Consider the following 144,179-nt stretch of genomic DNA (forward strand, 5'->3'; position numbering starts at 1 on the left):
GTTCATCTTTCTAATCGTAACGAAATCTAAATTCTTTATTCCGCAGTCTAAAATAATTTCAATTTATCATTCACAATTATTCACCCATATAAGATTCCACAAGCACACACCAAACTTAGTGTTTTCATGTCATACTAAATCCCCCTTTAGGCCTTTAGTTTGATTTTGATAGATTTAATATTACTGTGTTCGCATTCCATGGATTTGAGGTTGAGCTCACATCCATTTTAAGTGGGTATATGCAGTTTATTCTAGATAGACCTAAATAAGTTTCATATTAATTTATCCATATAAGATAAAAAAAATCAACTGATTTTTATTGAATTTCATGGCAATTTAATTAAAAATAGATGATCTTTGATTAAGTGAGCAATGTACATTTAAAATTGGCCTAATCACTCAGAAATCCACTATTTTTTCAAAAAAAATCCGTTTATTGTCACATCTTTTAAAATATTCAATTTAGCCTATATTTTAATTATCACTTTCAATTGTAGCCATTTGTCCAAATTCAAATAGAAAAAATTCAAATATGTTGTTTATATTACTTTAGATTATTTAAATTTATATTTTTATCATGTAAAAATTTCATATTAAAAATTTAAAGATGTAACATCGTCTTTTATCAAAATATTATTAAATTTGAAATAAGAGAAGTCACGTGCTCTATCAAAGGTAATAATTATTTTATTATTTAATTAATATATATATGTATTTTAAATTTAGAAATTATCATGTACGCCTTAAATTATGATTAAATAAATAATTGTACTCTCATATTCTATTTTGATGCACTTCAATCATTAAAATTGTAAATTTAACGGATTTTTAAACTAACTTTATTTCAAGAGAAAATTAGAATAAATACTCTCTTTTTAAAAATAATTTGATTCCTACCTCACTAAAGAAAAGATAAAAAAAATACCTCATTATTTTAATGCTTTTATTTTTTTACTATAAAGCATGTTTATATTATAATTATATCTACTTTTTTTTTAAGTTTTTACTCTAAATATATATTTTGTACTCTTATCATATTATATGACAACTGTCATTTTTTATATTTCCCTTTTTTTCCTTTCTCTCTCCTCTCTCCTCCTCTTCTTCTTCTTCTTATTCTTCTTCTTCTTCTTCTTCTTTTTTATTATTCGTCAATTTTTTTCTTCTTCTTTATTTCTTCTTTTCTTCTCCATTTTTTTTCTTCTTTGCCGTTCTTTCATCGCTCCACCGTCGCTTCACTGTTCTTTCATTTTTTATTTTAGCGAACTTTTCTTTAATTCATGATGATTATTGCGATTTTTTTAACATTCAGATCTAAATCGTTACTCTTTAATTTATTTTTCAATTTTAGATCTATTATATGAAAAACGAAGTTATGATGGAAAAAATGATTTTCTGCACAAAAAACAATTTTCTGCAAAAAAAAAAACAGCATCTGATTATCATATGATTATCATAACACTACAGAAAAAAATAATTTTTTTTATAAAAAATAGCCTCTGATTATCATATGAGTATCATTGTATTATCATGTTATTATCATAACACTTTAGAAAAAAAAATCTACAAAAAAAAATTGATTATCATGTTGTTATCGCTGTATTATCATCTCGTTATCATAATATTATTATATGATAACGAGATGATAATGTTTTATAGCACCTAAATGATAATGTTATGACAACGACATGATAATCTGTGATAATGGTATGATAAAACAGTTTCTGATTATCATGTCAATAATACTACATTATCATGTCGTTATCATAACACTCTAGTGTGATAATGTTATGATAATGAAGTATGATAAGGTTATTATAACGTACATAAAAATAATTATAGAAGGATTTCATGATAACAGAATGATAATGTTATGATAACTAAATCAGTTTCTGATTATCATGTCATATCACTATAATAATGTATCATAAAATAGTGTCTGATTATCATGTCAATATCACTACATTATCATGTCATTATATAACACTGCAGTATGATAACTAGATGATAATGAAGTATGATAATTGAATGATAACGTACATGAAAATATAATTACAAAATAATTCATAACCAGTGATAACCAGATGATAATAAAATAATAAAATTATATTAATAGTATGGTAATATGATACCTACATGTAAAAAAAATTACAGAAAAAATATGATAACGAGATGATAATGTGAAGATAATAGTATGATAATATGATACCTGTATGAAAAAATTACAAAAAAATTATGATAACGAGATGATAATGTGAAAATAATAGTATGATAATATTTTGTGATAATAAAATTATAATACGATACATGCATGAAAAAAAATTACAAAAAAATTATAATAACGTGATGATATCTACATAATTATATCAATGATATTGTTATAATAAGGTCATGATAATACCACGATAGTTTTTTTTAAAATGTTATAATAGAGAGAATGTTAAAAATATAAAAAAAAATAAGATATAATTATTAAATAAAAAAATTAAATATTTTTTATACTAAATATATTCAAATATTTTATAGAAATAATATTATTTTGTATAAAAAGATTATGTTAATATTATTATAAAAATAAAATATTATTTTAAAAAGTTAAAGAGATAAAAGATGACATCAAATACATATAAAAAAGAAAGAAAGAAAGAAAGAAAAAGAGAAGGTGCAGGTCATGTTTTATATGATTGGAGTAAAATCATTAACTTATTATAGATAAGGAGCGTAAAAACATAAAATAAAAAAATCATGGAGTATTTATTTTTATTGATTTTTCTGTGTTGAGGTAGAAATTCAAATTATTTTCTTTTTTTAGGTAAATTCATAAATCTCTCTTATTTCAATCTTTATTTGAAGAAGTATTCAAGTAAGCCCAATAAAAAATTAAATATGAGTATACAGATCCTTGTTATTGTCCATCAACTACTAAAAATGGACTAAATGTAGCTTGCTTATTAAGTGTTTTTTTTTTTTTTTATCTATGGTTCTTGGATTGAAATCTAGTTTTCTCATATATAAGAGAATAGAATGGATTAGGTCTCATTACCGAAAGGAAAATAAAAGACGATCGAACCTTTCCAAATATAATATCAATTTCAACAAAATGCAATGAGCTTGTTTTTAGAACATCTATTTCAGTTGTATTCTTGAGTGAAAAATACTAGATCTTTTAGTTAGGCATTCTAATTATTTTTAAAATATAAGGAACAAGTTCAACCAAATTAAGTTTGTTAATGTTTCTTAAGATATATCATCATCTTTTATCAATAATTTATATCAATTTTGAAATTAATAGAAGTTGTGTGCTCTATTAAATAAATTCCTTAAGAATTTTAAACACATACAATTATATGTATATATAACGTAATTCTAATTAATATTTTCAATTCGGCTTATTTAGCTTGACTCTGTATTTATTGTCAATTATGACTATTTTAAAAAACAATTTTAAATTTTACCGCATGTTAGCTATCACAACTAAATTAACATATTTAAGTTACAAAATGCTCATATTTCAATCCATTCGTTTATTGATTTTTGTTCAAAACTAAAAAAATTAAAATTATTTCATTATTTAGACCAATATTTGTTTTTTTTATGTTAGGCGTAATGTTTAAAAACAAATTAATATTTTTTTTCAAATGTGGTCAATTCTAACTAATTTAAAAAAAATTCTAATTTTAATTATTTTTCAAACTTAGTTTTCAACATTGTCATTTATCTTATTTAATATTCATTCAAAAAAGTCAATCTTTTTTAATGTCTGATACAGGTCGATCTTAAAGGGTCGCCCGTACTGTTTTTCCTGCACAAGTAACAAATATAAGCTCAAAGGACCTCAGGCTTGCTCAGCCTGAAAGCCACTCCGATGCTTAAGTCAGAGAGGGTTTTTTGGTAGGTAAATGAGTGTAAGAGTATTTAAGTCTGATTTGTGCTTACCCTTCTCAGCATTCGGTGGCTTCCTTTTATAATGAGTTTAAGGCGGTTGTTATCTGGGAAATCGTGGGTTTGTCCCACGATTATTGATAATGGTGAAGGCACGTTCCCGATTATCCCGGGTAGTGGGTGTCAGGGAACGGAGTGGATGAGGTCGTCTAAATGGCAGACCTGGATAAGTCCGCCCGAGACAGACATGGGCAATACTCGTACTGTCGCTGGGCGATGGGAGGTTTGGAGACCCGTTGGGCGAGCATAGCATTCATTAGGCGATGCTTGGAGCTCTGATATTATTAGGGCGGTATCAGATGTCCCCCCCCTGTAATCTTGCTAAGTCAAAGACTTGAAGCGCCAAATTTCAAAATTCGAATTTCCGAAATTTTCGAAATGATTTGAATTCCAAACGTTTCCTTCAACGGTTACGAATTTGAAGCGTTTTCTGACTATAAAAGAACGCGACTTTTGGTTTTTCATTGATTATTTCGAGGAGTTTCCTGCTGTCAGGCATTCGAGTGTCTAACTTGGCGTATAAAAGAGGTACTTATTCTTTAATTTAAAATCTTTTACTCTTGATTTTTCTTTCTGATTCTCTACTTCTGTTGATTTATTTCTCCAGCCAGGCTTTCTTCGAGTTACATAGCACCAGACTTTCTCTTTTGATCAGTAAGTGGCTTAGCTATTTTTGTTTGTCTTCTTGTTTCCTTCTTCTTGTTTGCTTTCAGATAGTATATTTTTAGGATGTCTACATTAAGGGTTTCTGTGTCTTCCCCTTCTTCTTCCTCTTCTTCTGAGAGTTCTGCCAGTGACCCAACTTACCCTGTTCCTCTTGCTACCCTCGTTGAGTTGTCATCTGACGAGGAAGGGTTGTCTCAGAAGGTGATCCCTGACAGTGAGGAGGGTGTTGATGACAGAGAGCCAGAGGGCGAGGCTCCCCTTGAGGATGCTGGTGAAGATGAGGCCGGAGATGGTGGACTGGGTGATGACGAAGGAGATGAGGAGGATTTTGTTTTTAAGAGACGTAAAGGGTCTTCTGGGACATCTTCTAGTAAGAAAAAACCCTTGTCTGAGTGGACCATCAGTCTGGGTCAAGAAGCCCTTGTATGGATTAGGGCGAGGTACGAAATTCCTTCCTTCATTGGCCTTCGGATTCCATCTGAAGGTTCGGCTGTTAGCCAGGTTTTACAGGATGATGAACAGTTGCTTTTTGTTGAAGATTTTGAGGCGGGTTTAAGGCTACCACTCGATCTCTTCACCCAAGAAGTGTTCGATAATTTTAAGATCCCCTTAGGTCAACTCCATCCTAACGCCCACCGCCACTTGACAGGAGTTTTTATTCGTGGACTCCAACTGAAGAGACAGGTGGGCTACGAGATTGTTAGGGCGATCTATTCTTTGGGGAGGAAGAAAAGTGATGAGTTCTTCTACTTGCAACCCGGAAGATCTCCCTTCACTGGTCTTCCCAATTCTTTGAAGCGGTGGAAAGGTTCCTTTGTCATCGCCAAGAAGGAAGGGGGTTGGGGTTCCATTCCGAATGTTTTTGTGGAAGGGCCCCTAAAGTTGGAAAAGGCGAACCTGAGCGAGGCTGATAACGAGACGTTGCGTCTGCTTCGAGGTGGCGCTAAGGTGCACGTAGTGAATCTGATAGATTCCTACTTTGGCTGGGACCAAAGTGTTGCCTCCAAGAGAAACAAGAGAGTGCAGGGTGGAAAAAGGGGGAAGAGGAAGAAGAGTGAGGATAAGAGGGAGACATCGCCTGATAATGGAGATGAGTTCCCTGACATGGGAGAACCACTTCTGTCTTCCCCTCTTAATATTTCTTCTATGCCTCTTAGTCCTTCTGGTACCTTGTTTGTGCCATGAAGCTTTTATTTTCTTTAATTTTTGTGAGGCGTTTTCTGAATTTTGTTTACTTTGACTTTTCAGTGCCGAACTTCAAGGAGCTTCAGCAGAAGGTCATGGAGGATAGGAGAGCTCGCCGGGAGGCTCGAGAGAGGGAGGCCCTTCCCCAAGCTGTTCCCAAGCCGATTTCTGAGGCTAAGAAGGCGCCTGCCAAGAAAGGAGGCGATGTTCCTTCTACGGCTGGAAGCAAACCCCCTTCTTCTCAGAAGGGTGATGAATCTGCTCCCACTCCTAGGGTGGTGCTGCCAGGCTTCCAGATAAAGGAACCTGTCACCAGCCCTCCTCCTCCTGCTGTTCCCTCTTACACCGGTAAGGGGAAGGATAAGATGGAGGTTCCTGCGAAGGAGAAGCATGCCAGATCCCTTCCTCCGGCTCCCCAAACTGCCCCGGCTGCTTCGACCGGCAACAAAAGGCGAGCTCCTTCTTCAGGGGGCGAAGATACTGAGGGGGAGGGACCCTCTATGAAAAGGCCCAAGAGGGATGTAATGGTGACTCAGGTCGACCTGCTCCTTCAAAAGTATGGGGCCGATGCTACTGTGCGTTGTCCTGCCGTTGCCCACGACATCTTCCGGGGTTCCTGCTGCCCTTCGGATGTTGACTACTATTTGAAGAGGCCGGACAACGTACTGATGGACGATTGTTTTTCTAACCTGGCAAAGGTGATTATTTTCTAACTTTATCATTTTGCCTTTTTCCTCCTGTTATGGTTATTTTCTAACTCAGCTTTATTTTATGTTTAGGTTGCCTATGCCATCCGTCAATACCGCTCCAACCGTCTTAACGACGATGAGATGCAGGTGAAGTTAAAGGCGGAGTACAAGCTGCTGAAGGGAAAGTATGACTCCCTTCGCAGCGAACATGGCGGGTGCACTCAGAAGCTGGACTCTCTTCGTGCTGATGTGGATAGGTTATCCAGAGAGAGGGAGAGTGCTGTGAAGCAGCAGCGTGTGCTATCTGAGGAGGTCGCCCGCCTTAAGAAGGAAAATAAAAATCTGGCGGCAGAGGTGGTGTTGAAAAGTACTGATTATGACGATCTCAAGAAGGAGTTCGACACCACCGTCACGGCCCTTAACGATAAAGTCTCTGTTGCTGAGAAGAGGCTTTATTTGAAGCGGGGCAGGCTGATTCGTGAGAAGGAGAGGCGTCGCCGTAACACCGCCCAGCTAGCCAATGATCTGACTGACTTCACTGAAGCCATCGTGGGTACCTACTTGGAGCGTCATCCTGATGGGGACGTTGAATTCTTATATGGCTTTCCCGAGGGGGTTAACAGTGAGAGTGAGCCAGATTCTCCCCAAGACTTGTTTGTCTCCATCAAGTCTGAAAATGGTGGAGGTGCTGCTGAGGTTGCCGAACAGTCTGCCCAAGGGGTCCAGGAACCTGCCAAGGCTGGCGAGAAGCCTCTTGTTCCCGGTTTGGGAGGTAGTCCTGAGGAGAAGGACTTCGGCTTGCTTATATCTTCGGAGCGGCCTTTTGCTGCTCTGGACTTATTGGATCGGCCTTCTGATCTGGAGTCTATCCTTCCAGGATCCGATCCTCTTAGTCTTGCCGATGTCCCTTCTCCCACCCGTTCTGGCAACATTCATGTCGATGCTTCTTCTTCAGTCAGGCGGGGTTCGCAGGAGGGGCTATCTGTCCCAAATATTTTGGAGGGGAACAAAGAGGCTGCCCCGGAGAAGGTTGAGCCAGAGATCATCAAGCTTTAGATTCCTCTTTCTCCCTTTAGTTTTTGTATAGGAAGAATTTTCCTTTCTCTTTTTTTTTTTTTTTTTTGTCCTTGTAATTTTTTTGGAGGGCGTATTTTACCCTCTTTTAATATATATATTTCTTTATTCTGCTCTTTTTGCATTTTTATTGGGCGATGTTTGCTTAGACCGCATGTATTTATTGTTTCCTTTGTGGGGATGAACTCGTCAGTTCCCCCTTTTTTGGAAATATTTTGGATAATCAGTAATTATGGTAAAGAGACGATATCTGTGGAAATTCCTTGTCCGAGCAAGGGTAAATTAAAATACTTGCATAAATTCAAATACAATACCGTGATGAAATATCACTTGTAGAAATTGAAACACAATGCTGTGATTAAACATCACTTGGAGGAATTGAAATACAATATTGAAACTAAACATCGCTTGACTAATTATGTTAATTCTTAAGGAATAACTAATCATGTCGGATGGTGACCCATTGTCACTAAATTTTCTTCAAGTTGTTGGCGTTCCATGTCCTTGGTATGATTCTTCCCATGGAGTTAGTGAGTTTAAATGTTCCTTCTTTAATGACCTCGCTGATGGTGTAAGGTCCTTCCCAGTTTGGCTGTAGTTTTCCGCTTCCTGCTTCTCCTTTTTTGACTTCGGTTTTTCGCATGACGAGGTCGCCAAGTTTGAATTTTCTTTTCTTTACATGGCTGTTGAAATGTTTGGCCATCTTTTGTCTGTAGGCTTCCATCCTGATATCTGATCTGTTGATTTTTTCAACCAGGAGATCCAGATTGTTCCTGAGCTCTTCTTCGTTTTCTTCTAGGTTTAGCTGGTTGTCTTCTGTCCTTGGCGTGGGTGCGCCGATCTCTACAGGAATTACAGCCTCCGTTCCATAGGCTAGGGCGAATGGAGTTTCGCCCGTTGATTCTCTAGGGGTGGTACGGTAGTTCCATAGGACGCTGTAGAGTTCTTCTACCCATCTTCCTTTGCACTCGTCTAGTCTTCTTTTTAGTCCGGCCAGTAGGATTCTGTTGGCCACTTCGGTTTGCCCATTTGATTGTGGATGGTAAACCGAAGTGAACCTTAGGTCGATCTGATACTCGGCACAAAACTTTTTAAACTTTGCTGAGTCGAACTGCTTTCCGTTGTCTGTGATCAGCACCTTCGGTATTCCAAACCTGCACAAGATAGATCTAAAGAAAAAGTTAGTTATGCGTTGTTGGGTGATTTTTGCCAGTGGTTCTGCCTCTATCCACTTGGTGAAGTGGTCGATTGCCACTACCAGGAACTTCCGTTGTCCTGTGGCCAAAGGAAGAGGTCCCAGGATGTCCATACCCCACTGGGCGAACGGCCATGCACTGCCGATGGGTTTCATTTCTGAAGCTTGCTTTCTCGGTACCAAGGCATGTTGCTGGCAAGGCCAGCATCCCCTTACTAGCGTTGTAGCTTGTTCTTTCATCGTGGGCCAATAATAGCCTTGTAGCAGTGCTTTCCTGACCAGTGTTGATGCTCCGTCATGTGCTCCGCAGGTCCCCTCATGTAATTCCTTCATGATGTACTCTCCTTCTTCTTTGTTCACACATTTTAGCCAGGGATGGGTGAATGACCGTTTGTACAGCTGGCCGTTGTATATTCCGAACTTTGATGATAGTACTACTATTCTTTTGGCTTCCTTCCTATCCTCGGGGAGCATTCCATTAGCCAGGTATGCTGTGAGGGGGGTCATCCAGGTTTCTTCCCCTTCTACCATCAGTACTTCGCCTTCTTCAATTTCTTCTTGAAAGCTAGGCTGTCGTTTGATTTCATGAGGGATGTTTCTCATTGAGTCATAATTCTTTGTTGCTGCCCATTTTGCTAATTCGTCTGATCTTCCATTCATTGCTCTGGGTATTTGCTGTAACGACCAGGATCGCCCATTATCGGCAAAGAAGGTTTTGGCTTGCTTGGCGTATTTCTTCAATGTAGCTTCCTTTACTTCGAAGTTCCCTGAGACTTGGTTCACGACCAGTTGTGAATCACTGTAGATCTGAACTTCGGAGATATTGAGCTCTTCGCATAATTGCAACCCTGTTATCAGCGCCTCATATTCCGCAACATTGTTGGAAGCTGGAAATTCGAGTCTTGCTGAGTATTCCATTTGGATTCTTCCTGGTCCTTTGAGCACGACTCCGATGCCCGCTCCTTCTCCGCAAACTGCTCCATCGACGTGTATCTCCCAGGGAGTCGTTTTGTCCTCCATGGGTTCTTTGAATGTTAATTCTGCGAAGAAGTCGGCTAGTGCTTGAGCTTTCAGTGCTTTTCGAGCTTCATAGATAACGCCCAGGCTTCCTATTTTGACGGCCCATTCTGCTATGCGTCCACTTGTCTCTGCCTTCTGGAGGATTTTTCGTAATGGTTGGTCGGTTCGTACAATGACTTGGTGCCCTTCGAAGTAATGTCGGAGCTTGATGGTGGCGGTGTATACGCATAGCGCCAGCTTTTCCAACTTCGGGTATCTCAGCTCCGCATCTCTGAGTACTTTGCTAATGTAGTAGATCGGGTATTGTTCTCCTCCTTTTTCCGATACCAATACTCCTGCTATTGTTTCGTCAGAGGAAGAGATGTATAAATATAACACGTCGCCCGGATCTGGTCTCGCCAAAAGTGGGGGCGAGGATAGGAAGCTTTTCAATTCCTCAAACGCCTGCTGGCATTCTGCTGTCCATGTGAAGTTCTTGATCTGTTTCAGGGTTTTGAAGAAAGGCAGACATCGTTTTGCCGAGCAGGACATGAACCGACCTAGAGCCGTGATCCGGCCGTTGAGCTTCTGGACTTCATGTATGCTTCGTGGCGGTGTCATTTTTAAGACCGCTTCGATTTTATCTGGGTTAGCCTCAATACCCCGCTGAGAGACCATGTATCCTAAGAACTTGCCTGCCGGTACTCCAAATACGCACTTTTCCGGATTGAGTTTTAGCTGGTATCTCTTTAGCGTCTCTAGAACTATCTTCACATCTGTTGGGTGGTCTTCAGCTCGGATGCTTTTGATGATCATGTCATCCACATAAACTTCCATGTGTTTTCCTATCTGATCTCTGAATATTGAGTTCACCAGCCGCTGATATGTGGCTCCTGCGTTCTTCAGACCGAAGGGCATCATCTTGTAACAAAATAATCCCTGGTCCGTTATGAAGGCCGTCTTCTCCTGGTCCTCAGGTGCCATGGGTATCTGATGATATCCCGCCTTGGCATCTAGGAATGTATAGAGGGCGTGTCCTGCTGTGGAGTCTACTAACTGATCAATGTGTGGAAGCGGGAAGCTATCTTTGGGACATGCTTTATTCAGATCTGTGAAGTCCACACACATTCGGTAAGTGCCATTGGACTTTTTTACCATCACCACATTCGCTACCCACTTGGGGTAATAGGCGTCTTTGATCACGTTTGCTGCTTTTAACCGGGCGACCTCTTCTGCAATGGCGAGTTGTTTTTCGGGTGAGTGCCTTCTCTTCTTCTGTATCACTGCCTTTGCGTCGGTCACTATGTTTAACCGATGACATATGACGTCCGGGTCTACTCCGATCAATTCGTCTGTTGTCCAGGCAAAGGAGTCTCCAAGCGATCTGAGGTTTTCTGTCAGAGATCTTTTGATTTCTTCTTCTAGCTCATCTCCAACTTCTATCTCCTTTCCTGGGGATAATTCGATTTTCGCGGTTCGCCCATAATGCTCTGCCCTTTCCTTCTTCTCTGGAGGTTCCATTGTTAGTACTGGCAAGGTTATATGTACTTTCCTGAGAGCTGTAAAGTATGCTTCTCTGGCTGACTTTTGGCATCCTCTGACTTCGGCATCGCCTTCTCTGGTTGGGATTTTCATCAGTAGGTATCTCATGCAAATGGATGCGCACGTATCGTGCAAAAGTGGCCTTCCGAGAATTGCGTTGTATGCGAAGTCCATATTGACCACCATGAATTCTGCTCGGATCTCTTTGTAGATCTCTCCATCCCCCAGTTGGATGTTTATCTCCAGTGATCCTTCCACCTGTACAGATTTGCCTCCTAGTCCCACCAGTGGAGTAGAGACGTGTCAAATTTTCTTTCTTGAGTCCAATTCTGCCGAACACCTCCATTGTGATCATGTTTACCGAACTTCCTGTGTCTACAAGCATCCGAGATACCTCGAAATTGTTGAGTCGCCCCTTGACAACTAGGGCGTCCTCATGGGGGACTGATAAGCCATGACTATCGCCTTCCGAAAAAGATACGCTTCTGAATTTCTTAGCATTTGGTGCACCTGGGCTAACTGAGTAGACTGTTCTTGCAGCTTTCTTTCTTGTAGTATTGCTGTCTCCTCCGGTTGATCCGCCCATTATTACGTTAACCACGCCTGCTGGCTCTGGTCTGGGTCTTCTGGCGGTTTCTTCTTTCCGTTCTTTCTTTCTTTCTGATTCCGTCTCTCTGGCTTCGGTGTCCCTTTTTACGAACTGGGAAAGGGATCCCCTTTCTATCAGCTTCTCTATCTCCTCCTTCAGGTGCCAGCATTCATCTGTGGTGTGGCCGTTGTCTCTGTGAAATTCGCAGTATTTGCTGTTGTCTCTTTTGCTGGTTGATGCAGCGTTCATCTTCCTTGGCCATCTGACCTTCTCTCGGCTGTCTTTTACCCAAAACAGTACGTTGGTTCTGGTTGTGTTCAGGGGCGTATATCGCCTATCTTCGTCTTTTTTCCTTTTATTTCTGAAATGGTCGTTGCCTTTTTCTCCGAACCTCTTTCCTGTGGGCGATCTGTCCCCATTTCTTCTTTCTGCAAACGTTCGTTCTTCTACCCGTCCGAGGCGATTCTCTATCTCTCTCTGGCCATCATCCACTCTGATCTGTGTATGTGCGATGGTCATCAGTGTGGTAAATGATTTTGGTGATTTAGCCAATAATTCCTTTCGTAGGTCGGAGTTGGTAGTTCCATTGAGTAATGCTGTGTAGGCGATCTCCTGGCTCAGGTCTTCTATCTGCATCGCCTCTTTATTGAATCTTTCTACATACTTCCTGAGTGTCTCTCCTTCCCATTGCATGATGGCCAGCAGGTCTGTGGACAGCTTCTTTTGAGGGATGCATGCTACGAATCTAGCCTGGAAAAGTCCTGAGAATTGTTTGAACGTCAGCACTGATCCTGGCTTTAAACTCTGGTACCATTCCTGCGCCAGACCTTTTAAGGTAGTAGGAAAAAGTTTGCATAGTACGTGATCTAAGTTTGTCTGAACATTGATCACTGCTTGGAATTTGTGAATATGGCTCTTGGGACAGCCTGTTCCATCGTATGATTCCAAATTTGGAGGGTATCTGAACTTTGTAGGGAACTCGTGAGAGATGATGAAATCTGCAAGTGGTGAGTCACTTCGCAGAGAGATGTCTACGTCTTCACATCTTATTCCAAGCCTGCTCATGACTTGGCAGACTTTTTCCTCCAGATGCTCTTCTCCGCCTTTGAGGGTGTGTTGTTCATCCATCCAACGTTCTTCGTCTGGAATTACTATGGGGGCGTTTTGTTTCTTTGCGGAGTTTTCCGGGGCACCTTCCTCTCGCATCGGTTCTTTTCCCTTGTCCATAGTTGACGTTGACTTCTGTACTGGTGATTTCGCTGATCCCTGCTCCGGCGGCTTTAACGAGATACTCTGTTTGATGTCTTTGAGTAGACTGGTGATTTCTAGGAAAGCCTTGAACATTGCTTGGTTGTTGATTGGCTCTTCATCAGGTGCTATGGCTATCGGAGGTATCGTCTGTCTTATCGCCAGGGGGTCGCTGGTTTCTCCTTCTTCACTGGTTGGGGGGAACAGATTTAGGGCCGGTGGTTCTGTTTCCCTGTCTTCTCTGTTGGTAGCTGGTAGAGTGTTATCTCGTAGGGGATCCATTCTTGAAAAAGCAAATTCTGAAAAAGTATCTAAAAGGAACGACGAAACTGATAAGTTCCACGTTCACCGCACCAAATGATACAGGTCGATCTTAAAGGGTCGCCCGTACTGTTTTTCCTGCACAAGTAACAAATATAAGCTCAAAGGACCTCAGGCTTGCTCAGCCTGAAAGCCACTCCGATGCTTAAGTCAGAGAGGGTTTTTTGGTAGGTAAATGAGTGTAAGAGTATTTAAGTCTGATTTGTGCTTACCCTTCTCAGCATTCGGTGGCTTCCTTTTATAATGAGTTTAAGGCGGTTGTTATCTGGGAAATCGTGGGTTTGTCCCACGATTATTGATAATGGTGAAGGCACGTTCCCGATTATCCCGGGTAGTGGGTGTCAGGGAACGGAGTGGATGAGGTCGTCTAAATGGCAGACCTGGATAAGTCCGCCCGAGACAGACATGGGCGATACTCGTACTGTCGCTGGGCGATGGGAGGTTTGGAGACCCGTTGGGCGAGCATAGCATTCGTTAGGCGATGCTTGGAGCTCTGATATTATTAGGGCGGTATCAATGTCCATTTTACCAAATTTAACTATTTTCAATTGAATTTGTTTTATTAAAATTAAGATATAATTTTCAAAATTACAAAGTTTGGTTAGAGTTGAAAGAAATAAAAACAATATCGAATACATATTTATTTAAAATTGTTTAAAAATTATATAGTTTATCAAAAACAGTAGAATATGCTTTTAATTAAATAGTTGGTTAAAATTGAAATATATTTACTGAAAATATTTTAAAATTGATGATTTTATTTTTTTGTTGTTTTCAATTAATTATAACGGCAAAGATTTAACTTTTAGGTATCAAACATTTTACTTGTAAAAAATATGTTCTTTAGTTACATTTTTAAGTAGGTCTAATTACTTAAAAGAATCCCCACCTTATAACATTTTTTCGTTTATACCATGATCTAGGAAAAAGTTTGAAATACTATATGGGTTAAAAGGCAAACCGGTTTTTGATTTGTGAATCGGAAATTTAAATTCTTTAAAGCGGAAAAGAGAATTTAAAGACACAAGAGATTTAGAGTGGTTCGGATCAACTCACGATCCTACTCCACTACTCAATCTAAGATTGAGATTTTAGAATCCACTAAATGGGATTGTGCTTTATAGATAAGCACCAACTTTACAAAGAGATTTCTTAGAGATAATCTCAAACTCACAATTGATTTTTCAAGGATAATCAAGAACCTACAAGGGTTGAATTTTTCCAAAGCTAAACTCTAACTCACAATGATTAAGAATTTCCAAGATTACTCCAAAACTACCACAAAACTAAGTGATTTAAAAATGTATGTTTGTTGTTTCAAGGTGTGTAAATCATTAACCTTGAAACATTGCAAATGGGTTTCTATTTATACCCAAAGCAATCCCCACAAAAGCTAGAAACAACAAAATAGCTTTTGCAAAAACTGGCTCGGTCGCGCCCGTGATGTACCCATCGCGCCCGTGATCCATGATGAAGACAGAATCTTCAAACGGCTAGTGCCATGTGTCAACACATCATTGGGGGGTTCAGAGATATATCCGTTGAAACTTCAACGGTCTGATTCATCGCGCCCGAGATCCGTATGTCGCGCCCGTGATACCTCCAACGGTCACTTAGGGTTTCAGCAGATATGAATATCGCGCCCGTGATTAACTTTGTAGCGCCCGCGATTTGCTACTGGACAGCTTGAGGATCAAAAACTCGATTCTCGCTAGAAAGCTCCGAATCGACTTCCGATTGCTCCTATGAGGTCCTATACACTAATAAACAATATTAGAACCCTCATAGTTGATTGTCAAAGTCAAAACAAGGTAGTTTGAAAGGACAATAGTCCAACAAAGTTCATTTGTACCATTTTGTTGATTTTTCATTTTCATTTCTACCCTAAAAAGGGTACAATTGACTATATAAAAATTTTATGGATAAAAATGTTAATAACAACTAAATAGAAGGGTTCCACCATATTTTCCTTATTTGAAAAAATACAAATAAGTCCTTCAACTTTAAAAATGTTCAAATAAATCTTCTAATTTATTATTGTAATACCCCAAAATATTTAAGTATTTAATTGGACCACGTGTCCAGTTTTGAGTCGCCAGAGTGACGATAACGGAAAGTCTTCCGATAAAAATAAGATAAATAAGTTTTAGTAGATCGGTTTTGAAAGAGATTATAGCAAAGACTTAACATTATATTTCAGTTCTAAAGTTGGAATTGAAATTAGAAAAGAAAAATATCAAGAAAAGCTCGAAATGAGGTACAGGGACTAAAGTGGTAATTTAGCCACTATGACTTAAAATGGAAATTATTTCGCCAAGGTCCGCGAAATGTTTTATAGTATATGTGGTAAGAGTTTCGGGTCAATCGGAGACCTTTTAAAATTTGGACGCGGATACGTTTTGGGCTAAATTGTAACTTTTGAAAAGTTCGAGGACCAAAACGTAAATTAGCCAAGTTAGTCTCGAGAATAGAAATTCTAAGATTATTGACGGAAAATAATAATTTTGGGTTAGTATTATTTATTTGAATATAAATAATACATAAGTAATTAAGTTAAAAGGATAATTTAACCGTTAGGTTAAATTAGAAAGTTTAAAAGAGAATTGGTTAGAGTTAAAGAAATGAAGGATCAAAGTGGCTAATTAGCCATGATATATTAAGGAAACCAAATGAGTTAAGAAAAGAAGAAGAAGGAGCAGAAGGTTACAGAAGAAGGAAATGGCGATCGTTACGTTCCGTCGCCGTTTCGCCGTTTCTCGTCCAAATCGCGAGTTCTTTATATCGATTCGTCCAGAATTCGATTCTCTATCATCGTTAAGCTTTAAATCGAGGTAAGCTTGACGTTTTTATTGTGAGAATTAGTAAATTAGGGTTATTTCGTTTAAACGAATTAAACGAATTGTAATCGCGTTTCTATACTCGTTTTTGGTGAGATTTAGATTGGATTATATGTTAAAATGAAGCGTGAGCATGTCGGGAGTGTCGGAAAGCGGCGCAGCGCCCGGAAAATGACTTTTCCGGGGGCTGTCAAGGGTGTGCGTTCGCACACATTGAGTGTGCGATCGCACACTCCTTGAATGTTGGGGTGTGCGTTCGCACACTCATTGTGTGCGTTCGCACACTACCCAAATGTTGCCAGATTGAAAACCCTACGGTCAGTTTATAGATTTGCCTCTTAGGAACGCCTCTGTCCAATTTTATCTCGATCCAACGGTTCAATTGGGAGAGATCGTCGTTTTACTAAACAGTGTCAGTGCGCAGGCAGCACCTGCGCATTGTCCTGAAAACTATTTGAAACTTCATCGGAATGAAACTAAACCCTAAAGTTTGAAGGTATCATACATATTGGAATACGACTAAGAGATATAACAAGTATCTCGACTAAGTATTAGAATACAATCAAGGTTAAAAGTCGTATTTGAACTACGATTATATTAACCTAAGTTTATAACTTAGGGTTTTGATATTAAGCCTACGTTTATGGATTAAACGTACAGGTAACTCGACTAAGTAACGGACGTATCGACGAGCTACCAAGCCATTGGGCCGGAGTAGTTACGTGATTGGACAATGCATGGAGCTTACGCTTGCGGGATTATAATAATGCAGTTTTGGATAGCGGTCACTGTGAGTGGCAATTTACTTTCGCGTATTATTATTATAAAATTTATTTTCTTATATTATGAGTATTGATATTAAATATCTCGTATCTATATGATTTGCTCGTATAAGCTATTTTGTTTGATAGATTTGATTATATGAATGTTGTTGTATTCGTTGTTTTGGAGATAAGTGTCTAATGTGCGGTCCGAAGAGACCAACTACCTATTGGGTGTCAATAGGCTACATGATCATTGGTGAGTCAGTCTAGAGTACTTGACTTTATGATTAAGAATTAATATATGTCTATGCATAATATATTATGATTTAGATACGCAGAGTGAACTCGGCTACGGTGTAGCCTGGAAGTCCCCGTATCTAGTGGCTGGGCCACCAGTGAGTTGGACTCACACTTTATGATTTAGATACGCAGAGTGAACTCGGCTACGGTGTAGTCTGGAAGTCCCCGTATCTAGTGAGTTGGACTCACACTTTTGAAATTAATAATGTTTGCTTATATCATAAAATTATATATGTATTAAGCGTGTGACGCTATATTTTGATAATACTATAAGTAACTTGCAAACTCACTCAGTATTTTCCCAAATACTGACCCCTCACTCTGATGTTTGCAGGTAGACAGAGTCGGATCAGACAAACCAGCTCCACTGTGCCAGAAGTCATTGGACTTGCACAAGTATGAGTTCTTAGAGCTGCAGTAGTCAGTAGTTGTCAGTATTAGATAGACGCTTTAACTTCAAATGATATTTTATATTGTAGACTCTGATATAATACTTTAATATCTATAAGTGTATTATTTAAAAAGAGTTTTTCTGAAAACGTTTTATATATAATAATATGTTTTCAATTGCGAAATTTTTTTAGTGGTTTTAGGCTTGCTACGGGTTTCGGAGCTACCACTCCCATTCCCTAGCGCCGGTCTCGGCTCAATAATTTGGGTCGTGACAATTATTTTTAGATATTTTAATAAAAAATTAAATTATTTAAAAAAAATATTTCCGGCTTACCATCGTACTCCTCCGATTTATCAAACCCGCTATTTTTTTATCGTTTTGATGCTCTTCCTCCCGGAAGGAGGAGCTCTCCTTTCTCCATGGGAGGAAGAAGCAGAGCAGCTTCCTCCACAGGAAGGAGCACGTTGCTCCTCCCTCCCATGGAGGAAGGATCAGATCTGCTTCTTCCTCCCATGGATGCTCTTTCATCCCATAGGAAGGATCACGCATGGAGGGGGGAGCTGAGCTGCTCCTTCCTCCATGGAAAGAGGAGCAGCTCCATGGAAGGAGGAGCCCAAAATATCTTTTTTTTTTAAAATAATTTTCTTTTACATAAATTTTAATTTTTATTACGGTTAAGATAATTATATATTATATAAATTAAATATTTATTATCAATTTATTTATTTTTTTGAAAAAGAAGGTACTTTTGTACTATTAATATGATTAATGTCTAATTAGAATAATAGTTAAATTTAAAGGATTATTTTATCCTTTTTTGTATATAAAAAGAGACCAATTTAATATTCCGGGGTACAGTTGAAAACGAAAAATTAAAAATAGGGTACAAATGAATTTTTTTCTAGATCATGGTATAAACGAAAAAATATTATAAGATGAGATTTTTTTAAATAATTAGGCCTTTTAAGTATAATTGCAAAACTACAAATACAACTACTCGAATATGTTCATGAGTTTCCAGTTTTAATATTTTGTTATATTAGTATTACATTTTAAGCCACGTGCAAAACACATAAAATGATAGTGTAAGAGAAAAAGAATAGAATCTGAATTTTGATAAGAAAAAGGACTACATTGTAATCATAAACTATTTTAGTAATTAAATCCACTAGATTTTGATAAAAACAAGTACATATTTCCAAATTTGTATTAAAAAGAACAATGAAGGACCATAGCCGAACTATAGTCTCCGTTTCCCTTCTTGTTGCAGCAGACTTGCAGCTGCAATATCATCTACTACTTCCCCACTCTTTAACTCACTACAACTCACTCTAAATTACCCACAAATTTTATCCAAACAAAGAAAAATGACCCAAAACTTCCATCTTTATTCACAATTGAGCCCAATCCCTTAAACCAATTCCAATGTCTTCTCTTTCAATCCCCTCATTATCCCATTGCTCTTCACCATTCAAAAACCCTTCATCACAAACCAGACACAAACTCAAAATTAATAAATTCAACTCTCATATTCAACTTACATCCCATAAATCTTTCCCCTTTTTGCATAAAGCTCCAGTCTTTAGCTTCTTAGAATCTTCAAAATGCCACAATCAAATCCAACGACCGCCCCTAGAGCTACCTTCAGTACATGGAGACCAAAAAGATTCGAAATTTTCTACTGGGTACTTGAAAAAATCTGAGGAGAGTGTAATTCAGTGCATTACAAGGTCTGTTGTGTATGCTTTATTTTGTGTTGCAATTGGGTTTTGCTCAGCTGGTTCATTGCCAGCTTATGCAGCTGTTGCTGCACAAGCTGGCAATGGTGTTACTACTTTGAAAAGCAATGAGGAAGATAGAAATTTGAAGGGTCATGAGTTTTCAGATTATACTAGGATTTTGTTAGAGGAGGTTTCAGTTTTGGTAAAATGTATAGAGGAGACTAGGAGGGGGAATGGGGATATGGAGAGTGTTGGTTTGGCTTTAAAAGGCGTAAAAGCCAAAAAAGAAGCATTACATGGGGAAATAATGGAGGGTTTATCTTTGGAGTTAAGGGAGTTGAAGAGGGAAAAGGAGAGTTTGGAGAACCGCGCAGACGAGATTATGGATGAGGGGTTCAAGTTGAAAAGAGAGTATGAGAGTTTGGGAGGAGATGCTGAGAAGGAGAGGATGGAGGAGTTGGAGGAGAAAATGGGAGTGATAGAAGAGGAGTATGGTAGGATGTGGGAAGAGGTTGGGGAGATGGAGGATGTGATTTTGAGGAGGGAGACAATGGCGATGAGTGTCGGTATCAGGGAGCTTTGTTTTATCGAGAGGGAGTGTGAGGAGTTGGTGAAGAGATTTAAGCAGGAAACCAAGCAAAAGAGCGAAGGAAGGTACTTTTATAATTATAATTTTTAGGTGCAATTCTCTGATTCAAATCCTTGAAAAACAAAAGTTTTCAAAGTCCTATTGGTAATGCGTGGAATTTGAGTGGTGTAATCTGCTTTGAAATGATTGTTTTACAGAGTTCAATTCTTTTTACATGTGCACTGTTTTGGCTGGGTACAATCTCTTGAATGTGAATGTGGAATAGAAAGGTGCAAAATCTAAAAAACAAAATGTATTTTTCCGATCAACTGCTACTTAAATTAGCCACTGTTGAATAGGGAATGCAATTTGGAAAACGTTAGACAGTGTAGATGGATGTATTTTATGCCTGACATGTAATTGTATGTTTATGTTTCCTTGTGACTCTCGGACAATCTTGATGATATGATCTATAGCTGGAAGAATTTCAAAAATTGCTAGGTGGAAACTCTAATGAGCATTGCTTTGTAATTCTGTCGGCATGAAGTGTCAGGTCCCCTCTTTTGGATGTCTTCTTAATTTTGTCATCAATAATATAAACAGTGAACTTCAAGTAAATATTGCAACTTGATATCTCTCCTTGTTCTTCCTCTTTCTATTCCTAAGTTTTGAATTTCCGTAGTCAATACATCATTCTTTGCTGCGTTGTTCTGTTTATTTGTGTCACACTCTTCATAAAGTTTTTTTTTTGGGTTAATGTTAAAAAAAATCGCGAACTTTACATGTTTTCTCATTTTAATCACGCAGTTTACATTTTTCTCATTTTCATTCACGAACTACCACTTTTTCTCAAATTCATGCACGGAGCTGAGGTGACACAGCTCCATTGGTGTAATTCGCTGAGGTGGAGGTCATTTTACACCAATGCATGAGTGTCACCTCAGCTCCGTGCATGAATTTGAGGAAAAGTGGTAGTTCGTGCATGAAAATGAGAAAAATTTAAACTGCGTGATAAAAATAAGAAAACGTGTAAAGTTGGTGAATTTTTATGACATTAACCTTTTTTTTTATGCTACTTTATCTGAATATTTTAACGTATTTGCAGTAAGCAGAAGAAGTCTATTACCAATCTTTCCAAATCTGAAATTCAGAGAGAACTGGAATCTGCACAAAGAAAATTGTTAGAACAAATGATTCTGCCAAATGTTGTGGAAGTTGAAGGTCTTCCACCTCTATTTGATCAAGATTTGGTGGATTTTTCTGGACGTATAAAACAAGGCCTTAAAGATTCAAGAAAGGCGCAGAAGGATCTGGAGGCTCATGTTAGAAAAAAGATGAAAAAGTTTGGCGAAGAAAAGCATTTAGTTGTGATGACACCAGCAGATGAGGTTGTGAAGGGCTTCCCAGAAGTTGAGTTGAAGTGGATGTTTGGAAATAAGGAGGTCGTGGTGCCTAAAGCTATTCGCTCGCATTTATACCATGGATGGAAAAAATGGCGAGAAGAAGCAAAGGCAGATCTAAAGAGAAATCTCTTGGAAGATGTTGAATTTGGTAAACAGTATGTTGCCAAAATACAGGTAGGCTTCCATTAACCAAGCAATAGACAGTATGTGGGGTATTGTTGGATCTTTGACTTCCTAGAATAATGTGAATTTGGAGAAAGCATATGGGTTTAACAATGGACTTTTATTTTGTCTTTCCATATTTAAATATTGGGCATGAATTTAAAAGGAGGTGGTGAATCTTTATTTGCATTTATAACTTGTTTTCTCTTTAGAAGAGGGCTTCCATATCAATAATTTGGATTAGTAACTTGACTTGATTCCCAAGAGGTTTGTGTATGATGACGTGAAATATTAGTCTAGAAACCATTAAAACTTTATATTTATCATTGAAAACAATTAGAAGCCAGAATTTTGCTACCAATTGTCTCTCTGGTGGCTTATTATCTGATTGATGTGGAAACTGCACCTCAGTTTAGATTTATGCTACTATGTTTTTTGCATGTGCCTAATTACATTTTACCTCATGCTTTCATCTTAATGTTGTGGTTGGTTGTTTCTTTGTAAAGTTTTTTTTTTTTTTTCCCCTCATAGGCAAACTTCACTAGGTGAAGTGTAAGTCAGTAACTATGTACATATGGACGATTTCTCATCACAATGAGTCAACCGTTCAAAGAGTAATGATGATACTGTCAAGCAGTCATCTAATAGGGCTTTTTAAATAATTTGTGTTATTAACCTTTTATGTAGTTGTTAATTGCAGGAGCGTGTTCTTCTGGATCGAGATAGAGTGTTCTCAAAGACATGGTATAATGAAGAGAAAAAGAGGTGGGAGATGGACCCAGTTGCTGTTCCATATGCTGTCACAAAGAAATTAGTGGAGCATGCAAGAATTAGGCATGATTGGGGTGCCATGTACATTGCATTAAAGGCGGATGACAAGGAGTTCTACGTCGACATTAACGTATATTTTTTTACTATCTACTCAAGCTCTTCTTGTAAGTCATTGTTGGCATGCTTTTTTTTAATTTTCATTGTTTCGGTCCAGGAATTTGACATGCTCTTTGAAGATTTTGGAGGGTTTGATGGGTTGTACATGAAAATGCTTGCCCAGGATATCCCAACTTCTGTTCAACTAATGTGGATCCCCTTTTCAGAATTGAATTTGCATCAGCAGTTTCTCTTGACGATGAGGCTGATTCAACAATGTATAAAAGGAATATGGAAGGCTAGAATTGTTTCTTATGGAAGGGAATGGATGCTAGAGAAAATGAGGAACGTAAACGATGACATAATGATGGTGATTGTGTTTCCAGTAGCGGAGTTCATCATTCCTTATCCGGTATTGATGACATGAGTTTGCAACTTTTCTTTCTGGACAGCTTATACACTCGTTTATTTTGTGTGTTTTTCTCTTTCATAACAGTTTATGGTTGCTGTTTGATTCAGGTAAGGCTACGGTTGGGGATGGCATGGCCAGAAGAAATAGAGCAAACTGTTGGATCGACATGGTACTTGAAATGGCAATCCGAGGCAGAAATGAGTTTTAGGTCAAGAAAAAGGGATGAAATACAGTGGTTCTTTTGGTTTATCATTAGAGCTGGTATATATGGGTATATTTTGTTACATGTTTTCCGGTTTCTAAAGAGAGAAGTTCCCAAACTTCTAGGATTTGGACCTCTACGTAGAAATCCAAACTTGCGAAAGTTAGCGAGAGTGGTATATACTTGTTTCTCGCTCCTTTTCCTTCTACAGATCCTCTTTTTTTTTTTTTACCTTAATTGTTAGTGATCCGTTATACTTCTACGCTAAACCTATCATTTCTTGTCAAAGCAATTCACTTCATGGTAACTTCCATCCTATTGACGAACTTCTGCTATCGATTAGATGATATGCAGCCTGCACCTTGATTTCATTGACTCATCCATTTAAATTTGCTAATTTATCAGCTCTAATGAGTATTATGGTGTTATGGAGATATTATGGTTGACGCACTCTGCAAACTTATCTTATAACAATTACAAAAAGTATGAAAAATATTTCCAATATATAATTATTCTGGGTTCGGAATGGATGTGAGAAATTACTGTTTCAGGGATATCAGTATCTAAATTGTTCTTTATTCTTATGCTGATGCCTCATTTCTTATTTATTCTTAATCTGTGTACGCTTTCACTATACAGCACTTTTGGAGACTAGAGTCACTTAAACCTATTAAAGATAAAGCCCCTTTCTGGCTCATTTTTCTGTCCAGCAGATCATTTTCTTTTTCTGTACAACTGGATCTCTATGATTTAAAGTTATTCTACAGTTGCATCATTCATAAATATAAACTTCTTACAGCTACGCAGACTGAATACAATTACTTTCTTTTTATGTTATTTGCAGAAAGCCTATATTAAATTCAAGGTGAGGCGGATCAAGCGGAAAAAGAAGGCTGGGATTGATCCTATAAAAAGTGCTTTTGAACGCATGAAGGTTCATTTCTGTTACTTAAATGTGTATTTCAATATCAATGAATTTGCTGGAACAATTTTTAATATCCATGATCAATCTCCAGAGGGTGAAGAATCCTCCTATACCATTGAAAGAATTTGCTAGTGTTGATTCTATGCGGGAGGAAATTAATGAAGTTGTGGCATTTCTACAAAATCCCAGTGCTTTCGAAGAAATAGGTGCCCGTGCTCCTCGGGTATGTTACTCTCAATATATTATCGACAATATATTTTGAAATGTGTATGTTTCTCTCATTTCTTCTCTCATATCGTCTCGTCTCTATTTTTCTTTTTGGAATTATTCAAAATATTAAACTGCCCTGTGATCTCTGGTTAATGTATCTCATATATATTTTCCTTGTATCTGAAACTGAAGGCGTTGCTATAACATAGTCGGTGCACAAGAACTGTGAAATGGTAGATATGTCTAAAGTGAAAAAGAGCTTAAAAGTGCTAGTATTTTTGAGTCTAAAAAGAATTTTCTACAAGTCATAGTATGAATGCCTACGGTTTCATAGTTAGATATGTGTAAGATAGTTGGATGCTAGGAATTTAATAAAGTTGGAACTGTAAGTTGAATATACGTTCAGCAGCACTTAATTTTTAACCTTTTACCAGAGGCCACTTGATCAAACAAGTTCATAAATTTGAATAACAACTGTAGTAGACTTGCATGTTAGACTTCATGTAACTAAGCTGTATGATTTTACTTTAGTTCAGATTCCTAACTTTTGTTGCGAAGTATAACGCGGTCTTGAAAGCTCATACAATGTTCACCGTCCTATTGTAGGGAGTTCTTATTGTTGGAGAAAGGGGAACAGGAAAGACATCTTTGGCATTGGCTATTGCTGCAGAAGCCAAGGTTCCTGTTGTCCAAGTTTCAGCTCAGCAGTTGGAGGCTGGATTGTGGGTTGGTCAAAGTGCATCAAATGTTCGGGAACTGTTCCAAACAGCTAGGGATTTGGTTGTCCCATAATCCTTATTGCTTATTTCTACTCTGTTCTCTTCAATTGGGAAATTTTGTCAAATGCTATTCACATACTCTCATATATTGTTGCATATGCTCATATGTTAATGGTGGGGTTGAGAGGAGCAACAGTCTCGACCACTGACTGCTTGCACTGCGGGTTAGCCAATTACTTGACTACTGGCCAAGTGGCTTTTCCACTTTGCTTTATGTCTATTGGTATGAAAATTAAGTTTAAACATCGATCTAGACAACAAACACTTGGTTTGAAATGCAATATTATTAAAGGTTAATAGCAATTGTACTAATGTGATTATTGCTTAACAAGTTTGGCTTGATTTGTCAGTTTGAATCCTTGAATGAAATAGAAACTGTGATGACAAAGTATCAATTCTTTTTTACTAACTTTATAATGTCATTTCCAGGCACCTGTAATAATCTTCGTGGAGGATTTTGACCTTTTTGCTGGTGTACGTGGCAAGTTTATACACACTAAGCAGCAGGATCACGAGGCTTTCATAAATCAACTTCTAGTGGAACTTGACGGGTAATTGGCAATATTTCTCCTAGTATAAGCATTATTCCTTAGAGTTCTTTTCGGGAATATTAAAATTGTGGCATGTGTGGCCTTATTTTTTGTTATTTGAAAGTGAATAACTAAATATCAGTTGTTCAACAATTTGTTAATTTTAAGCTTTAGGATCTGATGTCTATCAAATGAACATTAACAAAACTATGGTATCCTTTAAAATGCATGTTAACAAATTCAATCTCTCCTAATGTTTAACATTTCTAGTAATACTTGTACAGTTGTACATACTCTAGAAGTTTTGATGTCAATGATGTTCTGTTGTCCATAATTTTGCACAATTTTACTTTTCATAGCAACTGTGTTGGAACATCATGTATATGAACAGTAAACATATCATCTATTCCTTGCACTTCCTTTACCATTGATACAGTACAGTATTTTTGGACCATTTATTTGGTGATTCAGCTACAACTATTGATTGTATCTTAGTATCATCAGCATCTCAAAATTCATATTGTGACTTTTTAGGTTTGAGAAACAAGATGGGGTTGTTTTAATGGCTACCACTAGAAATATCAAGCAAATTGATGAGGCATTGCAGCGGCCTGGGCGTATGGACAGAGTATTTTATCTTCAACAACCGACTCAAGCAGAAAGGGAGAAGATTTTACAAAATTCCGCAAAAGAAACCATGGATGAAGAGCTAATTGATTTTGTAGACTGGAAAAAGGTAGTTTCTGTTTTCTTATTTGTGCTTGTCCATAGTTGTAGAAAAATCAGGAGTTTCTCCCCATCAGTGGTCACATATGCTGCTAGAATCAGTTCATATGTATTTTGCTGTATGTTTTGCTTTGCTATTTTCAGGTTGCTGAGAAGACAGCTCTTTTACGCCCTATAGAATTAAAACTCGTTCCTGCTTCTTTGGAAGGTAGTGCCTTTCGGAGTAAATTTGTAGATGCAGATGAACTTATGAGCTACTGCGGTTCGTTTGCGGTAAGAACTGTATTTGACAAAATTAATACTCTCCCGTCTATATGTTTATGAGCTCTATTCTCTAATTTTAAATTTGATTAGCTCTATATGTTTCTGAATAACTTTGTAATTACATGCTTTATTTGGTTCTTCTAATAAGTTCTTCATCCCTTTGTTTAATTTGCAATTTGTTCGTTATGCAATTTTTGGTTGACCTTTGATTGTTTACTAACAACAAGTTTTCCATTTAACGATTCGTCATGTTCAATTCCAGACATTCAGTTGTATTGTCCCCAAATGGGTTCGCAAAACCAAAATTGTAAAAAAGATGAGCAGGATGCTGGTGAATCATCTGGGGTTAGAAATGACCAAAGAGGATCTGCAGAGTGTAGTTGATTTAATGGAGCCATATGGTCAGATAAGCAATGGAATGGAACTTATGAATCCTCCACTTGATGTGAGAACCTCTTTTATTAACCCTTTGAGGTCTTTACATGGATGTTTTTACTGTAATATACAAGCCATTTTGGCCTTCTGCCGGTGTTAAATATTTAACAAATAGGACATTGGGATGTGCAGTGGACAAGGGAGACCAAGTTTCCACATGTTGTTTGGGCTGCTGGTCGCGGTCTTATTGCGCTGCTATTACCTAACTTTGATATAGTAGATAACCTGTGGCTGGAGCCATTTTCTTGGCAGGTAAGTTGTGTATATTTTTCTTGTGATTTCAGTGGCTCAATTCTAATTTATTGGGAAAGGAGTTTAGGAGAATTCTAATTGTTATAGAGATGAGAATCATAACAGTTAAGATTCAGTTTTCTACAACATGTAGACCTTTGAAATCTGACATGCTATGGATTTCAGATGTATTAGATATTCTCAAATTACGTGTCTAAGTGTAGAGTCTTAAAATCTTGTCAATTGAAATTTAGGTGAACATGTAAAGTCTTAATGAGAATCCTGACTACACCGAGTTCTTATCGTCTTTATGCCTGAAGGATAAAGAAGGTTCCTTTTTCAAAATCATGCTTTGACATTTATGCTAATTGTAGTATTGTTAAACATAACAGAAGTTGAAGAGTAGGAAAGCTGTTTCTCATTAAATTTAATGCAGCAGTTCACGTATTTGATTACTTCTGGAATTCGGAGATAGAAGGGCTAAGACTATTTTCACCGGTTATATTTGCAGGGAATTGGGTGCACAAAGATCAGTAAGGCTAGAAATGAAGATTCCTTGAATGGAAATGTAGAGTCGAGATCGTATCTTGAAAAAAAGCTGGTCTTTTGTTTTGGCTCATACGTTGCGTCCCAAATGCTACTTCCCTTTGGTGAAGAAAATTTTCTTTCTGCTTCAGAACTAAGACAAGCTCAGGAGGTTAATCTCTTCTCCAATAATTATTCTTCCGCACTGTAGACTTTCGTTGAGCATTACATACCTGATTGTTATTTCTGGTAAATGCAATAGATAGCTACAAGGATGGTAATCCAGTATGGGTGGGGCCCTGATGACAGTCCTGCAATTTATTATAGTAACAATGCGGTACTCCCATTTCTTCTCATGCAATATATATTGGTTAATAACTGAAAACAAATTATTACGATGCTATATCCGACATTCTTTATAAGAGTGCTGGGTTGTAATAGTGTTTCTGTGCTGGACAATTTTCTGCTTTAGGCTACTTCTTTAAGCATGGGGAACAATCATGAGTTTGACATGGCAGCTAAAGTTGAAAAGGTATATATGCCTTACAGAGACTTCTTATGCACGTCAGTTGTGGAACGGCACTGATATCTGGTATATTTTATGAGTGCTGGCTTATGATTTGCTATGTTTGCAGATGTATGATCTCGCATATATTAAAGCAAAGGAAATGCTTCAGAAGAACCGTCGAGTGCTTGAAAAGATTGTCGAGGAATTACTTGAATTTGAGATCTTGACTGGCAAGGTTTAGATCTGCAAGCCTAAAACTCTTCTCATTGCCATACTTGTTTAGAAAGCTTCTTGATTGGACTTTTACATTATGCAATCTGCAATTGTGAAGTTCACAGTCTGTTGTCTCGTCAAATTGTGAGAAACTTGATGGCTTGTTCTAGCCTGACTTGTCTCTTATCATTTCCTTTTCAAGATCTTTTATCATTTCCTTTGCAGGATTTGGAAAGAATTCTAGAAACTAATGGTGGGATTCAGGAGAAAGAGCCTTTTTTCCTTTCTAAGGATATTAACATAGAGGTATTCTCCAACTCTTCCTTCTCTCTTTGCATGGAAACAAAAACGCACAGAAAACGGAAAATTGATTTTTTTTTTATAAAATAGCTTATACTTATAAAGTTCCGGGGTTCAGAACGTTTTTGGAAATGGAAAACGGAAACAAAACGTCGAAACATAAGATTCGAGAAGTTTCCGTGCTACATAGCTTTTCCTTCTGCACCTTGGAAAGGGGATTTCATTTATTTATATGTTTGTCTATATTTTCTTTTATGTATCAATTGTTCACTTCACGAACGTTTAAATATGTAGATTCAGCCAGTATCCAGCAGCTTTCTTGATACGGGAAATGGATCAGGACCTGCTCTGTTAGGTGCATCTAACTAGGATGAACAAACATTAAACTCGAGCATTCATTAATGATGAAAGTAAAAGCTGGCTAATGAGTTCAGATTTCTTCAACTATAAGTTTCCTCCTTTCCTATCAATAAAATGTATTATTCTTTTTATAAACGCATTAAACAGCGTCATTTTGACCTTCGAATGCTACGGAAGTAGGTTGTACAGTGAGAAGTAGGTCCAGTTTAGAGGAGCTTTTTCTTTTTCACCCACCGGGTCAGAAAAAAGCTTCGTTCTTGCATTGTAATATGATTTCTTTGGGAATCATAATCAAGTTATAAAAATGTTGTAATTTTATTCATTATATCAATAAGATTTACATAAAAAGTGAAAAATTGAATAAACGCAAGCAGCAATATTAAGAATTTTTTTTTCTACAGAAGGCCAATTACAGGTGAGTTGCTAAAGACTTGCTTCGCTTTGCTAGGGTTTTGTACTCCGTTGTAACGAATGCTTTTCCGTCTTGGTAATTTTTTTTCTACAGAAGGCCAATTACAGGTGAGTTGCTAAAGACTTGCTTCTCTTTGCTTGGGTTTTGTACTCCGCTGTGACGAATACTTTTCCGTCTTGGTTTCGCTTCTCCGAGCATTGTTATGACATCTCTCATGGATGGTCTGTCCTTAGGGTTCTTTGCTGTACAAAGAATTGCTATTCTGAGAACAAGAAGCATCTCTTCCTGCACATGTTTGCACTGCCCCGCAATGCCAGAATCTAACGCTTCCTCTAATGCTTGGTTGCTTCTTATCTTTCTCCGTACCCACTCGACTATGTCAGTCGATTCTCCAAATGCGGGATCTAAAGGTTTTTTCCCTGTTACAAGCTCCAAGAGTACAACACCGAAGCTGTATATGTCGCTCTTCTCGTCCACCTTTAGAGTGTAACCGTATTCTGTCATAACATTGCGTAACATTAGCAAATTGCAGCGAATTTGATGTTATGAATGTAAAATGAGCAACTTACCAGGAGCAATATATCCGTAAGATCCCGCCACCATTGAAACCGTCTCATTCTTGTGAATCATCATCCTCGCTAATCCAAAATCTGCTATTCTCGCATCCAGATTTGCGTCGAGTAATATATTGTTGGTCTTGATATCGCGGTGGATAACCGGCGGACGACAATCGTGGTGGAGATAATTCAGCCCCTGTGCAACTCCAACTGCTATATTATACCTTGAAACCCAATCGACGAGCATTTTTTCGGCTTCCTTACCATGCAAAGCTGACCAAAGATTTCCATTAGTCATGTATTCATATATCATCATCACATCTGTTTCATTGTGCAGATATCCAAGCAACCGGACGATATTTCTATGACGTAGCCTTCCTAAGAGACTCACTTCCGCGAAAAGATCATCACCACTTTCGACGTCTGTGTCCGTTTTCCATAGCTTCTTCACGGCAACAACTATCTCTGGACGATTGACTTCGGCCTTGTAGACAATGCCGGTACCTCCCATGCCTATGACATTTGACTCCTTTATGCAAGCTAGAATATCACTGCTGCTAAAACTAACTCTCTGGAATGCTACTACTACCCATGGCCATTCTTTGTTGCTCTTCTTAAACCAATCATACACAAAACTATTGTAAAGGTCCCATCGTTTATATATCCATCTCCCAATTACAAATGCAATTCCGAGCGATAAAATCACTGTGATACCGATGATGAATCCGATGATGATGTGATGAATTCGCAGATTCTCTTTTTGCTTCGGTGTTGATGAGCTTGTAGAACACGGCGGAAGTACGCTGCCACAAAGACCGGCATTTCCAATAAGATCATTCGGGTTTATATTCGTTAAAACGCCATTGGACGGAACTGGACCGTCGAGCTTATTGAATGACAAATCGACCATCTCCAAAGCGGGTGAATTCCCGAAATTTTTCGGGATTTGACCGGTTAAAGAGTTGTTAGACAGGTCGAGAATGGCTAACATAGGCATTGTTGAGATTGCTTTCGGGATTTCTCCTGTGATATGATTGTTTTGAAGATTCAGATTCACGAGCTTTTGACACGAAGCTACACTTCCCGGAAGTGGTCCGAAAAAAAGGTTGCTCGAAAGATCAAGAAGGGTGAGTGAAGGACAGTCTTGGAATTCGTCTGGGATTTTGCCTATCAGGTTGTTACTTGAGGCCATGAATATTTGAAGGTTAGGCATGGAGAGAATGTTATAAGGGAGAGTTGATTCGAGTCGGTTTTGAGATATGTCGATGAAAGAAAGAGAGGCAGATAGAGCAATATCATCTGGTATTTCACCTGTCAGATTGTTGTTTGCCAATTCTAGCCTCTGAAGAATCGGCAGACTTCCAAATCCAACCGGAATCGACCCGGAAATGTGATTATTCTGAACCCGAACACGGACTAATGACTTGCAGGTGGAAAGATTTGCAGGAATTGGACCAGATAATGAGTTATTGAAGAGGATTAGTTTAGTCAGATTTCCAGACTGACATAAACCTGAAGGGATATCACCAGATAAAAAATTCGAAGACAAATCTAACCAATACAATGGTGAATTTTGTCCGAGTTTCATCGGTAACGAGCCTGTCAAAGAATTTTCCCATAGCTCGAGTACTTGTAATTTGGTTAACTCACCAAACTTGCTTGGAATTGAACCTGTCAGGTTATTGCACATCAAATTCAAAAGCTGCAAATTCTTCAGTTCTGCTATCTCCACCGGAATCTCTCCTGAAATCTGATTATCAGAAAGATCCAGAAACTGTAACGAAGCAATGTTTCCGAGTTCAGGAGGAATCTTTCCAGTAAAATTGTTTTTATACAAGTAAACAGTTGTAAGTTTTTTTAGTTTACCCAATTCGGCAGGAATCTGACCGCTGAGAGTACCAACCGCCAAGTCGAGATACAGAAGATTGGTGAGATTTCCAATTTCTGCCGGGATTTTGCCTACGAACTGATTATATCCAAGAATCATAGTCTCGAGAGACGAAAGCTGGCCGATTTCTCCTGGAATCTTTCCTGTCAGATTATTACCAGAAAGACCAAGAAACTTCAACTTCTGCAGATTCTTGAAAGACTCAGGTATCGAACCGACAAAATAACTCCCTCGAAAATCTAATTTTTCGAGCAATGTCGCATTTCCGAGATCTTCAGGGAGAAACCCTGAAAAATTGTTGCTCGACGCGTTGACTAAAGTCAAACCTGAAGCTCTTCCAAGCCCACTAGGAAAGTTCCCAACGAAATTATTCTGACTAACATCAAAACTCTTCAATGAAACCAAATTCCCTAAAGATTTCGGCAATGCAGAAGCAAATTCATTACAAGAAATATCAAGAATCGAAAGACCGGACAGTTCTTGAATCCGATCCGATACATTACCACCGAGACTCATGTTAGACAAAAAAAGCTTATCTACACTCCCTTTAGAGTTGCAGAAAACTCCTGTCCAATTACAGTGAGACCACAAATGAACATCTTCTCCATTCTCCGGCATTTTCCAATTCCCGAGGCGATTCGAAGGATCGATGAGCCTAGATTTTATCAGAAGTAGAGTTGACAGATCAACATTATACTTTAAGATTTCACCTCCCTCAACAAGAACAAGAAAAAGAAAACAAGAAAAAAGTAGGGTTTTCATTTTCTTGTTCTTCAAGAAAACTATAATGTGATGCTCTGTGATAATAAATAAAGAAGAGAACAAGATAATTAGAGATTAATGAGTAATTAGTGAATAATTAAATTGAGTTTACGTGGGTTCTTGGGATCTGAACCAGCTAATAATTTGCAGTGTGTGACTGTAAAGCTTTGGAGTTATTGGAAATGTATGAGACATTAAAACATGGAGAGAATGTGTTTTCAGATATGATATGATAATGATTTTCTTGTTTTTTTTTGTATTATTTGATGATAGTCAAACCATGTGAATTCATCAATTAATCAACCAGTTAAAATGATTAATTTGTTTTTTTAATTTAATTGTTGTCACTAATTGTTCTAGTTAAAGGATTTCATTCCTAACATTATTACTTTGAGGAATCTCCCCATGTTAGAGGATTAAAGTTGAAAGTTGAAGAACAAAGTAGCCAACTTGTAACTTATGTAGGGAGATAGATAGATTGGATCACATTATAAATTCAGTTTGATTAATTTATTTTGGCTTAATAGATAAAAAAAAGTAAATTGTAACACGGCGTAAAGATTTGAATTTAATTTATCATTAGCCACAAATTACAATTGCAAAAGATCAAAAAGGCTATATTAAAATTAAAAAAATAAAAAAAAAATTGAATTTTCTAGTCCATTAGCTCTAATTTTCCTAGTCCGGTTAGAAAAATTAAATATTTTGCACTCAAAGCAAACTAAAAATTAACCAAACTGATTGGTTCAGCTCAATATAGCTTAAAATACTTTAAATTTGTATAAATTAGGTGTGTTTCTATTTAAATTTTCTAGGGAAATAGAACCGAGTGCAATAATGTACGGAGGAGGGGAAGCATGGGATGGCATTGCCCCCCTCCAACTTTTCGAAATGGTTTAAATTAGAATAAGAATTATGTTAGTGATATGCACTAGGTCAATCATGTTTGACCATGTTTTGACTTTATCATTTTATTATTTATTGATTGGCAGTTTTTATCATTTTATATTAATGATTAAAATACTTGAATGGTTAATTCTTTCTAAGGTCATCGAGTATGTGACTTGATAGTAGAACCCTTAGGTTTAATAAAAGAATTATATACCATCTATCCCTAGTCTTAATAGAACATTGAGACTAGTATGATGTTGACTGATGATTATGTTTTACTAATCATGTATATGAGATATTAAGTCAAATCATAGGTGCTATTTGAGAAATAAGGCACTGGATGACCCACTGTGAGAATACTACATAGATCACTGTCATAAGTAATTCTCATTACAGTTCTATTAGTATAATCCTTTGACCTTGAAATCATCATGGATTTCTACATAGTTATTTCATATTTTGATACAGTCTTACATTATCTTTAACAGGATAATGGAATAGATTGTCATTAGATATGAAAGTAACTATGTGAGAAATGTGAGTGACTGAGAAGGAATTTGTCCCTCATTTATTTGAGTAAGATATCTATGGGCCCCTTGAAGAAGATAGACTGAAGTAAATGCATGGCCATGCTAATTGATAAGAAGTTATCATTTTCAGTCTACTTAGAGTCAAGAAACTAATGATTGAATGTTATAAGGATGACATAACTATGTCTTATATTCAATCTGGATATCGAGAGATAAAGGGATTAAAATATTATTGTAAATGGTTAAATCGGATTATCGATATTCATATAACTTGGGTAGTCATAATGTCTTGCTAGAGGCCACTTATGACTTGTGGGCTGAAATAGGGATTTCGAGCCTACTGCCAACGTTATATGAACCTACAGGGTCGCACACTAAGAACAGGCCCAAAACAGTTATGGGTTGTACAAGTCCAATGTGATTTATCCCTCTAATGTGTATTATGATTTGACTTTATAGGGTAAAATTTCTAGCTCCGTCACTGAACGAGTGCACATCCTCTCCTTAGCTTCAACAGTCCCTCTGTCCTAACTTCATCCTATACTGCACAAAACAAAACAACACTGAATTAATAGAGTGCTTAAAATGTTAGTTCAGCACATGGAAGTATGGAGCAAAACTGCCTCTTACCAATTATTATATTGTTGTTTAATACTAGCATATATTATTAGAAGCATCTAAATGATAATTGAAACCATAATACAATTGGTGTAAGAAGCTGGAGGCCATGTGCAAATAGGGACACTTTATTTATTTATTTATTATTTACCCTTTAAACATTCTCAGATTGCAATAAGGAAATTGCATTATATGTTCTGTTTTGCATACTCATTTGAGAAGTATCAAGAGGCAAGACAATGCAAAGATTATATCACATGGCTTTATGCCAAAGCCACCTCCTCCTTTAATCATTAGTGATTAGTCCTTTAATCAAAATCAAGAACATGTAAGAAAGTGAATTGATGGGTTGCAAAACATTGAAAATCTTTATTATTTGTTGGAAAAGTAATGATCAGTTACTGATTCAGTTGCAATATCTATGAATTGATTGAGACTGGTTTAGTGTATTTTATAGTTTCATGATGTTTTCATTTTAAGAATTTTCTTAAATGTAAAGTACTTCAGGAAAACACAATGTAATTAGTCAATATAAATCATCACCAAAAACATGATATAAATTTTTGAGATGGAATATGCACAAATGATAAACAGAGTGGTACGATGTATGAAGCATTTTTGTGAGGATTCATTCTCTGGAATATGGTTTGATGTGTTTGCACAAATTGAATCAAATTAAATAGCTGACCACTTTTTTGTGACAGAACCTGACTATCTGGATAAACTCTCAGGGAATCTAGTCTCATCATCCCACTGTCCGGGCTTCCACTTAATACGGGCTTTCAACAATCCGTATAAATGCGTTCGGTAAATCTCATGTAAAAAGCAAAAGTAACCTGACCTTTGTCTCATGTTTACCGTTCATATTTGGAATCAATTGAGTCAATCCGTGATAGGTAATTTTTAATTTTAGTTTGGAGTAATAAGAACCGACCAATTTGGTTGATTCTGTTTGAACATTTTAGACTGCTTAAAAAATTAATTCTGTTTAATTTTAAAAAAATCAATGAAGTGAAAGGTGGTTGGACACTTTAGGAATTACCAATTTAATGTAAACAAATCATATACACGGCAGCATGTGCAGTGATGTGGCATGTTCCACATCACCAAATAATACCAGTTGGCAGGGTGGTTTTTTCCATGTGGCATATCTGTCATGAGCCACATTACCAAATGAGCAAGGCAGACTAACAGGTGGCATATCCATGTCACTTTATTAGTCTGCCAGCTGGTGCGTCTCTAAGTTAAAGTGCCACGTGTACCCCAGTCGTTTCTCATCAACAAGAACCAATCAATTTAAACTTGCCATAATTGAAGCTAAAATCTAGCTGTTGATTCAAGTTCCATTCATTCAACACCTTCAAAAATAGCAACAATGCCTAAATTTAAATATATTTTTTGTTATTATAATCTAAATTCAAGACGGCCATCAAAAAAAATTAGGTCAATATTTATTAATAATTTATTCACAAAAACTGCCATAACATTCCGATCAAGAAAAAAAAACCCTACCTGAAATAAAAAAATTCATCAAATGGAAACAATACGCGGACCGCAGTTAACAATGTCCGACGGCCACAACATAGCAACAGAAGTAGTCACCGACGAAGAAGCGCATCTCTGCCTCTACGTACTCCTCCAGGACATGCTAAAAGTCGGCGACATGGTGGTCGGGTTCGAAATGGAGTGGGGATTCAAAGGCTGCTCCTCCAGAAGTAACTCCGGCCGCTACACAACCGAACACACCAGTCATTCCGATCGGTCAGAGCACCACCACGTCGCCAGAAAAGTCGAACATCACATTGCATTGCTAACATTATGTACTAAACTCGGTTGTATTTTAATCAGGCTTAGCCCTAATTATATTTCTCCGTCGTTGAAACGTTTTTTCGCGATCAAGGACATTGTGTTCGTCGGAGTTCATATTAAGGAAGATGTGCAGAAGTTGAGGGATTCATACGGCGTTGTGCTGAGGAATGCGGTGGAGCTGAGCGATTGGGCGGCGAAAATTCAGGATCATCCGCGGTTTATTTTTTATAGTGCGAGGGAATTGGCGAACAAGATTCTTTCGACGAAATTTGAACCGAAACCGTATACGGTTTTGTGGTCGAACTGGTTTGATCATAATCTTAGCCCGGAACAGATTGAATGTGCTGCTAGTGATGCTTATGCTGCTTATAAGATTGGTAAGAAGCTTATGGATAGTGGTAGCAAGAGGCTATTCTCGTAATTTTTTGTTTTGTTTTTTCCGGAAATGGGGTGCGCTTATGGGCGAAACTGGGCGGAACTAGACGGTCGGGATGTACGACCGCTCTTGAGCCATTTTTTTCGATTATAATGATCGATGAGATATCGAACTTGAAACTTTCAGGTCGAATTATAATACATTTTTACACGACAGAATTAATATATACGGTTGTTATTGACCAATTAGTTTAATATTTTATTTTTTCATTTTATATTGTCGTGTTTCATTTTTTTAAATAGTTCTCTGTATCAATTTTTTTCCGCTCCCTCTTAATTATTGTTTTCTTGTAAATATATAACTTTCTCTTGATTTTTTTTAATAACTATTTTAAAATTCAAATGATAATGTGTTCGACAATTTTAATTACGAAAGACATTAATTTTTAAATAAGTATATATCAATTATAAAATTATAATTACAGTGATTAAAGTATTAGATTAAATATGTCTACATAAATATATAAATATAAGAAAATTAGTAGTTTTTTTATATAAAGGTAAGATAATTATATTATATTATTACGATTTTAATAATAAACTTAAGATATTAAAATTATTTTAACAAAAATTAAATAAAATATTTAATTTACAATTTTCAAAATAAAGGATAAATCGACTATAATCAATGATCAAGTCACATGGATAAGAGCTCTTTCGTATACCTTAACCGCAGTGGATCATAACCTCGTATTTTCTGATGCCGCGAAACCCGTCTAAGATAATAACAGAAGAGTCAAATACGACGACGCCGTATTCAAGCTCTGACGATTTAAAATCAGAAAAAGAAAAAGAAAATTCAAATCCAAAACCCTGTCAAAATATTAAAAACCAAAACCAAAATAAAAAAAAATCGAAAGATTCGAATTTCATCGTCTTCTTCTTAAACTTTCTCGGGAAAATTGGAACGATTTTCTCGAGAAAATCTTCACATTTACTTTCAGAAATGAAACTATCAAAGTTTGGAGCTATATACATACTAATCGCGCTGATTTCGATTCAACTCGGAGATTCACTCCGATCACAGAAAACTAACCAAGCATACGTGACGCTATTGTACGGAGATGAATTCTTACTCGGAGTTAGGGTTTTGGGAAAGTCAATTAGGGACACCGGATCAAAAAAAGATACGGTTGTTTTAGTATCCGATGGTGTCTCCGATTACGCTATTAAGCTTCTTGATGTAAGTTTTTTTTAATTATTTTGGTCTGTAAGCTTAATTAAAAGCTGTGCTTACGTGTATAATTATATTTTCTTGAGTTTATTTGCGAACTTAATTTTTGAATGCTGGACAGGCTGATGGATGGATAGTGGAGAAGATTAGCTTATTGGCAAACCCTAATCAAAAGCGGCCGAAAAGGTTTTGGGGTGTATATACAAAGCTTAAGATTTTTCAAATGACTAACTACTCGAAAGGTTAATTTTTAGATTGTTTTTTGTTTGTGCTATGAATAATGTGTGGCATGTTTAGTTAACTTTGAGGCCAAGCTGTTTGAGTTTCGATACTAATGATTGATGTGCTCGTGTTTTGGTATTTGTTTATGCAGTTGTATTTCTTGATGCGGATACTATTGTGGTTAAGAGTATTGAGGATCTCTTTAAATGTAGAAAATTCTGCGCTAACTTGAAGCATTCGGAGAGGTTCAATTCAGGAGTCATGGTTGTGGAACCATCTCTATCCCTTTTTAATGACATGATGAGCAAAGTGAATTCCTTGCATTCTTATACTGGAGGTGCAAGATTTTGTTATTTGTCGTTTGTAGCAATTGTTCAGTGCCTGTATCATAGTTACGCTATTTGTGCCTTGGCAATAAAAGGAATTTTATTGGTGGAATTTATCTATACCATGCCTTGGGGCTGTTATGGTTTAAATCTAATTAACAAAGGGAAACTTTTCAAAATTTTGAATTCTGGAATTAACTAAGGTCTTACAGCACCTATTTTGCACAATTATTACTTTAGACATTTATAAGTTTCAGCTTCCATAGCCTAAAATAATTCATAGTGTTTGATATTTATTTTCAAGTTTTTATATAAACAAGGGTGTTGGCTACTTTCTGCTTCTTGACAAGAGGCTTTGCGAACCCTTGTCTTCTTTTTCTGTTTGCATAAGAAGTGTCTCTCATGTATATGCATAACCTTTTTTCCTGTTTCCTTTATGTTACAATAACAGGAGATCAAGGGTTTCTTAACTCATATTACTCCGACTTCCCCAACGCACATGTTTTTCAACCTGATTTACCCCAGGATATCTTGGATTCTAGACCTGCTCCTGCTATGGAGCGGCTCTCTACTCTATATAATGCAGATGTTGGTCTCTACATGCTTGCTAACAAGGTAAAAACCTTTCTGACCTCTGTTTATGATAAAGACCGTTTCGTGCACCTTTCTTCCTGTGTGTAAAGGCATAAGACTGACCATGGTGCTGTATATAGATTACGTGGATGTTTAAGTATTGTTCATTTTTCTATGATAGGCTCATAGCATGTAATGCCCACAGCTTTGTGTCATCGTAAGGCATGTACTTCTTATTACATAGCATCTCATTGATTAATGTTTGATATTGGAATTTGTCTACTAGGGTGGTTTGTAGATGGTGAGACTTTAATTCTATTATGGAAGACTAATTAATGAACTTCATCTGTATCTGCAACTTTGTTTAATTTGTTAGGATGATATTTTTATTGATTATTCTGCGGTTACTTCTGTCATATACTCTTACTGTTGTATACCTTTCTTATGCAGTGGATGGTAAATGAGACTGAACTCCGTGTTATTCACTATACACTAGGTCCCCTCAAACCTTGGGACTGGTATACATCCTGGCTTTTAAAACCAGTTGATGTGTGGCAGGTATGGAATCTTCTTCTCTATGGTATTTTATCCTTTTATAGCCTGATCTTAACAACAATATGTTCTAGGTTTTCCCGCTTTTGAGATTATTTGGTGGGTAGGTGGTTGTTTGTTGAAGAGCAGAGAACATTCCCTGATTCTAATGTATGACTTTCTTTGTTACTTTGCAGAATGTCAGGGAACAGCTTGAGGATTCTCTTCCCGGAACTGGAGGTGGCAAAAATCCTGATGTTGAACTGCTTGTGAAGTTTCTTTTCCTCCTGCCATTTTGTGCTGTACTCTTTTTTAACTATCGGTCATGTATTCAGGTTAGCTGACATCCAGTTATTTATTATGCAGGTATATAGAAAAGATTAATTTGTTTTTTGATCTCTGAGTCTACTGTTTTTTGTGCAGACACGGGTATTTTGCAGAAATACATTATTTGATCACATCAGACACCTTTACTACACAATTAGAACTAATGGCTATGCTGGTGTTTCTGCTTCCTCCACATTCAGCCCAACCAAACTTGTTAGTTCACACTTTCGTTACTTCTGGATTTGATGAGCAACGACCATGGTTGCTCGTATTATAATCTCTCTGGATTTTTTTTTTATTTGCTGCACTGGTTCAATTAATTTTTATGTTTCTTAAAGGTTTTGTTGACATGTGGAACAGTTTTCTAATGGTGCGCAATCCAAGGTGCCTGTTTATTTGGGCGGACTTTCAGTATGTGTGTGTTTTATGGCTGCTTTGGTGTCTGCTGCATTTAGTCTTGCAATTGTTCCTCGACAAGTGACACCATGGACCGGTTTGCTCTTAATGTATGAGTGGACATTCACAATCTTCTTCCTTTTATTTGGAGGTTTTCTTCGCTTGACCCATCTATGGGGAAAGATTACAGCAAATCAAGTACTTCTTTCCGCTCACCCAGAATCTTCCGATCATGAATCAGAAAAAGGTTCGTACATTAGATATCATGTTTTTAGAATTATAGCTAGCCCCTTTCAATGTTTTGAAGTTGGACTATGTTTTCCTGACTGTCGCAGGTCATCAACGGCAAGGATCATCTTGTGACGATGCTACTTGGTATTATGGGCTAGGAATGGCATTTTTGGCTATTGCTACCCCATCTTTACCATGTATTTTTGGGATAACTGCTTTATTTGCTAGGTAATTTGCTTGAATTTTTTCTAGCATTGCCTCCATTTTCCTTCTTTTTTTTGTCGTGAAGAACTTTAAATTTTTCTAATTTCGATTTATCGAACTTCGAAGAGAAGAATAAAAATTGGGAAACCGTGTGTGATTTGTTTACAGGTTAGGCTTGGTGGTCGCAGGAGGCATTGTTTTAGCATCTTTCATGACGTATGCTTCTGAGCACCTTGCTATACGAGCATTTCTCAAAGGTTTTGAAGATCGAGACATGACTAGAACAAGGAGCTTATGCGTCTAATCATCGGAGGTATCATAACTATAATGAATGCATCTGAAACTTTTCAATATCCAATTAATTGATATCGATCTATAGTTGTGAGATTAGAGAAGTGCCTGCATTTATTTAAAGGCGTTTTGTTGTAATATTTTTTGAGGACTAGTTTGATCATAGTTTTGACATGCTTAATTCAATTTTGATGTTGAACCTTTTAAAATGTAATTTAGAAATGTAAATGTAATTTTAGAATCTAGCTATACAGATTTTATTTCATTTTTAAAATTAAAAATATAAAAGAATACACAATTTGTTATTTTATTGAACCATTGTTTTGTTATTGTAGACAGTGTATGGATTCGCTTAGTTGCTGCAAATGGCTTATTCTCTTTCCTAATATTTGCATATTAGATATTTGTTTTCTATAGGGGGGTAATGTCAAGAAGAGACAAAGTATTTAAAACGCAGGAAAAATGATAATTTTGATTTAATATGTGATTGAAATTGTTTTTACAAAAAAAAAATTATTTTACTGATGTTGGTAGGCTTCGATCATGTTGTGTCAGCAGATTTTTTGTTTGAACCTTGTTTGTGCAAAAAGGTTCATTTTGCCCCTTCAATTTAAAATGATATATCAATTAAAGATATATTTATGGCTTTGGATAAATATATTTACACATTGAGTAATTTAACTCATTTTATTTTTTTAGCTGAGATGGTACAAAATAATTTGAATTATTAAAATCTGAGGTAATAATAAATTACTGAATTTTGAAATATAAAGAATAAAAAAAACAAAATGTTTATTTTAAAAGTGTTCTAAGTGGCACTCATTTTAAGTGATAGAATCTCTCTGCATCGCTCTTCCCTTTTCCTTCCTACTTCTTTGTTTCTTACTTAAATTTGATGAGACGGTGATCTCTGGTTTAATCGGTGGATAATCATTTTTCATCCATTTGTTTATATTTTATCAATTTTTTCAATAAAATATTTGAGTTTCGAGCTGTGTGTTTTTGGTATTTTTAAATTTTGATGTTTTTATGTTAATCGTGTCTCTTTTTTTTATGAATTAATCGTGTCCGTATGTTGATGTTTTTCTGGATAATCAAGATTATCGTTATAGGCGATAACTTTTGATTCTTGGCGATTCATGTTTTATACAATTTTCTTGATTTGTTAAAGTTTCTTGTTACGGTTTCAACTTATTTGTTACAGATTTTATGTTGGTTTCAACAGTTTTGCGACAATTTAAGTTTATTGAATGCAAATTTCTTGAAGAATCAAATTTGTTTTCAACTTTAGCGCAGTTATTTGATTCACTTTTTTCTAGTTTTGTAAGTCAGATCTGCAATTACGTCGCCTATGTATGTAGCATAGGCCACTTTTTGCCCACATCTATAGGTTTACGCTAAATCTTACACTCTACTCCCTCCGTCCCGTTTAAGAAGTCTCATATTTTATTTTGGGATGTCCCATTTAAAAAGTCACATTACTATTTTTGGAACATTTTTCTATTGAATACCCTATTTTACCCTTCTTTTAGTTATCTTAAAATAGTTCTATGGAAATTTCCACGATCATTAATAGGGGTAAAACATGAAAAAACATGAAAAGATAAAGATAATTAATATTTTCTTAATTTGTGTGTAAAGTCAAATGGGACTTTTAAAGTGGAACAGAGGGAGTAACTGTTTTTATTCCGAGTTAATACAAAGATCCTCATATATATATATATATATATATATATATATATATATATATATATATATATATATATATATATATATATATATATATATATATATATATATATATATATATATATATATATATATATTCTTTTTAAATGTTTTTCTTCAAGACACTTATTCTAAAAATATTTTTATTTAAAATCACGAAGTCAATCTTGTTTTATCTTTCAACAAGCTGCCCTTGAATTTATGTCTCGTGATCAAATAAGTTCATTTTAACTCTTTCGGTCAATTAGAGTCAAAACTTGTATTTTCAGAGTCAACTAAGTTACTTGATTCGACTAGACGTCCAAATTTGTATTTCAGGGTGAAATAAGTCGACAGTTGAGTGGTACAATTTCGGAGTTATTTGATTAAATTAAAAGAGTTTTAGGCAAATTGATCCAAAAAGTTAAAAAAAATTATTTGATCCTAAAAATATAAATTTTAAATTTAATTGACCTAAAAAATTAAAATAAATTTATTTGATCCCGAAACATTAGTTTGAGTGCCTTGTTGACCTTTTGATCTTTTATATATTAAGGGCATAATGAAGTTTGTTGGTTGTTTGAGTTTTAGTGAACTGTCATTGAACTAACCCACTATGTTAATGATTAGATTAGTTGTTGATGATGAGTCATTAACCAATTGAAAAATGGTAAATGATAGAGCTGCATTCTTGTTTTTTCTACACTTAATTGCATGTCATTTTCCACTAATTAAAACCAGCAAAGTTGTCATTATAGATAATGTAAAGGGAAAAGGACATAATGAAAATATGGAGTTTAGTGATCATCATCCTTATCCTATAGTTATCATTTTTTTCTTCCAAATATATATATTAAAATAATATTATCGATGTGCAACCTAAATTGTTTGATATAATTTTTTTTAAAAAATAAGTAGCATGATTAATCTAACTGAAAAGAATCAACTAATAAAAAAATAAAAACAAAATTTTGACAACAACTATAATAATTAAAATTAATTTAAATATCAAAATTCTTTTGGCAAACATATTTAGAACTTTTGTTTTTCGATGCTCATTTCAGTTATGCTTTCATGGTTCATCAAGACCTTGATTCATAAAAAAAATCCATCTAACATTCGAACAGATGTGAAATAATTGTGATGTAATGAAAAAATAACGCATCAAATCATGATTTATTCATGAAAATATGTAAAGAAAAATATGATGATTTTTAATACACGTCATTAAAAAAATAAAATTGAAGTTTTCTCTTTATGTTTTGTTACTCTCTTTGAAGAGAGAGCATCTACAGTTTGATTCATTGCAACTATTAGATGGGTTATTGATTATGGAAATCATTTTACTTTTTAGAAATTATAAAATGGTTACTAAATTTTAACACGCAATAAAATAATTGTTGTACTCAATAGAACCTAACAAAATAGCTATTTCAATCATTTTTATCCGATATGACATCACTCTCTAAACATTGCAGATAATTTTTAAAATAAAAATTAACGTTTTTTTTTTACATTTTCGCCATCTCCTACCTTCTCCGCCACCTCTACTTGCCACCCGCCGACACTACTCTTTTCGTTTGGTTCAACCTAGACAAAATTTTCGTCTAGATTTGAACCAGACAAAATCAAAGTTTAGGTTTGAACCAGACGAAGAGATAGATAGAATGTTCGCCTGGATTTGAACAAGAAAAAGAGATAGACATAATCTTGCATGTTTTCGTCTAGTTCAAGCCCAAACGAAGAAATATGGTTTAAGCCTACACGAAGATTTTGTTTGGGTTTGAACCAAAGGAAGAGAGTGGTGGTGGCGTGCAGAGGTGGCAATGGGAAGCGATGGCAGCTAGTTGTGAAGGTGGTAGGAGACGATGAAAAAGCAAAAAAATAATTTTTATTATTTATGCGCTATGTTGAGGGGTGAATTGAGCTCTATTTCAGAATGATGTGGCTGGTAATGTCGCGGATGATATGAGGTGTAAATAAAATCAGGCTGCCAAATGAGATAAATATATGATTAGAATAACTATTTTATTACGTTTTGTTGAGTACAATAACTATTTTATTAACTATCATTAATTTGAGTCAACACAAATTGTATTTTATCAAAACAATAAAAACTCATCATAAAATAGATTATTTTAAATATTTCAATATCATCCTTATAAATTCATGGAATATTCTTTTCTACAATAGGATTTAGCTAATTTACAAGCTTGAGAATATGCATTTTGAAGAATTAGATGCAAGTCTCTTCAATGTATTTAAATACATTATCTTCATTCCCATATATTTGGAGCCAATTAACCATTCTTTCTTTCTTTCTGTCTGCCTTAGCTACTTACATTATTTTAGGTTCCTGCCTCATTCAAGCACAATCTTCATTCCTCCTTCATATATATATATATATATATATATATATATGTTCAATATTGATTAATTATTGTTATTAACAAGCTTCAAAATTTATTATCTCTTAAACAGTACTATTTTGTCCTAAGTTAATAGGTCACATTATTATTTTTAATTCTAAATTATAAGTCAACTTCGATAAAAACTAAAGTCCTATTTTATCCACACTATATATATATATATATATATATATATATATATATATATATATATATATATATAGGCAAAAATACTGAAAACTCCCCCACCTTTTGAACTTTTTTTCAATTCCACCACCACCTAGGAGAATTCTCAATTGCATCATATTTAGGGTTTTCAGTTTTCATCTGTACCCCAAAATAAAAAAAATTGATAATTTAATTAATTTAATGATAAAATTATTAAAACCAACTAAATAGAGGGATTGTATCATTATTTTTTCCATTTAAAAAAAACAAACAAATTAGTATATGAAGGATTAATTTAAATTTTTTTCTAAATAAAAAGAGGTCATTTTAGTCAATTGGGGTACAGACAAAAACTGAAAACCCTAAATAGGGTGTAATTGAAAATTCTCCTATGTGGTGGTGCAATTGAAAACAAAGTCAAAGATGGGTTTTTTTTTAAATATTTTTACCTATATATAATTACCCTCAAGTGAATTTATAGCTTCATATTAATATGCATTAATAAAGAAATTAGTCATAATTTTTTTTATATATTTAAAAATTATCTAAAGATAAAAACGGAGAGATAAAAACAAAGCTAATTTTAATCAATTTAATTGTATTTTTTTAATTTTTATATTTAATCAATGCACTCTATCATTTAGGATTGGAGGGAGTAATATTTAAATTGAATTATGATTTACACATATGTAGGTAGCTCAGCTGAGCTGTTTTTGTTTGTTTTATTGGATTTTTGCTCTGTATCAGTTTTCCATACCAACCAAGGTGTGAGTTGAACTAATTATAGACAATTATGAAGGACCTATTATAGTAGCACATAGTATGTGGTCCAATTGCAATGATTAATTAATGAACAAATTATTTTAACGCTTACTGGATATAATTAATTTACAGTTTTATTTTTTTAAGAAAAATTAAATGTTATGCTTTTTTTCTGCTAAAATTTTAGTTTTTTCATACATTTTTAGTGTTAATAATTTAGATTAAAGATTTTAATTAAAAAAATGAATTTCAATTTAGTTTTTATATTTGTTTTTAACATAAATATAAACAAAATTATATTTTTATGAGATTTAATATTTTAATAAATCCAATTTTACTATAATTGGTAGATTTAATAAATTAAAGTCATTGTGTTATTGAATTTTAAGAAAATAAAAAATTTATTTATACTTATATTAAGAATAAATTTTAAAGATTTAATTGATCAAATTTAATTTTATGAATTAAGTTTTTTGATCTAATTGATTAACATAAAAAAAAGAGAATGACTAAAATATGAACATAAATAAAAGAAGAGAGTGTAAATTATGGTAATTGTCAGGATGTTAGAATAATATTCTCTTAACTAATTGTGTTCTAAACTTCATCAAACTTTTTTTTCCTGAAAGACAACTTCATCAAACTTTTTCTTTTTTCTGAAACTTCATCAAACTTAAATTCTTATGTAAATGATTAAAAGAAAAAAAAAACATTTATAAACATCAGTTTCTGGTTCTTGTAAATGATTAAAAGAAAAAAAAACATCTATAAACATCAGTTTAAATGTGATCTAATCACCATTATTGACTTTGAAGCTAACAGAAAATAAAAGTAAAAAATAAACACAATTGAAGATTAATGGAGTTGGAAGATGTTAAAATTGATTAATCAAAATTACATGAAATCAAAACAAAACAAGAAACTCAAACACAACAAAAAAGAAATGAAAATCTCGAAACCTAGCTAGCTAAAATACATAGAAATAGTAAAGAGTTTTATTTTCTTTCTTGTTTCCTCCATTTTCTCAGCAACCAAACAAAGAAAAGAAAAAAAAAGAGAATAAAATTTGAAGCCAAGCGTTAGACTTGCCTAGAGGTTGGATTTTCCTCAGTAGTTCACTTCACCATAGTTGATCAACTCGAATTCATCAATTGTAGTAATCCATTTAAACCCGAATTACACCGTAGAGTTGATCTTTTTTTCATCGTAAAAACTAATTAATAAAAAGTGAAGAAGATGAAGAAGATTGTAGATTCATATAATAAATTTGTAGTTTATTTATAGAGAGTAACTAGACAAAATAAAAGTGGATTTTTCTTGGCAATAATTTAAAGACGGATGATACAAAGATCTTTAATGAAAAAAAAAAGATAATGGTAAGCCACATACCCTACGTGTGCAATAAATTTTAATTAAACCGAATCAAATCATCTTTTCTTAAATCAATCCAAATTGATTATATAAAAAAATTAAATTGAAAATTCGGTTCTTTTTAAGTTTGGTTTGATTTTTTTGATTCGGCTTACAATTACAGTAAATTTAGTTGATTTTTTTATATTTAAAATCAAAGTAAACCAATATTTTTATATTATAAATCGAACCAAATAATCAGTTCGATTATTCGATTTGGTTCATTTTTCGTACACCCTTACCTAAGCGAGGGTATATAATATATGCATTGGGAAGAATATTTCAGTTTTTTTTACTAAAGAATATTTTTTATCAAGTGGGAATCTAGACTGAACTTTCATAATGTTTGGTCCACTAATCTTAATAATAATGCATAGTATATACTACTATTATGGATGTACATTATGGTTTATTTAGACCTATTTTAATAGACATGTGGATACACACACCATCGAAACTTTTCGTGTCGGAAATCAGTAGATTAGATTTTCTCATAGTGCATTTAAAATTCTTAATCGTGCATTTTCCATTCTTTTATAATTTACATAATTATTTAAATTTTATATACTTATTATTTTTCTATACTATTCATTAAATTGAAGCCTCTTATAAAAGATAGGCTTAATTTCTTAAAAAACCCTCACCTTGCACTTTTTTTCGTTTATACCCTGATTTTGCCAAAACACCATTTGTACCCAATTTTGGGTTTTTATGTTTCATCCCTACCCAAAAGCATTAAATTGTACTCTTTTCATTTGGAAAAGAGTTTAAAACATACTTTTTTCTATTTTAAAAAATACAAATAAATCCTTCAACTTAAAAAATAATCAAATACATCCAAATAATTAATTAATTTTTTTAATTTTATAAAATTAAAAAAAATTAAAAAAAATTATTATTATTTTTAATTTTTTTGTCGGAAATATTTTTGAAAAATATTAAAAAAAATTAAAAAAATTAAAAAAATTCGGAAATATTTTTAAAAAAAATTAAAAAAAATATATTATTATTTTTAATTTTTTTGAGATGGTATTCTTATACTATTAATAACATTAATATCTAATTAGTATATAATTTAAAAATAAAGGATTGTTCTAAACTCTTTTTCAAATGAAAAGAGTACAATTTAATGCTTTTGGGTAGAGATGAAGGGTACAAATGGTGTTTCTACAAGGTTAGAGTATAAACGAAAAAAAAATGCAAGATGGGGATTTTTTAAATTAAGCCTAAAAGATATTTCAAGTTCTAATATTTATATACTAAAGAGATAATCATTTATTAAAATTTAAAATTAACAGTGCTACCTAATTCTAATAATATAATAATTTTACCTAATTATATCAACATAAAATGACAAATATAAAATAAATTTTGATGCGAACTTAAATATTAGTAACCGTATTGCAGCTGTTGGTTTGGTTTGTTCAAATTTTTCGGGGTACATCACTTATTGTTGCTCTCATCGTTTTTCAGGAATAGTATCTCCTGAAATTGCGGAGGCGCTGGAGATGCGGTATGCCATTATGATTGCTTCTCAACTCGGTCTAAGGAATATTATTATTAAAGGTGATTGCTTAAATGTGATCTCTGCAGCTTAAGGAAAGAAGAATATTTTATTAACAATAGAAGTCATAATCTTTGATACCGTTCGCTTATCATCGTCGTTTATATCTTGCGACTTTGCATATGTTAAGCGAATGTATAATTGGATAACCCATAAAATGGCTAAAAAATCTTTAAATCTCCTTTTTAAGAGTAACTATTGTAATCTCTATTATCTAGTTCTGACAAGCAAACATTATGTACTTCTATTTGTCGATATTAATACAACTGCTATTTTGCAAAAAAAAAAAATGAAAAATATTTGGACGGGGACAACTAAGGCTAAATTCCAAAAGATGATAAAGATAAAGACTTGAAATAGGGAAAACAACAAAATGTATACTATATGTACAGTCAGACTTTTAGGGGCCATTCCCATTGTTTGTATTTGTTTTGTCAAAGTGTACCAGGGAATGAGAATGTGATTACCCCTTCAATATGAATCATCCATTTCTCCCCTACCCCTACCCCATGGGAATGAACTTTTGGGAATGGGAATGAAAATTTAACAAAATATTTTAATAATAAATAATAAATATATAATTATTAAAAAAATTATTTTTAAATATTTATTTTAAAAAATATACTTGAAATAATAAAAAAAATATTTTTTAATTTTTTTAATTTTTTTTAAAAATAATTTCTTAATTTTTTAAAAAAAATTAAAAAAATTAAAAAAAAATAAAAAAATAAAAAAAATTTATATAAAAAATATTTAAAAAATAAAAAAAAATATTTTTAATAAATAATAAATATTTTTTTTATTAAATTTTACCCATTCCTATTCCCACACTAATTTTGAACCAAATAAAAAATAAAAACAATCATTCCCATTCTCATTACTTCTCATTCCCATTCCCATTCCGATTCCGATTCCCAATCTTGAACCAAACGACCCCTTAGAGAGAGCAGAATTTGTATGATATTTATTCAACTTTTTTTCTTTCTTTCTTCTTTAAATAAAACTTTGAGATTTTTTTCTATTTTTCTAAAGGCAACTTGGAATAATTATAAAAAAAATTGTCATCTAAATGACTATGTTTTAATTGGGTGATTGATTTTTGAATTTCCATAATAGAGACTGATTCAATAAACAACAAAGTTTATACAAATATTTTTAATGACTAGTTTCGCATTACGTGCTATGCACGTGGCTCGTAACGTAACTCGTCAATGAACATATTAAATAATTAATTTAATTTTATTAATAATATCTTTAAAATAATAAGATAGAAATTTAAATAATAATATATTGATGAAATATAATATTTTAATTTTGTAGTTCAATCAAACTAAAAGATAAGTATTCCTACTAATTTGGAGTTAATTTAGCTGTTTTTTATATACTAAAAATTAAATTAGAGATAATTTAGCTACCTATTATAATTATAACTTTAATTACAATAGTGATTAATTAAATAACTAATTAGTTAATGACTATAAAACCTTTATTTAGTGGTAAATTAAAAGGATTATTCAGTAAATTTGCATGCCCTCCCATCCGTGCTTTTATATATAGTATAGATAAATTAAAAAGGATTATTAAGTAAATTTGCCTGTCCCCTCCTCCATCCGTGCTTTTATATATAGTATAGATATAAAATTTGTGGGAGTGGATCCGCTCGAATCTAAAATTTTCTCTATTTTTTTTATAATCCATTTGGATAGATGACAGATAATCAAAATAATATTTAATATAAAAATATTTGTATCATTTTATTTATATATCATCTATCTAAATATACTTGAAAAAAAATGAAAAAAAAAATTGAATTTAAGAAGAGTCATTTTCAAAATATTATCTTCTTCGCATAACCAAAAACATAATTTGATTATAGGATTAAAATATTACAAGTTTTGGATAAAACAATTGAAGAAGTTTTATCACTAATTAGACGGTCAATAATTTTTTGGCTAAATGCGTTAAAAAAATCCCGACCTTTTATCCCCTTTTCAATTATATCCTGACGTTGTAAAAATGTCAATTTTACCCCAGTTTGCATTTTTTCATTTCAATTGTACCCTGAAGCAAAAAATTGACCTTTATTTATTTGATAAAAGTTCAATTTTTTTTTAAAATGGTCAATTTAATATAATAAGTTAATTTAATGCAAAAAGGGTCAATTTAGAGAATTTTTTTTAAATAAAAAAAAGTCAACTTTATGCTTTAGGGTACAATTGAAATAAAAAAAATGCAAGATAGGGTAAAATTGACAGATTTGCAACGTCAGGGTAGGATTGAAAAGGGGATGAAAGGTCAGGGTTTTTTTAAGACATTAAGCCTAATTATTTTAGGTTTAATCATTTGATTTTTTTTAATTTTTTTAGCATTTATGGCTCTATATTTTAAATTTTTAATGTTAGCGTATATTTTAAATTTTTTTCATTTTAAATGTAGTCATTTGTTCGAATTTAAACTGAAAAAATAGTTCAAACATATCTATTATATTGCATTATATTATTATAATTTACATTTTTATTATAATAAATTTTAAATATGAAACAATATAAAATATATATATGAATTTTGTTCACTCTAATTTGAACAAATAATCATAAAATTGTAAATTAAAAATAATTAAAGAAAAAATATTTTTGAATGATTAAATTTTATTTTTAATACTACTTAACAATGGAATGTCATTAGATGTGAAGTAAATGATCAGTTTATCTACTTTGGACCTACTAAATTATGATTAAGACAAATTAACAAAAGCGTTATAAATTATAATTTAATTACGAGAAACTGAATGGATGAGTTTTAGACACGTACCCAGCGAAATGGATTTGACGACACATGAGTTAATTTAGACACTAAACTCCATTACATAGAAAACATTTCTCTCTAAAAAAGATAATTTAGCCGTTTATAAATATTTCAAACTTTTTTTCAGCCGTCGTTAATAATTTATTTTTACCGTTGACGGAAGTCATTTTTTCTCTTATATTGTTTTAATTTCATAAAATATAAAAAATATCCAACTCTTACTTATTTTTATTTTTGATGGAATAAAATTTATAGACTAAGCGCATTATCAAATTCAATTTATTGCGATTAAAAAATCGATGATAAATTGAAAATGTTTCGACGATAAAAATGAAATACTTTATAGATTATAATATCTTTTTTATATATATCTTTTTTTATATTATATACTTTATAGATGCCATAACTGTAGTTTTAATTTCAGAAATCAGTTTGCATGTGTTAGACAAATTTTACGAGGACTGAACTTTATTAAAAAAATAATTAATTAATTTTTTATTTCCGTAAGTACATCTATGAACTGAGCAGCTCGTGTTAACGTAAATTATATATTTCATAGTATGTCATCGGATTTATTTTTTATTTTTTCAAATTTATTTTCATATTCGATTTGACATATTTAAAAAAGTAGTGGTGCTAATGTTTCTTATATTTGATTTGAAAATTTCAACTCTCCCTCCAATTTTAATTAAAAAATATATTAAAACATCCTCATTTAAAATAAAATAAAAATATAAAAGAAAATATTAAAAATTAGAGAATCTTTTAGAATAAAATTAAATTTTTTAAAACTTACATATAAGATACTCCTTTTCATTGAAGAATCTATTTATTATAAAAAAACATTGGAGATACCCATACTATATAGGCTTAATTACTTAAAAAACCCCCACCTTGTATTTTTTTTTCGTTTATACCCCCACCTAGGAGAATTTTTATTTATACCCTATTTGGGGTTTTCCGTTTTCAACCCTACCCTCAAAAAAAAAGGCACGCTTAATAGTACACGGTGTTGTCCATCTCAGCAAAATTCATTAAAACACACCGTTTCATTTGCTGACGGGGATTTTAATTGACCAAACCATGGTTATCATGTGGAGCAGGGCAAAAACGCACCGTTTTAATTTTTCAATTCCTCTACCCCTTCTTCTTGCTCATTTCTTCGATTGTTACTGACCTAAAATTCACAAAACAACAAAAAAAGAAAAACGAAAAGAAGATCCCTTTGGGAGTGGAGAACGACGTCGGCTATGTTTTGATTGTGTAATGGTTAAAGAAAAACGAAAAGAAGATCCCTTTGGGAGTGGAGAACGAAGTAAATGGCCCGAAAATTTCAGGTAAGATTTTAATCGTATTTTCTTGTTCCATCTTTAAATTAGGGTTTTAGGGTTTCTGTAAATTGTTGCGATTTTAGGGATTTGAGAATATTATGTTTGTAGGGTTTTCTGTAAATGGTTGTGCTTTTAGGGATTTGCTGTAAATTCGGTTTTAAGGGTTTTTCGTTGTAATGATTGGAATTGTTAGCAAAATTGGGTTTGCAGGGTTTAATTTGTTTTGGTAAATTGGGTTATTTAGGGTTTATGTATATTGTCATTTATGGTTTATGTAAATTGAGTGTTTAGGGTTTTCTGTAAATGGTTTTGATTTTAGTGATTTGCTGTAAAATGGGTTTGCATGGTTTAATTTGCTTTAATAAATTGGGGATTTAAGGTTTATGTAAATTGGATTTTTAGTGTTTTATGTAAATGGTTGTAATGATTGCTATTTTGCTGTAAATACTTGCATTCACATTTGATGCAAAAATCATTTGACATATTTTATAAGAATGTATGGTTTGTTTGCAGTTTGTTTCTTAGATAGTTACATAGTCTGTTTGTTGTTTTTTGTTAGCAGGCCAGGATGTAAGAGGCCAGTTGAAGAGTTTGAAAATTTCGATCGAGATGAAAGTGTTGTGGATGCTATACTAAGCAATGAGCTTGAGAAGGAAGGTGCTGTCACCACTGATAATACAGCCACTGACAATGCAGCCTCTAATAATACAGGCAGTGACAATGCAGCACCTGAAATGGAGACTGATCTTGTCGATAGTGAGTGCGACAGCACATACGTATGCGGGAGCAAAGAAGACAGTGATGATGTTAGTGTAAGTGATGGTGGGAGTGACTTTGATGATGAGTATGCAACTGCGAGGCAAGAAAAGAAAAAGTTAAGAAGCAATGATATTGATACAATTAATGGGTTGGGATTGGACGCAATGCTTGATGCTCCGGGGGGTATTGCTAGTGTAAACGGGAAATATTGGGAAGGAGGGGCAGTTGGGGACATAGATGCCTATGCGGGTTGCGTAGAGTCTGATCCTGGAAGTGACTATGCGGACACCGACGACGGGCTGGTCACACCCAATAGCAGCGATGAGGAAAACTTACACCCTAAAAAGAGGAAGAGAAGAACCCGGTTGCACTATAACCCAAAGTGGAGGCACGAAGAGTTGGAATTCAAAATGCACATGACTTTTCTGAATAGGATACAAGTCAAACACGCTGTACAGCAGTGGGCTATCTGCCATGGCCATGATGTACGTTGGAAAAAAAGTGAGCGGTTGAAGGTTGAAGCGAGATGTGCACCAGGTTGTTCATGGAGGTTGTATGCTAGCAGGACGAAGTCATGCACCTCCTTTAGGATCACAGGGCTGAATAATGAACACATGTGTCAAAGAGCCTCAAAAAACAGGCAAGCGACATCAGAATGGGTGGCAAAGGAGTTTCTTCAAAAGTTTAGGCGACAACCTTCGTACAAACCGAAATTCATGGTAGGTGATCTAAGGGCCAAGTATTCTGGACTTGTAGTCCCAATTTCCTGTTGCTATAGAGCAAAGTATACAGCCATGACTATCATCAGAGGGTCCTTGGAAAGCCATTATACAAGATTCAGAGCGTATGACGCGGAAATGAGAAGGGTAGACCCCGAAGGCTTATTCTGTTTCCACTTCATTAGTGACCCAACAACTGGCACTCCGATTTTCCAGAGGTACTATGTTGGTTTTTCAAGTTTACGAAAGGGGTTTAAAGCTGGTTGTAGGGCGGTGTTATGTGTGGACGGGTGTTTCCTAAAGACTCTTGTAGTTGGGGTTCTGTTAAGTGCTATAGCCCGGGACGCCAACAACCAAATGTACCCTGTGGCGTGGGCAATCGCTGAAGCAGAAAATGAAGAAACCTGGACATGGTTTATGGAGTTGTTGATATCAGATATTGGGTTCGGAGAGGGTCTGTACTTGACTCTGATTAGCGACCAACAAAAGGTAAATTATTTGAATTCATGCAAGTACATTATATTATTATACTTGGTTGTCTTGTCTTGTTTACTTGTTTGTTCCTGTTTGCTTATCTGAGTTCATGTAATTTGTATATAGGCAGGTTCTTAGTATTTCTTAGGTATTTTGTATAAGTATTGTGCTCTGTGAAAATATTTTTTATTTACATGTTATGTCTAGTTATGTCTAATTTTTATTGTTTTCTAATTTGGTAGTAATGCTTAATGAAGTTATGTCTAATTTTTATTATTTTCTAATTTGCTAGTTATGCTTAATGAAGTTATGTCTAGTTATGTCTAATTGTTCTGTCTAAGTTATGTCTAGTAAAGTATGAATTTTCTGTCCCAATTTGCAGTTATACATGAATGGTATTTATTTGTCTTTTTTTTTTCATCTTAATAGGGGTTGAAAAATGCAATTAACAAGGTTGTCCCTCTCGCCGAGCACCGTAATTGCGCCCGCCACATATACGCTAATTGGAAGAAGAAGCACAAAGATCCTGAGTTGAAGAGGCTGTTTTGGAAGGCTGTCAATACAAGTAATCATCCCGAGTTTGAGAGTGTTATGGATTTGATAAAGGCTGAGAGGGTTACGGCCTATGATGATTTCATGAAGCAGTTGGATAACATATTTTGCAAAGCCTTTATTAGGCCAGATTCAAAGTGTGATGCCATCACGAGTAATTTGGTGGAGACTTTCAACGGTTTCATCTCTAAGTCAAGGCAATTACAAGCGATCAATATGCTAGAGGACATTCGGTCATCTTTGATGGAGAGGATGTTTGTCAAGTCGGGGTTGATGGACAATCATTTCGAAGATATTTGCCCTAGGATAAGAGAGCGTATAGACAAGAATCAGACTATGACCAGATTCTGCGAAGCAAAAGTTGCAAAAGGGGCATTTCAAGTGAGTTGCGGTGAAGATCAATATGTGGTGAACCTTAAAAATAGGAGCTGCTCATGTAGAGCATGGGACATAAGTGGCATTCCTTGTGCCCATGCTCTAGTCTGCATCAACTTCATGCGTTATAATGTTGTGGATTACGTCGATGATTGGTACAAGAAGGAAAAATATAAGTTGGCGTATGAATTCTGTCTACAGCCAATCAACGGGTGCAGAATGTGGCCTAAAGTAGGAGGGAGTAGTATTCTGCCGCCGCCATATCGTAAGATGCCTGGCCGTCCTAAGAAGAATAGAAGAAGAGATCCCGACGAAGAGCCAAAGAAGCATCCGAGGTTTGCAAGAAAGGGTGTGGCAATGACCTGCAGTCATTGCCTTAGCGAGGGACATAACAAACGTGCATGTCCTGATAAGGCTAATGCCCCTGTTGAAAGGCCTAAAAAGGTATAATATTGTATCCTTTTCTTTGTTTACTTATTCTAAGTTATGTATAGGCACTAACAAACCTTTATTTTGTTTGCAGCGTGGTCCAGGTAGACCTAGAGGTCCAAACTGGACTCCCAAACCTCCTAAGAGTGGACCTTCTCCTTCGGAGATTCGAAAGCAACGAAAGAAAGAACTACTGGAGAGCACCATTTCAGCACAAAGAAATGCATCATCTTCTGAGCAAAGAAGCGAGGTTCATACACAGCTGCAAAACCAGGTAAAATATCAACATAACCCATCTGACAAATTTCATTGTATTATTTGCATGGTGTTTATTTTACTGTTTTGTTTAACAGGTTGCTGAAAATGTTGGGATAAGGGTGAACACATCTTCTGGTTTCATTTTCGCAAGGGTAATCCTCTTACTTCTATTTCTCAATTGGAAAACGAATTAGAAATTTTAGGAGAGTTGAATATGTGTAATTGGACTAAGAAAGTAATTTGATACATAATAATTAATATGAGACCCTAGCAAATATTTCAGAATCCTTATCCATTAATCTTGATTTTTTCAAATTTTTCATAAGAACTTAGGTGCCCATTTTATGCTAAAGAAACATCAATTTTAAACTATGCTGCATATGTTCAAATAACATGATATAAGAGCATGATCTGATTGTGTTTAATGCCAAGAGTACGAAAAGAGATTGTAAAATGCAGATGCATGTGAATGGGAGTTGCTAAATTATCTTTGTGAAATGAGTTTCTGTTTTTCTCTCTTTTATGCAGCCTGCTCCCGATGATGGCAACAGATACGTTAGTGGAGCAATGTCAACAGCTGCTGCAGTTAGGCGACATAATAGACCACCAACATCATTGCAGGAAGGATCGAAAACCGACGCAGTTTCTGGAGCAGCCATATCATCGCAGCAAGGATCGACGACAAACCCAGGTTCCCGCGAGACCACGTCTGTTATGTTCAAGTCAACGGCTTCACAAGCTGCCACACCGAGAGTAGACAAACTTCCGTTGAGGAAGGGGAAACAGAAAATGAATCAGTAATTCCATGGAATATGGGTTTTGTAATTTTTGGGTGTATAAAGGTGTAAATGTTAACCTTTATTTTTTGTTTGCTTCTAATGGATTTGAAGCAGTAGGCATAGAAAAGGTGGTATCATATAAACCTTTTTTTTTGGCTTCACCTGGATGTGAAGCAATAGGCATATATAGGTGTTACTGCAATGTGCGATTTTTTGGCCTAAACAAGATGTTTTCAGTATGTATATTTAGGATGTACACCTTTTTTTGGCTTCACAGGGATGGGAAGTAATATGTATAGCAAAGGTGTTTCTATAAACTTTGCTTATTTGGCTAATTAATATATTACATATCTAGTATTTGCCTGTACATAATTATTATCGCTTATGTAAATGTACTAATTTATACAAGCACAATACTATTTTGTTCAACTGGATCAAAAATGGACATTAATTGCTGCATATATTAAAGATGTCCATATAATATATATGCACAAAAGATCCAACCTCATTAGCTGCACATATAGTAAAATTTAAGGTTGTTAGTGAACTCAATTTTCAAAGAGAACCTTGGTGGATGCCACGAATGTCTTAAATCAGCTTAATTTTGGTTGAGGTAAAATAAGAAGCAATGAAATATCTGCTTTAGATAACCACAAGAAAATAAATAGAAAACCGTAACATCCATATTACATAGATAGAATTTTAAATAGCTAATTGTAGATACATACATAGAATTATAAATACCCTAACATCCATATTACATAAATAACTGTCAATAGTCGACATAGCTAATTGTCGATACAACTTTACATTACAAACTAAAGCATTACACATACAAGACCTACAAACTAATCACTGCCACAACTGGTTCATTATTATACCAGCTCCAAAAAACCACCCATCTCGTCATCTCATAAGTTCAAGACCTACAAGAAGAGAGAAAAATACCAAATTTTTCTTACTAAGGTAACAACATTAACATATTTTTACTGCTCGATGACGGCATTACGAAATAAAATAAAACATAAAAACACGTCATCATCATCAAAACTTTCTTGCAAAACCTGGAAAAAGATTGCGAGCCACACGCTTGCGATTTCAGTTCTGCATTTTCCTTCAACAATCGATCACTTTCATCCAGTAAGTTTGTAAAAGCAACTATAGCTTTTTCTTTATTGTCTTCCAGCTCCTTAACAGTTTCATTCAATTCTTCGATTACTTTTTTGCTACTCGCAAGTTGATCCGTCAATCCCCTGACTTTGTCCAAAAGCACACCAAACTTAATGATTTGCTCGAATGGGACCTCCCCATCATACCAGCGAAAAGCTCCGCAATCTTCTGTCGTCTATTCAAAAAATTATACACAATTTAACAATTAATTCATTAATGCTACATGAAGCCGATCACAAATTACCGAATCTGTTGTAAAGGAACAATATGTATGCAACAGTGTACAGTTTGGAAATCAACAATCTTAAAACCAATTCACAATTCAGTTTTACCGCAACAATGTCAACAATGTATGCAAAATTGTAACCAACAATAAACACTTTGCAAGTTCAGCTCAACTTAACAAGTAGAGTGATACTTAGAATTTTCAAAATTACGGGTTGTCATCATTTATTAATTCACAAAAATCTACTAAACCACCACAAAAAAACAAATGGTGACACTTATCCTTGACTTACGACATCGCCAGAATCTTAAGCAAAAAAAATTATAAACAAAATTCATATTTTCCTTACATAACTTTAAGCAACAGATGTTGACACTTACCCTTGACTTACGACATCGCCAGAATCGTCGTCCCGGATTATTTTTGGTCCATGAAGTGTACAGATATAACCTTCCATGCCTGCAGTTACCACGTTCGTGCGTTGGAGGAAGATTGTACAGTTCGAGTGTCACATTTTCAAAGGCCATGAAAGGTTCAGAGATTGAAGACATGGTTTGGGTGGCTGCAGATCTCGTTTTTCTTTTTTTGTTGTTTTGTGAATTTTAGGTCAGTAACAATCGAAGAAATGAGCAAGAAGAAGGGGTAGAGGAATTGAAAAATTAAAACGGTGCGTTTTTGCCCTGCTCCACATGATAACCATGGTTTGGTCAATTAAAATCCCCGTCAGCAAATGAAACGGTGTGTTTTAATGAATTTTGCTGAGATGGACGACACCGTGTACTATTAAGCGTGCCTTTTTTTTTGAGGGTAGGGTTGAAAACGGAAAACCCCAAATAGGGTATAAATGAAAATTCTCCTAGGTGGGGGTATAAACGAAAAAAAAATACAAGGTGGGGGTTTTTTAAGTAATTAAGCCTACTATATATAGAGTTTAGGGTGGATAATTCCCTTTCTTATAAATTTAATTTTTTTTAATAATATCATCTATATTTAATTTAATAATAACCTTTTCAACCTTAAAAAAAATATGTTGTCTAATTTTTAAAATTATAATTAAACATAAATTATTTTATATTTTTATTTTGAAAAATTATTTCACCAATGATAATGATTAAAAGTAAATAAAAGTGAGAGAATTTATGGATGAATAATAATGGTAGACTCCAAAAACGATTAGAAAACATGATTCTTGTGCAGAGTAGGCATGTAAAGTTAAATAGTGCAGTAGTGAATATTATAAGACAGACCCTACCATATCAATATCTCCACCAAACAAGATTTTTGTTTAGCACCCAACAACTGGAAAATATAATTTTAGATGGTGTTTTTGCACAGCTAAGCTTCATTATAAGATTTTTAATGTGGGATCAATTATTCTATATCTTTGTTTGCTTTTGTTGTGAGTTGAGACTTAGTGAGATGAAAATGTTATACAGTGCGGAGATACTTATTGATAACGTAGCACATTTAATAGGGGCGAAGCAACTTCGCCAGAAACGAACATCGCTAAGTCAAGCATTTCGCCGGCCTGATAACTACGTCCGACCTTTTCAGAATCATAGATCACGCGACTTGGAGGGTCACCGAATCGACGGGTATTCGAACATAATCCAAAATACTCAGGGCTGATAAGGTCGGACCCACGATTGTATCCGAGCTCCGGGTTATATTCGCCTCAGACCCGATCCGAGCTCCGGGTTCACAAACCCGAAAGACCGGACCATACAACCCGAGTTTCGAGACATTCTCAAATACCAGAACCATGATAACTTGGTCCCCAAGTTATCCGAGCTTCAGAGTCTGACCGGGCTCCGAGGTCTTGCCCTGAAGCACACGCTCGTGTACCAGATCTTGGGACCACAGAAGATCTTCTGACAGGTACGTGAGGAATGTTCCCACAGACGGCGCCAAGTGATAAATCACCAAACTGGATCCGAGCTTTATCAACCTGCACACCACAAACAGACAGAGGTCAGAAGGAACTCCGGTGGGGGTCACCGGACGTTCACTCCGACGCTCAAGTAAGGTTTTGAGGTAGAGAAAGAAGAAGAAGAGAAAAGGAGTATTCTTAGAGTAGAAAAGAGAAATTACCTAGGGTTTGTCCTTAAACCCTCTATTTATAATTAGGGTTTAAGGACAAACCTGCCTCGCTGGCAGGCTGTGAGACCAGTGGTCCCAGAATTCGGTTATGCTCACGTGGAAGAATATCCCTGCAGGAGGCGCGGTTTGTTAGGCGTGTCAGAGGGAACATTCCTCACGTACCTGTCAGAAGATCTTCTGTGGTCCCAGGATCTGGTACACGAGCGTGTGCTTCAGGGCAAGACCTCGGAGCCCGGTCAGACTCTGAAGCTCGGATAACTTGGGGACAAAGTTATCATGGTTCTGGTATTTGAGAATGTCTCGAAACTCGGATCGTATGGTCCGGTCTTTCGGGTTTGTGAACCCGGAGCTCGGATCGGGTCTGAGGCGAATATAACCTGGAGCTCGGATAGCATTGTGAGTCCGACCTTATCAGCCCTGAGTATTTCGGATTATGTTCGAATACCCGTCGATTCGGTGACCCCCCAAGTCGCATGATCTATGATTCTGAGAAGGTCGGACGTAGTTATCAGGCCGGCGAAATGCTTGACTTAACGATGTTCGTTTCTAGCGAGGTTGCTTCGCCCCTATTAGATGTGCTATATTATCACTTATTGAATAAGATGAAAAGATAGCACAAAGCAGATGGTCAATCTGTCCGAGATTCCAAACAACACTATGATAAAATGTTAGAGTTCCCATAGACTCTGAATTCTCTTTGATGTAGCGTTGATATTAGAATTACCAAACTTTTAAATTATTTTAAAAAGAATATTGAAATTCAATTTATTTCTTTAAGATCATAAACTTCAATTTTTGGTTTTAAAAAATAATTCCAACCTAATTTTGATAATGTGGCTCAAATTAAAATATTATAAGAGTATTTATCACATCAACAATCCAATTATATATGCCACACAAGTTCATTTTACATTCCCGACGTAACAAATATTCTTAAATTAGACGGCCACATAAGCAAAATAAGATCGAAAAAACCTTGCAAAATAAAAATTGACGTCTGGTGCTTATAGCAATAAAGTGAAGTTAAGTATCCTTTCAAAAATAAACTTGAAAGTTCAATTACCCATAGTGTATTTAACCCCTTGATATTACATGGGGCATTACAGAATAATATTACCTCATCATAATATAACAAAAAAGATTAATTAAATTACAGAACTTTCAATCATAGCCTTAATAGCTAAACGTAAAATAAATTTAACATCATTCATTTATTACTTTAAAATCAATAAAACAAATTAAATTATCCTTAAAAGTGTTATATAAGAATAAATTTTAATATCATAAAAAGTCAAAATGTATATAAAAAAGTAAAAAATTAATGAAAAAAACTCATAAATTCTTGATATAAAAAATTTAATATTTTTATAACATAAAGCATTAGAAATAAAGCAAGTAACATTATATATAGTTAACTATTCAAATTAAAATGAGAACCTTAATCATATTTGAAAACCCCTAAATTAATAAATTTATCTTTGTGGAAGAGAAGCAGTATTTAGTTCTGCCAATCACATGGCAAGTAATCATTTGATATGAAAAATTATAAAACATCCAACTCATAACCCCTTTTCCTTCAAATCATCCATTAACATAAAAGGGAGAAAAGTGAATAAACAAACACAAAAGTCATTATTTGAAGGATATAGACAACACTCAACAACATGATTATGATTATTCTGAAAGCTTTCGCAATGTGTGGCTCCCTTGTGCTATGGAACATGTTGTTTCAAAGCACAAGAGCCTTTGCTCACTTTCTGCTGGAAACTACGAGTCAACGGGTAATAGATAGAAGCTGTATTTTCATCACATCAGATGAACAACATTTTCAATAATACTTTACAACAGACCTCTATTTACTATTATACTTCATCCATAAACAACAACACATGGTAAACCAAATTTATAGCCAACAATAACGAGGCGCGGGGTACAAACAATTTCCAGCAACTAATAACCTAATCATTTTTCAGTAGTCGAGCTACAGAAAAGCATCAAAACAGAATTGCTAATCCTTGTCAAATGCTGTATAGCATTTGGCATATGAATAGCACATAACTATAGCAGTGCCGGTATGTATACCTGAAAATGTTCATATGGACAAATTGACAAATATCGACTTACATCCCGTGCTGCCTTAACCTCTGGATGCCTAAAAAAAGGAAAAAAGAATTCAAAATATTATTAAACAAAGTTGAATAATCGGAATGGAAAAGAAAATATCCTAGCAAAGCAACAAGGTTAGTGAATACCCAGTTCAAGCAATATCCAGCCAACAGAATGAAACCATATATCAGAAATGGATGACCCTGTAAAAAGAAAACGAAACAAAAGTAGATCTGCAGCCCCCAATAAAACAGGCCACCGATTTGTAGGTTCCACTATATATGGATGATTCCTTAAGTTGTCCTAACTGAATTGCAGAAGAGTGAGAATAAAAACAATTCTACCATCCCAGAACAAAGGCATGTACTTCGGCCCAACTAGAAACTGTGTATAAAATGCCGGATTGCCCCTTCCAATTAGAAGAGCTTTCTTCTGTATACTCTTTCTGTTTTTTAACCAAGCCAGGGAACAATGGTAAAAATGATACACCATACTGACTACCAACTCTCCTTAAACTTGAGCTAGATCCAATCACAATCCCTATATCCGCCTGAAGTAGACAGAGCAGGTCACCAACTGAATCTCCAATATACACAATCATGTTTTTTCTTTCTATGCTATAATTCTTCGTGATATTGAGAAAAGCTTGTACTTTATCTATAGGAGATTCCACCTTCTGCACAATCTCGCCCGTGGAGATTGATTCTTCATAAGCAAACTCATTTGCATGTACATTCAGAACATCTAAACCCCTTGCTGAACCAAAAAATATATTACTAACTAATAAAGCAGAAAAACTTATTCTAATAAGCAGCTTGACAGAAAAATCAAATATCAGCATGTATGGGTTTTTTTTTCCGCCTGTAATTACCCCAAAATTAACAAATGTTTAGGTATGTGTGCAAACTGCAAGATGACGGCCTACCTTGTCAAAAGACTCAAAACTAAGTTGCAAGTTATACATCTACCAGGGTCCAGGGATGAATATCCAAATAATCCAAGATTTATCAGTTCATAAGTAAAATATTAGTTAGTACAATTTCTTCAATTCACATGCTTGTGCATTAAGAAAAAGTTCAATAACATGTACTTTTGCTTTTCAGTTGGAGAAAATTTATCTACCAAAGCCTGACTAGCTTAAGGCTTAGTCTAGATAAATTGGTAGTTGGTGCTTGCTGAATCACTTAACTGATTTCCGAAATCTAAAAGACAGACTATCATTAAGAAATTAACAACAGCCATAGATTACAATTTGATTACTATTGTCAACATAAGGTGTAGTTAAAAGCAGAAAATTGTAGATGGTGTGCAGTAACTAAAAATGAAGCATGCATGGGTGTGTACTGGTGGTAAGTGGTAACAATGTTCAGGCATGTATGCTTACAGAAATATTCTTGATTCCAGACCATTGACGAAATTACCTGATGAGAAAACAGATCTGATGAGATCAGCACACCAACAGTAAGAAAGCACATGCACATCAGCATTCAAACTTTCATTCTTCACTATTTTCTGGAAAAAGCTAGTGCAGCCATCCTGAAGAATCAAACGTTCACCAGCCCGTTTTATGTCTTCAAGATTCAGGCCCTTGAGAACTCCAGATTCAATCACTCTAGAGTTTGCTCTTCGCTCAAAGTCTGAAAGCTGCTCAAGTGCCTTACACAGAGCTTCATAGTTGAACTCCACTGCAAAATAACAAAAAAGGTCAGGACTAACCTGAGGAAGTTGGTAGTATCTATTTACCTTCTTAATTTATTCATAGTTATATATAAATTTTTTACTATTGCATAAAAGACAGTCACTAAATAATAATACCTTGTTCCGAGGGCAGAATGGTTTCGATGCATTGTTCATACTCTTCTGTGTACTGTGCAGAGAGAAGACCCCAAGTATTCCTCAGCTCAGAGGATGACATCCTAGCATTTTTATTCTCAGATTGAGCCTGATCAGATTTTGGTGCTGTTACAATAGCAATCTCTGCTAAAATGGCAGAAGAATCAACAACGGTGCATGTCAAATCAAAATCAGAAAATATCACTATCCGATCTTCTTCAGGGTTATGCGCTTTTGTCAAAGGAACCACTGTGGGCTGAGCAAGTGACTGTGCATTGAAGAACTCAATTTCAAGTTTCATAGCCTGGAGATAAAGCTTATCAATGATGTCAAGCTCTTCGCCTGTCAGAGGAACACTAAGTTTATCCAACAAGTCTTCAGTTTGCAGTGCTGAAGCCTATGATCCAAAAAATTAAAATAACTGAGATGATGGAGAATTGTATAAAAGGATATTATGTAATGCATTTTCCTCCAAGACCATAATCAATAAAAAGTAACCAAATTCATGCCGAACGCAGACAGACTCTTGTCAAAAACAGTATGGCTAACCTGAAAACCCTCTGAGGAGTAGCTGTCAATCCACTTTTTGTAAGGATGAGAACTATCAATAGAATCTGTAAGTGATTGGAGTTCCTTACCAAGAAAGGCATACAGCCGCATGCAAGGTGTCATGGCACCAAGAGTGTATGCAGCAACTTTTGTTCTTTCAAAAGGAGTTGCAAGCTTACCAGGACCTTTTACTCCTTCAACCTTCCCAGAAGCCGTAGCTAATAGGAAATCTGTGTATTTTACAGTTGCGGAATTTATATTACCCTCTTTGGAAGGATCTATACCCCATTCCTGTGAAAACATGAACATCAGAGCACGAAAACAAATTTATAAATGTAAGAAGGGATGTATGCATCCAGGAGCAGGAACTACATCACACAATTTACCACTATAATAAAAAGTAAATCGAGATTTTGCCTATACCATGACAAAAATCCAAGCTAGAATCTAGGAACTGAAGATTAAATGAATCAAGTAAGCTGCTACTTTTTCAAATCATCCTCTTTCAGAATACTTAATTATTACTAAGAGTCATCTACTCAATTTTTAGTGCAGTTTCAAAAACTATTAACTGCCTAGTCTATGCAGGCAATTGACTTACAAAAGCATGGGCCAGGGTTCTTGATCCATCATACAAAGGCAGCAGTCAATAGATATAACCTACCTCAATTAGGGAGTGCAAGCATAGAATCGGCGACAGCAGTTATTACTGACAATATCAGAAGTAATTCCAGATATAATTAATACCTTAAAGCAAAGTTAAAGCAGAACATTGTTCCTTGAAGTAACGATAGATATTTAGGAAGAATAAGGTTTTCTTAAGGTGCCAACAGAAGCATATTTAATCAATACAATGGAACGACATGATTGTAAAAAATTTCACAAGTGTTTCCATAGCTTTAATTTTAAACTACAGGCCATCCTATAGTATTAAACTACATGTCCTCAGAGCCATTTTGCACTTCTAGAGAACCCAGCATCAGCAACCCTCTACGAGACATCTTAGCTCTCATAGGAATGTTGCTAACAGATTCATAAAATATGCAGTGAGGATGTAACTTGTTAGCTAAATTTGCAATCATGATTAAGGTACATTTTGTGTGCATTTTTATTCTGTCCATTTAGGCTTTAACTGATACCCATTAGTTAGATTTCAACATAACTGCCAGTACCACCTTTTGTGCAGCAAATTGCCCTTTCTATCACTCCTCACCTCAGTAATAAATACATATCCTAGTTTTTGCTTTTTACCCTGTCTTAAGGTACAGAGGACGCACTACAAAAATAAATTTAAAGAGAGAAATTAACTCTAAGTCTCTAACGCCAACAACAGCTTGCACAACATTATGACATTTCTTTACAAATATTTCTAAAGGTCTTTACAAGAGTATCTTTTCGCATTCACAAAAACAGCATCCGCATGAATATTTAACATATTAAAATACCTACATCGCATTCATTAAGTGGAACCATAAGTTTTTACTAAAACACCAGAATGAGGACATTCAATATGGTTGCAATATAATGCAGAAAAGAAAGTTAAGGACGGTCTATGATCGATCACTTAATTGAACTAAATCATGTTCCATTGACAAATGTTTCTCAATATTATACACATTTCTAAATTCAAGCCAAAGAACAACATGGTACAAAGACTTCATGAAGCCTCCAGGCTTATGATTCAATCAAATATTGATAAAGGTTGAAATGGCATAGATGTCACTTTAAACTCTTCCAGATTTTAGCAGTTAAAGCTCTGGGTGGGAGGAATATTGTGATAGGGAATCTTTCATTTATTACTTAATTTTTTTATTATGAATTTTTCCACATGCCTAACGCACCATTGGTTTGTTGCACGAATGACATAGCGCAACGGTTGCGTGCAATAATTTTTCGACGATTAAAGGGAGCTCCCAATTATTATAATATGAAAAAGAAAAAGAAAATACACTCAAGTATGTAACCTGTACAAATGAATTGTGCAATCTTAGCTCCTGTAAGACATCCTTCCTCAAGTGAGAGATTGCTAGCTTTGCATCATCATCATCAGCACAGTCTTCTGATAATTCATATCTAAAATTCCAACAACCAATAAAATAAGAGCAAATCAAATGCCTCAAATTAGTATACTAGTTGCATAGATAGGACCAAGAAATATAACAGAAGAGGTAAGTTTTTTGTATCTATATTAATCCATTGTTTAGGGGAATTCCAAAAACTTAAAACTGGCCGCACTTTTCTCAAATAATAACAGAGGATATAAATTTTCCCAACCAAAGTATTTGAGGTTAGTCCTCTCATTCAGAAGAAATAACTCGACGAAACTTCTAACAAACTAAGCTTATTATTCTTTGATTTCCCGTGCTATTCTCAACAACCAAAAGGGAGATTATTCTTGAGTTCTTTTTTCTTTAAATTCTATGCCATTCCATTAAATATGCTAAAATTAAACCTAACACAATTTAAATTTACCATTTTTTTCTTAAATGCAGATACAAAATTGGCGAACGAGCAGAAAACCTAAAATGGAGATATAAGAAAATGCTAGTAATTATGTCGGACACCTAACAATTTCATCATTCATCATACTCAGTTTAATTCATTTCTATAACGGAAACTAAACTAAACAAAGCAGATGTAAAGATAACGAGTAAATAGAAATCAATTGCCATACAAACAAGCCTAAAAGCTAAATCTAAAGTTCTTTGTCTTCCAAGAATACATTCAAAATCAATGTTATAACGTAATTTAACAAACATTAATGAAAATATATAGTTAAGCTGAAAACCTAATTTTAGAAATCATAATGCTGCGCAAGAGTATCTGAATCCTAATATTTTTCCTCATTCAGTTATTTTAAAATTCTAAAACCAGCAAACAATCTATAGAAAACATATTCAAAAATAAAACTAATCAAACACTGTGATAAACGCGAGCTACTGGAAAGGCTATTCAACAATAAATAAGGTAATCTCAACTTAATCAGAACAACAGCATCAAGCTTGAACATAAACACGATTAATAAACAATAAAATCACAAATAAAGGAGATACAAAAAGGAATAGTAAAAATAATGAATTAGAGCACGTACGCGTGAGCGAAGGATTTCAGGAAGTGAAAATCCTGAGAGATGTAATGCCTAAACGCATCAATCTTGAGATTACCAGCGGCTAAAGCGACGACGAACGGAGTATAAGCAGCGAAAACCGATTCACGGCGGTACTTGATCCACAATTTAGAAGCAACGCCTACTTCACTACTGCTTAAACCACTACCAGCAGCAGCAATGGCGGTAAAAGAAGAGGCGAGCTTAGGAGGAACCGCCATTCTAAGTGGAACAAGAGCTGCCGATGATCTCCGAGTGTAAAACGACGACGTTGAGTAGCAGTTATTGATGGATCGGAAAAAGTTGGGGACAGAGAGTGGGGTTTTGATTGGGTTTTTTCTTGAAGTGAAGAAGAAAAAAGAGAGTAAAAGGCGAATTTGCATCTAAATTAATAACCGAATTAAAAAAATGGTGTGTTTTGTGTGTGTGTGCGTTGGCAGTTGTGGGCGTTTTCTTCTTGTTCTTGTTTGTAGCTGATTGAAAAAATAAAAAAATAAAAGAAAATGGGAAAAGGGCTGTCAATTTTATTTCAGAAACAAAAAATAGCGCCAGTATTTTATGAAATTAAGTTCTTGAAAAATTCTGATGTTATTAATAAATAATTCTAAATTTTATATACTTTTCTCTTGGTAATACCTTTAATATTATATTAGGATTGTAAGCGGGTCGAGTTGCTAACGAGAAACTAAATGTTCCGCGTGATAAGTGCATTTTAAACGAACCGAACTATATCTTAATTCGATCTTCACTTATTTAAACAAACAACTTGTATATGAACTCGTTTAGTTATTTGTGAACAAATTTATATATAATCTCGATTAAAAGTTTGTGAATTAGCTCGTATATGAGCTCGATAAAGAGCTTGCAAACTGCAATAAAAGAAACAAATAGCAACAGAAACAACTACTAAACTAGCACACTAATTCCAGGATCCCAGCTTTTGTCTTGCATCCAAATTTCCTTCCTGCTTGATAGCGAGAACAATGTAAATATTATGATAACATTAAAATTAGTAACAGATTATGTTGATATTAATGAAGCTATATAAAAACCTTGTTTAGTAGTAATACTAATAAGATTAGTAAAACACCAATGAGCTGTAGCTCAAATGGTATAAACGCTGAGCAGCAAACTGCTAGGTCGTGGGATCGATTCCTCCCATAAGCGCTCCCCCCTCCCTCAATTATCAAAAAAAAAAATAAGATTAGTAAAACGATAAAAAAAAGATTAGTAATGACTTCTATTAGTAATTATCTTATCGATATTTGATGATTAAATTTTTTTTGTATGAATACAGAAGTTATGATAAATTGTTTGACTTGAATGGCAATTGACCCCTCAACTTAATTACAAGTAATATACAATTAGTACATATTTTAATTTTATGCTCAATTTAATCATTGATTTGTTTTTTCTTTCATCCATTTGCCTCATTTAAGCATAAATAATCGGATGTGAGCAACACGAGCCAAATTGAGTTCAAAAATGAAGTACATTGATTTAAAAAGAGTAAATTCAGGACTAAACTGATCATAAAATTAAAATCTGATCGGAAAATTGCTACTTAAATGTAAATTGTTTCTAAGACTCCTAAAAGGCTAAAATGGTTGGTTCATTATTCTTCTCTAAGTAGGAGTTTTAGTAATTAATGTATTACATATCCAGTTTGGATTTTCTTAATCCCTCTCTATAAATATGTGGTCACTCTCCACAAACCCCATATTATTCCTGTTTAATTAGATAATCTAATCTAATCAATTTTATTTAATTAATTCTCCTTCATTTTTCCATTAACAATGGCGGCTGCTGATGCAAATGATGAACAAGATTGGTTGCCTCTTGCAGCAGCTTTAATGAACTTCAATAGAATCTTCACTAGAAGGAGAAACCGTGAAGAAGAAGAAGAAGAAAAGGTAAAAAAGATAAATAATAAAAGGGTAAAAATATGTAAAACTGAAGAAAAAGAAGAGGAAATTAATATAACCACAGTAATAATTCCATGCGAGTTACAGCGAAAAATCACTGAAAAGGGAGGAACCGAACCCAAGTTGGTGATGACCAAGAAAGTAACCAGAACTGATTTAAGCAGTAATCATGGTTGTTTATCAATGCCTGCAAAACAGTTGAGTGATCGTAGTTTTATCGACGACGACGAGAGGGAAGTACTCGAGTATTACGAGGAGCTTTACGTAATGTTCATGGAACCATGCGGGGAAGATTCTGCGGTAGTGATGAAGAAGTGGGATTATGCTAATAAAAAAGGTTATAAATATATTCTGAGGAGGTATTGGAATGATATTGTGAGTAGAAATTGTAATAGGGAATTTAAGGAGAATGATATGATTCAGATATGGTCGTTTAGGGTTCATGGTGTACTGTGGTTAACTTTGTTTAAGGTTTTGGTTGAACCAAAGCCAAAACCAGAACCACGTGGTGAAGATGGTGCAAGTACAAGTCATTCTACTGTGTCTTTGCTCGAACCAGAACCGGGTGGTGAAGCCGGTGCAAGTGCAAGTACAAGCCATTGTATTGTGTCTGTGGCCGAACTGGAATCGGAACCAGAACCGGGTGGTGAAGACTGTACTCAGTGTACTGAATCTGGGGTCGACAAAGAACCAGATGGTGTAATGCAGAAAATCTCTACTGGCCAGACTCACCCACCATGTCAGGTGCACGACGCGGTCTCATTCGAATTAGTAGGGCGAAATCCTGAAAACCGAATGGGGAAGAAAAGAAAAGAACCAGATGGTGAAGAAGAAGATGTTTTGTTATAGCATATATTTTTAGTTCTGAGATTAGTTTTTAATTTTTAGATTTTGCGTTCAATTTACAAGTGTATAAGAATGTTGAGATCAATTTTCAATTTTGAGAGTTTACACCTCAATTTATAAGTGCATAAGAATTTCATTCTATCAAAAAATATTGTATATGTTTTTGTGCTTTCTCTAAATGTTTTAAGAACCAAACCAAATGATCAGTTCAAATAGTTCGATCGCGAATTGGAGATTCAGTTTCTCCAATAAACTATAAAACCAAAAAAATCATAAGCAGCCATTGAAATAATTAACTATAAAACCCGGGTTTTCATAAATTGATCTATACTTCATTTATATTTCTTGGGTTATTGATTTTAGGAGTCATTGTACTTTCCCAAAGTTGTAAAATGGTCACCGAATAATTTTTTGTTCCAAAATGGCCACTGTACTTTGTGATTAATAACTTCCGGCGATCACCAAATATAATCCGGTGACTTTTATCCTACGTGGCTTGCTGGAAGCTTACTCACACCTTCCTATTTTCCATGTCATTGTCGATATCACTCTTATTTTTCAACATCATCTTCTTCTTCCCTAATTTTTTAAATATTTTCCGGCAAAAAGAAAGGTGTGAGTCAGCTTCCGGCAAGTCACATAGGACAAAAGTCACCGGATTATTCGTTTTCGGTTAATATTAGCTCACCATTATCAGGAGATAGAGCAAAAACAATGCATTAAATAAAACCAAATGTAGCTGATTCTTGTAGATCGTCGTTCGCACAAGTGCAATTTATGTTCCCTATTATGTACCAAGTATGAGCTTTCCATATCTTAATGAATGAATTGTGAGTTATTTTTCATATCTTCATGAATTAGAAGTTGACACTTAAAATATGAACCTACTCCAAGAACCTAAGAAGGGGAAAATGGCTATCAACAACCTTACAAATAATGGTTTGTCCCTGCCTCTGGTTCGACCGAGTTTTACTTTGGCTTGTCGTTGTTGCTGCTTCGGGAACTCGTCTGTTGTCTGTCTAGCTTTCTCTTTGGGGACCTTGTGCATATTATCCAGCTCATCCCATCCACCAAATTTATGGCCACCCTTCTTAAACGAAACACCATCTGATGCCGCTGTCCAGCTCTGGGAGTAGCTTTGTTTCTCCTCACGAGTCTTACGATCGTCCTGTTCCTTGCTCGTTCTTTCTCTGCTTGTAGGTCTGACGAACGGTTTCCTTCTAGTCTTGCTTCTAGTTCGATAACTGGATCTAGGCCTGCTACTTGCAGTTCCCCAGACCCTATCAATTACCAAAGAAATGGCTGTCTGTCCTAGTGGAACTGCCAAAGCCATTAAAAAGGGATTTGGACCGGTTCCTAGCAGCAAGGATATGCCGATGGCTGGAACCATCCATCCAAAAGCTCTAATCACCTACAGTAAATCACATGAGATCATTATGTCCATAATGAGATATCAAAGTTTCAAAATTTGTTCGCCGCAGATGTATATAATTCATAATTGGTTGAAAAAGAGATCACTAAATACAACTAAATAAAAGAAAATAGTTTAGTGAACACAGAACATGTTCAAGTTTTGCAATCAATTGAGCAGCTCATAATTTCCACATACAATCTTCAAACATCCCCTGATTTTCCTATTTGACAATCACCAAATTAATGCATCTTCTTCCCTAATATTAGTTTACAATCCAACAAAAATTGCTATCACTAGGCCAAAACTCTAACAAGAAATCACACATTAACAGGAAAAACGACACATGTTGGTTCACATTAGTTGCTTCTGAAAACCAGTAAGTTGCTTGCTAGGAGCCTAGGACATCTAACTCATAAGTTTTTGAACAATTATAAATTGGGAGGTTTATTAAGCCAGCAATCAAACAATAATATAATGGGAGGTTTATGAAGGTAACAATCCAGTAAAATATTTGCGATAGTGGAATATATAAAATACATGTCATGATAGGCATTAGCAGCTAAAATTGCAAAGAATTTGATGCTATAAGCTAACAACACACTTGAATTGGAAAATTAAACTTAAATTAGGAGATTTTACTCATACCCATTTTCCAATTCACCTTAAGCATGTCACTAAGCTAAAGATAAAAATTTAAAGCACTCACCTTGAAAACCCAGAATTCATTTTGCACATCATCATCATCATCATCATCATCATCTTCTTCTTCATAATCATTATAATTAGACCACCAAACTCTCTGTTTTCTAGTACCACTGAATCCAAACTCATCGTCAGGGTCAGTGTAGAGCTCATCTTCAAAATTGATTCTGATTGGTCTTATTGCTGGAGAGTTTTTCCAATTTATTTGATAATAGAGTCCAAATGGGATTTTAGTTGTTGAATTAGGGATGGTGAGAGGACTGAGAAGTGCCAATGAATGTGGTTTAGTTGATGAGAGCTGAAGGAGACTGTAAGTTCCCATTTTGGGGGATTTTTGTTCTTAAACTTCCATTTTCTATTTAAAAGCAATATTGTTTTCTTTTCAATATTAGTTTTTTGAAGGATTAATTGCTTTAAAGGTCTGAATTTTACTTTATTTTATAATTTTAACATGAATTTTTAACTTTAATATTTAATATATAAATTATTATAATTTTACAATTTAAACCACATAACAAATTATTATTATATTATAAAATGCTGATGTGAATGTCATATAGATATTAGCCCTCGTTTGATTCGTTTTATATCAATTCCTGGGAAGTAATTTCCCGGGAAGTGTAGTTCCTGGGAAGTTAACTTTTCAGGAAGTTTGATGAATGTTACTTGTTTCAATTTTTACTTTCCGGAAAGTACAAAATTAATTTTAATATAATATACTATATTTTTAACTAAAAGACATAAATATCCTTTGATAATTTTTATATTGTTTAACAAATAATTTTAATTTGAAATCGAGTAATAAATAATTTAATTTTTACTTATTATCTCTTATTTTACGATTCAAGTACTATTTAGGAGAGTTTTTAAATATTAAAATTTAAAAATTATATTTTTTTTATTTGAATTTTACATAATATAAAATATTTAATAAAAATATTTACTTATTATAAATAACAATTATAAAATAATATAAGTATATTTTTTAAAATAAATAAAAATATTTTAATATGAATTTTAAAAGAAAAAAAAGAAAAGAATTAAGGTTAAATTAGGAAAAACCAACAAAAATGCTAGGAAAGTTCTACTTCCTTGGGTTTGCTAAGGAAGTTACTTCCCTAGTCAAAGGGAAGTCAAACATCCAACTTCCCGGGAAGTAAAATATAAAAATTGAATCAAGCAAAAAAAATTTGCTACTTTCCGGAAAGTACAACTTCCCTAATCTATTTACCCCCAACCAAGCAAGGCCTTACTCCAGGCTTCCAGCATCCCCGTCATTTTTTGACAGAAAATTATTCAATGTTTCGTTGTAAAAATATAAAAGCTGGTGTTCGACATTTTAAAAATTCATATTAAAATTGCAAAACACGCTATCATTAAAAAAATACATTCATTAAATAAGTAACATTGTCATCTAATTACACATTTTTAAGAGTTAGATTAATTATTACTCTTCTGTTTTTATTTAATTGTCATTTTAAATAATTTTATTTTATCTAATAAATAGATGTTTTTTAGAATTTGTGAATGGCATTTATAATTATATTTTAAATTTTTATTTCTCATTAAATTATTTTAGAAAGTATATAATTTAATTTATACCCCTAAACTCTTTATTAACGAGTTTAATAAATAAGGTTATATTAATTTTATTATTTATAAATTAAAATTAAAAAAATACTTTTTCAATTTTTCCAATTTTATTCTAATACGATAACTATATTATAATGAAGAAAGTATATTGGTATTTTTCATACTCACTTCTCCCTTTAAAATTTGTTTCTCTCACTTCTTTCTAAAAAAAATTTCATTTCTCTTCATCTTTTTGAGGGTGCTTCCTCCCCGCCTATATTACTAGTTATTATAGATCTACTCTTTTAGTTCAATAAATCTAAGATTTAAAGTTTAGTTTTTGTTTGATTTGGGTCTTATTTTTTGCTTGTTAGAATAAAGTTAAAAAAAATTTCCACCTTTGATTAGATTTTTTAGATCCATAAGAAGCTTTAGTGTTTGTTTGAGTTTTAACTCTAAAGTATTGTAGATGTAAGAAACGAAAAGGATATGGATCTATCTTGAAGATGAAGATTGAAAATCGGAAATAGTAGGTTTTAACGGATCAAGCGGTTTGAATGACAAATCGGTACAAAACAATATCGAAATACTCTTTCAACAAAATCGTTGTATTAAATTTGGGGATCTATGTCTAGAATTTTCTTGTTTTTCGATTATTTTTTTGTTTGTATTTTTATTGTTACCTATTATTTTATAGTTTAATTTTTTTAAAAAATTATATATAAATTCTTGTTATATGACTTTCACTATTTGTAAGTTAATCTTCGTAATTAACTCTATCTTGAAAAGAAGAAAGAGAGTATATTGTTTTCTATGTATGTATAAATCTTAAATGTCACATAAAAAACAAAGAGAACAAGGAGGGCAATATTCATGAATCTATAATAATTTGTAGCTGTAATTAAAGTATCCAATTCACATAAACAAAAATATAGTTACTTAGATTCACAATCCTAAAGAAAAATGAAACAAAATTAGAGTATGAATTTCCAAACAAATCCATGACATTCTCTTGTGGAAAATTACCAACAAATAGATACATTAATAACAAAACTAATTAATATTCTAGAGTTCAAAGGAGTCATCTTCTTGCAAAATTTGGCTAGCAGCAGACTCTTCTTCATCATCAATCACCAAGTAAGGATTCTTTTCAATAGGCTGAAAATTATAAAATATAAATATATAGAAAATCAAGCTTGCAGTTTCAGCAAGAACACTTGTAATCCATTCATATCTATAATCAAGAAGAGCCCCAATTGAAGAAACCACCACTCTTGTAAAATACAAATATCCAACCACAAATATATAAAATTGCTTAAAAAGTGTCAATTTCTGAAGATTTCTTGCAGCTTTTCCGTCCGTTTTCGACGCCTCTCGTAGGCTCCGAATCGACCAAATGATCGGAAAAAACACGGCGCAACAACATATCACATCGATTAGTAAAAACATTTGGTTCCATGTCAGCCAGTCTTTCGTAGCGGGTCCGGTTTCAGCAATTACGACATAAGCTATGTTTTCAAGAACCTGAAGAGGAATAACTGTCATCAGAACATTTTTTTCCCTTTCCTGAAGATAGGGTTTGAGAAATGACCATCCTGTCCCTATCAGGACTATGACAGTGAACAACATTATGCCTTTAAAAAATCCGAAAATGTAAAATGCTACGTCCCATCCGTGAGGCGTTCCGGTTTTGCTTACGTACACTTTATCTTCCGATGCACATATCATTTTTAGCGTCTTAACGAGAAGCAACGCGCCCATAATTAAATGGATCTTGTCGACTGTCGGTCTCTGTTTGATGCAGGTAAAAATCCAGAGACCGAAGAAACACGCGTATATAAGAAAAAACATGAAATAAAGCCTCGGCAGGTGCGTTTGGCCTGCGGGGAGGAAATCTTTTACGCCGTATTTAAGATTATACATTTCCGTATGTACAAACATCGACACTTCAAATTCAGGCTGACAATTTCCGAAAACAAGACTATATTCGTCAGGATCGTTGATAGTTATAGAACCGGAATTAGTTGAATTAGCTGTCAGGTTATCAAATTTGAGTATGAGTTGAACATACCGGCTCGACAGAACACAGAAAGATTCCGTAAACTGCGACTCGTTCATGATTCTGATAAACGACTCGTCTCGTGCTAGAAAAAACCCCATTGAAGACGGATTATATTCGACTTTACGATGTTTTGTCTTCCAATAAACATCTTTTACAGAAATATGAACCCGACCAGCTTCCGTGAAACCGAATCTTTCGAATAAGATCATCGAACGAGAATCATCAAGAATGCGTATGTTCTTGATCTCGGAAAATACGAAGTGAAAGGCCGAGATAATTAACAGAACACGGAGTAAGATGTTCATCATTGTGGTGCTTGAATTTTTAGAGACGAAAAATCTACATTAAAATTGAAAAATTGTTTTAAATGAAAAATTAGAGACATAAGTGGTGTGAGCTTGTCTATAGAATAACTGTAAGAATTAGATGGGTAATAGTGGTGGTAAGAGTACTAGAGGAACGTATAATTTGCCAAAGATTTGGGAGAGTGAAGCAACACTTTTATGACATTTGTTAATTAATCAGTTGATCTTGCTCTCTCAAAAAAAAAAAAAAACAGTTGATCTTGCAAAAATAATTTTATGACATGTGTTAATTAGTTGAACTTGCATTAATTCTATTTTATTGCTACAAAAAAACAAAGTATTATTACATGAAATTTAACTGCAAAATTATGTTTTAATATTTTAGCATGTTTTTACAATAATTATACGAATTTTATAATTTGGCAAATTCAATCACTAAACTTTATTTTATAGCAAATCGATACACGAACCTTTTTTTTATATATAATTTGAAAAGGGGGAGTGTTTATGGGAGGATTTGAACCCATGACCTAGCAGCGCTTATACCGTTTGAGATATAACTCATCGGTTACACGAGCCTATTTCACGTTGAAAAAACAGTGACATGGTTGTATGTTATGTGTTCATGTTAATTTTTTTGATAAAAATTAGGTTGTTGTTTTGACTTGTCAGAACATAAAAATTGATGACTGATATTATTAAATTTTAAAATTAATGTCTTATTTATAAATCATGTTAAAATTTGCTATTTAATTTGCATTTAACCGTGAATTTTATAATCTAACCCATGAATCATATAAGAATCGATTTGATATGCAATCATCATTGTGGGGTTAATTAACCTAGTTGGTAAATTGGCTGAATTATATCATACATTGAAAGAAAAACATTCATTTATCCTCTCAAAACCTAGCCTAATAAAATTATGTGATAATCTCTTCAATTAGGATAAGAACCCAATTGACCGAAAATCTAAAAGCAAGGTTAGAAAACCTTAATTAATCAATCACAAGTTCACAATACTATAGCTTGAACTAATGCCATCATCTACTTTTTATGCGCAGAACTCTAATTTAATTGGCTTATTTTCATCCACGGTTCCATGCATATAAAAATCGTGTATGATTAATTGAAAAATCATTACACGCAATATCATTTGTATAACAAATTAATGATGTGTTAGTCATATGAAAAAATTAATAATAAAAAAATTAAATAGTATTAAAAACTTTCCTATCACAAATATTCATTGTTTTATTGTAAATATGATATGGTACAACTCAGGTACGAAATAAACATTCAACTAATTATATGTAAGTAATAAATTCAACCAAAAGTGAATAAATTGAATTATTTTCTCTCTTGAAGCTAACCGATCAAATAGACAAAGTTGATTGAAATTATTAAAATCTAACTAAATATAAAATTAAACTAACCGATTTTTTTTTTAATAATGGATCGATTGGATCAGCAAACCAAAAAACTTTACAATATAGATTCATGAGACAAAAGAACCGAATTCAAGCTTAGGGAAATGCCACGTCACCCATATTCCCCAATCTCAAACATTAATTAATAGATACTAGTACTAGCATTACAGCTTATTAATAGGCAATGAGGGTGAAACAAAATCTATAAACAATAAGTAGAGTTTTAATATTCAGTTACTCTCATTTATTACGTCAAAGTTTATTTTTCTAACTTCTCTCAATATCACTCTCATTTTTCTGATTAAACACTTGCAATTCAAGAAAATTAAAAGACCCTCTTAATCTAATTGGTTTAATTAATGAAGAACAAATTTCTCAATACTATAGCTTAGAAAACCTTAATTAATCAAAAATTTCTCGATACATTTACAAAAATCTAAAAGTAAGATTAGAAAACCTTAATTAATCAATCACAAATTCACAATACTATAGCTTGAACTAGCGCCATCATTTTCTTTTTATGCTCGGAACTATAATTTAATTGGCTTATTTTCATCCACGGTTGCAGTGAAATCATGTATGACTATTTATATATGAGTAATAAGTTAAACCAAAAGTGAATTAATTGAACTTTAACCTAACCGATCAAATAGACCCGAAATATTTTTTTAATAATGGACCGATTGAATTAACAAAATTAACCAAAAAAAACTTTATAATATAGATTCATGAGACAAAAAACACTGAATTCAAGCTTAGGGAAATGCCACGTCAACCATATTACCCAATCTCAAACATTAGTTAATCAAATTAAGAAATTAAGAGACATAATAGATACCAGTACTAGCATTACAGCTTATTATTAGCGAATGAGAGTGAAACAGAATATAAAAGATAGAATTTGAATAATTCAGTTACGCTCATTTATTACTTCAATGTTTAATTTCCTAACTTGTCTCAACATCATCACTGTCATTTTCATGATTAAAAACACTTGCAAATCAAGAAAATAAAAATATTCTTAATCTAATTGGTTTCTCCAAATTACATAAGGTTTCACTACTTAAACCCTATAAATATCACCCACATTATTTACTTTTGTTAACTTGCAAATTTCTGAATTTGTTGAGGGAAATCGAAATAATACAGAGAGATGGATGGGCTTGAAAGGAGACGAGTGATGGCCCTGGAAAGAATAGGAAGATTACATAACGAACTAAATGAGAGAGAAAAACAGAAAATTAGTTTGGCTGACGAGATTCTTTTCCAGAGCTTTGTGAAAAAATGTTGTTACATTAGTTCCAGAGGTGAAGATTTGCTCGATTTCAATATACCGAAGAGAAAAAGAGGCGACGGTCAAGAAATCCTGAAGAAACCTGAAGCTTGTTCGGGCCCAATTTTCCGAAATTCTCCGAGTCAGGAAGAAACAGAATTAGCTGAGATGATGATGATCAAGAACAAGAACAAGAAAATGAAAAAGGTTAAATCGAAGAGAATTAAATTCCAGGAAGTGGGTTTATATCCGCCGCCTGAAATTCCAACTGAGTTGAGGAAACGGATCGAAGAGGAACTGTCAGGAACTGATTTGCAGTTAGTGATAATGAAGCAGATTTTTGATACGGACTTGAAAACTGGCCATAATCGATTATCAATTCCTGAGAAGCAAGTGATGTGCGATTTTCTTTATGATACTGAAAAGCAAATTGTATCAAACAAGGAAGGGTTCATTCCGGTTTCTGTGATTGAACCGTGCGGTGATATTAATTCTAAAATCAAATTCGGAAGATGGAAGATGACCAATACTTTTATCTACACCTTGTACTCTGATTGGAATCGGATTTTTCAAAAAAAAGCGAACGAGGAGTTTCTGAAGGAAGGTGCCGTAATTCAGGTTTATTCGTACCGAGACTCGGAACAAAAGCTTTGTTTTGCTGTCGTTAATGTTCGTAAAGCTGACGATGATAATGATGATGCGGCTGCTGATTTTGAGTCTTCTGCTGCTGCTGGTGATGGTGCTAGTTCAAGCCATAGTACTGTGACTACTGTCGTTGATTGATCAAGTTTTTCTAGTTTTTTATTAACTGAGTTTGTGTTCTGATTGTAGAGATTAACATTTAATTTTATGTAATCGTAGAAATCCTTCTGTTTTAGATTTTTAATCTCCCTGTTTCTATTCAAACTAGTTTGTTTTCAGAAATAGATATGCATGTTTTTGTTTTAGTTTTCTGGATTTAGCTCATAATGGTCATTGCATATTGAAATTCATTCTTATATTCATTGTTCACGATTACATTTAAAACTTATGTAATTATTATTGTTTTAATCTGTAGCAACAGAAATACAGGCTTCGATTCGGTTCGGTAGGTCGGTTTGGCAACTTGCTAGTTTGCATTGTTGTTTATATTTTCTCCTTGGCACAAATTCTGGAAATGTCTAACAAGTTTCTGAAAGAATGATTTTACTTTATCTCTGTCAATGCTGAAAATCTAGATTAGACATTCTCTGTCAAAGGAACTTTTTACAGTAGTAATACATGAATTCCTCTGTTGCAACATATATAGCTCACCAAGGGCCAACAGAATCCATCAATTCGGTTAAAGGTTTTTGGTTAATTCGGTTAATCGTTTTCGGTTAAAGGTCTTTGGTTGATTCGGCTAAAGGTTTCCGGTCAATTTGGTTGAAGGTTTTCGGTTAATTTGGGAGTGTGAAGTAAAAAGATAAATTAGGAAATAGAGTTTGGGTTAATAAATGAGACTAACTGAACATTAAATTGTAAAGAAATTTTTAGGTAGACTCAATTTACCACGTCATCTGTGTACTATCTTATCATATTATGACACATCATTAAAATAGTGGTACTATCGTAATTTTGTTCATACTTTTTTACACTTTTAAATAATAATATTACGATAGTGCCATTATTTTAATAACATGTCATAATTTGATAGGTTTTGTCCACAAGGGAAGTTATGAACTGAATCTACCTAAAAAAATCTCCAAATTGTATCTTTGTAAATTTTGCTTTAATCTAATTGTGCTAATTAATAGTTGTAATACTAATACTATCTATTATGTCTTTTAATTTCTTAATTAGGGATAATAATTTTCAAATTACATTCGCTACTTTTAATATCTAATCATATCATTAATCGCTTACTTGGGTGATGTGGTATTACCGTACTAATATTGAGATTTTTTAGAAATTTGATTGAATTGTGATTGGTGTAGAGAAAATAGCATTGTGTAATTTAACTAGTAGTGTTAGTGTTATTATAGAAGTTTAATTTTGAGTTTCTGATAGATGAATTCCATGTTAGCTTTCTCCATGTTTGATCTTTTTTAAGTTTTTTCTATAGCTTCAGTTATGACTGTATATTTAAGTTATTTTTATTGGCTTATTTATAATACATAAATACAATTTCATCGGTTATTACCGATTACCGGACTGCGGCAATATTATTTTGTTGTTTTAGGTGTTTCTGGATGCAATATTTTTTTAAATAAAATTAAAAGCGTTAAACTTTTTAGTATAATTTTTAAAATTTTATCACTGTGAAAGCTCACAGGGATTAAAGGCTAGCTTCTTCAAGACAACCTGATATTTTATATCAATAATTACTTAATTATATTTTTTTCTTGTAATATTAATATTAATAATAAACTAGTACAATTTCCCTTAAAAAAAACTAGTATAGAACAAATTTAAATAATTGTAGAATAACATAAATAAAATAATATTATCTTATTTTAAACAAATTTAGATTTTTCTTGCATTTTATAGGACAAAACAAAATGCCTTATCATAATTAGATAGATACTCCATAAAATAAAATAATACCACAGTCATCGTCATCAATAACTGAAAACAAACCCGCCAAAAAACTGATTCAGAGAAAATGAATTCAATTCTCTTCTTCCATCAACACGCTCTCCCCATTACACTCACCGCCACTTCCTCTAAATTTCCTCATCAATTCTCACCTTCTCTAACAATCATCTCCTTAAACCCTAACTCGCACCAATGTACTCAGAACAATTTTATCAAATCAAATCCCACAGTAACCGCCACTCAATTGTACGCTCTTACCGACTCATCATCGTCTTCAGATTCGTCTTCGTCTCAATCCACTGAACCTTCTCCTCAATCACTACTACTTCAACTCTCTGTATGTAAATTATCACTGACTGTAATTTTAAACTAGACGATGTTTTATTAATTTTCAATGATTTACTTATTGTGTTTTTTTTTGCAGGATTGTTTTGATCTTCCTCCTGATTATTTTAAAAAGTTACCGCGCGATCTTCGATTAGATGTGAGTGGCAGCAACATCTGTTAATTTAATTGCTGCATTGTTCAGTTTTTTTGAATCTGAGTCTTTTGTGTGTGTATGTGTAGTTGAATGATGCAGCGTTTGATCTTTCTAACGGACCTGTTCTTGATGAGGTTAGCTTGTTCTGCTTGATCATTTTTTAATAAGAATTTGATAGTTTTTGATTCTTTGTTATAGCTTTTTCTTGGAATAGCACATTTGAAATACACTTATGGTGCCTTTGGTTATAAAATTTTATGTAATTCATTTTAAATAAAAATAGCTATGTTTAGTTGAATTATAGATTTGCTTAGTAATTATTATTCTGTAAGTTGTGTAAAATTGGTCATGTTTATGTCAAAGGAATTTGTTTGAAATGAAATGAATTATAAAGTAGAAATGAACCAAATAAATGGTATGTATTGTGATTTTCATGTGAAATAAGAGCTAAAGCATTATGCCTTGTATAATTTTAAACAAGAGAACTATCGGTCTAAGAGTATCTTTCACGAGTTGGAGTATGTAATTCCTAAATTTCAGTGCCTCCTCCTCTATCTATGTGTTTGTCACTGTTAGTAGCCTAAATACAAAAGAATTTGGTTCTTGAAACTGCTAACTGATATATTTAACTGATTTCAGTGTGGCCAAGAGCTTGGGGAGCTCTTGTTAGATCTTTCTCGAGCATGGGAATCAGCCGACACAGCAACTTCTCGTGAATTAATAAGCAAGCTTCCTATGTTAGAGGGAACTTTGACAAACAAGGCCAAGGCAGGCAAGAATTGTATTAAGCACAAATTGACGTTGGATAAATAATTGGTTCTGAAGCTTATTATATCATTATTTTTCTTCTAGCTTTTGGCAGACGTTTGGTATCTGCTGGAAGGCGGTTTCAGTCCATGGGACAGTATGGCCAAGGTGAAATGCAGAAGGTACCTTCTATAACTCCAAGGTGCATTTGGTGTTCTTACGGAAGTTAGTATTTGCTTTTCTGTAGTTACCTATTGTATGTCTTCCTAAGAAAACCTATAGTATGTCTTCCTCAGAAAACAAAATACTTACATTGATAAGTTGCGTTTTGGGGTGGATATATGTATCTGCTATTTCGAGTATGCCATGCTTCAAATTGTCTTGCATTTTTTCAAGATTTAGGTGTTACTGAACATAGCTATCTTTCTCTCTCTCTTATTGAACTTTATAGGTCGCACAAGCAATGACCACTGCTGGAAAACTTCTATCTGCAAGTCCAGTAGCAACAACTGGCGAAGAACCAAAAGATGATACCAGAGTCTTCAAGGTACATATCAAGCCTGTATTTGTCGGGGCACTATTTGAAGGAGATACAATTTAATTGAAGTACATAAATACACTTGCAGTTTGGAGAACTTCAGGTCGCGATAACACCAGAAAAGGCCAAAATAGGTGCTGCCATTGGAGTTGTTTTTGGGTAAATGTTCCATTTTTTCCTGAGTTCTTTTTTATATTATTTTATTTTGTAACAAAGAGGATAATATGTTCAGAACTTGAAATGCAGGATCCTTTCATGGGGACTAGGTCAGGGTATTCAAAGCGTACCAGAGAGCTCATTGCAGTATGCGAATGACAATGCATTATTGCTAGCTAAGGTTTCTTGAATTTTTTTGCTCCATTTTTCTGATTCTTAATGCCTACCCTCGTAATTAATTACTGTGCTATTATTTTCCTGGATGCAGTCTCTTAGAGGAACTCTGCTTGTGCTCTTTTACTCATCATCAGTTTTGTCTGCTTTTACGTCTGCGGCACTTTTCTTGCTTGCAAGACAACTCGAGTCAGAGGAAAAGTGAGCTTTTGTGGTACAAACTTCGCATCGGTCTTGCTTGTCAACGCTCTGGGCAGTTGGACTCGCTGTGTTTTAGTTCGCCAGTTCTGTTAATACTGATGATATTAAAGACCTAAAACTCTTGTCCAGCAATTGGATCAAAAAGCATGGAAGTACGGAATTATGAATAGATAACTGTTTAATAACACTTTCTGGTTTTTATTTCTACAATAGATGGTCCAGATGAAATTGTTGTTATGTATATATTTTATAGAGGTGGAAACCAATTCATCTGCATTTTCGATACTTAACTGTTTAGTCACTCCATATGTAAAGGTAAGGTGCATATCTTTTTTTAAATATTGAACATTTTCCTTAGATACGTGTGTGATTTTCAGGTAGATTAGTTGAGAACTAAAGGTTAGGAAAGATGACTTTACTATGCTGGAAAATTCAGGTTTGAATACTTCTACAGCCTCAAAACTTTATATTGTCAAAACTTGATAATCTTTGAGCATAGTGCTTGAAATTTAATAGATAGGTTTTACGAATTTAAATGTTTCTGGTTTTCAATTGATTTTGAGAAATATATGTGATTCAGGATTGAAGAGTTGAAAATGACATTGGAATACTCGGAACCCGCATTTCAAAATTCTCTAAGATTTGACCATTCTCCAATAAGTATCTGATTTTGGCATCAGAATGTCGTCGGACTATAGAGTCCGACGCCTTTCTTAACCGTTTGTGATCGCAGGTCTTGGAAGCACCCACCTAGCTGCACCGTGTCCATCAATTCTCATTTTCTTGTGGAATATACATTCTACAAATACTTACAAGCTACAAGAGTATTTATGCTCGGACAGATGCGGCAATTTGTGGACTACTGCTTAGAATAATTCATTCTGCTGATAATCTTTTTGCAGAAGTTCCACATATGTGAAACTTTACATTGACACCTTACAGAAAAGGAATGAAGCAGCAGCATAGAATGTTGAAACATAATTTAGTTCTGTTTTATTTGTCTGCAGGTGTTTGTAATCATATAAAATGCTTTTTGTTCAAGCAGAAAGGGTTGGACACTATGTTTGCAAGTTAGTTAACCTACTTTCGTAATTATTGTTTGTGATGCAGGCAGTGGAGACAAGTAAGAACCTGCTGTGACATCAAAGACGGATTTTTTGCTCTGATTTTTTAGCAATTAAAATTCTTCAATATGTGAAGAGGCAATCCGTAAAAGGAGTTTATTGATAATTAATGCTGTCCCAATTTGATGAGGCATTGTGACAGGTAAAGCATCTTCATTTTAAATAATTTAGTTTATGCATTGAATCTTCCTTATTATAAAATATGATTTTCAGAATATTATACTCATTTGGCAACTTGCTTACGCAGAGATTCTTTGGACTATGTGCATTTGTTAATCTTATATTCGATTTTTTCAGACTATTTCATATGGCTGAAGATATAAAATACAACTTGTGCTGTCACAGTCTAATGAAGCATAACCTAAGGTAAGAGTTTGATTTTTTTTTAATAAGTGGTCATGCTTGATTACTTATTGTTATAAGATTTTCATTGATCGAATAAAATAAAATAAAATGAAAGGTCCATTTATTGAAAGTCCTATTTGCTGGGTGGCTCCAGCTTCAATGAGAAGCTATGTGCTTTGCTTGGGTTTGACTCTTGCATCCAGTATTGCTGCTATTAGTTACATACATATGTTTTTTTGTTGTTTTATTTCCTTTGACAATATGGTATCATGATATTTGGATAATTGATTCTCAGAGTTACTAAACTATCGTTTTATTTCAATTCGGTGACAAGCTTTTATTTGTATCATTTTTGTTATTAAACTTTATTTTCATTTAACGGGATAAAAATGCATATGTAGCAATTGGTTTTTGTTTGTTTTTACATGAAAGCTTGCCACATATGCATAATTTGGCCGAAATAAATTATGATGATTTTTTGTTGCAAAAACCGATTGCCACTTGGCGAAAATAAGTGAAATTTGGTTGCAAGTATGCATATTTTATCTGAAAACCTCCCATTAAAATGAAATTCAATTTTAATAATCAAAATAAAGAAAATCAAAGTTTGGTCACCGAAATAAAATAAGACGATATTAGATGATAGTTTAGTAACTTTGAGAATCAATTCCGTGGAAAAAAAAAACTTTGAGAATCAATTACTCTATGATATTTCAATAAATGTGTCTTTATGATTTGCTTACATTTAGTTCCTTTTTAGTTACGCCTGAAAATGATAGATTTGAACATTAAAACTTTTAAATAATGTTGTAATATCTAAATTATGCCTGTAGGGATTCAAATCTATTTTTTATATACTGTTAGAGAAGATGTCAATAGATGTGAAAACTGACCCGAATGCAATATTTTAGCATACATTTTTTATATTTTCATATTTTCATTGTAGAATGGTATACTCACTTTCTCTTAAATTCACAACGTTCTCGTCAGGGCTGACCTTATTAATTTTTAGATCACTGGCTAAAAATTAGTAATTTATGTGAAATGTTGCATAAAGTATCTTGCATTAGGAATATGTAAAAGTAATGCTGGTTTCAAACCTCATATGGAACCCTATTAGTTAATCCAAATTTCATGTCATTGTTAATAGACCTACTACAATGAAATTAATAAGTTAATTAAAGAAACTAGAAACTTCATGCCTCACAAATTAAAATATATATTATGTTAACCACTCTGTAGGTATTTTTCATTTATAGTTAAAAGAATAGAATTTAGATACTTTTATTGTCAACTTATTATTTGCCTTTCAAGAAAAGCGAGCACTGTTATTGGTTCATATAGATTCTACAAATTAAATAATTAAGTTGGAATATTCATCTTGATTCTTTTAACACAAAAGGATTGTGATTCTTTGCATCTAGTGTTGGTTCAATTATTTGAAAATCAAAGTTGATTCATGATTTTATGTTTGATTTCTTTTAAAACATATTTTTTGATTATTATTGCTCTGATATATGTTAGTGGTAAGATAAACTGAGAGGACATTGACTTATTTCCTCATGCTTCAATGGATTTTTATTAATTTTCAGTAAAATGGGTTTTCATAATATCATGACTTAAACATAAATGGCAAAATTTTGCTATACTAAAACTCCATAATTCTCATATCAGATGACACTATAGTCCCATACAATTAATTAAGGAATGTTTGATGCTTCTCTCTATGTATAACATCTTCAAGATTTAGCAAGAAAATTGTGAGACATCGAATCTGTTATTATTAACTTGTACTATTGTATCAACCGAATAAAATTTGTTATTATTGGTCGCTTTTTCTCTTCTTTTTTTATATAAAAAATTTGTATTATTAGATTAAGGACAAATTAATTATGGGGCTTTTTATGCCAAATACAGCATTTGAGAGACTATTTACTTTTATACAGCCCATCTCATTTTTTTACTTTTCCCACCATCTTATTTTATAAATATAACCTAACATCTTATAATTATTTCTTTTATACGATTTTTTATTTTGGCTCTCAAATTAACAGTTATTTCCTCCATATTCTTCCATCCCCTGCTCTTTACTCTTTTTTATGGTCGCCGTTCTTCATCAAGTTTCAGCGGTGCTTCGCTGCCGCCTTCATCCTCGCTGCGCCGCCGCCGTTTTCTTGTTTCCGTATTTTCTTTTTCAGATTTGAATTGGAGTTTTTGTCGGAAGGAAGAATTCGGAAGGTTTTAACGACTTTAGAGGTTTTTTAAAGGCATATGATAAGATTTCGAGGCAAAATGATTCATCGTTCTTCTTCTTCTTCTTTTTAATTTTCAGATCTAGAATTGTTTGTTAACTGTTTTTAAGTAACAGTGATTTTTTACCATTAAACATGTGTAAAGATTATCTTTAGAGAATATAATACTAATTTTCATGTACATAAAATAATTTTATGATTTTATAGAATGCAAATTTGTTATTTCTGTAGTTTTACTGTGTTTGGTTGCATTTCTGCGTTTGTTTATTCTGCACACGATTTATTAATGATGGTTAGTTGATGAATTATTGTAATGTTTCAGTGTTGTTAATTTATGTTGATATTTTATTGATTTTATCATTGACGAATAAAATAATAATGTCCGTGAAATCAACTAAAAAAAATAAAAATCTAAGTGAGACTAGATAATGATATATTAGCATATTGGGAAATAAGACAAATAAAGATATTGAATTATTGTAATATTACAGTGTTGATATTGTGTTGATTTTTGGTTGATATTTTGCTGATTTTAGCATTGGTGAAAAATACAATAATTATGGATAATGTTACAATGTTGATCTTGTGTTGATATTATGTTGAAATTTAGTTAATTTCAATTTTAACAAAAAAATATTAACATTATAATAATTAAGCAATTAATCAAAATTAAGGTTCGTTTTTTCTAATTTCAATTTAATTTTCATTTTTTTAGTTTATTTCATATACAATATTATTTTCTTTGACAATGTTAAAATCAACCAGATATCAACACAAAATCAACAAAATATCAACCGAAAATCAAAATAATATCACCACTTCAACATTATAATCATTTAAAATTATTATTTGTCTTTTTCCCAAATGTTAACATATCATTATCCAATCTCAGCTAAATTTTTATTTTTTTTAGTTTATTTCACTGAGAATATTATCTTATTTGCCAATGTTAAAATCAAGTAAACACCAACTGATTATCAACACAATATCAACATAAAGTCAACATAATATCAACAACACTGCAACATTACAATAATTTAGCAATTAATCATCATCAACAAATCGTGCTGCAGAATAAGAAAAACGCATAAATACAACAAAATAAAGTAAAAATGCAGAAATAATAGATTTTTATTCCATAAAATTACAAAAATATTTTTTAAACATGAAAAGATAATCTTTATACATGTTTAATGATAAAAAAAATTACTGTTATAAAACAGTAAATAAAAAAAGAAAGAAACTTGTAGATCTAAAAAAGAAGGAAGAAAAAGAATGATGAATTTCGTATCTGAAATCAAAATAGAAACACGACAACAAGAAGTAACGCAAAAACAACAAGAAGCCATTTTACAATATCAGACACAACCGATTCTACTACCACCGCTTTTCCTCGCCGAAACTCTATGCGGATCTTCAGCTCCAACAACGGCGAAAAGAAAAACAAAACTAACGAAATTTAGAGCGATGTTGAATGGCGGCGTTAAGATAGATAGATGAGGGCGGCAGATTTGAAAGAGTCGGAGGAGGCTGTGTGATCTCAGAGAGATGAGAGAAATATGAGTTGAGAGAGATGAGAGGAAATGATGATGAAGAGAGAGAAAATTATTGTAATTATAAAGGCTGGTTTGAGATGAGGGGTATATATTTGGACCGTATAAAAAAAATATTTCTAGCGTGTACTGTAGTTTTAATATTGAAAAGTTGTATCTTTATAAAAGTAATAAACTTCAAAATTTTGGTTGTTTATAAAAAAAAACCCAATTATTATGAGCTTTCAATCAAGTAATATATGCTTACTCTTTTAAGTATATATTGTTCATTTAATTATTGGATGAAAGCGATAATTATTCATCCAATGGTAATACTTTGTAAAAATAAAGTAAACGTAGAAAGCTCCTCTAATCAAAATTATTCTTTCTTTTTAAATTTTAAAAATAAAGTGTTTTCCTCTAAATATGGTGTTTTGCAATATTAGACTTTGGACATATAGTAAAACAGAATCAAATATTTTTAGAAAGAAATTTTTTGTCTCATAGAAGTATTCTACTCATATGTTTCTAATGATTCATATAGCGTCATCAAATGATACAAGTTTTGGATCTAATTTACAACACATTAAAACGCCTTTATTGCCGATCTTTAGATTAAATACGCACTAGAATGCTTTGTTAGAGCATCTCCAAAGGACTCTCTAAACAAGTTAAACTCTTTAATTTAAAGAGTCAAATCAAAAATTAAGAGTCCAACCGACTCTTTATCACTTAAATTTAAATTAGAGAGTTGGTTTGACTCTCCGCATGTAGAGAGCCAATCTCTACTCTCTATTCTATTTAAAAATCAATTAATAATATATTTTATTTGATTTTCTTTAGTAACTGTCATTTTAGTATTATCTTTTATATATTCTATATTTACGAAAAGAAGAACAACGACGTATTTGCTTGCTGAGAAGAAGGTGTGAATTTTCAGTCCACTGATAAAAATTTATTAGTACTAATTTATTTACAAACTCTCAATTTTCAACCTAAAATTCAGTCTCTAATGATAAATCAGATTCTATGGAGTCATACTCTAGTAGGTATCGTGGCTGCTGGTGGAAGCCATTTTTGCAGCTTAATTTATTTTCTCTGTTTCTCTTCATCTCAGTATTATTTTTCAACTTTATTTAAGACTTCTTTTCTGGGATTCAAAAAGAAAAAGACTTATTTCCTGGGTGTTTGTAGTTTTTGAAAACTAAAAATTTCTGGCTGAGAACGATTTGTATGGCTATGCTATTCTTGCCTTTTTACTATCAGTATTGTTTTGCTGATGCAGATCCACTAGATTCTTTTGAATTTAAGCCTTTGGACCATTAATTTTTGTTTGAACTGAACATAATCTTTAGCTACTCTCATTGATTTTGTCTCGTATTCCTTTCAATTTGATGTGCTCCTCTATAAACAATTGACCAGTTTTCGTTATAAAATACTCCTCAAATGTACATATATCAATAAGAAAAGAGGATCCTTTTGCTGTTCATATTGATAACGAGAACATGCAATACTAAGATAAAATTAGTAGGTCTTTTTTGCCTAATGGAGAATATCAAAATAAAGGATTAGAGTTTAAAGAGTCCATTGGATTCAAATTAATTTTTTAACTCTCTATATTATATTAAAGATGCTCTTTATATTAAGAAAGATACTCTTTAAAATAAAGAGTAACCTTGGAGATACTCTTAGTGGGGTCGTTCTATAGTACCACTTAGGTTTAGATATCCATGAATTTCTAACCACTAGATTAAATCTTAATTAAAATCCACCGTTAATTAAATAGTTGTCATTGATTTGTTACCCACTTAGCCGGTTACCACATGAAGAAGAAATCTCACAATCCATCTACTCTCTTTCATATTCTCTTTCTTTTTTAATAATTCAAAATCTTTTTCTGGGGCCTTAAGATTTCCAAAATTTAGAACATAAGAACAACAAGAACTCTTAATTATAAGCAGGGCTTTCTTACTTTACGAGTTATTCAAATTTCAAACGATTCTATGCGATTTTTTTATTTGAGACGATCTTTACGAAACATTGTTTTTGAAATTTGTTTCCACAAATTACAGCAGGAGCTTAAACTCTTGATTTATAGATTTTAGTTAAGAGTTCCCACCCTTGCAAGCATGGCAAAGGCAAAAACTGAAGCTGCAAAATTAAAGAATTAGCAAAGTCTTTGCATATTGGACTTTCATGTTATTGGCCTTGTTAAATTTCTTCCTTTTCTTACCTAGAAAAATAAGAATTTGCACCAACGTCCGTGGTCTGTTTCTTCTTGTTTCATGAGAAGAATCAGTACCATTTATTTTAGTAATGAAAGATCATTATCAAAAAAATTAGTCGATTAATTTTTTTTAAAATTATTGGTTTCTCTATCCCATCATTTTAAATGTCAGATTTGAAACAAAAATAAGACATGTTTTTGATAATTTTCTTAAAAAAAGGTAGTTATTTTTTAACCTCATCAAAACATCATTGTTGGAGCTCGAATTATTTTCAGTTCCTCAGATGATATATATAAATAATTTTGATCTGATATATATATTGATCCTTTTACACTCAAAAGAGAATGAAATTAATAAATGTTTAAAGAAATTGGCTTTTGATTTGTTGTGTAATACATCAAATTAGATTTCTGATTTTCTTATCATCTTATTGACACCCATTGATGAAGAGCTAGTGCAAGTTCTTATCTTTTTTTCAAAAGAACAATCACATGTTTTTGACTGGTCAATGTCGAAAAAAATTCTTTTCATATTATCATGAATCCACATTTAAGATAATGGCAACATAAAAATTTGTGAGGTTATGATTATGAAATTGATACGAGAATGTTGGTTTCACAGACAAAAGAAAGAGGATTAGGGATAATTAGGGATTAGCTTAGGAATAAAAAAACGTTTTGAAAGAAAAACTCAATGAAAATGAAGCGCAAAATTACCGGCTATAGCAGGTAAATATAAAAAATTGTATATAAGCTGAAGTGGTACTCTATGACCAGCCCTCTTAGTGATAGTAATTCTTGCTTAGATTAAATATGCATCACCTGAACCACGACTTCTTGGATGGTATCTCAGTAATGTCATTAGCTCTAAATAATTTCTTAACGTTAGATCAATCCAATTGAAATTTTTTTAAGTAGACTTAATCCACCACGGGCTAAGCCAATTATATTATAACACCTCATTAAAATGAGAGTATTCTTATAATTTTGATTATTATTTGTATATACTTTTAAATAATGATATTACAAAAATATCCTCATTTTAATGAGGTGATATAATATGATTGGCTTAGTATACGAATTACGTAGTGGACTGAGTCTACCTAAAAAAGAATTTCTCCAATCCTAAAAAAGTAGTCTGGTTAGCGTTTACACAGCCTGGAAGATGATCAGGAGATGTAGACCAAATTCCTAAATTATTAGATTTGTTTCCATCATTGGCATCGTCATGGTGTTATTTATTTATAACTTTGCATTTTTAATTCTACTATAATTAGCTAACAATTAGAAATTAATTGATGGATGGCCACTGATTTATAAAATCAAAGTTGACAATTTTTTATTTATCTATTTATTTATTATTCACTATAGCTATAATGTAATTGTAGAGTAGAAGACGTTTGAACTAGTGGCAACTCCGTAAAAAAACAGGCACGCCTTAAAATTGAGGCTCAAAAGCAACTACTCCCTCCGTCCCGTTTAAGAATGGACAAATGAGTTTTACACAAATATTAATAAAATAAGATAATATTTCATTTTGTCATGTACCCTTATTAATTAGTATGGTTTTTTTAATAATAAAATATATGTATTGTAAATTGAGTTGCATTTAATGCATATTGAAATAACTAAAGGGATAAAAGTGTAAATTCAATATAAATTAGCACAGAAAACACGATATGACCTTCTTAGATGAGATAATTAAAAATGAGATATGTCCCTTTTTAAAGGGGACGGAGGGAGTATATAATTTTAATTATTGTTCAAAATATGAATTTTCATTTTTTAAAATTTAAAATAATCAATTGAAAAATTGATCAGTAGGTAGTACATATGATATGTGGAATGAAAATAAGTAATTTTCATATTAAGATATATGGCTTCCCGTGTTCACATTAGTAATTATTGATTAAACTTTTAATTAATAAAAAAATTCGCTTTATAGAAATCAAAAGATTATTTATATGTCACACTATAAAATTAAAAAATTGTCTTAAAATTAAAAAATGCCAAATCCTTCGAAAATATGGTAAAAAGAACAGAAAAAACAGATGATGAAATCAACCATTGCGGAATATGGATTAGGAGTTAGGATTGAACGATTGAGGTTGCTTCGTTGTTCTTTAAAACAAAAACTTAATTTCAGAAAAGGATAAAACTTGTGGATCGTAATAACTGTTCAAAATATGTATTTTTGTGGATGGTGGTAATTTTCACCCACACAATCCCTCAATTTTGTCTCTTTTTTCTTTTATTCAAAGTCCATCCTTTTTTATGAATGAAGTCCATTTATTTTAATTTATAAGTATAAAATTTCTTGATTTTAAATAATATACTATATCTGTTTCAATATAGTTATTCACTTTGTCACTATCATACAATTTAAGAAAATACAATTAATGTTAGAAATTTTTATAATTTTTTTTAGCGTATCCTTATTTCATATAGCCTCCATTTCCAATTTATTTATAGAAATATTAGCTCATTTAGTAGATTTTTAAATAGAATAGTATAAGAAGATTAAGCTTAAAAATTGCTATTTTTTAGAAATATAAAAATTTTAGAATAATTTTTTTTTTTTGAAAATGGACAACTCTATTGGAATGAAAAAAAACTAATAAAAAATAACCGTCAATTTTCCAAGTCCTCCATTAAAAAATATTGGTTTGGACAATTTAATGCAACAAATTTGTACAAATACAAATCATGAATAAAAAAAAAGTTAGCAACAATTATATTTATAAACGGTAATTTACTTGCCAAATATCGTAGATGTGTCAAGGACTATTTTCTTTTTTAAATAACTATCCATTTTATTTTTGGGATAATGTCATAAAAATTCACCAACTTTACATGTTTTCTCATTTTAATCATGCCGTTTAAAAATCGTCATTTTCATACACCAAACTACCATTTTTTTCTTAAAGCCATACACCAATTAAAAATCGAGCGAAAATTGTTGGCGTGTCACTATCTGGTTCGTTATAGCATGTCATTATCTGGTTGTCAACTCAGCAATTTTTGTCGGATTTTTAAACGGGATATGGATTTGTGAAAAATTATTAGTTCGTGTATGAAAATAAGGATTTGAAAACGGCGTGATTAAAATGAGAAAACTTGTAAATTTTGTGAATTTTTATAACATTAGTCTTCATTTTTTATACGATATTTTAAGTGTCCGGACAATCTTACTCAAGTTATAACTCTTCCACATTAAAACTAATTTTACTCAAGTCAAGTGGATCTCTTGCGGAAGGCACGTATAATACTTTAACAATACACTTGCATTTTAAAGATGTATTTTTTAAGTAATACTACTTAATCCACATTTTTTAACTACTTTAATGAAACGAGTGGAGGGATTATTTTTTTGAGCTATACGCTTTAAAAAAGGAATTGAACAAATAAAAATTTACCACGTAAGAAAAAAATTAAAAAGTGGTACAAATTGGTGGATTGTAAATCATTTTTCTTTTTCAGCAAACTATTTAAAATTCATAATTTTACGGTTAACAATTAAAATAAAATTATTTTAGTGAAAAAGATAAATTTAAGAGATTGTAAGTGCAAATTATTGTCAATGAAATGATTACTATGTACTTTAATTTGTATATTTAATCAATATTTTTTTCTTATACATTTCATTGTTTAAATCGATATTTAAAATTCAATTGTTAAATGTATGAAACAGAACATAGCTTTTTTTTTTGAAAAAAAGCGGAATTTCATTAAAAATCCAAAACAGTTACAGACGTGAGAAATTCAGAAAAGTGACAATACCACTCCTGATGACCTGAAATGGAACGGGCATTTTGCGCTAATAAATGCGCTGCCTGATTCGCATATCGTCTCATAAATAAAAATAAAATATTACTAAACTGCTTTACTAAATCAACACAATCCTCGACAATGAGATCCGAACCAACAAGACTCGGATTCCGTATCTCCACCACCACTTCCATCGCATCCGACTCGATAATTACACATATGTATGAGTTTTGCAAATGTATCTTATACTTCTGATACTGACATAATAATAGATTTGTCTAAATATTTATGCGCCTTTTCTCATACTAGTTTTGTATTACGTGCTATGCATGTGGCTCGTAACGTAACACCTCAATGCACATATTAGTAAATTTATTATAATTATATCAATTTTTATTTATAATTAATATTAAATTAGTTAAGAATTTCTGTAAAAGTAAATATAATATATTCGGTTATTAATTTTTTTTCCATACTGAATTTATTCTTCTTTTGATTTTATAATAACCATAATTAAATAATTAAATAATTACCTTAATTTTAAAAATAATAAGATAGAAATTTAAATAATAATATATTGAGTAAATACAATATTTTAATTTTGTAGTTCAATCAAATTAAAAGATAACAATTCCTACTAATTTGGAGACAATTTAGTTATTTTTTACACACTAAAAACTAAATTGGAGATAATTTAGCTACCTATTCTAATTAGGAATTTAATTATAATAGTGATTAATTAAATAACTAATTAGTTAATGACTATAAAACCTTTATCTAGTAGTAAACTGAAAAGGATTATTCAGTAAATTTGTCTGCCCCCATCCGTGCTTTTATATATAGTATAGATATATACTTTTAATGAATATTGAAGACTTTCATTTTTTTTTTGAGTAAAGGACTTTCATTTTATTAATTATTAATACCAAATATATATTTAAATTTAGCAGAATATTTAAATTTGCATATCTGCATCCTCTCTCTCTATATATACACATATACTAAACCTCATCCTTGCCATTATTCTCACTGTATTATCTCTCATTTTCTCTCTTAACCCCCTCCAACCATGGCTTCCTTTAGCTGCTCCGCCACAGACCTCGCCCCTCTCCTCTCCGCCACCGTAAACTCCACCGCAGCAGCCACTTACCTCTGCTCTCAGTTCACCGCAATAACCAACCAGCTTTCAGACACATCTTACGCAATTAACAACACTTATCTTCTCTTCTCTGCATACTTAGTCTTCGCCATGCAGCTAGGGTTTGCCATGCTCTGCGCCGGCTCAGTCCGAGCCAAGAACACCATGAACATAATGCTCACAAACGTACTCGACGCCGCCGCCGGTGCAATCTCTTATTATCTCTTCGGTTACGCTTTTGCTTTTGGGTCGCCGAGTAACGGTTTTATCGGTCGCCATTTTTTTGGTTTGCATGAGTTTCCTTCTGAATCGGGTGATTATAGTTTTTTTCTGTATCAGTGGGCTTTTGCCATTGCGGCTGCTGGTATAACCAGCGGTTCGATTGCTGAGAGAACCCAGTTTGTCGCTTATTTGATTTACTCTTCTTTCTTGACCGGTTTTGTTTACCCGGTTGTTTCTCATTGGATTTGGTCTGGTGACGGTTGGGCCAGTGCGTCCCGAACCGATAACGATCTTCTCTTCGGGTCGGGTGCTATCGACTTTGCTGGGTCGGGTGTGGTCCACATGGTGGGTGGGATTGCTGGGCTATGGGGTGCTTTAATTGAAGGCCCGCGTATAGGCCGGTTCGACCGGTCTGACCGGTCCGTATCCTTACGTGGTCATAGCGCTTCGTTGGTCGTACTTGGTACATTTCTGTTATGGTTCGGTTGGTATGGGTTTAACCCGGGGTCATTCTTGGTAATCTTGAAGAGTTACGGTTCGAGTGGAGGGTATTACGGTCAATGGAGTGCGATAGGAAGGACAGCTGTCACGACGACATTGGCTGGGTGTACCGCTGCGCTCACGACTCTGTTTAGTAAAAGATTATTAGTGGGCCATTGGAATGTAATCGACGTATGTAACGGTTTATTAGGAGGCTTTGCTGCTATCACCTCAGGTTGCGCAGTGGTACAACCATGGGCAGCGATCGTCTGCGGCTTCGTAGCTTCATGGGTTTTAATCGGGTGCAACAAACTCGCAGTGAAATTCAAATACGATGATCCACTAGAAGCCGCACAATTGCACGGTGGATGTGGGATGTGGGGCCTACTTTTCACAGGGCTATTTGCGTCAAAGCAATATGTGAATGAGGTGTACCCTAACAAGCCAGGGAGACCCTATGGATTGCTGATGGGTGGTGGGGGCAAGCTTTTAGCGGCTCAGATTATTCAGATTATTGTGATCGTAGGGTGGGTTACGGTGACGATGGGGCCGTTGTTTTACGGGCTTAACAAGATGCGGCTGTTGAGGATCTCAAGTGATGACGAAACAGCTGGCATGGATATGACTAGACACGGTGGATTTGCTTATGCTTACCACGATGAAGATGATCCGTCAAATAATAAAACTTCTTTTGTAATGAGTAGAATAGAGCCGACCAATGAAAATACACCAAATCATCAAAGATCGCCAATAGTAGTTTAATGTTTGATCTAAAAGTTTGTCACTTTCTTGGGAAAATGTTGTTTGTGTTCAATTTGGTGTTGAATTTGTACAATATGATAAAGAAGAATGTTGCTAATTATAATTAAATAGCTTGGATCCATATATAACTCTTTAATGTGGTTTTTAATCTTTTTCTTATTTATTAGCTATGTCCGAAATTTAAGTTTAAGTTCTCATATGTATTTTTAAATCTTTTCATATATCGACTGAGTCGGGTGTTCATTAATTAAATATAAATAAAATCGTTGATATACCATATCTTATAAATTTAACGCTAACCTCATTTCAGAGCTCTTATATTAGTATTAATTTTTATTTTTATGTCTTTTAAAAAATTATATTTAAATATTTCATTAACTATTTATTTTGCTTATATGTGGTTATTTTGGGCATGAAATTTTGTTGTTTTGTGTCAATTAAAATAACGATGTTTTTATAATTCCGTCCATAAAAATATTACAAATGTACAAAATAAGTAGTTTAGAGACTATTTAAATATAAAAATATATGTAAGGACCAAATTAAATAAAATTCTATAATATGGAGATTTTATGATAAATTTAGCCTAATTTAATAACAATTTTCAATTTTATAATTTGAAATGTAAATTTTTTTTTTATATAATTCTAATCTCTAATTGAAAATTTGATCAATTTATTGATTTGAAATGCCAAAACCAAAAATGAAAGGCATGATTTAATGGATTCTGACATCAGATTAATTAATTTTAATATCTTTGCATAAATTTGTCCTCGACCGTTGTTTGGTTAGATTAATTTAAACAAAATAATTTTCAATCAATGCCGGAATAATGTGTGCACATGTTGTCTTGTAGATAATTTTCAACGCTTTGCAATTATTATTTTGTATTTGATATGTAACTTAATTAATTAATTATTCTCTTAGTTTATGATTTTACGTGAGATTAACCATTAGTATTTTTTATGATGGTGCTTGATTGGTGGGAGGGTAATTTGTTTATATATGAATGAAAAAGAAAAAGAATACCAAAAGTAAAATTCGAGAATGAAAGTTCAGTTGGTATGAGAATTATTGGAATTTATATATATGAGCCATCACCAACATGACAACATGCATGCAATCTATTTCTTATTTAGATGCTATATTCATAAATATGTAGTTTACCAAAAAAAAAAGCCCTTTCACTCGAAATGCTATATGGTGAAGGAAATATATATGCTCAAACCATATGTTAATTATTGGAAAAGGATCTGTATATAAATGCGGGGATGCAGCCGGGGCCGAGGTGGACGACTGCCAGTTACGAAATCAAAAAAATTCTTTAGGAAGAGCAAAATTTTATTTGATTGTTCGATTAATTTATAATTTTTTTAAGCTAATTAAACAATTAGTCAATTTAACTATTTTACATTTTATTTAGGTATTCACTATTTATTATATATGTTAACATATTTTAAATTTAAAGATTGTATCGTTAAGTTATGAAATAAGAGAAATGTAAGTGTAGGTTATGATATATGTCAGAATAATTTTTTTTAGTTAAGTGAAAATTTATAATAAAATAAAATAGTAAGAACTAAATCTTTTATGAGAGCAATATCTACGGTGGAAGTGAAACTAGAACGGATAATGCACTATGGGTGTGAGAGGAAAGTATGGATAATATATAAAGTAGTGTTTTAGATGGAACTGATTCTCATGTTCAATGATATTGTATTTAGAATTCAGAATATTATCAATCCTCAATTTGGCAATTGTATACTTATAAAATAGTATCAAATAAACCATGATATTATACCAATGAATATAACTATCAAGTAGAAATAAACTAGTGGCCGTTAAGATCTAGTCTAAGCGGTTAAGGCTTTCCGATGTATTTCTGAAGTTCCAATTTTGAACTTCTGAAGGGTCAGCAAGGTCAATTTAAAATCTAAAAATTTAACTACAAACCACTGATAGCTAACGTAATTAGATATTATCTCTACAAAAAAACTAGAACTATATGTTTAATATGTGCACTGTTCAAGTATAATCGAATTAACAGATCAAACTAAAGATAAATTTTAGTTTGGTTTTGTTTTGTTTTTTTTTTAGGTAATTCAGTTTGGTAATAGTTAATAATTGTGAAAATTTTAATTAATTCGGTTCGGTTTTCAATATAAAATTTCTTAATTAATCAAACTGACCAAATTAACCAAATTATATATATACATATATATATATATATACACATTTGTTCTCTAAATATATCAGTAATTAAAAATTAACATAAAAATTCATTTTTTATTTTTATTTTATTTTAATAATTAATATTAATGATATATGATTTTGGTTCGTTTTCAATTTAATTATACATATTTTAGTTAAAATTATGAATAAATAGAGAAATTTAACTATAGTTAATTGAGTTTGATTCGATTTGATTTAATGATCTAATGGACGGATGTACACCTTATTAGTTAGTACTATCCATGCCAATGGAGTTGTAGTCAAGTGATAACTACTCTATAAAAATATCAAAATTAGAAATATCTATTATATAATTTAAATTCCATTAAACTTTCAAAAATGTAAAGAAATTTAACTTCATTAACTAAAAAATTACTAATATTGCATTAACTAAACTATAAATCAACTTCTGGATTTAAATTGATTTTGAGTAAGCACACAAAATAGCGAAATAATTTAACTTTGTTTTTTGATTATATGTCTCTTTTTTATGAATTAATTCTCGAACACTAGATGTCAAAATCATGGTCTATCTTTAGTTGGCATGGTATAAAATGAATGTATGGTGATAATTTATCCCAACAAAATGTTGAATACAAATAATGACATCTTTAGCTTTTTGTGCACAACTCAGTTAGTCATTAGAAGAAGCTATATATATATCTTTTGGATAAAATGTGTCTAAATATATTTTTGAATAAGCTATATATATATTAAATTATTTTCATTAATAATTGTTTGATAAATTTTGTTTCAAGGTGGCAAAATTATTTGATTTAAGTAGAAATAAAAATTGATAATGTGACTAAAATGTTAGACATCCAAATAAAGGAAAGCATCAAGAAATAATTATTTTAATATTTTATATTTAATGAATAAAAAATTATTCTTTGATTAATATTTTTTTTGGGTGGAGATTTTCACACTCCATCTGTTCATAATAGCACTCCAATTTCATCCTTTGTAGTTGTTAATGACTTTATGACCCTTGATTTACATTTCTTTTTCTTTTTAATGTTCCTTAACTGTTTTCCTTTTAAGTTTTAACACAATCTATAGTTTAACCTTTTAATTTAAATAATTTTATTTAGTGACCAACTTTTTATTTCAAACGATTATATTCATCTTTTTATTTTATTCAAATAAATTAATAAGTCCATGGTAATATTTCTTTTTTATAAAAAGACTCATTTTTCAGATTGTATACATAACATCATATGTTATTTTTCATTTATTACTTTTAAAAAATAAGTAGACTTTTTTCTCGTATGTATAATTTAAACAAATTATAACTTTAAAAACAGCCCCAAGAATATAAAATCACATACAAACAACAAATAATTATGAGACATTTAAAAGCTAAGAAAATAAAATAGAAATAAATTAGTTTCATTTCTAATTTTATAACAAAATATAAATTAATCATAAGAAAAATTAAAGTTTTATAATTTTTATGGCAATAATAATTCTAGCATTTGTAATACAAGTGAATTTTATTAAGAGTTTATATAAATATTAAAATGGGACATACATATATCCAAAGAATTGTAAAATTAAAGAGTTGAAAAGTATGGAAATGTGTTAACAAAAGATATCTGCAGAATATAAAAAAATAGCGGAGGGTAACAAAGTCATTAACAGCTAAAATAGGAAAAATTGGAGTGCAATTATAATTAGGTGGAGTGCGAAAATCTCCACCCTTTTTTTTTACTTGTAGTTGATGTTTTGACACATGGATGGGAATGAATTAGTGGAGCCTTTTATTTCACGATGGATGGCTATATTTTGGTTTGCCAAGATCTTCGGAGATGTGTGACCCAGAGCTTGTCTCAATTATTAGTTTTTTTTTTGGATGGTTTACACAAATGCTTCAGTTTTTCATTCCATTTAAATTTGTGAATATAATTTTTTTTAGAAATTTCTTATAAAACCAAAATTTTATATTTATTCTTCACAATTGATTTTTAAATTGATATTAGTTTCCAAGTTAATTTCAATTATGAGATATAAATATAATATATAATTTGTTAAATAACACAAAAAATTGTAAGTCACTAAAATAAATTTTACAATTTTCTCTAAAAAAAGTTACAGAACATAAAAAATAATTTTTCTATTTTTTTCTCAATAGAACACATGCGCCAAGTGAAAAATTAATTTAATTGTTACACCGTTTATTTTAAAAAGGAGGATATAAATTATAGTAATAAGGAGTATGGAGATATAAATAATTTCATATATCAAATAAATAAGAGAAAATCATAATTAATAAGTGAATGTAATAGATACTTAACACAAATTGGTGGAGTTTTTACAAAATAATTGTCAACCCCATTATCAATTACTCCATCCAACATTCTTAAAATCAATTAATATAAAATATTAATTTGCAAATCAAAAGATTATAATTGTCATAACCTGAACTCGGATCTAGTCTAGAATACTTACTGTTTGGGCCTTCCGGCCCAAACCACAAAATTTGAGTTCCATTTATACCGTAATTTGAACGAATTTGTACCGTTAATTCACAATTCCAAAATGATAACCACATTATCATCACTGCATTCACTTCAATTTTCCCGCCATAATCAACCACCATTAACACCGCCGTCAACCACCTCCATCAATACCGGTAATGGTGTCAATAACCGCCTCATCAATCACCTGAAAACCGGAACACTCAGTAAACCAATCGAAACCCTAAACCTCACGACCCAAAATGATAAAACCCATCCCGACCTCATAACTTACTCAATTCTCCTCAAATCCTGCATCAGATCAAACAATTTTCAAAAGGGTAAACTCATCCACCGTTATTTAACTCAGTCCGGAATCGAGCTTGACTCGGTTGTTTTAAATTCTTTAATTAGTCTTTACTCAAAATGTGGTGAATTAAATACTGCAAATGAAATTTTTATAAATATGGGTGATAAAAGAGATTTAGTTTCTTGGAGTGCTTTAATTTCTTGTTATGCTAATAAAGGAATGGGATTTGAGGCAATTAGGGTTTATATTGATATGCTTGTTGCTGGGTTTTTTCCTAATGAATATTGCTACTCTGCTGCTATTCGGGCTTGCTCGAGTCGAGAATTTTTTCGAACGGGTGAAGTGATAATGGGGTCTTTGTTGAAAACTGGATATTTAAACGCGCATGTGTGCGTGGGTTGTGCTCTAATCGACATGTTTGTTAAAGGGTGTGACGATGTCGAGGAAGCATATAAGGTGTTCGATAAAATGCCCGAGAGAAACATTGTTACTTGGACTTTGATGATAAGTAGGTTTCAACAAATGGGCTGCTATAGAGATGCTATTGATTTGTTTATATATATGATTTGTAGTGGGTTTGTGCCGGATAATTATACGTTGAGCGGGGTTGTTTCTGCTTGCACGGAATTAGGGTTGTTGTCATTTGGGAAGGAGTTGCATTCTTGGGCTGTGAAGTCTGGATTGTCGTCTGATGTTTGTGTTGGGTGTAGTTTGGTGGATATGTATGCTAAGTGTGCGTCGGATGGTTTTTTGGATGATTCTAGGATGGTGTTTGATAGGATGATAAATCATAATGTTATGTCGTGGACTTCTATTATTACAGGCTATGTGAATGGAGGCTGTGATTGGGAATCTATCGAACTTTTTATTGAAATGATTGCAGGACATGTAAAACCGAACCATTTCACTTTCTCTAGCATTCTCAAGGCATGTGCGAATCTTTCCGATCTACAAATGGGGGAACAGTTTTATGCCTATGCGGTGAAATTAGGTCTTGGAACAGTTAATTGTGTGGGGAACTCTCTTATTAGCATGTATGCTAGATGTGGTAACATGGAAAATTCTAGGAAAGCCTTCGATATTCTGTTTGAGAAGAATTTAGTTTCTTATAATACAATTGTGGATGCATATTCAAAGAGTTTGAATTCTGAAGAAGCATTCGAACTCTTTAATGAAGTTGAAGATAGAGGGGTTGCGGTGGATGCTTTTACGTTTGCTAGCCTTTTAAGTGGAGCTTCTAGCATTGGTGCAATTGGAAAGGGTGAGCAGATCCATGGTCGGATACTGAAATCAGGTTTCAAGAAAAACCTGCACATCTTTAATTCCTTGATCTCTATGTATTCTAGGTGCGGAGATATAGAAGCTGCTTTCCAAGTTTTTAATCAAATGGGAGACCGCAATGTTATCTCTTGGACTTCAATGGTCACAGGATTTGCAAAACACGGATTTGCTGCAAGGGCTTTGGAGACATTTCGAGAAATGCTAGAGGCGGGTGTTAAGCCAAATGAGATTACATATATTGCTGTTTTATCGGCATGCAGCCATGTAGGGTTGATATCCGAAGGATGGAAACACTTCAAGTCAATGAAAATGGAACATGGAATAGTTCATAGGATGGAACATTATGCTTGTATGGTTGATTTATTGGGCCGATCAGGTTGTCTTGAAGAAGCTATGGAATTCATCAGTTCAATGCCCTTTGCTCCTGATCCTTTAGTCCTGCGAACTTTTCTTGGAGCTTGCAGTGTTCACGGAAATATAGAACTTGGGAAACATGCAGCGAAAATGATTCTTGAGCAGGATCCCAATGACCCAGCATCATATGTCCTTCTATCGAACTTGTATGCTTCTGTCGGTCAATGGGAAGAAGTGTCGAAAGTTCGAAAAAACATGAAAGAGAGAAATTTAACTAAAGAAGCAAGTTGCAGCTGGATAGAGGTGGACAATAAGGTGCATAAGTTCTTTGTGGGTGATACTTCGCACTTGGAAGCACCGGCAATATATGAAGAACTCGATGAATTGGTTCTGAAAATTAAGGCACTGGGATATGTACCGAATACTGATTTTGTTCTTCATGATGTAGAGGAGGAGCAAAAGGAGCAATATCTGATTCAGCACAGTGAGAAAATTGCTGTTGCTTTTGGTTTTATAAGCGCATCTGATACTAAACCAATTAGGGTTTTTAAGAATCTCCGCGTATGTGGAGATTGTCACACAGCATTCAAGTACTTTTCCGTTGTCAAAGGAAGAGAAATTGTAGTAAGGGATTCCAATCGGTTCCATCATTTCAAGAATGGGAAATGCTCGTGTAATGATTATTGGTAATATGGTCATTCAAATGATGTATAAGAGACCAAGCGAAGAGAAAAACATTAGTGGTATCCTGTATATTCTTATTCTGTAAGCTATTGATCCATTTGTCTCATGAGGATAAAACGCAATTGTGTTTGAACACTGTACAGGTTTTGAAGTTGTCTTCCGGAAAATGTTGGAAACAGGTAGTAAGCCAAACAAATTTATATATTTTGCTGCTGTATCTGCAAGCGGGCATGTGGGTTTGATATCCGAAGGATGGAAAAATTCGAGTCGATGAAAATGGAACATCCAATAGTTTTCAGGGTGGAACATTATGCTTTTACAAGTTGATTTACAGGCCTAATCGGGTTGTCTTGGAGAAGCTACGGAATTCATTAGCTCAATGCCCTTTGCGCGTGATCCTGTGTTCCTGCAAACTTTTTGCGGAGCTTGCAGAGTTCATGGAATTACGGAACTCGTGAAAGAAGCAGCAAAAATGATTCTATGTTTTTACACAGATGTAACAACTTGCTAGTTTGCACTTGTTGTGTGCAATATTTTTTCCTGGCACAAATTCTGAAATTGTCTCGTAAAGTTCGGAAAGAATTTTCGTACTTCTTCTGTCAATGCTGACATTCTAGATTTTAATATGCAACATTCTAACTGTTAAGGGCAAAATGTCGCAAAAAACAAGGCTGTTTCCGACAGCAGATGCAATTGGCACAAATGGAGCCTTTTATGTCAATTAAAATTTTGAAACTGATTACTTATTGTTTAGCTAATGGATGTTTCAAAGGATTCTGTCTTCAACTGCATTGTTAGGGCTCAAAAGAATCAACAGCCAAGAGAATTATATAAATGTCAAGGACTTCTGCGTCTTGCAAATATACAAATTTATGTAATTGAACACTATCTAAAATCAAATGGGAACATGGTAGTAAGTAATAATCAAAACATAAGAATCCGAAGCAGTCAGCATAAATGACATAAGACATTTTTATTGATAGCGGACAGGAAATAAAATTGAAAAATAAATAATACTGACACTTAGAAAGCCTTGGCTCATTATTTGAAGCCAAACAAAAATTAATTCAAGATTACATCGAGACTAAATATGAGATGGGAATGAAGGAACTGGAGTTGGCCAATATGGAACTGAAAGCACAAGGTGTACGCCGGGATTGAACTTGTCGCTCACGTACAGTTTCTTAAATTGCACGAAACTACAAAACTATTATCTATATTCAAATAGATAATGTTTAAGTTGGAGTTTATATCCAAATAGAAAAAATCTTAGAGAATCTTTACAGATCTGAATAACGGACCGAATTTCAGAGTCAACGCGCTTTTTCCGAGTCCTCGGGGGATCCGGTATTGTCCTTGTGGATTGAGATTATATTCCAGTTGAGGCGGATCTCATAGATTCAGTCACTGGTTTCGTTAGCGTTGGATCTCCTGCGACTCGACTCCATAGTTCTTATGATAGGATTCAGTATCCATCATTAGCCCTCCGCAAGTGAGCTAAAGTCATGTCATTTATGCCTTGGTACATTTTAGCTCCTTTTGAGGCGAGTCGATTCATATTCCGGCGTGTTGTTTTGCTTCTTCAACAAGATTCATATTTTTTCATCTCTGCTATGTGTCGTTCATCGGCCATTGTTGTTGCTGGATGGCGGACAAGTGTCTCATTTTCGTGACATTTGTCGTTCATCCCATGTGTGAACTCATTTAAGATTTTGAATGTTTCTTCCAGGTCTCTCGCATGGCTTTCTGAATTTTCGCTTTTGATGATTAGATCGTCTTACATACACTTGGACTCGCTTTCCGATCTCGTCTTTAAACATGAAATTCATAAGCCTTTAGTAGGTCGCTCCTGCATTCTTCAGTCCGAAAGGCATCTTCGTGTAGCAGTAGGTTCCCTCTATGATAAATGACGTTTTTTATCTTGCTCCTTCATCTGTATATGGTGATAGCCTTGGACATCATCTTTTAGGCTGTACATCGCGTGTCCGGCCGGTCGAGTCGACCAGCTGGTCAATATCGGGCAGTGGATGGCTATTTTTGGGGCATGCCTTGTTCCAATCTATGTGGTCTACACACATTCTATTTTTCCCATTTGCTTTCTCCATGATCACCACGTTGGCTACCCATTCGGGGTAATGTACCTCCCTGATAAATCCTGCTTTCTTGAATTTTTCTATTTCGTCAGCAATTATTTTTTGTTTTTCTTCAGAGAATTTCCTTTTTTTCTATCTTACTGGATTCTCCCATTCGGCCACGTTCAGCTCGTGGGTTATGATGTGTGGATCTATTCCGACGATTTCTGAAGCTTTGGAGGCGAATGTCCAGATACTCCTTTTCAGCATAACCGTGATTTCCTCTTCAATTTTGGAGTTTATGCCGACTCCCAAGTTCACTTTTTTCTCCTCATTGAGCTATAGTTTCTTCGTCTCGCCCTCCAGGGTTGTTTCTTTTTCTTCAATGTCATGGTTAAGGATTTCCTCGATTGGCAGAGTTTCGAAGGATTCCTTTATCGCTTTATGATAGCATTCTCTTGCAGTGGCTCGATTGCCTTGCACTGCAACGATTCCCTTCTTCGTCGATATCTTCATTGTGAGATCTTTTATGCTCGTTATAGCTGATGAGTCATGGAGGAATGGCCTCCCCAGGATTGCATTGTATGGTATATCAATATCTACGATGTTAAATCGTGTTGATAGCTCCTCGTTTCTTCTTTCTCTTCCTAATTTTACATCAAGAATGACCGTGCCCATTGGTATGATGGGAGATCCGCCAAACCCAGTTACTGGGATAGCATTCCTTTTTAGTTCTGCAGGAACTCTTCCAAGGCTTTCGTAAGCTCTTCTTGTCATCAAATTTATAGCGCTCCCTTCATCAATTTATATCCTCTCAACGTTCTAGTGTTCTATGATCATGGCTATAACTAGAGCCTCGTTGTGTGTCTCAGTAATTCTTCTGAAGCTTCTTCGTCGAATGTTACCGGTAGTGGTATCATAGATTCTTGCATCTTTCGTTTCTTCCCAGCGGGTAACACGATGTGCTACTTAGTTTGTTTTTGAGGTTTGATCCATCAGAAGTCATCTTCTTCAATGAATTTGTTTAGAGTTCAGAAAAAACTTCTTCTTGTTTAAAGTTTTTGAAGCTTTTTCCCACAGACGGCGGCAATTGATGGAGTCTGCCTTCTGATCCGGTAGATTAACCTGCAAAACATTGTAAAAGCTAACCGGACGGTGGTTGTCTGATCAACTCTCTAATGCTAAAGTCAGTGTTGAGCTTTGAGCAGTGTTTTGAGTGTATAATTGTGTGTTTAGGCATATCTCAAGCTCTTTATATAGTAGTTGAATGTATACCTTGTAGACTTGAAATAGGAAAGTGACTTCTATTTAGATTGAGATTGTATTCCAGTTGAGGTGGATTTCATAGATTCGGCCACCGGTTTTGTCTGGTTCAGCCCTTTAGACGGGAGTCAGATATCGTCTGAGGTTGGATACCCTGCAACTCGGCTCCATATTTCTTATAATAGGATTCAACATCCATCATTTACTATTTTATAGTCTTCAATTCCTTTTAATTCAAAGAAAATTGCTATATTTGATGATAGTCCTAGATTGTTGGATAAATTTTCTATATCAACTTAAATATTAGCATGTTCACATAAAATTTGAACAAGTTAAGCTAATAATGTAGAAATGGTTCTAACTTTTGTTATTAAAAAAAATTATTCAATATCTAAAAAAAATGTGTAAATAAAATATAAGTAAAATATATTAATATTAAGACAAGGCAAAGAATTAAAAAAATATATTATTTAATTTCTTGAATATTCATATTTTATAATAATATTTAGCACAATTTAATAAAATAAGATAATTTTATTAATATTTATTAAACAAAATCCTTAATGAATCGGCCTATTTACGCATAAGGTTGTTGTGTAACCTAATTAATAAGGTTTTGACGCAGTAGATACATTAGACCTAAGTGATCATTAATTTATTTTGGAATTTCAGGGGGGGTCCAATGACCTCCTTGGACCTAACATGGGTCCGTCACTGATTTTTGCACTTGATGTTTAGCCACTGAAATATTATGGGTTAAATGCAAATTCATACACCAACTTGACCTAATTTGCAATTACAACATAAACTTTTAAACTTGGCAATGTCGGTAACCAACTTTTATTTCTTGGCAAATTGGTACACCGACCAATCATAAACCGACAAATGGCGGTTTATTACAATGTCCACGTTAGTGTTTTTTGAGTTTGGTGTATCGATTTGCCAAAAGTGTAAAGTTGGTTACTGACATTGCCAAGTTTTAAAGTTTATGTTGTAATTGCAAATTAGGTCAAAGTTGGTGTATGAATTTGCATTTAACCCAAATATTATTTGGTTGCAGGTCACTATAGAACTTGTAGTGAATATGATCCTACTGATATTAATGACTTTTGGCAACTGATCGAGATTCAGCCCGAAAACGAGCATGAGAATGTCAACACTCAGCCACAAGATAATCAAAATGGAATGGCGATTCAGATGATGACAATCATGAAAATTCGGATGATGATAACCTAGAAGACTTTCATCCAGTTGCTATGGCCCAAATTCTAGTCGAGACCGAGAAATTCGAACATATTGATCAACATTATGTGACCATTGAATCTTTTAATGTTTTCGGCTATGCTAATTTAATTGCGATGGATGCATTTGCGGTCGAAAACGTAGATAGTTTTATCGAAGAGAATGAATTAACTGAAATTAGAGAAATTCACTATCAGGATCGTCAAGACAATCTATTAGACACCAGAACATTAACTTGGAAAGAGTTTACGGCTAGGATTCGGTGGGTTTGGGTTGAGCTGATAGATGAGTAGTATCGACTATATTACTGTTTTCGGTTAGTTTGGTTGTTAGAATTGAATTTTTTTCTTGTACTGAATATATGTCTTCTAGTTACTCGTTGATAATGGAAAAAGGAATGATATCTTAGAAATTAATTCAAATGATTCAAAAATATTTATCATTTTTAATTTATTTGATTCATAGTAAAAAGAAGATTAATTCAAATGATAATGAGTATATCCAGACTTTGATAGTAGGGGAAATTATAATCATATGTCTGATTCTAGATATAAACCTGCATACAACAACATCTAAGTTGATGAAAAAAATGAACTGATGTGAACGGAGCGGGGTTCGGGGGCCGCTCGCCTGTCACGACCCAAATTATTGAGCCGAGACCGGCGCTAGGGAATGGGAGTGGTAGCTCCGAAACCCGTAGCAAGCCTAAAACCACTAATAATTTTTCGCAATTAAAAACATATTATTAATAAATATCAAAATATCATACTAGAGTTTACAATATAAAAATACTGTTTGAAGTAAAAATATTTATCTAGTACTGACACCTACTGACTACTGCAGCTTTAGGAACTCATATTTGTGCAAGTCCAATGACTTCTGGCACAATGGAGATGGCTCGTCTGATCCGACTTCTAATACCTGCAAACATCAGAGTGAGGGGTCAGTATTTGGGAAAATACTGAGTGAGTATGCAACTTATAATCGGTATTATCAAAATACACATCGCATACTCAAATATATATATATTTATCTCGATATAATATGAAAATAACATAATATTCATATATAGCAGATCCGACCGAAACCCTAATCTTAAACTCTGAACTTATCTCATTCCGAATATTCGAATCAAACTGATCCAAGTGGTCCGACCCGGGAGTGTTCACACTCAACCACGTCAGCCGCGACCAATCTCTTAATCTCAAAGTGTGAGTCCAACTCACTGGTGGGTCCAACCCACTAGATACGGGGCTCAGGTTACACCGTAACCGAGTTCTCACTCGTATCCCATTCATATCGTATGCGCATTTCGTAATCTCATAGACAATCTAGACACGCTAGACTGACTCAAATACTGGTGATCACACAGCCTATTGACACCCAATAGGTAGTTGGTTTCTTCGGATCGCACACTAGATATTCATATTCAGAACAATGAATATAACATCATTCATGTAATCAAATTCATCGAACATAACATCTTATACGCACAAATCATATAAATGCGATGTATTGATAATAATATTCATAATATATGAAAATAACTTTAATAAAAATAATACGCGAAAGTAATTTGCCACTCACAGTGACCGCTATCCCAAATTGCATTATCGTCCGATCACGTAGGTTCCATGCGTCATTCGATTACGTAGCTATTCCAGCTCGTCGGTTTAGTAGCTTGTCGGTTCGTCAATCACCTATTCAAGTTACCGTACGTTTAATTCATAAACATCATCTGAATACTAAACCCTAATCGTAAGCGATGTGTTTTACGTCCAAAAATCACGTTTTCGGAGTCCAAAAGTTACTATCGGGTTAGGGTACTTCATGTCGGGCCTCGGAATGACATTTCCATGAAGAAACACGCTTGGCATATCGTGCCAAGCCTCCCTCACGTCGTGATAATGGTTTCTCACGTCGTGAGGACCCTTCCTCACGTCGTGAGGATCATGCTTCACGTCGTGAGGCATCCCTCACGTCGTGAGGATCATTCCTCACGTCGTGAGGAACCATAAACAGACCAATAGTCTGCCTCGAGGTGGTTCCAACCTCTTAAAGACCCTTAAATCTATTCCTTCATACTCTCATATCACTTTAACACAAAACCCATATCGAAATCCATCAACAACGTCAAAACAATACGGTTACGATTAGTTCGACACGTTCATGACATAACAGCCCTAAAATATTGATTTCCAGAGAATCAAACATCCAAATTACCTTGATTTTTAGGGCTGAGAATATAGAGAATCCTTTCCTCTTTCCAACGCAATAAGAATCGATCAATTCTGAGTTCGAACGAAGAAGTTATGCCGATTGGAAGTTCGCTTGCTACACGAGATCATGTCTCACGTCGTGAGACATTGTCTCACGTCGTGAGACACCCTTAAACAGCCCCAAAACTTTCCTCGACATGCTTCCGACATCCCTAACTCATTCCGACATGTTTCTACATCAATAATACACAATATTCAACTCGTATATCATTGAAAACATCAAAAACGACGAGGTTACGATTGATTCGATTCGCTCAATATAAAACAGCCCGTATTCATTAATTCCAGCAACAAAAACGTCGAGGTTACCTTAATTTGAAGCTCAAAGATGGTAGAGGACTGAATTCCGAACAATTCGATATAAAGAACGCTCGATTTGGACGAGAAACGGCGAAACGGCGGCGGAACGTATCAATCGTCATTTCCTTTCTCCCTTCCCTTCTGCTCCTTCTCTTCCTCTCTGGAATCATCTGATTCCTTTCTTTCTTTTATATACATGTTGGCTAATTTGCCACTTTGATCCTTCATTTCTTTAACTTAAACCAATTTCCTTTTAAACTTTCTAATTTAACCATACGGTTAAATTATCCTTTTAACTCAATTAATTACGTATTATTTATATTTGTATAAATAATACTAACTCAATATTATTATTTTCCGTCAATAATCTTTTAATTACTATTCTCGAGATTTAGTTGGCTAATTTACACTTTAGCCCTTGAAACTTTTCAAAAGTTACAATTTAGCCCAAACGCATCCGCGTCCAAATTTTAAAAGGTCTCCGATTGACCCGAAACTTTTACCACATATACTATAAAACATTTCGCGGATCTTGGCGAAATAATTTCCATTTTAAGTCGTAGTGGCTAAATTACCACTTTAGTCCCTGTACCTTATTTCGAGCTTTTCTTGACATTTTTCCTTCTAATTCCAATTCTAACTTTAGAATTGAAATATAATATTAAGTTTCTCGAAAATTATTTCCAATATCACCACCCTGGCGAAACAGGACTGGACACGTAGTCCAATTAAATGCTTAAATATTTTGGGGTATTACATTCTTCCCCCCTTATAAAAATTCGTCCTCGAATTTTCATATACTTTTCTTACTTATTTTAATCCTCATCATAATTATATCGTATACCTTACGATACTTGTTGGCGCGTGGAGTCATTATTTCAGTTCTGTACTTCTTGTACATTACCGTCAGTCGTCATTGACGATCTTCCTGTAACCTCCTTCTCTTGTATCTTGGATACATAATTCTTTCATCTGTTCTTTATCATTAAAGATGATAGTTCTGGTTTGAGTTTTTCTTATTCATCACTGGCTGATGTAGAAAACTCTCTAGTTCACACTATTCAGTCTTCTTCATTCAGCCGTTATTACGACTTGATCTTGATCTCAAACATCTTTTCTTACGATAATATTAGTCGTATGCAGATGTGTTTACGACTCGTTGTTCTTGATTCTTTACCTTTGTTCATTACATCTAATCTTGTCATTTTTCCTGGTCGAGTAATGTGAATACTCGATTAGCTCATACTCCTTTACTTACATAGTTTCTTTCTTATGACCGTAATCACGGTCTGATCTTTATTTATCACCGTACTGGGATCTTCATCCCACTATCCGTTATTCTTTTATGTATTTATGTCACTCTCCTTATCGTTGTTTATCCTAGTTATTCATGAGGTGAATCCTCATGACATATCCTTATAAGGTCTTTATTTTTTATTTTTTATTTTTTATTTTTTTTTCGTAGGACTCACTTAACCTTTTTCTTGCGTTTTCATATTCCGTATTCTTCTATATTCGTTTGTATATCCTTTGATCTATTTCTTTTTCTTAGACGTGACGCACTATTCTTGAAACTTATTGTCCCTTCTTACGTCACGTCGATCTGTTTCACCAATCTGGTTCTCGATTAGATAGAATCCTCATATTGGTCGCTGACTTCTTATTTTAATAAGATAGCGCGCGACCAATACTTAGGTAAGCTTTCTTTATTTGTAATCCCTAAATGAGAATCTTCATCCTTTTCTAATCTTATACTTGCATCAGAATATCCTCTGATGACATCGTTACTTGCTCCATATTTGATCTTTTTATTCATCATAATCTAACTCTTTCTTATCTATTCCTACTTTTGTTCATATCGTAGATGTACTTCTTCGAAATTTTTCTTTGACTTCTTGTCCTTTGTCAACCAATAGGATTCATAGTCTAACTGCTATAATCCTATGGTACTCCTCTTGCGATCCTTATTCACGCTCTTATCGCGTTTCTTGATTATCTTCTATTGCATTCTTTGATTTCCTCCTTAGCGCACCTTGTACATAGTGTACTACTTACTTTTAATATTCACAACATCGATCATTAACAGAGAGTTGTGGTCTTCTTCGTCCAAATTTCCTGATGTGGTGTGTTCCCAATTGTATACGTATATCATCTTATCGTATTTGTACTATTATCATGGCCGTCTAAAAAGCCGATCATAGGCGGGTATTACCTCTATCGCATCTCGTATTCCTGACATTTCTTGTTTCGGCACTCTGAACGTCGATTACCAATTAAATAATGGGTCGCAATTCTTTTGCCTGAATTATCGACGTAGTGCATTCTCCATTACTTACATATCGTCCTATTGTACCCTTACTGACATCTTAACTGTCAGTGGATCCATTCATATGACTCTATCCTCTTTATCTTTCTTTGTTTCTACGTGTCCATGACTGCATAGATTTCCATTTCTCTAATTTCCTTGTCAATTCTCCACATGACTTTTCTCTTTTTCATTTCTCAATAACTCTTATCAAGTTCCTTGCGACATACGCAGGTTATCCGTACTTTCCTTAACTCTGTCTACTTTAACTAATTTCTTATTATCCATAATCTACTTTTGCGTCTTTATACTTTATCATATACGTCATGTACCTTTGGCCATCCCTCGACCGTACGCAGGAAGTTAGTGGAATACTGTTCCACTGGTAGTATTCCTTGTGGAAAGGAGCGCATTTTCCTCCTAACCTGATCCAAGGTCATTTATGCCTAATTATTGGCTATCTCTGCATCCTTCCTCAGATTGCGATATTTTCGTACACGGGACCAGAAATGCTCACTCCGGTACTCCTCGACATCGGACTTGTCTGATTATTCTCTTTTTCCCCAAAATCCTCTTCCTGAGAATCTTCTCCTGGGAATATCTCAAACAGGTTTGATTGTGTCTAACATATCTTAATCCTTTAAGGATCATAATCAATCTCTCATATCGATCACATTATGCACTTTACTCTTTATTTGATCTGGTTTGAATTTTAAGGTTTAGCACTTCACAAGCATCCATTACATTTGTACCTTGATCTTTCCCGATTATCCTTAACCGGAACTAATAGTTGAAAGAGTTTCCCCAAATCGGGTCACAAACTTAGTTCATGTTATTTGGTCTTTCACCGCTCTAATCGCATGTCGGAACTAGTCATAGGTTGAACCTTTCATCGACATCTTTATCGACATTACTATTTGTCCGTCATCAGCTCGATGTGTACGAGCATCTTACTTTACTTTCCTAGTGGATTTAGCATACCGCTTAATCCGTCAAACTCTTTTAGTCTTAACTTAAGTATACAAACATCAAATCTCTACAAGTGTTCCTTTCTTCACGTTGATACTATCTTTATATCCATCGTCCTATCATTGGCACACAATTCCTTATGTCACTTACTTTTACTGCTAACTGATTCTTAATGATGTTGGGTTATTGCGGCACATCCAATGCCTGTATATTCCCACTTTGTCTTGCTAGGTTCTCATTAACCTTTATCTCGTCTTTGGCCTTTACTGGCCAATTAGAGTAGATTGCATTCGGCTTGGTTACCTCGATCTTCTTCTTGCGTCTCATACACTTGTTGTGCAGCGGCACACGTTCGCGCAGCTCTTTGTTCATAGTATAGCGATTATATAAAGGAATACTGATAAATTCCTTAAAATATAATCCTTACTAATCTTCATGTCTAATCGATGTCCACGTACGTTGGACTCTAGGGACGTCTCTTATTGCAAGTCTTATGAGTGTTCTAACTCATCATAGACTAGCCAATTGCCAAAACATATACTCGCGTTGTATATATTAAACGCATATTACTATCGTAGCTATAAGCATCTATATTGACCGGATTCAAGAAAATCAGTATTCCCTAGATTTTCTTGATTACGTATCGTATCTTAAGTCTTGCAAGCATTCCGCTCACATGGACTTAACCAAACATCAAAAATATCAAACACAACATACATGTTCTATACATTATTAATCAGATAAATTATTATCCGAACACATATACTATTCTAATTGCGTACTAGTTTGTTCAATCAAGGCTAAGTTCAATAACTAGAGGCACAAATCCTATATTCTCTCAATTATACATATTCATTCGTCTCATAGCCTTGATCACAGCTTGCTCGCGAGCACTTCACTTCCGTCACAGAGTTCTGGTCTAGGTATACTTACATAAAAACAAAACTTTTTGAAAACTCTTTCAAATAAAACGACTCATTTGAAAATTTCATTTTAAATCTTAGCAAAATTGTGCACTAGGGTGATGACGTCTCTTATCCCCAAAGAGTTCTGAGCATAATGCACATGATGCATGTCCTATTAATGCATGTATTGATGTATGTAGTGATGCATTTCTATCAATGTCGTGGAAATTATCAATGACTAACACAGGTCTAGGCACAATTATGCTTTTAGAATCGTTAGACAAATAACTTTTAAAAGTTATAAACTTCGAGTTTTGTAAGTTCTCTAGACCTTTAAACTCTGCTTCTGGAAAGTTCCTCAACTTCTACAACTTTGCATTCCTTCTTCTCACTCTTTCTGAAATTTCGATCGATCGAATCCTATAGCTTTTCTCACGCTATCTGATGCTAAACACCCATATATATAACATCAAATCACAATCATACCAATTATATTCTATTCATAGGATGCAATACCTCTCCTAGAAGTTTCATCTCAAAAAGCATATCATGTATGCCTGTCTCATCGAAACAACATATACGTATATATCTCGTATATACGTGTCACAAGAAACAAATAAAGATTTCACAAATCATTTATCACTCTTTTCACAAAACACATCATATTAACGACTTGGATCAGACAAGCCCCAACTCTATAGCTGCAGTAGTTCCTAGGTTACTTAACTGACAAAACACATATTAGCAGAGGTAACTGGACCAACTGCTCTGATACCACAATTGTCACGACCCAAATTATTGAGCCGAGACCGGCGCTAGGGAATGGGAGTGGTAGCTCCGAAACCCGTAGCAAGCCTAAAACCACTAATAATTTTTCGCAATTAAAAACATATTATTAATAAATATCAAAATATCATACTAGAGTTTACAATATAAAAATACTGTTTGAAGTAAAAATATTTATCTAGTACTGACACCTACTGACTACTGCAGCTTTAGGAACTCATATTTGTGCAAGTCCAATGACTTCTGGCACAATGGAGATGGCTCGTCTGATCCGACTTCTAATACCTGCAAACATCAGAGTGAGGGGTCAGTATTTGGGAAAATACTGAGTGAGTATGCAACTTATAATCGGTATTATCAAAATACACATCGCATACTCAAATATATATATATTTATCTCGATATAATATGAAAATAACATAATATTCATATATAGCAGATCCGACCGAAACCCTAATCTTAAACTCTGAACTTATCTCATTCCGAATATTCGAATCAAACTGATCCAAGTGGTCCGACCCGGGAGTGTTCACACTCAACCACGTCAGCCGCGACCAATCTCTTAATCTCAAAGTGTGAGTCCAACTCACTGGTGGGTCCAACCCACTAGATACGGGGCTCAGGTTACACCGTAACCGAGTTCTCACTCGTATCCCATTCATATCGTATGCGCATTTCGTAATCTCATAGACAATCTAGACACGCTAGACTGACTCAAATACTGGTGATCACACAGCCTATTGACACCCAATAGGTAGTTGGTTTCTTCGGATCGCACACTAGATATTCATATTCAGAACAATGAATATAACATCATTCATGTAATCAAATTCATCGAACATAACATCTTATACGCACAAATCATATAAATGCGATGTATTGATAATAATATTCATAATATATGAAAATAACTTTAATAAAAATAATACGCGAAAGTAATTTGCCACTCACAGTGACCGCTATCCCAAATTGCATTATCGTCCGATCACGTAGGTTCCATGCGTCATTCGATTACGTAGCTATTCCAGCTCGTCGGTTTAGTAGCTTGTCGGTTCGTCAATCACCTATTCAAGTTACCGTACGTTTAATTCATAAACATCATCTGAATACTAAACCCTAATCGTAAGCGATGTGTTTTACGTCCAAAAATCACGTTTTCGGAGTCCAAAAGTTACTATTGGGTTAGGGTACTTCATGTCGGGCCTCGGAATGGCATTTCCATGAAGAAACACGCTTGGCATATCGTGCCAAGCCTCCCTCACGTCGTGAGAATGGTTTCTCACGTCGTGAGGACCCTTCCTCACGTCGTGAGGATCATGCTTCACGTCGTGAGGCATCCCTCACGTCGTGAGGATCATTCCTCACGTCGTGAGGAACCATAAACAGACCAATAGTCTGCCTCGAGGTGGTTCCAACCTCTTAAAGACCCTTAAATCTATTCCTTCATACTCTCATATCACTTTAACACAAAACCCATATCGAAATCCATCAACAACGTCAAAACAATACGGTTACGATTAGTTCGACACGTTCATGACATAACAGCCCTAAAATATTGATTTCCAGAGAATCAAACATCCAAATTACCTTGATTTTTAGGGCTGAGAATATAGAGAATCCTTTCCTCTTTCCAACGCAATAAGAATCGATCAATTCTGAGTTCGAACGAAGAAGTTATGCCGATTGGAAGTTCGCTTGCTACACGAGATCATGTCTCACGTCGTGAGACATTGTCTCACGTCGTGAGACACCCTTAAACAGCCCCAAAACTTTCCTCGACATGCTTCCGACATCCCTAACTCATTCCGACATGTTTCTACATCAATAATACACAATATTCAACTCGTATATCATTGAAAACATCAAAAACGACGAGGTTACGATTGATTCGATTCGCTCAATATAAAACAGCCCGTATTCATTAATTCCAGCAACAAAAACGTCGAGGTTACCTTAATTTGAAGCTCAAAGATGGTAGAGGACTGAATTCCGAACAATTCGATATAAAGAACGCTCGATTTGGACGAGAAACGGCGAAACGGCGGCGGAACGTATCAATCGTCATTTCCTTTCTCCCTTCCCTTCTGCTCCTTCTCTTCCTCTCTGGAATCATCTGATTCCTTTCTTTCTTTTATATACATGTTGGCTAATTTGCCACTTTGATCCTTCATTTCTTTAACTTAAACCAATTTCCTTTTAAACTTTCTAATTTAACCATACGGTTAAATTATCCTTTTAACTCAATTAATTACGTATTATTTATATTTGTATAAATAATACTAACTCAATATTATTATTTTCCGTCAATAATCTTTTAATTACTATTCTCGAGATTTAGTTGGCTAATTTACACTTTAGCCCTTGAAACTTTTCAAAAGTTACAATTTAGCCCAAACGCATCCGCGTCCAAATTTTAAAAGGTCTCCGATTGACCCGAAACTTTTACCACATATACTATAAAACATTTCGCGGATCTTGGCGAAATAATTTCCATTTTAAGTCGTAGTGGCTAAATTACCACTTTAGTCCCTGTACCTTATTTCGAGCTTTTCTTGACATTTTTCCTTCTAATTCCAATTCTAACTTTAGAATTGAAATATAATATTAAGTTTCTCGAAAATTATTTCCAATATCACCACCCTGGCGAAACAGGACTGGACACGTAGTCCAATTAAATGCTTAAATATTTTGGGGTATTACATCGCCCAAGTCTTATGGCTGACTTCTCAATCTGAAAATAGTTTTAAAAATGGAGTTGCCACCTAATTCAACTAGAAAATGCCTTTTAACCGAATAGATAGCCTTACTCGCCTCTGGTAAGATTATCGTGCATCGGACCAAAGACTAGAGTTCGTGGACCTCCCCGAGACTTTTGTGCTCGACTTATCGGTTACCGGCTTTATTTACTGGACATATTCGTACTATATTTCATCTCAATAGTGTATGCAGTTCACAGGATATGAAAGCTGTGAATAAACATGTATGAAAGCAGAAAACACGTTTGACGCGCATATGACTCGATTTGGACTGGCATCTGAGGCAAGTAGTAAATACTCCTAAACATACATCTTACCTTAGAGGTTTCTAGGAAGTAGCATAATTCTGGCTGCTTTGGATTGATTGCATGCACAAAGCCTAAAATCGGATGTATAAGTGTGATTGATTGATTTTATTAGGTGAGTCTTGAAAACCCTATACAGCCGTTACTACGTTTTTGTATTAGTCCTACAATGTCTAAGTGATGGGATGGAATTGCATTAATGGGCCAATTTTAAGCGATTAGTCCTTTAACCGGTTATTATTGAATTTGGAATGCTTTTGTAAAGCAGTAAACAGTGCTAGCATGCTTAGGGGAAGTTGGATATAAATACAAGGTTAGAGATACTTTTAAAACTCGTTGACTTTGAGTGCCTGACACTCGCGCGGGTTTTGACCATCGGTCTGGTCATAATGAGCTCTCGGTCAGATCATGGGAGTTGTGTGACTCTTCGATCCGGTTCTACTGATTTGATCTGGAGTCGATTCCGAGTTTGGCTTAGCCGAGGATCGGCTTTGGAAGTTGCTGGTTTGATAGTGGGCTGGTTTATACCGTATGTTACATATCTGAACTTCTGAGTTCGTCTTACATCGGGTCTGGCCCATTACAATACAGAATATGATTCGACACTAAATTATCTACGTATGGATTCAAAGTGGATTTGATTTGGAGTCCGGATAAGCACGGAAACAAATTTTGAAGTTCGGATCGCGTCTGGAAGGATCTGGGAGCGATCTGGGGACATGACGAAGGAGCAGCATGGCGCCCGCTTAAGCTGCCGGCGGCGGCAGGATGGCTTGGCAGCACCACCGGTTTTTCTTGGCGGCGGCGCCGGTTCGTCGGCATCAGTTCTGTGATTTTGTTTCACTTCGTTCTCACTCGTTTGAAGTCTGTTTCTCATGCAAATATAGTTAAAACGACATAAAATCGAACAAGGAATCCAAAAATAGGAATTCCAGAGTGTTAAAATCTCATCTAGGCAATAAATAATTTCGGGGAAACAACTATTTTTGGGGTTTCCATGGCAAAAACATCTAGAATACATCTAGAAACATGCATTCTAAGGCACCTAATTGATTGTTTTCTGGTTTTTAACATTAAAAACAGCTAATTGTAGTGATTAACATGCTTTTCATTAAATTTATGGCGATTTATTGAAATCATCGGATTGATAAATTATGGTGATTGTAATGGAAAGCAAGCAATAAAGAGCCTAAACATGCATCCTAAGCACAATTACAACATTTATGGCAATCATACATGCAAATTTATGGCAAAATCAAAAGAATATTATTGAGGGTCCTCAGAATTACCGGTCTGAGTGCTTGGCTCGTTGGCTAGCGAAGTGGATGCGGAATCCAGTTTCAAATTCATGCGGATGTTGCGTTCTTGGGGAATAACACGTATCAGTGTTTTCAGGACTGTATTTTAGTGTGTGTGTGTGGCCAAATTTTACTGTCTAATTCTAGGGTTTGTGTGCCGCCCTTAGCCAGGCTAGCTTAAGGTTGTATTTATAGTGGTTAGGGTGACCTAGGGTTTTTAGAATCTTCTAGAACATTCTAGAATATTTTATGTTGGAAGTGTGTGAAGTGATTAGTCATTAAGTGTTAGGATTAGCTTTAAACTATAATTTTTTAGTTAAATTCGTATTAAGGATTGGTGGGTAAGTAAAAGATTGCTAAAAGTGTGTTTTGGTGCTAAAAAGTGTTAAAAAAAAGTTCCTCGGGCCCAATAGGTTTGGTTAAGGTCAATTTCAGTCCGTCAAACTTGTAAATTGGCCCATAAACTTCTAAGATATGACAATTAGTCCAATTTCTAGACTTACATTAAAATTTCTTTGAATTTTTATGGGTTATTTATGCCTAATTATGTTTTAATCCTCCAAATTTATAACTGTGCATAGATTACGCCTGCTTAGATTCCAGCAAGCAAATCGAAAGCTCGTCATCTGGACGGAAATCTCTGAAAATCATTATTTGACGCTTCAGTTCCTTATAACTTTTTACCTGTCCAAAAAATAGGTGTCTACAACTGACATTAGATCAAGAAGTTAGATAAAGTTAAACCTATAACTGTCAATTGTCAAATCTAAAGAATGTCTAAACATTCCGGCCACTTTTAATAACGTGGCAACCCGAACAACAATATTATTTTATATTTTTCCACATCAGATAACACATAATTTTGTGGGGAAAATTTATTTAGACTTATGTGTTATCTAACGTGTCAAAAAATCTAATATTGCAAATCCAAATCAATCAATAACTCTAATTTAAATGATATCAATTTTACTTTCACGACTCGATTGTTTTTTATTTAAAAATACTATGTCGGATTCACGTATGGCATGTCAGCAAAAATTATACACCATGAAAACACTGCTTATACGCCATTTAAGAAAAGGGTGTATTATCCCCTTTTTAAAAAAACATTAGGAGCTCAACTTGTAGAAGTTAAAACGAGTCGTCATTGCATGTGTTTGTGGAGTGCAAGTCCGCTAAGGACTGCTGGGCTGCCTCGAGTCTGAATCTTGTTTTAGACGGGTTCTCAACAGTGTCAGATTGGTGTTAGAATTGGTTGTCTTTTCTGATTAAGGAGGAATGTGACCTAGCTGTTATGATATGTTGGGGTATTTGGCTCAATAGATATAATGCAATTTGGTATAAAGCGGTGAGTAATGAAGAAGGCATAGTTAACACGGCCTCCTGTCATCTCTTGGCATGGCAAAATGCTAGAGGAAAGCTGAAATTTGTTAATGACAGAGACATTGGAAGGGCAGATGGCTTGGATGGAAGAGGCCGAACAGTTGTTACTTTAAGGTGAACGTTGATGGAGCAATTTTTGAGTCCGAGGGTAGAGTGGCGGTAGGTATAGTTGTGAGAAACGAGCTTGGGCAGGTAATTCAAGCGAGATAGTTTGGGCTTAGAGGAAACTTTGATCCTCGTTCGGTCGAGCTCATGGGCATCCGGAAAGCTTTGAGTTGGCTAAAGAATAAAGATAAGCTTGTTATAGAGTCGGACGCGATGGAAGCTATTTTCGACATTCGAAATTCAGATTCGGTGGCGGGAGATTTGTCGGTGAAGAATTGTATTAATTTAGCGAAACAATTTTTCAATTAATCTTTTGTGTTTGTAAGGCGATATGCAAATCAAGCCGCGTATTTGTTAGCGCGTAATGCTTGTTCCTTATCAAGTTATCGTGATTGGTTTTCGAAGTTTCCTGAGTTTTATAAAATTTACTTTGATCTCAAAAAAAAATTAGGAGCTCATTTGCTTATTGTTAAAGAGGTTAGGGGTTTATTAACCCCTTTTAGACTTTAGGGACATATGTATTCTTCACTCTGAACATTAGGGGCGCCCCTTTTCCTAAAGAAAAATTTAAATTTATTTAAAATAAGATAATATTATTTTATTTTTTATTATTTACAATTATTCGCATGTGTCATATGCTAGTTTTTTTTTATTATTGTTATTATTATTTATAAGAGAAAATAATAATTAATTATCTAATGATACTTATAATTTACATAAAAAAAATTAAGTTGTCTCGAAGAAGCTAAATTCATTAGCTCAATGTCTTTAGCTCCTGAAAAATTAGACAACGCAACCGTTGAGTCATGTTATTTGTCTAATAAACTAATAACTCGTTATTCATGTGAAGTATTTAATGATAAACACAAATACTATTGTTTGTTGTAAAAATATTATGGCGCAACAATTTCATAAAATAAATACTATAGCCCTTGAACCCTTATAGCTTGCAAAAAGAGAATATATGTACCTTATTATTAGGATTTTTTTTATTTGTATCAAAAAATATAAAAAAAATACACCATTTTTTATTATTTATAGAAATATTACAAATTTTATTAAAATTGTATTCTTATTTTAAAAACAATTTTATTTTATTTTATTTTTTATTTATAAAATATTATATTAAAAAACAACTAAAACACCAAAAAAACATCGCAAAAGTAGATTAATCGGTCGCTGCAATGGTCGAAAATATTTTTTGTTAATAGATGTCAACAACATGATTAACAAATAGTTAATAACGCGGTCAACACATGCTATGTACACTGTTGATCGGTGGACTATTTTGTTGGTTTTTATGAATAATTATTTTAAAGTTTTTTTTAATGTATTTTGAGTTTTAATTTTGTTTTTGAGGCATTTTTAATGTTTTAATATATTTTTGATGTTTAATTCTTTTAAAATGGTTTAGTGTGGTCTCTTTTGTGTTTTTTTCTTGGTATTTTTATATTTTTTTACCAATATTTTGTGAAATTTTGAATTCGCGAGCAAATATTATTATAAACTCAAAAATAAATTTTTTTGACTTTTAAAATAAAATCGGCTTAATTCTTTAAAGAACTCCCACATTATATTCTTTTTCTATTTATATTCTGACCTTATTAAAACACTATTCATATTCAATTTTAAATTTTTATGTTTCATCTTTATTTTTATTTAATCCTCACACACATGTAACAATTTACTAGCTAGTTTGCACTTGTTGTTTGCATTTTCCTTGGCATAATTTCTGAAAAAGTCTCATAATTTTTTGACATAATCAATATACTTTTTCTACGTCAATGTTGAATTGCATGTTACCATACAAAAGTTAAAAGAGTAAAAGGTTATTTTGATCCTTAAATTTATACTTAAAGATCAATAACTTAGTTGATTTATCATTTAAAAACAATAATCTATATTTTTAGGTGAATTAATTTCAAAATTATACAAAATGAAGAAATTCGGGAACCATGATGATTCAATTTAAGAGTTAATTAATCTAAAAAAAATATATTACCCTTATAATTAATTAAAATGACTAAATATATACATGTTTAGGGACAACAATAATCCTTTATTCAAAGTTGAAATTAAATTTATGTATTATAAGCTAATGAAAATAACTTGAACATCTGCATAATCATATCTGAAGTTCTAGAAGGAAAAAAGATAACATGCAATTCATATATCAGGATTAAACTTCTATTATTAGAAAAATTATTGCACGCAAATTCTTGCGGTATGTTACTTATACAATAAATTAATAGTGTGTTAACATATTTTTAATTTTTTGGTATAGAGTGAATAAAAAAACCGAATCAAACATAACCGATTGACTCAGTTTTAAATGTTTTAAATTTTAATAAATTCAGTTAAGAAACCTTTAACCAAATTACCCAAAAACCTTAAAATAACTTTTTGGTATAGAGTGAATAAAAAACCGAATCAAACATAACCGATTGACTCAGTTTTAAATGTTTTAAATTTTAATAAATTCAGTTAAGAAACCTTTAACCAAATTACCCAAAAACCTTCAACCAAATTAATCAAATTAACCGAAAACCTTTAGCCGAATCAACCACAAACGTTTAACCAAATTAACCAAAAATCATTAACCGAATCAACCCAAAACCCTAAACCGAATTAACCATAACAAATCAGTTTATTCGGTTACTGCAATTTAATCAAATTTTTGCTTACTCATAGACTAGGTACCCAATTTGTTTGGAATTAAGGGAGGTGGGTGAAATAAGCCTGTTTTGATCAGATGATCTTGCATTAATTCTGCTGCTACAAATAAATCAAAATATTATTGCATAATTTTAACATCTAACCCATGAACAAAACATTTGAGAATCAATTTCAATATGCAATAACCATTATGAGCAAAATCCAGAAAATAATCACAAATCAAAACAAAAACATGATATCAATTGTCTCAAAATAAACCAGTTTGAACAGAAACAAAGAGATTAAAAATCCAAAACAGAAAAATTTCTTCAATTACATAAATTTAAAGTTAATCTCTACAATTAGAACGTAAACTCATCAGTAAACAAAAAACTAGAAAAGCTTAATCAATCAATGACAGTACTATAGCTTGAACTAGCACCATCGCCACCAGCAGCAGAGGACTCAAAATCAGCAGCCGCATCATCATTATGATCATCGTCAGCTTTACGAACATTAACGATAGCAAAGCAAAGCTTTCGTTCGGAATCTCTATACGAAAAAACCTGAACTACGGCTCCAATCTTCAGAGCATTCTCCGTTTTCGAAACAATCTGATTCCATTTATGATACAAGGTGTAGATAAAAGTATTGGTCATCTTCCATCTCCGGAATTTGATTTCAGAATGAATATCACCACACGGTTCGATCACAGAAACCGGAATGAACCCTTGCTCGTTGTCCTTCCATACAATTTGCTTCTCATTATCGTAGAGAAAATCACACATCACTTGCTTCTCAGGAATTGATAACCGATCATGGTGCGGGTTCAAGTCCGTTTTAAAAATCCGCTTCATTATCACCAATTGCAAATCAGTTCCTGACAGTTCCTCTTCGATCCGTTTCCTCAATTCAGTTGGAATTTCAGGCGGCGGATATAAACCCGCTTCCTGAAATTTAACTCTCTTTGGTTTAACCTTTTTTATTTTCTTGTTTTTCTTGTTCTTGATCTTGATCATCAATTTCTCTGAAATTTCTATTTCCTCCTGCAAATTTTCTTGACTCGGAAGATTCCGAACAATTGGGTCCAAACAAGCTTCAGGATTCTTCAATATTTCTTTACCATCGTTCCGAACAATTGGGTCCAAACAAGCTTCAGGATTCTTCAATATTTCTTTACCATCGCCTCGTTTTCTCTTCGGTATATCGAAATCGAGCAAATCTTGAGGCCTGGAACTTCTCCTACAACTTTTTTTCATGAAGCTGACAACAACGAACTCTGTAGTCAAATCAATTCCTTGTCTTTTCCTTTTATTCTTATGCTGTTCATCTTTTTCAAGAAGCCCGTATAATTTTCCGATTCTTTCCAACGCAATCGCCCGTCTCCTGTCAAATTCATCCATCTCTCTGTATTTTTTTCCAAGCTCAGAAATTGAAGAACAAGAGAAATTTGAAAAACAACACGGATACAAAATAAAAGTAGGCAGTATGGGTAATATTTATAGGGTTTAAGTAGAGAATCCTGATGAGAATTGGAGAAATTTTCTGAGATTTGCAAGTGTTTAATCAGGAAAATAATTTGGAAATAGAATTCAGATGATAAATGAAACTAACTGAAAAACTGTATCTTTTTAGATTCTACTTCACTCTGATTGGCTACTAATAGTTGTAATACTAATACTAGTATCTATTTTGTCTCTTAATTTCTTAATTAATGTTTAAGATTGGGCAATGTAGATGACGTGGCATTTCCCTAAGCTTGATTTCAGTTTTTTTTTTCTTTAGGAACACGAAGAAGTATTAGGAGTGATAAAAAAATTCGATTAAACTTTACAAATACATTTTAAACGTACTTCTATGTTTACAATTTATTAAACGTAAAATAGTTTAAAAATTATATACAATCTGAATATACTTTCTTATGGATGATATGGAAAACTATTTCATTTTTTTATCCTTTTCATTTCATTTTCTAATTTCGGAAAACTTAAGAAGTAGCTCGTTATGTGAATGTCGCTTATATGTTTGGCTCGTGTTCGGTTAAAGCTTTGAATACTAAACTCAAGCTCGGTTTATTTAATTTTATAATGTTTTGATTCGGACTCAGCTCGTGTTCATTTGCTTAAATATTAAACTTGCCGATGTTGAGCTCGTTCACCTAGGTGTTAAACGAATTGAGAATTTATTTATTAAAATAATAATGAGGCGAGCTCCTTTAGCATTTAAATGAATGAACATAAATCAAATCTAAATAAACGCGTATATAAACCAGATTCGATGGTCATAAAGATTTTCTGATCAAAATGATACCGTGTATATAATTAATAGTAGGAAGAGTTAAACTTCTATCTTAATTCTAACGCTACTATTTTAAGAGTATTTATCCCATAAAACCGTCACGCCACGTCATTTTATAACAAGTCAATGAGCATTTACGATAGAAAATCTTTCAATTATTATTTATTCTTTTATCTTTTAATTTTCACATGGCGAATATACTATTGGTTTGTTGTACGAATAACATGACAAAACGATTCTGTTGTATAATTTTCCTTATTTCAATCCCAAAATGCTATTATCTCTACACCAAGGATTTTCGCGAACCATCCATTGAGGACAGATCGACTAAAAAAGCTAGATTCAAGGAAGATGAAGTGGTGGAAGCTCCTCCAGCAGGAATGTATTTTAAGGACAAAGTTCTACAGAATGACAGAGAACGAGCATATTCTCTTGCGGGTAGCCTTGATGAATTTGAAGTCACCGATGAAGATGTTCTAGTTTACACGAATAAGAGCATGCCGTCTATTAGATTCTCTGATCGAGTCCAGACTGAACTCTCCAAACAATGGAAAGCCACGGTTATTGTCAAACTTCTTGGAAGACCTATAAGTTATCGGAATCTCTGCAATAGACTGGAATCAATGTGGAATTTCACCCAAGGGTTTGATGTTATTGATCTTGAGAACAATTACTTCATTGTCAAATTCAGGAGTGGCAACGATATTGATGCAGTACTAACAGGTGGCTCTTGGGTTATGTTGGGGCATTACCTTTCAATCCAGACTTGGAATCCTCAGTTGATTGTATTACTGATAATATTCAGTCAATTCAAGCTTGGATAAGACTCCCCGGCATGCCGATACACTATTACAATAAGAAAGTCCTGAGATATATTGGCCAGATGGTTGGCCGTGTTCTTAAAATTGATTACTGTACTGAAGCCGCTGAGAGGGGCAAGTTTGCGCGTATTGCGGTAGAACTTGATCTAAGCAAACCTCTGGTTTCTCAATTCTGTCTGGATGGAAAGGTCCAATTTGTCGAGTATGAATGCCTTCCTCGTATCTGCTTTAATTGCGGCAGGTTTGGGCATACTAAAGATCATTGCCCTGATATTATTATCGCTAATATTCCGCCTACAGTCAGCTCAGGTATTAGGGTGGAACCAGAAAATGTTATGCCGGCGGCGGAAGTTGCAAAGCCTGAAAACCCTAATTTTGGTCCGTGGATGATAGTAGGCAAAAGAGGAAAGCCAACAACAGCTTATGGTAAGAAGAATTACCGCATTTCTGGCAATGATAATAGGAAGGAAAATCACAATGGATCAAGATTTCAGGTCTTGGAAAAGGAGAGTATTGAGGATCCTGCTGATTTTGAGGAATCTCCGACTTTAGTGGAGAATGGTATTGAGAATATCGTTTCTCCCCCTATTCTTTCCATTAACAACAAACCTAATGCTCACCATGCAAAGAAAGTCACAAATGCCCCTAATAAGTCAGCCAACTTGGCGGTTAGTAAGGCCCATGAAAATCCCCCTCACAAACCGGATCTGCAGCCCATTAACCGCTTTGTTGTGAAAACAAAAGACACTACGTTGAACTCCATGCAACACTCAGTTGTTAGTGTGACTTATAATACTGACAACTGCTTAAATGCCTCCAAACCAAGTTCTTCTTATATTGTTTCCCACACCCCCAAGATAGCCAAACCACCTGATATTATTCATTCTAATAATGTTGAGAACCAGTTTAGGTCTTTCGATCAATCTTATTCGTCTCAAGACCTGGCTATGGATAGTACCATGATTGAGGCAAGTTCAGTTTCTAAGAATGATGAGTCTCCAAAAGTTGAAGTTATGGAGGGGATAGCTCATTATCCTATCTAATTTGTGTTTTTTCCTTCTTCACCTCTTTTATTTATTTTCTCTATGTCTGACAACAAAAAGATTATGGTTTGGAATGTTCAAGGTGCAGGTTCTACAAGCTTTTTGCGGGTTTTTAAGAATTTTTGTAGAAAATACAAATTTGATATTGTGGGTATTCTTGAGCCAAGGATTAGTGGCGTGAAAGCAGATATCTTTATCAAGAGCAGTGGGTTTTCTCGATCTCATAGAGTGGAAGCTAATGGATTTTCTGGGGGTATTTGGATTTTATGGAATGAGGGTACTGTTATTGAGATTTTGATCAACAACAAATATTTCATTCATGTTAAAGTTGTTGATGGTAGCAACTCTTTTCCGCTAACCTTTGTTTATGCGAATCCTAACGCTAGCTTGCGTCTTCACTGTTGGAGTGATTTGGCGACTCTAGCCTTGTCGATTGATGAACCATGGATTCTTGGAGGAGACTTCAATGCCGCTCTTCACGAGTCCGAAAGGAAAGGTGGAGCGGCTGGGAGGAGTGGTGTTTGTCATCAGTTTAAGAGCTGGGTTGAGCTTCATAATATGACTGATTTAGGGTTTTCTGGTTCTCCTTTCACTTGGAGGAGAGGCAATCTTCTTAAAAGACTTGATAGATTTATTTGTAATGATTCCTGGATTCTGAAGTTCAATTACCATTACATTACGCACCTTCCTAGAGTGAAGTCAGACCACAATCCGATCTTTTTGCAATACAACAAGCAGAGGGGACATAATGCTGGTAATAAAACCTTTAGATTTCTTGCGGCATGGCTTGGAGATAAGGGGTTTGAGAATCTTGTTCGATCAACCTGGAATGTGTCGAGTTCTTTGGTTGATTGCGTCAATAATTTCACTGTGCAAGCCAAACATTGGAATGTGAACGAGTTCGGAAATATTTTCAAGAGGAAGGATAAGCTTCTCGCTAGAATTGATGGGATTCAAAAAGCTAGGGACAAATTTGATACTCCCAACCTAGCTAGGATTGAAAAACATCTCCAGCATGACCTTGACGAAGTTCTTTACCAAGAAGAGTTGTTCTGGTTTCAAAAGTCGAGAGCCGATTGGGTGGTGGATGGGGACCATAATATTGCATTCTTTCACAGGAAGGTAGCCCAGCGGCGTAGACATAATCGTATTTTAATTTTGAAAAACCCTGATGGTGAGCTTGTGGAAGACCAAAGTATTATGAAGCAGATGGCTTTAGATTACTTCTCTAAGCTGTATACTAAAAATGGGGACCCAGATAAGCCGTTCCCTTGTCATGGTATGTTTCCGACTATTGACGACCATGTGAAAGCTGATCTCTCGACTCCCATTACTTCCGAAGAGATTAAAGCTGCCCTCTGGGATATGAAACCTTTAAAGGCCCCAGGTTTAGATGGTTTGCATGCTATTTTCTACCAAAGCCAGTGGGAGTTTGTTGGTAGTAGTCTGTGCAATTTTGTGAAAGGCATCTTCGACGGTGCTCCGATCCCGAAAGAGGTGAACCAGACTCTTATTACTCTTATTCCGAAGTGTGATTATCCTGATTCTCTTAAATCCTTTAGACCGATTATCTTGTGTAATGTTTCGTACAAAATCATTACCAAGTTGATATCTAATAGATTTAAAAAAATCATGCCTCTTATCATAGGACCTGCCCAAACTAGTTTCATTGCAGGTAGACAAATCACTGATAATATTATTTTGGCTCAAGAAGCAATGCACTCTTTGAGGTCTAAAAAAGGTCGGAAAGGGGTTATGGCCATTAAGATTGACTTGGATAAAGCATATGACAGAATTTCTTGGGATTTTTTACGCGATACTTTACTGGATGTGGGTCTTCCGTCTTTCTTAGTGGATGTTGTTATGCAATGTGTCTCGACGACCTCGATGAATATTCTCTGGAATGGCAGCCTGCTAGAAGCTTTTTTTCCTTCTTGTGGTATTAGACAAGGAGATCCGTTATCACCGTATCTTTTTGTTTTATGTGTAGAGCGGTTGGCTCATCTTATCATAAGAGAGTGCAGTGAGAATCGTTGGAAAGCGCTCAGTTTGGGCCGGGGCTGTCCGCCTCTCTCATATCTATTTTTTGCCGATGATTTACTGCTTTTTTGTGAAGCTTCTACTGATCAAGCAGTGGTTGTCAATAGAGTTCTGGATTCGTTTTGTGAGGCTTCGGGACAAAAGATTAATAAAGAGAAAACGGAAGTTTTGTTCTCTAGAAATGTGCCCTTACGCCAAGGCAAAGTAATAGCCGAGAAGTTGGGGGTTGCTATCACAGATGACCTGGGAAAATATTTGGGCATTCCTTTACTTCATGGTAGACTTACAAAGAGACATATCAGTAGTGTCATTACCCGCATTGGCAGCAGACTTTCGAATTGGCAAGTAAAGACTCTCTCTTTTGCTGGTAGATCTACCTTAGCTAAATCAGTTATCGAAGCTACTCCGGTCTACTCTATGCAAACTATGGCTTTTCCGAAAGGTACCTGTGAGGAGATTGAGCTGAGTTGTAGAAAATTCTTATGGGGCTCTTCTAGTGAGGGCAAGAAAATCAATCTTGTTACATGGGCAGCTGTTTGTCAACCGAAGCAGCATGGAGGTTTAGGCTTCAAGAATATGAAACTTATGAATGATGCTTTGCTCATGAAGTTGGGTTGGCACATTGTGGCAAGCAAAGATAAATTCTGGGTTAACATGCTCCGAGCTAAATATGGAGTCAGTGATGATAATTATCATGTCTTGAATCGCACGGCTCGTGGCTCTCATCTGTGGAAATCCTTGAGGAATATTTGGCACAACATTATCAATGGCATTCGTTGGGCTCTGTGTGATGGTAAGAAGATCCGTTTCTGGCAAGATGCTTGGTTGGGTGACGATACTACTTTGATTCAGGTAGCTATTTGCGCTATTTCTTCTCTTAAAGTGGATAAAACGGCATCTGAGTATGTTGATAGTAATTACAGGTGGGAGTGGGGTCACTTCGCTAATTTGTTGCCAACTACTTGGCTTATGCGTATTGCTCGCTTCATTCCTCCAACCCCTTCGGCAGGTCCTGATTTTGTTTATTGGGGTCACTCATCTTCGGGTAACTTCACTACCAAGTCGGCTTATCGCTCTCTAGCTAACCCGGACTGGAATGAGTCTGATATCTGCTGGAAGCTCATTTGGAGTTGGCCGGGCCCTGAGAGAATTCGGCACATGCTTTGGATTACCATGCACGGAAAGTTGTTATGCAATGGGGAGCGTTATAGGCGTCACCTTACTGACGATAGGAGCTGTACCAGATGTTGGTCGGAAGAGGAGGATAGAGACCATGTCTTAAGAAGATGCATTTATGCTAAACAGGTCTGGTTGCGTCTTATTGACAATTCGAAGAAGTTGAGCTTCTTTACTTTAGACTTTAATGATTGGTTCATGTCTAATTTAAGAGGTAATAATTCGTTTGGTATCTCTGATAATTGGGTCTGTATTTTTGGTGTCACCATTTGGAGGCTTTGGCAGTGGAGAAATGAGACTATTTTGGGCAACATTAATTCATCTGTGGCTCATATTATTCAAGACATCCATAATAGAGTTGATTACATCTCTGTTTTGCATATTAATTCGGGCAGGATAGCGCGGTGTATCAGTAGTAAACAAATGACTTCTATTTGCTGGTCTTGCCCTCCTCTTGATTGGGTTAAGATAAGATCAACACTGACGGCGCCTTTAGTTCGGTTACCGGAGTTGCCAAAGCCGGCGGAATTATTCGGAACGACTCGGGAAGGTGGTTAGGGAGTTTTTCAATGACGATCGGAGAGGGATCAGTGCTAGAAGCGGAGTTTTGCGGTGCCTTTCACGGTTTGCTTTTGGGTTGGAACTTAGGGGTGAGAAAGGTTATTCTGGAGATAGACAACAAAACAGTGGTGGAGAAAATCCTTAATGATTCTGGGGCTGCTCATTTTTCTAATGTGGTTGCTGCTATACGGGATTTGATCAAGCGAGATTGGGATGTTAAAGTTACGCACATCTTCCGGGAAGCCAACTTTGCTGCGGACCACCTTGCAGCTATTAGCGATGATTATATGACTAGTTTTACAGCCCATGAGAGCCCTCCGGGTTGTTTGCTTCATTGGATTCGTCATGATTTACATGGCACCTCTTATGACAGGAACATTTAGTTTCAGTTTTGCTTAGGCTTTTGCCTCCTCCCCTTGTACCAAAAAAAAATATTCACAATACAAAGCAAATTCCAAAAAATTAGCAATAGTAGGTATTGCCACGTCACCCAAATCAAGCAAAATAATTAACGATATGACTGGATATTAGAAGTAGAGTGTAATTAATTAAGAAAGTATAATCCCTAATTAAGAGACAAAATAGTACTAGTATTACATTTTGTTAATAGCCAATGAGAGTGAAGTAGAATCTATAATATACTGTTTGATGTTCAGTTTAGTGTCATTTAATACCCAAACTCTATTTCCTAATTTATCTCTTTACTTCACACTTCCCACGGCACGAAGATACCAATTTCTTATTTTCCTGATTAAAACTTGGATTGGAACTCAAGAAAATAAAAAGTTCTTAATCTATTTGGTTAATCAACAAAAGTTAACCTCTAACATTAGCTGAATTATAACCAAAAACCTTTTACTGATTTTAGATTTATTTAATTTTATAAGTAAAATTGTTCTAGTTTGCATTTGGTACAAAATGAATCATAAAACCGAATCGACCATAACCGATTGGTTTGAATTAATTTAAATCTTTATTAATTCAAGGCAGTTTTTTTAAAATTTTAATTTTACTTTATTTTGGTTCGATGTGAATGAAACGCACACTATTATTCTGTATAAACCAAAAACAATTAATTTTTTTTCATCAAAAGATAATCTTGCATGAACTCTGTTGCCACAAATTAATCAAAAAATAACCCGCTCGTTTATTTAGATATTAACGCGCTGATGTGGAGCTCGTTCACCTAGGTATTAAACAAACCAATAACTTAATTTATCTAAATACTAAATTAGACGATTTTCTTTAGCATTTAAATGAACCAGCACAAATCAAATCTAAAAGAATATACATAAACCAAATTTGATATATGGTCTTAAGGTTTTTTGTGATAAAAAAACACCGCAATAACTCTGCAACAAGGTGCTAGCAGTAGTAATCTGAACAATCGCCTGTTTTTTATTTGAACTAATGATATTTTCAACGTAATATATTACTCAAGTACGTATAATTTTTTTATTTGCTAATTTTTTTTGTCATGTTTTCAATTATTTCTAGCATTCCGTGAAGGATGAAAAGAAAAGAACAATAAAAATAGTTTATAATGTATTTATAAATAAATATTATTTATACTGAAACTGTAAGTCTAGTATGCTTGGTATATTAGCACAACTATATTATTTCTTTGTATGCCTAAAGTATTAGACAACATATTAAAAATATACAATTAATAATTGAAAAATATTAGTATTCTATACAGAAGTTGTTAGTATACCTAGATACAAAAAGTATATATATAATGTAAACATACATTTCCTCGCTCTATTTAAAAAAGGTTAGATGACTTTTACACTAAAATTAATCAAACATGATAGCATTTTATTTTATTCTATCTTGTTTATACTATTAATTAGTGAAATCTAACTTAATCTAAGCTAATAATAATCTATATGTTGTAAATTGAATTGTATTTAATGTATATTTAAAATATTGAAGGGATAAAATAGAAGTTCGATATAAATTGGCAAGTTTAAAAACACACCAATGTTGTTAAATCCATATTAATAAAAAAGTAAAATAATTATATACATTCACAATTATGATATATAATTTGTTTAAAATAATTTTAACAACTCGATCAGTCAATTTTTTAACAATTATATCCAAAAGGATGAAGATTTAACTGATAAAAAATTTATTTTTATGATAAATATGAAATTATTAAAAAACTATAAACTATATATTGAAAGGTCAAGACTTTTGTGAAACCAAATAATCCATTTTTGGCCAAAATCGACAAAATTGAAAGGTCATGACTTTTGTGAAACTAAATAATCAGTTTTTGGCCAAAATCGACGAAATTGAAAGGTCAAGACTTTTGTGAAAGGTTTGTCCTTTTTACGACATTTGACCTTTAATATTTATAACTATATCTTTATACATTTTGAAAAAAGAACACTTGTATGTTAATTGATTAGTTGGTTGTATTTAATTCAAATTTTGCACTTAATTTAGCCACTGAAATATTATTTGGTTGCAGGTCACTATATAACTTGTAGTGAATTTGATCCTATCGATATTAATGATTTTTGGCAACTGATCGAGCTTCAGCCCGAAAATGAACATGAAAATATCAACATTCAGCCCCAAGATAATGATCCAAATGGCGATGGCGATTGTTGGCGAAAACCGCAAGTGTACGGTGTCGCAACTAGTAATACTCGATAAGACCGAGGTCGAATCCCACAAAGATGAGAGGTTTAAAGTGAGCGAAGTCGATCTTGAAATTCAATTCGGAAAGCAAACAACGATTGGATAGAGGATTTGGAATTTGAACAATTAAAACATTATCTAAAGTAAACACAATTACTAAACAATTTAACTAGCAAAAAGCAATAAGCAAGCGATTGAATGATTAAGATAAACTATGGATAACGAGCTTGAGGGTTGACACTACGATTAACCAATTACTATTAAGGGGTCGGACTATGGCTTCTAAACGCGAACCGAGTTTTTTCTAAATCGCAACTCCCGCTCTCTCGAGCCTCAAAGAGTTACAAAACCACAACTAACTAAGCTTAACCTACTCTCGTAGCACTAAACGCAATTAGAGGCAATTAGCAATTAAACACAACTCATAGGCCACCTAATTACTAACCCACTCTCATGGTGTTACTAATTAAGCATCTAATTAATTAATTCCAATTAATAAACCCTCTCTCAAGGTGAAAATTAATCTAGCAACAAATAATAGGTGATCAATCTAGAATAGGCATTAAGCAATTAATTAGAACACACAAGCCAAACCCTAACCCAATCTAGCAATTATTTCAACCATCATATCAACCCCCAAACAAGGGGGTTTAGTCAATCATACTAAACATCATATTAACTACTAAATAAAGAGAAATAAAAGATAAGAAATACTTACTTAGAAGAATAAGATTGAATTTAAGCACTTGCATTCAAAGATAAATCTTGTTCTTACAAAGCAATAAAAGCTTCCAAGCACCAACAATGGTAGAACTATGGAGGCACAAAACCCTAAACTATTCTACTCCTAAAAGATGACTAAAAGTGTGTAGAGAATAAGTGTTGTTGCATCATACCCTAATTTGAAACATAAAGTAGTACTTATAGTGTTCTCAAAAAGGGAAATAAAAACATCCTACAAAAGAGTGTTGGGCCAAAAGAGAAAGTGTGCATAAGCCTTGTCCTTTTCTTCAGATTTTCGATTCTAACTTTAAGCCTTTGTACGAATCGTGCAAACCAACTTAACATGGGTGCACGGATCGTGCAATATCTCTGGGAGCAATCTGCTTCTGCTCTACTTATGCACGATTCGTGCAAGGTGTTGCACGATTCGTGCAACCCTCAGACTCCACAACCTTGAACTTCAAAACTTCATAACTCGGTGTAGAAATGTCCAAATGAGTTGGTTCTTAAACCATTGGAAAGCTTAGGATGTCTACTTTAACTCTTATGAAGAACACAAACTCATTAGAAACCTCTAACCGATCCAAATTGGTCAAATAGTGCAGAGGGGTCAGCTTTTCAGAATTGCAAATGAGCTTTCGCCTCTCTTTCGTCGACTTTTCCATCTTTTGCACCAAAATGCTTCCGCAATGCTCCCAAGTATCTGAAATACTAAAACATGCAATAAGGCATTCGGAATACCATAAAAACATGACAAAACATAATAAAAGCATGCGGAAACGACACTCTAAATAGGAGTAAAATACTCCTATCAAACCTCCTCACACTAAATCTTTGCTTGTCCCTAAGCAAGAAATGAACTAAAGTAAAATACGATGTTAACTAATCATGGCGACCTTGAACAAGCATCAACAAACGAACTCCCAATCAACAATGACTCAAATGCAATCGTCTAATATCAACAACCGCTAATGATGCAAACAAATGATGAATGCAATTACAATGACATACTTCAATGGCAATTAGACTACACTTGCATTGGCTAAGGTTCTTGTTGAACAAATCAAGTCACTAAGATCATCTATGGGACATGCATAACTTGGTCAAGTGAGGGCAATCATGGCATAGCAAACATAGGCATCAATAAAAGCATTTTAATTCTCACAAGATTCACTCTAACACACAAGTGTTTGAGTGCACAAATTTAGGCTCAAGAATACGCTAATTCACCATAGGCTTGCTCTTAGTCGGATTCTCCACTACTTAGTTCGGTAATCAATCACTATCATATGGGCTTTTATTCGAGTTGTAACTTGTCTAGGGGTTAAGGGGTAGGTAAAGAGGGATAATTTGGCTACAAAAATTTACTTGACAACTAGATCATTGATCATATTATTTGTCTAACTTGGGATTTTCTTGCACAATTGAACTTCATCTTCATTTTCATGCCTTTTATTCAACTTTTCCTTTTGCTCTTTTTCTTTCTTTCTTTATTATTTCTTTCTTTTGCTTTTCTTTCTTTTCTTTAGGCACAAGTTTACTTCTTTTGCTCATGTTTTTTCTATTCTTCAAGCTGGACAAACTTCTTAATAATTATGAGTCATTCAAGTCACATTTTTGGGGTATTTTAAAGGGGTAGATTGTTGAAAGGATAGTGTGTCAAAATGTGTTAATATTCAAGGAAATTGGTCTAAGGCTCAAAGGGGTGATCTACTGGTAAGGGTAGGCTTTTTATGTGGTCTTAAGAAAAATGTTGATCCTAATGCCATACTCATTTAGCAATAGACACTCAACTATATAGTCTTAAATGGACACCGAGCAAGTTCTAGGAATGTAGTTACACAACACACAAGAAATGCATTTATGGCTCAATCATTTTTAGAAACGAATATGGTGTTATGCAATTTCTTGGTTCCTATGTTCTCATGCCAATCATGCCCACTTTTGTTCACAAATGACACAAAATTTTTAAAAATGGCACATCATGCATCCATATCTCAAAACAACTATCATGCTCACAATTGTTTTCACCAAAAAACATTTTCACCCAATTCCCATCAAACATGTCATATGAATAGCATTTCATTAAGCAAGCATCACTAGAAGTTGTCTAAACTAGAAAACGCATTCATGCCATTATTGACCGGGAGATGTCAAGAGTTGATAAATTTTCAAAATTCGCCAACAATCACAAACATCCATTTCATTCACTGACAATCTTAGAACACAGATTTAGCGGAGGCGACTCGACAACGAAACCACTAAAACAACAAACAAACAAACTAAAGCATAAAACAAGATAAATTTCAACTAAACGACATACAATTGACTAACCCTCCTCACACTATTTCAAACTTAGTCCCTAAGTAAGAAATATAAAAACAAAATTGTATAAGTTGAGTTAGAGAAATGCAAATCTTGTTTAGTCGAACGCCGGAGGATCCGCAGATGGTGTAGGGTGGTGGCCGGAATTTGACTTGAAGAAGAAGAAGTGTAGAGATGGCTTGAATTTGAAGGCTTGAGATGGAGCCACCTCATCTCTCCAAGTGAAATGTGTTTCTTTTTAATGGTCTTAGATCATGCCACCATTACCATCCAAGTGCCTTAATGATGGACCAATACGAAACTTTCAATTCCCCCTCTTAAGTTGAATTGCACGGATCGAGGCATGCTTGGTCTTTGTGTTGCTCGATCCGTGCACAAAGCTGAAAAGCATTCTGCTTCCTATTTCAGTGGTGCACGATCCGTGCAACTGAACTTAAAGGGCTTGCACGGATCGTGCAATGCACAGATTGGGGAATTCTGAATTTCTTCTTTTTCGCAACTCTCCTACACACCACAACCAAAACACACTGGCGTTATCTTGAACAAAAAACATAGAAATTAAACACATAAAAACATGAAATTAAAAGCTAACATCATAAGACTAAAGCTAAGAAATCGAACCTCTCGGGATTGCCTCCCGAGTGCGCTTTAGTTGGAGTCCAAAGCTAGACTCTTCGCATAAGGTTGTTAAAAATACAACCTAACATGTGGAAGCCGTCTTGGTAGCATCTTCTCCCTCTTTTTCCTTGTTGGCTCCTTCAAATACAACTCCAGTAATATAGAGTATGCTTGTACTCTATAACAAAGAACATGAGGAGTATGAAGCATCTTCATATATTTGATATTATTTCCGTCATACTCGGAATCAAACCCCTCCAAGAATGGATCTTTATAATCAAAGGATTTGTTGAATTCCTCGTAGATTACCGTAATACCAAATTTCTCCTCACTTTCATCATCTACGCTCTTGGGACAAGTAAGTGGCTTGGAAATTGGAGCTTCAAGTTCAACATCCTCACACTTTTATCTTTCAATCTCTATGTGAACCTTTGTGGGAGGATGTTCTACTAAAGCATCATCATCTTTCAAATCTATGGCCATAGCATGTTGTGTTGAAGTAGCTTCAATTTCGGCTAGTAATCCTTCTTGGTTTATCTATGGCAAATCACTAGCTAATCGAGCAACTTGTATCTCTAGGTTATGAAGATGTGTAGATTGAATTTCATGATGTACCTCCATTCTATTTAACAACTCCATGATCTTGTCGATTTTGCTAGATTCACAAACATTTCATCTTGTTGAAAACCATGTGATTGTTGTGGTTCATTGCCTAAATTGAAATTGAGGTCCCATTGGTTTTGATGTGGGTGATAGCTTGAATCTAAGTTCAAGTTTTCATTGAAGTTCTCCCAATTGTTGTCCCAACCATAGTTCGGAGGGTTATGCCACCTCGGATCATACATGTCGGAATAAGGGTCACTAGCTTGCCATTGACCACCCACATAATTGATATGGTCATTCCAATTTGAATAGAGTGTAGGACACTCAGTTCCGGTATGACTAAAATCCCCACAAATCTTTCAATTTGGATCCCAAGCCATTACTCTTGCCCAAATATATTCACCATAAAAATAATATTGAAGATAAACCAACAACTACACAAATTTCCTGCACAACCACACAAACAAGAACACCAAGCGTAAACCACGAAAAAGAAAAAAAATGAACAATTAAAATAAAAAAACAGAAAATAAGGCTAACTCGACCGAATTTCAAAATACTTTCAATCAATTAAACGCAACCTCATCCCCGGCAACGGCGCCAAAAACTTGTTGGCGAAAACCGCAAGTGTACGGTGTCGCAACTAGTAATACTCGGTAAGACCGAGGTCGAATCCCACAAGGATGAGAGGTTTAAAGTGAGCGAAGTCGATCTTGAAATTCAATTCGGAAAGCAAACAACGATTGGATAGAGGATTTGGAATTTGAACAATTAAAACATTATCTAAAGTAAACACAGTTACTAAACAATTTAACTAGAAAAAAGCAATAAGCAAGCGATTGAATGATTAAGATAAACTATGGATAACGAGCTTGAGGGTTGATACTACGATTAACCAATTACTATCAAGGGGTCGGACTATGGCTTCTAAACGCGAACCGAGTTTTTTCTAAATCGCAACTCCCGCTCTCTCGAGCCTCAAAGAGTTACAAAACCACAACTAACTAAGCTTAACCTACTCTCGTAGCACTAAACGCAATTAGAGGCAATGAGCAATTAAACACAACTCATAGGCCACCTAATTACTAACTCACTCTCATGGTGTTACTAATTAAGCATCTAATTAATTAATTCCAATTAATAAACCCTCTCTCAAGGTGAAAATTAATCTAGCAACAAATAATAGGTGATCAATCTAGAATAGGCATTAAGCAATTAATTAGAACACACAAGCCAAACCCTAACCCAATCTAGCAATTATTTCAACCATCATATCAACCCCCAAACAAGGGGGTTTAGCCAATCATACTAAACATCACATTAACTATTAAATAAAGAGAAATAAAAGATAAGAAATACTTACTTAGAAGAATAAGATTGAATTTAAGCACTTGCATTCAAAGATAAATCTTGTTCTTACAAAGCAATAAAAGCTTCCAAGCACCAACAATGGTAGAACTATGGAGGCACAAAACCCTAAACTATTCTACTCCTAAAAGATGACTAAAAGTGTGTAGAGAATAAGTGTTGTTGCATCATACCCTAATTTGAAACATAAAGTAGTACTTATAGTGTTCTCAAAAAGGGAAATAAAAACATCCTACAAAAGAGTGTTGGGCCAAAAGAGAAAGTGTGCATAAACCTTGTCCTTTTCTTCAGATTTTCGATTCTAAATTTAAGCCTTTGTACGAATCGTGCAAACCAACTTAACATGGGTGCACGGATCGTGCAATATCTCTGGGAACAATCTGCTTCTGCTCTACTTATGCAAGATTCGTGCAAGGTGTTGCACGATTCGTGCAACCCTCAGACTCCACAACCTTGAACTTCAAAACTCCATAACTCGGTGTAAAAATGTCCAAATGAGTTGGTTCTTGAACCATTGGAAAGCTTAGGATGTCTACTTTAACTCTTATGAAGAACACAAACTCATTAGAGACCTCTAACCGATCCAAATTGGTCAAATAGTGCAGAGGGGTCAGCTTTTCAGAATTGCAAATGAGCTTTCGCCTCTCTTTCGTCGACTTTTCCATCTTTTGCACCAAAATGCTTCCGCAATGCTCCCAAGTATCTGAAATACTAAAACATGCAATAAGGCATTCGGAATACCATAAAAACATGACAAAACATAATAAAAGCATGCGGAAACGACACTCTAAATAGCAGTAAAATAGTCCTATCAGCGATTCAGATGATGATAACGATTGAAATTTGGATGATGATAACCATCCGGATGGTGATAAAATAGAGCTTCATCCACTTGGGATGGCCCAAATTCTCGTCGAAACTGCTCC

The 144,179-nt window shown here is 34.2% G+C and overlaps 14 protein-coding genes across 14 annotated transcripts; 8 read left to right on the forward strand and 6 right to left on the reverse strand.

Annotated features, from left to right (window-relative positions):
- The first annotated feature begins 18,969 nt into the window (after positions 1–18,969).
- On the forward strand, positions 18,970–29,451 carry LOC126671194 (probable inactive ATP-dependent zinc metalloprotease FTSHI 5, chloroplastic). The gene is made up of 19 exons (XM_050364928.2): positions 18,970–20,120; positions 21,140–21,611; positions 22,300–22,500; positions 22,585–22,878; positions 22,986–23,255; positions 23,925–24,014; positions 24,097–24,228; positions 24,822–24,995; positions 25,424–25,545; positions 26,059–26,260; positions 26,395–26,523; positions 26,777–26,959; positions 27,082–27,201; positions 27,692–27,877; positions 27,968–28,042; positions 28,178–28,237; positions 28,341–28,448; positions 28,652–28,732; positions 29,021–29,451. Exons 1-19 carry the CDS (start codon positions 19,171–19,173, stop codon positions 29,093–29,095), a joined length of 3,924 nt encoding a protein of 1,307 aa, XP_050220885.1. The 5' UTR covers positions 18,970–19,170; the 3' UTR covers positions 29,096–29,451.
- LOC126671196 (leucine-rich repeat receptor-like protein kinase PXL1) lies at positions 29,383–32,835 on the reverse strand. The gene is made up of 2 exons (XM_050364929.2): positions 30,068–32,835; positions 29,383–29,995 (listed from the first exon to the last, which is right to left on the reverse strand). The coding sequence occupies exons 1-2, from the start codon at positions 32,703–32,705 to the stop codon at positions 29,586–29,588; spliced, it is 3,048 nt and encodes a 1,015-aa protein (XP_050220886.1). The 5' UTR covers positions 32,706–32,835; the 3' UTR covers positions 29,383–29,585.
- Positions 32,836–36,263: 3,428 nt separating this feature from the next.
- On the forward strand, positions 36,264–41,512 carry LOC126672158 (inositol phosphorylceramide glucuronosyltransferase 1). Its single transcript, XM_050366104.2, has 11 exons — positions 36,264–36,971; positions 37,659–38,171; positions 38,284–38,404; positions 38,536–38,721; positions 39,162–39,325; positions 39,734–39,841; positions 40,012–40,149; positions 40,238–40,354; positions 40,502–40,784; positions 40,873–40,996; positions 41,141–41,512. The coding sequence occupies exons 1-11, from the start codon at positions 36,279–36,281 to the stop codon at positions 41,274–41,276; spliced, it is 2,583 nt and encodes an 860-aa protein (XP_050222061.1). The 5' UTR covers positions 36,264–36,278; the 3' UTR covers positions 41,277–41,512.
- An 11,483-nt stretch (positions 41,513–52,995) lies between these two features.
- On the forward strand, positions 52,996–57,785 carry LOC126672159 (uncharacterized). The gene is made up of 6 exons (XM_050366105.2): positions 52,996–53,424; positions 53,981–55,385; positions 55,800–56,741; positions 56,821–57,000; positions 57,080–57,136; positions 57,513–57,785. The coding sequence occupies exons 1-6, from the start codon at positions 53,354–53,356 to the stop codon at positions 57,783–57,785; spliced, it is 2,928 nt and encodes a 975-aa protein (XP_050222062.1). The 5' UTR covers positions 52,996–53,353.
- A 643-nt stretch (positions 57,786–58,428) lies between these two features.
- On the reverse strand, positions 58,429–59,924 carry LOC126675079 (uncharacterized). The gene is made up of 3 exons (XM_050369655.2): positions 59,540–59,924; positions 58,828–59,108; positions 58,429–58,689 (listed from the first exon to the last, which is right to left on the reverse strand). The coding sequence occupies exons 1-3, from the start codon at positions 59,708–59,710 to the stop codon at positions 58,683–58,685; spliced, it is 459 nt and encodes a 152-aa protein (XP_050225612.1). The 5' UTR covers positions 59,711–59,924; the 3' UTR covers positions 58,429–58,682.
- Positions 59,925–63,044: 3,120 nt separating this feature from the next.
- On the reverse strand, positions 63,045–69,324 carry LOC126673874 (bifunctional TH2 protein, mitochondrial). The gene is made up of 7 exons (XM_050368185.2): positions 68,839–69,324; positions 67,712–67,820; positions 65,748–66,038; positions 65,181–65,595; positions 64,787–65,050; positions 63,512–64,121; positions 63,045–63,411 (listed from the first exon to the last, which is right to left on the reverse strand). Exons 1-6 carry the CDS (start codon positions 69,234–69,236, stop codon positions 63,706–63,708), a joined length of 1,893 nt encoding a protein of 630 aa, XP_050224142.1. The 5' UTR covers positions 69,237–69,324; the 3' UTR covers positions 63,045–63,411; positions 63,512–63,705.
- Positions 69,325–70,649: 1,325 nt separating this feature from the next.
- On the forward strand, positions 70,650–71,737 carry LOC126672160 (putative B3 domain-containing protein At2g27410). The gene has a single exon (XM_050366106.2). It carries the CDS (start codon positions 70,650–70,652, stop codon positions 71,625–71,627), a length of 978 nt encoding a protein of 325 aa, XP_050222063.2. The 3' UTR covers positions 71,628–71,737.
- Positions 71,738–72,411: 674 nt separating this feature from the next.
- On the reverse strand, positions 72,412–74,104 carry LOC126671261 (uncharacterized). Its single transcript, XM_050365018.2, has 2 exons — positions 73,745–74,104; positions 72,412–73,035 (listed from the first exon to the last, which is right to left on the reverse strand). Exons 1-2 carry the CDS (start codon positions 74,060–74,062, stop codon positions 72,496–72,498), a joined length of 858 nt encoding a protein of 285 aa, XP_050220975.1. The 5' UTR covers positions 74,063–74,104; the 3' UTR covers positions 72,412–72,495.
- Positions 74,105–76,232: 2,128 nt separating this feature from the next.
- On the reverse strand, positions 76,233–77,785 carry LOC126674432 (protein CANDIDATE G-PROTEIN COUPLED RECEPTOR 7-like). Its single transcript, XM_050368874.2, has one exon. The coding sequence runs from the start codon at positions 77,680–77,682 to the stop codon at positions 76,378–76,380; it is 1,305 nt and encodes a 434-aa protein (XP_050224831.1). The 5' UTR covers positions 77,683–77,785; the 3' UTR covers positions 76,233–76,377.
- A 5,162-nt stretch (positions 77,786–82,947) lies between these two features.
- LOC126672142 (uncharacterized) lies at positions 82,948–85,520 on the forward strand. The gene is made up of 9 exons (XM_050366082.2): positions 82,948–83,275; positions 83,363–83,422; positions 83,506–83,553; positions 84,059–84,191; positions 84,272–84,348; positions 84,618–84,713; positions 84,793–84,863; positions 84,951–85,041; positions 85,129–85,520. The coding sequence occupies exons 1-9, from the start codon at positions 83,006–83,008 to the stop codon at positions 85,237–85,239; spliced, it is 957 nt and encodes a 318-aa protein (XP_050222039.1). The 5' UTR covers positions 82,948–83,005; the 3' UTR covers positions 85,240–85,520.
- Positions 85,521–97,495: 11,975 nt separating this feature from the next.
- LOC126672141 (ammonium transporter 1 member 2) lies at positions 97,496–99,193 on the forward strand. The gene has a single exon (XM_050366081.2). The coding sequence runs from the start codon at positions 97,553–97,555 to the stop codon at positions 99,083–99,085; it is 1,533 nt and encodes a 510-aa protein (XP_050222038.1). The 5' UTR covers positions 97,496–97,552; the 3' UTR covers positions 99,086–99,193.
- Positions 99,194–103,814: 4,621 nt separating this feature from the next.
- Positions 103,815–106,445, forward strand: LOC126675319 (pentatricopeptide repeat-containing protein At3g49170, chloroplastic). Its single transcript, XM_050369940.2, has one exon. The coding sequence runs from the start codon at positions 103,856–103,858 to the stop codon at positions 106,406–106,408; it is 2,553 nt and encodes an 850-aa protein (XP_050225897.1). The 5' UTR covers positions 103,815–103,855; the 3' UTR covers positions 106,409–106,445.
- A 20,891-nt stretch (positions 106,446–127,336) lies between these two features.
- On the reverse strand, positions 127,337–128,517 carry LOC126674752 (putative B3 domain-containing protein At2g27410). The gene has a single exon (XM_050369251.2). It carries the CDS (start codon positions 128,426–128,428, stop codon positions 127,433–127,435), a length of 996 nt encoding a protein of 331 aa, XP_050225208.1. The 5' UTR covers positions 128,429–128,517; the 3' UTR covers positions 127,337–127,432.
- Positions 128,518–129,547: 1,030 nt separating this feature from the next.
- LOC126672161 (uncharacterized) lies at positions 129,548–131,187 on the forward strand. The gene is made up of 2 exons (XM_050366107.1): positions 129,548–130,046; positions 130,088–131,187. Exons 1-2 carry the CDS (start codon positions 129,548–129,550, stop codon positions 131,185–131,187), a joined length of 1,599 nt encoding a protein of 532 aa, XP_050222064.1.
- The last annotated feature ends 12,992 nt before the right edge of the window (positions 131,188–144,179 follow it).

Source organism: Mercurialis annua, linkage group LG3 (genome assembly GCF_937616625.2).
Source record: "Mercurialis annua linkage group LG3, ddMerAnnu1.2, whole genome shotgun sequence".
NCBI lineage: Eukaryota > Viridiplantae > Streptophyta > Magnoliopsida > Malpighiales > Euphorbiaceae > Mercurialis > Mercurialis annua.

What these genes read in the sequence shown, in the direction of transcription:
- LOC126675079 (XM_050369655.2), bottom strand. Translation starts at nt 59,710, where the DNA reads ATGTCTTCAATCTCTGAACCTTTCATGGCCTTTGAAAATGTGACACTC. An exon ending in GGCGATGTCGTAAGTCAAGG is followed by an intron (nt 59,109 to 59,539) that starts GTAAGTGTCAAC and finishes TTTTTTGAATAG; the next exon opens with ACGACAGAAGATTGCGGAGC.
- LOC126674432 (XM_050368874.2), bottom strand. Translation starts at nt 77,682, where the DNA reads ATGATGAACATCTTACTCCGTGTTCTGTTAATTATCTCGGCCTTTCAC.
- LOC126675319 (XM_050369940.2), top strand. Translation starts at nt 103,856, where the DNA reads ATGATAACCACATTATCATCACTGCATTCACTTCAATTTTCCCGCCAT.
- LOC126672158 (XM_050366104.2), top strand. Translation starts at nt 36,279, where the DNA reads ATGGAAACAATACGCGGACCGCAGTTAACAATGTCCGACGGCCACAAC. An exon ending in AATGACTAACTACTCGAAAG is followed by an intron (nt 38,405 to 38,535) that starts GTTAATTTTTAG and finishes TTGTTTATGCAG; the next exon opens with TTGTATTTCTTGATGCGGAT. An exon ending in CATTCAGCCCAACCAAACTT is followed by an intron (nt 40,355 to 40,501) that starts GTTAGTTCACAC and finishes CATGTGGAACAG; the next exon opens with TTTTCTAATGGTGCGCAATC.
- LOC126671196 (XM_050364929.2), bottom strand. Translation starts at nt 32,705, where the DNA reads ATGAAAACCCTACTTTTTTCTTGTTTTCTTTTTCTTGTTCTTGTTGAG. An exon ending in TTACGGATATATTGCTCCTG is followed by an intron (nt 29,996 to 30,067) that starts GTAAGTTGCTCA and finishes ATGTTATGACAG; the next exon opens with AATACGGTTACACTCTAAAG.
- LOC126671194 (XM_050364928.2), top strand. Translation starts at nt 19,171, where the DNA reads ATGTCTTCTCTTTCAATCCCCTCATTATCCCATTGCTCTTCACCATTC. An exon ending in AGTTCATCATTCCTTATCCG is followed by an intron (nt 22,879 to 22,985) that starts GTATTGATGACA and finishes TGTTTGATTCAG; the next exon opens with GTAAGGCTACGGTTGGGGAT. An exon ending in TCCAAACAGCTAGGGATTTG is followed by an intron (nt 24,996 to 25,423) that starts GTTGTCCCATAA and finishes TGTCATTTCCAG; the next exon opens with GCACCTGTAATAATCTTCGT.
- LOC126672160 (XM_050366106.2), top strand. Translation starts at nt 70,650, where the DNA reads ATGGCGGCTGCTGATGCAAATGATGAACAAGATTGGTTGCCTCTTGCA.
- LOC126672141 (XM_050366081.2), top strand. Translation starts at nt 97,553, where the DNA reads ATGGCTTCCTTTAGCTGCTCCGCCACAGACCTCGCCCCTCTCCTCTCC.
- LOC126672159 (XM_050366105.2), top strand. Translation starts at nt 53,354, where the DNA reads ATGGTTAAAGAAAAACGAAAAGAAGATCCCTTTGGGAGTGGAGAACGA. An exon ending in AAATGGCCCGAAAATTTCAG is followed by an intron (nt 53,425 to 53,980) that starts GTAAGATTTTAA and finishes TTTTGTTAGCAG; the next exon opens with GCCAGGATGTAAGAGGCCAG. An exon ending in TGATTAGCGACCAACAAAAG is followed by an intron (nt 55,386 to 55,799) that starts GTAAATTATTTG and finishes TCATCTTAATAG; the next exon opens with GGGTTGAAAAATGCAATTAA.
- LOC126673874 (XM_050368185.2), bottom strand. Translation starts at nt 69,236, where the DNA reads ATGCAAATTCGCCTTTTACTCTCTTTTTTCTTCTTCACTTCAAGAAAA. An exon ending in ACTCCTCAGAGGGTTTTCAG is followed by an intron (nt 65,596 to 65,747) that starts GTTAGCCATACT and finishes TTTGGATCATAG; the next exon opens with GCTTCAGCACTGCAAACTGA. An exon ending in CATTCTGCCCTCGGAACAAG is followed by an intron (nt 65,051 to 65,180) that starts GTATTATTATTT and finishes GTTATTTTGCAG; the next exon opens with TGGAGTTCAACTATGAAGCT.
- LOC126671261 (XM_050365018.2), bottom strand. Translation starts at nt 74,062, where the DNA reads ATGGGAACTTACAGTCTCCTTCAGCTCTCATCAACTAAACCACATTCA. An exon ending in ATGAATTCTGGGTTTTCAAG is followed by an intron (nt 73,036 to 73,744) that starts GTGAGTGCTTTA and finishes GATTTACTGTAG; the next exon opens with GTGATTAGAGCTTTTGGATG.
- LOC126672142 (XM_050366082.2), top strand. Translation starts at nt 83,006, where the DNA reads ATGAATTCAATTCTCTTCTTCCATCAACACGCTCTCCCCATTACACTC. An exon ending in CACTACTACTTCAACTCTCT is followed by an intron (nt 83,276 to 83,362) that starts GTATGTAAATTA and finishes TTTTTTTTGCAG; the next exon opens with GATTGTTTTGATCTTCCTCC. An exon ending in ATGATACCAGAGTCTTCAAG is followed by an intron (nt 84,714 to 84,792) that starts GTACATATCAAG and finishes ATACACTTGCAG; the next exon opens with TTTGGAGAACTTCAGGTCGC.
- LOC126672161 (XM_050366107.1), top strand. Translation starts at nt 129,548, where the DNA reads ATGACAAAACGATTCTGTTGTATAATTTTCCTTATTTCAATCCCAAAA. An exon ending in TATTGATGCAGTACTAACAG is followed by an intron (nt 130,047 to 130,087) that starts GTGGCTCTTGGG and finishes CTTTCAATCCAG; the next exon opens with ACTTGGAATCCTCAGTTGAT.
- LOC126674752 (XM_050369251.2), bottom strand. Translation starts at nt 128,428, where the DNA reads ATGGATGAATTTGACAGGAGACGGGCGATTGCGTTGGAAAGAATCGGA.